This window comes from Coenobita brevimanus, chromosome 40, assembly GCF_032717465.1.
Source record: "Coenobita brevimanus isolate Jiangsu-jjx chromosome 40, ASM3271746v2, whole genome shotgun sequence".
Lineage (NCBI taxonomy): Eukaryota > Metazoa > Arthropoda > Malacostraca > Decapoda > Coenobitidae > Coenobita > Coenobita brevimanus.
Window position 1 is genome coordinate 35,297,488 of NC_136993.1, and position 144,179 is coordinate 35,441,666.

At 41.2% G+C, this 144,179-nt stretch overlaps 1 protein-coding gene across 1 annotated transcript; it reads left to right on the forward strand.

Moving 5' to 3' along the window:
• Window positions 1-11,089: 11,089 nt before the first annotated feature.
• LOC145397034 (uncharacterized) lies at window positions 11,090-93,146 on the forward strand. The gene is made up of 11 exons (XM_080270251.1): window positions 11,090-11,225; window positions 28,431-28,555; window positions 29,784-29,929; window positions 45,176-45,304; window positions 47,192-47,282; window positions 61,840-61,987; window positions 73,126-73,343; window positions 74,473-74,653; window positions 82,182-82,281; window positions 87,783-87,928; window positions 93,022-93,146. The coding sequence occupies exons 1-11, from the start codon at window positions 11,090-11,092 to the stop codon at window positions 93,144-93,146; spliced, it is 1,545 nt and encodes a 514-aa protein (XP_080126377.1).
• The last annotated feature ends 51,033 nt before the right edge of the window (window positions 93,147-144,179 follow it).

The window sequence follows — 144,179 nt, forward strand, 5'->3', positions numbered from 1 at the left end:
AGATGATACGAAAAAATATGTATCTATCTATCTTTATACCATTTCTATCTGCATATCTATATCTGTCTATCAGTTCATCGATCTGTATCTGGATATCTGTCTGTTTGTCTTTCCATTTATTTATTTCTATATCTCTGTTATCTGTCCATCTACGGTATCGGTCTTTTATCTCTTTCTGTCTATCTGTCTATCGGTCTATCTGCCTATCTATAAAATGCCATAAACCATTAGCTTTTGTGGCTTGGAGAAATTCTATTTTTCTAATTTGCTGAGTATAATATATTTACCCTTTTAGTAATGAGACATTTTCGATTTTATTCTTACCTTCCATAGACAACTTTAGCTTTGGAGAGACTTTTTCAACAGGAGAGGTTAAAAATAGCCTTTATTAATCCATATGCCATTAGGGGTCCTCTACCAACTAGAGTATAGGCATCTAGAAGCAGAAGGAATAAATTACAAAAAATAAATCGCCTAATACAAGGAGTTAAGGCTGGTGTTGAGTCAAAATAAAATGCCGAGGAAGGTGTCACAAAATCTCCAGAATCAATAAGAAAAAAGTTCTGTTAATCGTGGAGTTTGTGTGGGCTGAAGAAATTGTATTGTGATATTTAAGTGACCAATGAGAATCAGGCCCCTTCCCCTTCCCCCTCCATGTCAGCCAATGGAGTGGCAGGAGGTGTGGAGGCCTAGATTATTTAAACTGCCCCACCTGAGGCCTGAGATTTCATTCGGCCATCGCATCTCAAGCTGATCACATCCTCCTCTTCACCTCCCTTACCACGACCACATACTGTAAGCCCTAAGTATGCTCAGTGGCCTAGGTCACTGTTTTCTCAACCTTCTTCAGTGACTCTCACAAGCTGGAGCACCACATAAGGCCAACCAGACATGCTGAACGTACGCATCATAACACACAACATACTTTTTGACACTATTCTGGAACTGACCCCTTTTCCCGCTGTTTTAGATTTAAACGAAAATTTTGAGTTCTCATCAGCCAGGGAAAGAACAGAATCAGGAGGACTAGAAATTATAAAATATGAGCCAACTCACTTGACAGTTTGGCGGGAGCAGTCAGCTTGAAAACTGGCTCCACTCTCCCTTTTTCCATTTCAATGAATGTATTTTATTATGGACATGTAATTATTTCATCTGCCGTCTCACCGCACCAAGCCAGGCCACCGTGGTTGAAAAGCACTGCTTTAGTAATTTCGTAACACCTTTTCCTTAGCGAATTATTTTGAGGGCCACGTAAAACATGTCTGTGTAAATTATTTTGGGGATTGGGTAAAACCTTTTCCTTGGCTATTTATTTTGCATTTACGCCTTTAATTGACTCTTTTTCGGGTTCAGATTACTTTAGTCCACTTTCCAGTTTCGTAGGTTTTGCTGATAAGTTTATCCTATAATAAGTTTCAAGCCATTAAAACTCTAACATGGTAAGAAAAGTACATTTCATAAATACGAATCTATTGTATAGTCAATTATATGGCTTTAAATGCTTGATTATTTCCTATAATGGCTTATTTGGTTCTGCTGTTTACGTACTATATTTTGAAGTTAAAGCTGTAACCAGTTCATGGGAAAAAAAAATACTCATAGTATACTGCAGTAAAAAAAGGTCATTTAAGACCAAAAAGAAAAACAAAATACCGTCTACTATATCAGTTGTTGTTTAAAGACATTATACAAACCTTAATTAATCGACCACATCATCCACCAGAAGAAAACGAACCAGAATAACAAACCCGACTTCAGTCCATTATGTCACTATTCTCGCTATTTCCAAAATGAGAGCATTGATATAGCCTTCATGAACATTCTGAGTACATGTTTTCTCGCGAGCCGAGTAAATGTCTGATGTTAGGAAGCTTAGGATACACAATAAGTAACCGTAGTGGAGGTGCTAACAACATGCGATATTCGTGCTATGGTTCAAGTAACTGAGAAAATTATATCTTTAACTTTCCCAGTTAAGGAGAGCTATATCAGATTGGAGGGAGATAGACTCCATCAATCCTGCGACCGAGAGAGATATTTCCATAAGGTATATATAAACGTCTGACGGAAGTAAAAATTGGTAAAATAAGTATTCTATCATTTCTTTACAATGTAATCAAGAATGTCACAACAAAACAAAATAGCTTTAGAAAGAACAAGCCACAATTGGCATTAGGTTTTCAAGAACAGATCATATATAAAAATACAACAGTGAAGACATCTTCAAAATGCAAGACTCGTTTGTGTATGACATTAAATGCTTATGAAGAAAAAACACTGACTGAGTTAAGAGAGGGTCGGGCAAAACAATGCAATGACTAGGTATGGAAATAAAGAATATTTATCACAAGATACAAGCGCCCTTGCTGCAATCGTCAAGGCACTTGCCCTGCTCGCTGTGGCGGCGAAGGTTTCTCCCATTCAGGATCCTATAAGTAGCAAAGCGCTTCTCAGGGGACATCAGTTTAGCCCACTCAGATCCAGAAACATGCACACGCAAACTAACAAATACAAACATAACATACATGCATAAATATATACGAACTCAATCCAATACGGAGACGTGATTGTTAACATAAGCTTCCCAAGTATATCTATAATAGTGCTCGGATGTTTCGGCCACGGACGTTTGGGTCACGGACGTTTGGGCCATGGGCCACCACCCTATTACGTTTTGGGCATAGGTTTGATAAGGATAGGTCCACCATCCTAGGACGTTTTGGGCATAGGTTTGGTTTGGTTACGTTAGGTTAGGTAAGGTTAACAACACTTCACACCTCAAAACGTCCTAGGTTGGTGGCCCATGGCCCAAACGTCCGTAGCCGAAACGTCCTACATTCATCTATAACATACCAGGGGTCACAGTATCCCCCGAGTAATTCAGTGCATGCTAAGACGCTTTTGAAATATGGGATGAGATGGTAAGGGAATCGTATACTGAGAGTGTTTGATCGCATCTGGATTAGCTGATGACATGTTTCTTTTCAGTGATTCCAGGAAAGAACTACGTAATCTGAATCTAGGCAGTCTGAAGGTAAGCTCAAAGTTAAATATGAAGAAAATTGTGTTACGCTGAACATATAGCCCATTCCTGTATAAATAAGAAACGTGCTAAATATTTATAAGTAGTTTGTTTACTTAGACAGTTTGGACAGTCCCTTTACATGACAACGAAATCAAATGAAGAATAAAAACGATATGGAGGTGTTTTGTTACGCATAGAAACATCATGAAGGATAGGAATATATGCATAACTATATAACTATATAAGTGTATACCTCCAATTTAACTTATTGATCGGAAGCTTTAAGATTGATCTGAGAGGGATTAAAGCAGACAGTATTAGGTATTACGTGGAGAGATCAAATGAGTTTCTTGGATATGGAAAAATAGGCATGCGTAAGATTGTTTAACATAAATAAATGACCACAGTTGAGTCAAATATTTCATAGAGACAAAAGATGGACAAACAGGATGACAAGAGTAGCAACCAGAGATGCAGTGAAAGGAAATCATACAGAGAAAAAGATGGAAAGAGAGTTACAGAACTTTCCCACGCTCCACAGATGGCGACACACATCGCCACTTTGCAAAAATGCTGTGCCTTTCGTACTGGGTACACTGCATATTGGAGGTGCCATTGAAACCTGCTCTAATATAACTAGCATACATTAACCATTTACCATAGTATGACGATTGTTTTATATTAGAGAAGTGACCGCTGCTATAAACCTTGCACTCTTACTTGGCCTAAAGTTTTCATTCTTCTATCTTAAATGCTGAGCTGTAACAGTAGATTAGCAGTAGAACATGGCGCTAGTCAAGAGGAAGTGCTAGCAGAAGATGTTCGTAGAACCTCAGTATTGTCTCTTTCTGCCAGCAATAGATTAACAGTAGAATGTGGCACTAGTCAAGATGATGTGCTACGGAAATGATGTAGAATCACAGTATTATCTTTTGCTGCCACTGAGCTATGTGAAATAAAGTTCAAAAGGAAAAAAAAATCTGGGACAGCTTAAGGTAGAAAGTCCATAGTGAACCAGCCACAGCAACTCCAATCTCCCCTTGAGCTAAATGATGTACTGTATACCGAAAATTATTTTCTATCCCATGTTGATTGTGACTTGTGTACGAGTGACCTCACATATTATTACACATTGAAAATTTTAAGAACAGTATGTTACAGTCCAATTTAATAATTCGACGTCATTAAATATCTTTACAGTAGTAATATTTCAGCATTATTTTGCCACCTCAGGACGATTTTTTTTACAGCCTGGAAACGATCTCAATGAAAATTTTAAGTTGCCTTTGTTCACATCGTCTGTACCGTGAATATATATATATATATATATATATATATATATATATATATATATATATATATATATATATATATATGTATATATATATATATATATATATATATATATATATATATATATATATATATATATATATATATATATATATATATATATATATATATATATATATATGGAGCCTCTGTGGTACAGTGATAGAGTGTGTGTCTCACGCTGGTGGACGCGGGTTTGCCTCCCGCCAGAGTTGTACAAACTTTGGGAAACATTCACCGAGCCACTTACTACTTTGGCGGACATAAGGGGTGCTGTGGTTGAACCAGTGTCGCATACTAGTAGGCTTGCACCCAGTCAGCTTAAGGTGGGCCGATTACACTTGGTTCACAGACTACACACACATCCAAAGCAACTTCAAAATCACAGTCCCACTCACAAGCACTTTTCACCCCACATACAGTCTCTACCAGACAGCCTAAGCCACTGGATAGAGATACATTGGCTGTACTGTCCCTGCTTCGGTAGGGTTATGCCGGTCCTGCAGTGAACACTCAACGGCTGATGATGACGATGATGATAATGATATATCTATCTATCTATAAGTAATCTCTCTACTATCCGACATAATAGAGCCAAAGGCACGTCAGGAAAGTGGTCCCATCCAGAAAGTAGTCCCCTGAGTCCTGGACTGGTACTTAAGGACCCTAACCCAGCCTAACTTTGAAAGCCACCTAAATAACTCCCTACTGGACATGCATAGCACCTATTTAAACCTATTTAAGACCCTATTCAAACCAATAATGGACATAAATCATGAAATAATTGAAAAGGAACCAAAGAATGAGGAATTAGAAGTGACTGTACCTCAGCCAGGGTACTTACAGCACATCTGTGGCCGCCTTCTCTAAGGCTTTGGCAGTGATGAAAATGTTCTTGACGCACGTACAGTAGTGTTGTGCTGCACTTAATTCTTTGCACTGTTAGTTATAATTGTTTAACACTGCACATTGTTCTTAACTGCACCACGCCAGTTTCAACTGCCAGTTTCAACCGCCAGTTTGCACTCCACAGTTAATCCTTTGCACTCTAAATTCTAATTTCTTAACACTCCACAACACTGTAAATTCTCGTGTGGTCTAGTGGTGAGGAATTGCAGTTTATTCACTGTTTATTTTTTAAAAACGAGCACATGTGGATTCCATTGCGATAAGCATCTACTCGCGATCGAAGTTAGGCAGTAACTGTTGGACAGTGTTGGTGATGGGGAAATAGAGCTGCCAGATCGCAATGGCCTATTACCAAACTCCTCAATTTTCATTAACAAATTTTACATTTCATTACCAAATTCGTAAAGCAAGCATTTATTCTTCACTAATTATATAGACAAGTGGAAATACAAGTAATCACCCTCCTTATAATTAACAGCATGTCGATTATTTTCACACTATGTAGGCTAGCAGAAAAATCAGAGAGAGCAGACAATCCACCATCTCCATCCTGTGTATCCTCATACATGTGAAAAATCCATTTGGTAATGCATTATTCTGATTGATTACCAAACGAATTTTTCATTACCAAATTAATCCCGCATTTGGTAATGAAAAATACCAAATGGCAACCCTGACAAGGGAGAAGGGAAGGAGGAGGAAGGAAGGGATGAATAGGCCATGGTGTAAACAGCTGTTAGGCGCTGAGCGGCAATTTAAAATTATGGGTAGGAAAAAAATCAAATTTTGAGGATTTTTTTTTTTTTTTTTTTTTTTTTTTTTGCCATTTTTGGGTTCCGAAGGTTCATGCCCACATTGTCTGGTAAGTGGGGTGTCCAGAAAGTTGGCGTCCGGATAGTACGGAGATTACTGTATATTAGGCGTCTAGTGGCAGAGTGACATATGCACCAGAGGATTACTTTCAAGTAATTAAAGCTTTTTGATTTGAAGAATGTGTATATAAAAGGTATAAAGAAAAAACTAATGTTGTTTTATATCAATGTAATGCTCTCAAAAAATGCAATTTAATGAATCCATTGTTTACAAAAAATAACAAACAAAAACCAAAACCAAACACACCTATGCACCCCCCTCATCGGGGGTCATGCACAAAATATTAACATGGGTTATAATTCTGTGATCCAAATAAGAATAAACATAAAAATTAATAAACTTTGAAAGTTTTATATTAATAATGCAATTTCTTGATTTTTGATAAATTTTTATACTGTAAATTTTTAAAAGCACTCAAAGTACTCAAAATGGGCAGAGGACAGTGCAGCCCGTCAACCAGGTGTGAGGTTTAGGGCGACACTGGTGGGGGACTGCCTGAGGCTGGGGGCTAGTACTGAGATGCGGCCTCCCAATGGCAAGCCGCTCGTGGCCCATACGTCCTTCTGCCATGTGGGAGCAGACTTCCTCTATGGGTTTTCAAGGCTTAAAACACGCAACGCTTGACCATCTGCCAGCCAGCCATGAGGGTCCTTTTTGTATGTAGCTTTATACAGGGAGGATCTAGAAGGCTCCACCTACATATTGGTGGGAATAACTCACCATCGGCCATTTTTGGCGCATACGTCACTCTGCCGCTAGATGCCTCATGCATATATATATATATATATATATATATATATATATATATATATATATATATATATATATATATCATCAGCATACAAGCAGTACTGCTTGCAAGTACCGGACAAGAACTTGGTAGGCTAGTGCAGAGTTTTGCTGATGTCTGTAAGCGTTGTTCTTTGAGAGTAAATGTAGAAAAGAGTAAAGTGATGGTTATTGAAAGAGAAGGTGACTCCAGTGCAATGTAACAGTGAATGGTGAGAGATTGGAATTGGTGAGAGAGTTCAAATACCTTGGTACAGTGATAGAAAAGAGAGGGAAATGTGCAAAAGAGGTTGAAAGTAGAGTGACACAAGTAAGAAAAGTAGCTGGTGCAATGAAAGCCTTGATAAGAAACAGAGGCTTGAGTGTCGCAGCTGCACGAGGCTTACATGAAGGAGTGTTAGTGCCAACTTTAACATATGGATGTAAGACTATGATGTGGCATGAAAATGAAAAGTCAAGAGTAAGAGCAGTGGAGATGGGATTGCTGAGGAATGTATGTGGAGCACAGAGGGTCGATAGGATACGAAATAATGTGATTCGTGAAAGATGCGGAGTGAGGAAGTCAGTGGACACCAGAATTGAAGAGGTGTACTGAGATGGTATGGTCATGTGAAGAGAATGGATAATAATAGAGTGGTGAAGAAGGTATATCTGAGCGAATTCGAAGGAGGGAGGAGGCGAGGTAGGCCAAGGAGAAGGTGGAGAGATATGGTGGATGAATGTGTGAGGAAGAGAGGTTTGGAAGTCGGTGAGGCTAGGGAACTGGCAGGAGATCGAGCTGGCTGGATGAATTTTGTGAGGAGATATGCATGATCAGGAATTTTGGGCACCTCTTTTTTAACATGGCAGCGTCTGGATTGACTCTGTTGGATACGATATGTGAAGCTACAGAACGTGGTGAATGTTTTTGGCATATCCGATAGAGGCAGTATTCCAGGGGCTTCAATGATGAGTGAATGGAAGCGTGGCCAATTGGATTGGGCAATTTTTGGGCTGTCTGCCCATTGCTACTCTTCGCCCTGCCCATGGGTAGGAAAGGAGGTCCGGATGATGGTGATGATGATGATGATGATATATATATATATATATATATATATATATATATATATCCAATGTATTAATACACATATATTCTGGGATGATCCTGTACTTAATTCACGTGTTGTCAACGTAAAAGTGGTTCTTTCTGTATTTGATCGCCACAGATGTTTCAGGCTACACCCCATACAGTTCCGGTCACTGATCCTTATTCAAGTCTGACGTTCCTAACTAATAAAACAAAATTACAACCATTTTAACGAACTTCACTGCTTTCGTGAAGATCAGAAATCTTTCTTGTCTAGTCTGAATACCCTTAAAAAATATAGTAGGGATTAAAAACTATCCTCGTTAGTGATGAGGTTTAAGAATGCATGGCAAAAATTTTTTATATCGATCTTGCCCCATTAGTATGAAACTCTTTAATGTACGTCAAGAAGTTTTTGGAATTCTCAAGAAACAATACACTAAGAAAGCCCGATGAACTTTAACTCTTTCAGAAGAAGCTTGTTTTGAATTTTATTTTCATTAACGTCAGACGATTTAATTCACCTTAGATTCCTCTCGGGGAAGGAGTGGTTTGATCAATTTTTAATCCACGTAAAAAACCGCTACCTGCACATGTGTACTTATTTCCCTTGTTATACTCATATATCCGACTCAGGACAGAGGCTAAGAAGCTTGTTCCATGAGATCCAGTAGTCTAAGCATGCACCCTCACACGTCCCATTGAACGCAGCACGAAATCGTTTTTCCTGAGATAAGATGGAGCATCACGATTAGGGTAAATGTCATAGTATTGACAAGTGTGTGTCATTTGTGATAGAGCAGCAAAAACCGAAACTCAGTAATATAATGTGACGACAACCATCAGTCGTTCAGTACTAACGAAAATGAAATACTTCATTAAGATTCATGGCCCTTTTATCCTTCATGTGAGGTCATTTCCCCACAGAGGCAGACAATGGAGTGGCGCAGACGAGCTAAACCGACCGACGTGAAGGAAAGGGCGAGGTTCGTTTGGCTATGGGTTGGGGGGATGTCACTGCGTACCATCGCAAAACACACAGGAGCCAGCGTCACAACGGTGTACAGGTGGATACGTCGCTGGCAGAGAGAGGGACACGTCAACACTAGAGTATCTGGACGCACGCCACAAGCTCAGAGACGACAGAAGTACAATAACCCTTTTAGATATCTTGGAGAAGATCAATGTGGAAAGCAATTTGGTACATTCTCTGACGTATCACATCCTTTAGTGACTCCAACGCATAATCTACGTCAAAAACATAACAGCCTTCCTAATTATGTGGGGGAAGAAAAACACAGAAAGCATTTCAATGGAATCTCCAACATATCACTTCCCTTAACGACCCCAAGGCTTAATCTTTGTCAAGAACATAACAGTTTTCGTAGATACAGTAGGGAAGATTCATCTGAAGACTATAATGAAGCTTCCAACCCCCACATATCACTTCCCTTATTGACTGAGACACATGATCCTCCCAGGAAATTCACTGAAACCTTGAGGTCCCACTTATCTTATGCCCATATGCCTCCTGTACTAGATCCACCTGGAAAACGAATTAACGAGTCCTCAGACTTTCACTTACCACTTCCCTCAGTGGCTGCAACACAAGATCCACCTACGAGACAAATTAGTGAGGATTCTGAATTGAATGCATTACTACCTTTGGTGGCTGAAACACAAGATCATTCTAGGAAACAAAATGGGAACTCTGACCTTCACTTACCATTTTCCTTAATGGCTCAAGTACATGATCCTCCTGGCAAGCAGATTAATGAGTGCTCTGACCTACATGCATCACTGCCCTCAGTAACTCAGGGACATGATTTCAGGAGTAATAAGGAAAGTTTGTTCACATTCCCTACTACGCAAAGTGAGTGGTTCTCATGTGTCTCACAAACAAAGCTACTGGACAAAGACATCAATGAAACACCAAACATAGACACCTTAGCCTTGAAGGGTCCCAGAGCAGACGTATTACAGTCAAATTTCCTTATGCCCATACACTATCCAATGCCAACTAAGCCTCACTATCCCCTTGCTCAGAAACTGGACTTGTCATGTGCTAGTAATTCAGCTAAGGTTAATTACACTTCCCGCATGGCTTCTTTCAGTGATTACTTGTGTCTGCTTGCAAGGATTGGAAAAATGCATCCATTACCAGCAAATTTTGATGAGGTGTTCACCACCCAGAGCCTAACTTATAACGGTGGATCCCTTAACTATACAGTGTAACTTACATAATAAATATATGCAAGAAAATGTCCAAAGAATGCAGTTTTTAATAAATGAACAACAATATAGCACTAATTTTAAAATCAAAGACTCACATTCCTGTTTAATTTGCATCTACCATCAGGTCAACGTATTTTCAGAATAAGTAACAGGTGTTGCTAGTGTAGTATTTGCATTATGAGACTACCTCGGTGTTTATAACTCTTGACAGTAACCAGAATAAATTATGTAAAACATCACTGTCGGCAAAGGTTAATAACCAGAGGGGATATAGAGATTAACTAAGACTTTATGTGTATGTTTGTACTGTATATATAAGGTCTATTCAGAAAGTATCCGACCTCACTTTATTTTTTTTCTCTCGTCAATCAGTTAGAGGATAGGGGTTGAGTGTGTGTAGTGCAGTGCCAAACCTTCGTGCACATGCGTTATTAATGACAGTCACCACGAGTGACACAGTGGCTGTCAATCACCCTGTGTTCATGGTCATGCACCTTACAGTCGTCGCGTTCCCTCGCTCGTCATGATGACCGAAAAAATCGCCCAATGTTACTGCATCACATTTTGCCAAAAACAAAGTGATACCCGAGTGGAGACTATCAGGAAGATTCAGCAAGTTATGAGGAATGAAGTTACGGGGGTAATGCTAATAAAAGAACGGTGTAATAGATTAAAAAATGGCCAAATGTCATTCAAGTGTGATCATCATCCTGGGAGGTCATCAACAAACATGAGTGCTGAAAATGTGAAGTGTGCAATTTGGTCATGGGAAATCTTTGGCTGACTTTCAGAGAAATTGCCAATGAAATTGGAATCAACAGAAGTCAGCACACAAATTTTTAGCAGATGATTTAAGCATGGGAAGAGTTGCCACCAAGTTCGTTCCAAAGCTCCCTTCAAGTGAACAACAAGACCTGCAGATGAACGTTGTGCAAAACATGTTGGAGTGTGGAAATCGTGATCCAGAATTCCCGAAGACTGTTGTCACTGGAGGTGAGAACTGGATGTATGGGTACAACCCAGAAACCAAGGCACAGTCATCCCGGTGGAAGCATGCAGGGTCGCCTCAGCCCCCCAAAAAAATAAATAAATAAAGCATGACAGGTCTGCAGCTAGGTGAAATGCATGTTAAGTTTTTTTTTTCCCTGACTACCTTGGTGTTGTGCATCACGAATACGCACCAGAAGGTCAGACGATCAACAAATTACTATTTGACGTTATGCATTGTCTTCATGATGCAGTTCGGCAGAAGATTCCAGACCTTTGGAAAGCAGCAAGTTGGAAGCTGCAGCATGATAATGCCCCTGCCCATTCTTCTCAATTGATTTAGGAATTTTTGGCCAAGCACAACATCTTGCAGGGCTGGCAGGTTCCCTACTCACCAGACATGGCCCCATGCGACGTTTGGTTATTCCCCAAGCTCAAAACTCGGCTGAAGGGCTCCCTGTTTGAGACGAGAGAAGAAATCATGACGAATGCGACAAAGCATATGCAGGAGATGCCAAAAACCGATTTCGAAAAAAAATTCAGGCAATGAAAAGAAGGCTAGACTGCATGTGTCAAGTCAGACAAGGCCTACTTTGAGGGGTATTAGTGTCCAAACTCAACATATTAGCAATTTAATTTTTTAAAGCCTAGGGTTGGATACTTTCTCAACAGACCTCGCATGAGGAATAGTAAAATTAACGTCTCATCATATATGGAATTAGTTATAAACTGAAACCAGTTCATGGAAGGCCCAGTCTGTGTTATTATTAATAAAACCAAAGTTCTTTAGGAAATACAGTATATGTCATTTTTAGCCCACCCCGTCCTGACCGATTTTCCACCACTGGCTCCCCCCAATCCCAACCAATTTTGGAAATAAAAAATTGTTGGCTCAAACCTCCGCTTTTGGTGAGAAACATCGAAAATTCATAGAGAAATTGCTCACCAGAGGTTTAAAGTACTGATTACAGGCAGCAGTACCCATTATCTTACTGGGTTTTCTATCAGGAAAGAAAACAAGTTCTATGGGAGGGTAACTATTCCACACCACTCATAAACGGTATTTATTTATTTATATAGTAAAAGAGTATATTGGTTTTCACACAGTAGTATAGGCAATATAAGCATTGTTTCACTCACCAAACACATCAACATAACTGATCTTTTTTGGCGACATTACCCCATCGTCATTTCTGACTGTTTCTTCCTCTAATGCTACATAAAGTTTGTCCTCCACATTGTCATCGATTGGGGAATCACTCTGGCCTTGAATTTTGTACTGTGGCACGATATGTCTTTACTGGCCAGGTCACTGGTAACAGGTGAATTGCCGAGACAATGGCATGTGAGAGTGGGGGGGAGGTCATGCAGGGTAAGGCATTATCCTTGCCTGACATCTTGTAGAGAAAGGTGTCCAGTGTATTCGTACCAAAAATCACGCGCAAAATTTGAAAAATGTGCAAATGACAGACCTTGCAATTGCGGCGTGTTTATATATATCAATGGGACTCACAGTGACAAAACATTCGGATGTATATATACATCAACGGGATGCGGCGGGTTGATAGCTTTAATGTGTTCTTCGTGAGGCCTCTCCCATATTGAATTAAATTATGTGGCAATAGCAAGAATATGTACCAGAAAACTTGTACAAAATGCGTTACTGATAGTTTCTAATATCACGGCTATAGGAAATATCCTATTAGATACAACGTCATTGTACTGAAGAAGTTAATCGATTGCCTCCAAATCCTTCTCTACAATAAGTGTTCTGTATGCTGAAAAACATCGCCTGGCTGTGTTAGGTATCTAACACTCATCTACACGAGGGGAGAAATTCATATTTATCAATCAACCAGTCAATCAATTGCTATACCTATCTTCCTATTTAACTATGCTTAATGCAGACATTTCTTGCCGTCTTCCCATTTTTAATCCTTTCAGCCTTAGGTCGCAATTCTTATTTTGTTTTCGTCATAGTAACCCCCAACAACTTAACTATATGCCTCTTGCTCTAAGTTGGCCTAAATTTGCCATCTCTCCATCTTCAGTACTGAACTGTAACAACAGATTAATCCTAGAATATTATGCCAGTCAAGAAGAAGTACTATGGAAAGGATGTAGAGGTGAAATATTGCATTTTTCTGACACAGGGCTGCGTGAAATGAGCTGCTAAAGGGCGAAAACCTGGGCCAAGTCAAGGCGAGTAGAATATATATGTGTTAAGAGTCAAAGTATCGAGTCCAGCCGACGAGATTCACAGTACACTCAAGTGGCAGAACAAGGCATATTTACTGTAAAGATAATTTTACTACTTATTTACTTTTAAAATAAAAAATAAGGAACCCAATTGTTTCATTTAATTTTCGTCAGCCCATGACCTCCAGTATATGATTCCCCTCCTTCTCTCTCTCTCTCTCTCTCTTTCTTTCCTGCCACTTCTAACGGAAAGTAATTATTATTTAATGAAGGACTCTTAGTTCAGTAACTTTCTTTTCTTAATATGGCCTCTCAGAATAGTGTTTAAGTCCAAAACATTTCCGGGCACATACATCGCATTCAGTTTCCTTTTAAATATGAACTGCATAGTAAACGTCTGTCGTATTTCCTACCACTTTTTTTTTTTTTTTAGATAACCCCGTCATAAATCATATGATATAAGGTGCAGACACGCAGAAACTTCCAGTGTTTTCACTAAACTGCAACGTGACGTAGTGAACAGTATTGTTATGTCCCCACCCCACACTGCCACAGGCTCTAACAGCAGTAGTACAGTACAGGAAGGACATTGCCCAGTGAGTTGTTCTTCCTGCAGTATGGTCAGCCATTCGGTGTACAGCACACAAGATCAGCTGAGGCGAAAATAATTCCGATTAACCCCTACACCGCGGGGGATGTTTTTGCGCTCCTTGCGCGTCCAGCGAGGATATTCGCGCTCTGACTGAATTTTTAATAATATTTGCTAAAAATCAGTTATTAGTCCTAGAATATTAAGATTATATATGCATATGGCACATACCTTCAGCTTTCCCCTGGGATGTTTGTTGAGCCTTCTTCGACAACCGTAGAACTTGTGGAGACTTCTGAAGTTGGGTAACGAAGTCTCCACTTTGCACTTCCCGATACCCTGTAATATGGTTACCACTGCCTGATATTATAACTATAAACACTATTCTATGAATTTCAAGTAGTTTGGAATCCATATTCCCAAAAAAAAAACACTGTGAAAGCAATGTACAGTAAATTATGAGTGCATACAAGCTTTCCTCCCGTGCTGGTTCCCCAATGGTATTCTGAGGTGGAGCTGTCATTTATTATTTATAAACACACTCACCCTTTATATTCCTAGTACTTTATTACACTTATTTATATATACAATATTTATCTATAAGTTTCATTCAGTACCAGTAGTTTATTTTCACTCCAGGCATTCACTTTCTCGTTCTGTATACTAGCATAGAGAGCAAAGCTTTCACTTTCACTTTCTTTAATCCCAGTATTCATACATGCTAGAGCGAAACTTTCACTTTCACTTTCATTACTCCTAGTATATTATACTCGTATTCTTATATTACTACGTATTTACATTTCTATTTACATTATTTACATTTCTATTTTCTTTACACTATGTTATGCACTGTCACTTGCAGTAATTTATAAAACTATTTTCCACTGTTCAGTTATATTTACATTCATTGCTTTCACTTGCTGTTTACATATTATTTACACATTATTTACATTTCCACTTGCACTGTTTTAGAGTCACCAGAAAGATCGTAGTCACTGTTCATCATTATCATTGATACATTAGCCAGTTCATGTTCCACAGCAGAGTCACTTAGCCCTTTACCCCTACACAGGAGGTTTAGTAGGGGTAGATGTCACAGGGCCCTTTGCATGGGGCTAAAAAGCAGCAGAATTGGACAGGAGCAAATCTGACGTGGTTTCACCTTGAAAGACTACAGTAAACTGAATGCTGTGGCTTAGGGGCAGTGAAGGGTTGCCAATGTCAGCGTGGTGACAGCTGCTAATATATACACTATGAAATGATTGGCAGGAAATCTAGACAATACATAATACTTTAGGTATTCGTAGTTCCAGGTGAATGTAAATATCACTTAGGCTTCTCCCTTCCTTTCTTCTATGTATTTTTATTATGAGAACAGGTCATATGGCATATTTCAAGGGGAAATAAACAGGGAAAATTTGCGAACGAGTGCACGTGAGATGTTGTCAGGTGATAATTAGCCCATTCCAGATGTATGGCAGTATCAATTACCTTTTCTCTTTCTTATATATATTATTTTGTATAAGAATAGGGCAATGGGCACATTTCCATGGATAAAATGAGTGGAAAAATCTGCTCAGGATTTGTGTAGCGCAGCGCAGCTGGTCAGGCGGGAGGAGAGGGTAATGGAGTGGAGGTAAGGAGGGGGGGGAGTCAAGGACAGGAGAAAAATGGCTAAATTGTTAACAGTGGATGAGAGTACAGGTGACATTAGCAGAACTGAGTATAGCTGGACATTGGTAGTACTGATAGATGATACAAGCCACCACTTGAAAGCCCGGGTGAATTCAAAATAACACAGAATCACAAAAGTGATGCCCCTTGGTATGATCCCTTGCTCCCGAGTGTCACGAAAGTGATGCCCCGCGGTTAAGGGGTTAATGCTTTCTGACTTCACTTCACCGTTCTCACGAGAACTGGAGCTGTACAAACTTTACTAGCTGCAATAACACCTCACTGTTTGCCAACAACACTTAATTTTTACAAGTTGTTATGATATACAAACTTCAATAACTCTTCACTATTTGCCAACAACATTTCACTGTTTTCACAAGTACCGAAAATACACAAACTACACTGACACTGCACTACACTCAAACTGAACTGAAAACCGACTGAACTTGAAATATTCTCTTCCTCATCCTTATATAAACTTGCATTATTCGAGAAACTTCCGGCACAAACTCGACGGGGCAACGGTTAACAGTTATAAAACTAACAGACGTCAAAACATGCCAGAGTTTTCTTACATTACATCACACTCTAAATTATTTAGCATACAAACTTAAAGTGAATTAAAAATTTAACAATCACATAAATAAAATATCATAAGGAAAAAGAGCACAAAAATTAATGCACAACTCACTAAATAACTACACTCACTAACAGCAGAAAAACTGACAACTCAGACTTGTACCAGAACCTATGGTAAACTTCGGGAAACATTGAGATGCTTCTCGACTACCTAACTGGCAAATCTCGCTTCCTAACACTACCCCCTCCCTCGTTCTTTGTCATCCCGACAAAACTACACAATATAATACAAACAGAACTTTAATCCTAATCAAACATTTAACTGTACACATAATAATCCTTGAACTTATCAGGTCTTCTTCTATTTCGCTTCCAGTGGCATCCTTGCTCCTCCACATACAGTGGTCCACTCCTCTAGGAAGGTCTTGGTCCTCTTGTTGATTCGCTTCTTCTCTTGGGGAACTGTCACCAGCCTCTTGCACTTCAGCTACTTGGTCTTCCTCAAAATCCTCGGCTGTGGGAGAGCACGATTCCTTGGAGACGTCCCAGCTGTACTGTCCTGGCCCGTGGTCCTGCCACAGACGGGTTGCGTGTACCACCTTTGGGTAAGACTTGCTGCCTCCCCCGAATGCAATATGTTGCATCTGATAGGTGGTCTAACACAGTGTATGGCCCGTCCCACGGGCTTTGCAGCTTCGGTGACTGTCCCTTCTTTCACTGGGGATTGTATAACGAAACTTGATCACCATCCTGGAAGCTCACTTCATTTGCCTTGACATCATACTTGCACTTCGTCACCTCTCCTGAAAACTTGAAGGCTCCTCGCACTTGGTGATGTTCCTCGGCCAGCCTTTCCTGAAGGTGCTTCGTATAGCCAGTGGAGTCTGTAGGGAGCTCTTCACCAGGTGGTCTTCCCATTAACAAGTCAACAGGTAAGCATAACTCACGGCCCAACATCAGTTTTGCAGGGATTTACCTGGTAAACTTCTGGTTCCATTGTGTTTGTCCCCCTACACAGTACTTGGCCAATTCTTGTCCCAGGGTCCATGTGAATTTCTCCACCATCCCATCCGACTGTGGCCTTAGTGGGGTCGGCCTGGTCTTGATCCACAATAACTTGCAGCACTCACAGAACACAGTAGACTCGAAGTTTCTACCCTGGTCTGAATGTAGCTCTTGTGGCATCCCAAAATGACAGAAAAAACTGGTCAACCAACACCTGAGCAACAGTTGCAGCCTTTTCATCAAGGATGGCATCGGCTTCTGGCCACTTCGTGAAGTAGTTCATGGTGACCCATATATACCAGTTTCCTCTTTCAGTGAGCGGCAAAGATCCATCAATGTCCACTGTGACTCTTTCCATTGGTGCACTCACTTGGTACAAATGAAGAGGGGCACAACCACGTTTCTTGGTCCTCTTCTTGACACAACACACATCACAGCCCGACACTACTCTTCAATGTCTTGGCTCATGCTGATCCAATAGAACCTCTGTCACAGCCGGCTTAGAGTTTTCTTGACTTCCAGGTGTCCATTAACGATCTGGTTATAGGACTCATCCAAGATTCGGACCTCATCTTTTTCAGAACCACCAGCTGCCAATAATTGTTGAGGCCATCGGGTGTCTCCCACTGACGCTCCAGTAGCCTGTTGTTCAAACGAAGGTGTCACTGACTCCGGTAGCTTTTGGTTGCAGAGCCCAACCCGAAAACCTCCTCCCAAGATGGTCACACTGCACTCTGCTGCAGCCACTTCAGCACTGGTTGCAAATCTGCATTCTGCATCTGCATCTCCTTCGGGTCTTCTGCATCTGATGCTAGCCCTGTCAGAACCGTACGGCGGCATTTCTTGCCAAGGTTCCCATTCCTACTACACTCCTTGCTGTCTGTTTTTCCGTCATCTCGCACACTGTTCATCAAGGTTCTCCTACATTTCTTCAGTGGTGGGGCTTCTATAACTGGCTGGTTGTTGGCTCTTGTCACCAGCTTTCAATAATTTATCTTGATCCTTCTCAGTTGGACACTCATGGCTGAAGTGTCCCACCTCAACACATGTCCAACACCCATTTGCTGCAATCTGAGATTTCCTTGCAATGTTCCGTTCTTGCTCCTTCTTCCATTTGTAACAGTCCACCTTCTTGTGACCCGGCTTCCTGCAGAACCAGCAACCTCCTCTGATTTCCTGTTCTCTTTCCACTTCTTGCAATCCACTTCCTGATGTCCTGGCTTCTCACAGTACCAGCACCTTCTGTCAAAATTTTCCACTTCCCATACCTGCACCTTTCTTACCTTGAATCCTGTGCTACGACCTATCAGAAAAGTGGATGTACTGGACCTGATGTAGGACTCATACTCTAGAGCCCTGGCAAGTGCTTCTTGCATGCTTCTTGGTTGTGCCTGCTTCACTTGCACTTTCAGCTCTGGACTGTCAAGAGCATCGATGAACTGGTTCCTCAGAAGAATAGCTAACAAGCTAGGTGCAGCTCCAGGGTACTCCATATATGCCATACTCTTCAGATCATGAGCAAGCTGTTGTAGGGATTCTCCTCGAGCCCGTATATGGCTCCAGAATCTTGCTCTGTAAATCTCAGTCCGGCACATGGTCCCATATCTGTGCTCCAGCACTTCTACAAGGGACTGATAACTGTTCCTTTCCATCACTGACATCTGGCCCAGAATTTCCATTGCAGCACCCTCAAGGCTATTAGCAAGCTGCACTGCCCTCTGCCCATCATCCCAGCCATTCTGATCCGCGAGTAACTCAAACTGTGCACGGTAAGCTTCCCAAGATACTTTACCATCAAATTCCTGAGGTTTCTTTTTAATTTGGACCCCCATTATAGCCATGGCCTTCTCTGGTTTGGGGCCTAAAAACTGGCGCATTATATTTAAGGCCAGGACTGAAATCTGCTACATTCTGATTATTCAATCCTATAATGCTACCTTTAGATGCTTGGGAGCCTTCAAGATTCACCATACACTGTCCATTCCTTTCATATGCTCCCTGTACACTAACCTGAGGCTCAGCAGTGCAATATTTCTCTACGGCCTCCATTTCCTCATTATCTTAATATGGCTGACTACATGCTTCAACTGGCTGTCTACATGCTGTCTGCACTCCATCACCATTTCCTCACTAATTGTCTTCATCTGGTCATCTACATGCTGTTTACACTCCATTACATTATTGCTTACCTCATACATCTGATGTTCTAGCTTGGCATCTGCTTCCTCCTTAAGCTGTTGCTGTTCTTCCTTCATTTCCCTCATGAAAGCATCCAGCTGTCCTTGCACCCTCAGTTGTACTCCCTCTGTTGCTGCTGTAATGCCTCTTGAAGTTGTTCATATAATTCTATTTGCTCTTCACATTGTGTCTGTAATTGTTCTTGGAGTTCTTTCTGTCCTTCATTCTGTGCTTGTGGTTAAACACTGTGCTTGTAATTGGGCACTTTGTAATTGTAATTGTTCTTTCTTTCTTTTGTGCCTGTAATAACTTCACAATTGTCACCAGGGACATTTCCTCCACCTGCCCAGGGGAGGGATGTTCGAAAGCTCGTAACGGCCGCTAAGATCATCATAGTGGGTACGATAATCACAGCATGCTCATAAACCGCTAAGGTGTATGTTCAAACAAATTTTACGATCTTCCATCCGCCATATTTGGTCCTAGCGCAACGATTTCTGACAAACACCCTTAAGCTGATCGTAGGGTCGCATAGTGAATGTTTAATAAACAATCCGTATCAAAAGATGCTGAGTTTGTTTATTTACACTTTTCTGTGAACGAAGATGGAGTTACAAGTGGTTTTACAGGTAGAACTGGCAGTACGAAGAGCGATGAGATGTGAGAGGAACTACAGACAGAATGGATCCATTTGCTTACAGTGATGAACATTTGTTGAGATATTATAGGTTTCCCAGACCAGAACTCCTTCATTGGTGTGCAAGAGTTGAACCACTAGTTGGACCAGAGACAAGAAGATCCCGTGCTGTGCCATGTCATTTGCAGGTGTTAATGACAGTCATGATTTTATGCAAGTGGCTCATTTCAGAGTGTGTTGGCAGACACATTCGGCTTAACACAGGGATGTGAGAGCAGAACAATAAAACAATTAACATTCAACACACGTGTTGAACAGTATATCTCTTAGGGAAGCAAAGAAGGGGAATTTTTTGTTTCTACTGCATACACCTATAAAAATGCAGACTGATGCACTGTTTATTAAAACATGGTTTAACTCTGTGGGAGTTGTAATGATACAGTCTGAAGCCAATGATGTATTGTTTATTCAAGTAAAAGGGTCTCAGTTTGGATCTCGATATTTTCAAATTTATTACTATATTTTGTTAATATGATGTGGATCTTTCACCCACACTATAGTTATACCCAAGGTGATGTGATTGTTTTTCACTTTTTCTATTTTTTTTCCCCAAATTTGCACACATGCAAATATGAAAGACATGTGTAGTGTTTATCTCCTCCCTCTGCCTCCGTACTCGTGAAACAGCATTCACTTCTGGGTTATCTCGTCCCATGCCGCTTGTTTTCTCTCAGCAGTCACTTTGACGCTAAACCTTTCCCTCAGCACTGTTTGTCTGTCGAGCCAACCCTGGATTAGTGCCATCATCTCCTCATCTGTAAAATTTGCTCCACGAATTCGTTTGGTGGGGGGCTCGTCACTTGCCTTTTCTCAGATGTCTTGGGATGAATATCGTAGTTGCTTGAGTGATGTAATGGTGTGCTTGGAGGAGTGTATTTGTTTACATTTTGAAAGTGCATTATGATTGGTTCACAATCTTTCAAGGTTTATGAAATCTCTCTTCTGACTGGCCTAGCGAAAATCAGCTGGGTTGCATTATGAATAACAGGAACGGAACGGAACAGGTTTTATGATCGCATCATCATGAGCTACGAGCGTTGTCGCGAGCGTTAGAAGATACACCTTAGTGGTTGTCATAGCTCACGATCAAAGATGGCCGCTACGAGCACGTTATGATGATCATAGCAGCGTCTGGCAACGATCTTTTGAACATCCTAGCCCAGCTCAAAACCTTGTCTGCACACCAACTGCTTCCATGTCGAAGGTTAGCCTCACTGCAGCCTTCAATAATAATCCCACTCCTGACACCAGTGTTACGTCCCCACCCCAAACTGCCACAGGCTCTAACAGCAGTAGTACAGTACAGGAAGGACATTGCCCAGTGAGATGTTCTTCCTATGGTCAACCTTTTGGTGCACAACACACAAGATCAGCTGAGGAGAAAATGAACACTGGCATCTTAAAGTTCAGTCTTTATTTTCCAAATAATTCCTCTTAATGCATTCCAACTTCACTTCACTGTTCTCACAAGCATTGGAGCTGTACAAACTTTACTAAGTGCAATAACACTTCAATGCTTGCCACAACACTTCACAATTTTTACAAGTTCTGATGATATAAAAACTTCAATAACTCTTCACTATTTGCCAACAACACTTCACTGTTTTCAGAAGTACCGAAAATATACAAACTCTAATGACACTGCAGTGACACTGTACTACACTCAAACTGAACTGAAAACCGACTGAACCTGAAATAGTCTCTTCCCCATCCTTATATAAACTTGCATTATTCGAGAAATTTATAGCACAAATTCGACGGGGCAACAGTTAACAGTTACCAACTAACAGACATCAAAACATGCCAGAGTTTTCTTACATTACATAACACTGTAAATTATTTAGCATACAAACTTAAACTGAATTACACAATTTAACCCCTTAACCGCGGGGCGTCACTTTCGTGACGCTCGGGTACAATGGATCATACCGCAGGGCGTCACTTTTGTGATTCTGTGTTATTTTGAATTATCCCGGGCTTTCAAGTGGTGGCTTGTATCATCTATCAGTACTGCCAATGTCCAACACTAGTCAGCACTCCAGATCTCACATGTACTCCCATCCATTGTTGACATTTTAGCGATTTTCCCCCCTTCCTGACTCCCCTCCCTACCTGCCCTCCATTACCCTGTCCTCTCACCTCCCACGCTGCGCTGCACTAAGCAAATTTCCCCCGGATTTTTCCACAGATTTCATCCATTGAAATAAGCCCTATGCCCTATACTTATACAAAATAATATATACCAAAAAAAAATAAGGTAAGTGATAGTGTTATACACCAGGAATTGGCTAATTATCACCTGACAACACCTCATGTGCATTCATTCGCTACATTACCACGGTAATTTCCCCTTTGAATTATGCCTTGTAATCGATGTCTGTAATAAAAATATATATCAGATAGGAAGGGAGAAGCCTAAGTGACATTTACATTCACCTGGAACTACCTATTTCTTTATGTATTGCCGAGATTTTCTACCAATAATTTATTAGCATGTAAGTTAGCAGCTGTCAGCCTCAGTGTCATTGTCAACCCTTGCCTTCTCAGATAAGCCGCGGCATTTAGTTCCTTGTCCTCCGCTGTGGTCAAACCATGTTGCACTCACGCCCCGCCATTTCTGCCACTTCTGCGCCCATTGCAAAGGGCCCCGTGACCTCTACACCCATAAAAAGTCGTGAGGGAAGCAGGAAAGGACTTAGTGACTCTGCAGTGGCACGTGAACTAACAGAATTGTCCATGGTGATGATGGATAGTGATTTTGATGATTCGGGTGAATCGTGTGATGAGCTGGGTGAGGTAATCGTGCCAGAAAGTGCTAGTACGAGTGCTTCAGTGTCGGAAGTTATCCCTAGCTCCAAGGGAAAGGAGCCGTTAGTGCAGCAAGGGAAGGAATTTGGGAAGGGAGTGAAAAGGCGGCGTGTTAGCCCCAGAACAATGGCCCCGCGTGACCCAGCCCACCATGAGTCCCGAGTTGATTCACCTCCCCGTTCCCCAAGCCCCACTTCACTCATTTCTTCCTCTTTGTCTGCTGAGTTATCTCTGGAGCCTTCGTCGTCAGGGTCACCACCAGCATCAACAGTGAAGGCAGGCCGTAGAGGAAGAGGTAAATCCCGGATTAGTAAAAGTAGAGTTGGTAGTAGAGTAAGGGCTGCTAGTGCTGTACGGCAACCCAGGGTCAGTGCGAGTGACCTTGAACGGGGTAAATGTGCCTCACAGCCACCCACCACCACCACCCACCCTACACCGCCACGACAGGGAATCCTGGACGCCTTCGCGTGGATGGAAGGGTCCGATTTTGTGCCTGAACATTTAGTTTTTGATGAGAGCTCCTCAGGAGTTCAGCCTGCCTTCACTATTGACGATAATGCTGAGTGTGTGGACTACCTTTTGGCCTTCCTAGATGACGAAGTCATGCAGCACATATGTGATGAGACCAACAGGTATGAATCACAACGTGCTGCAAGTGGTACAGGTGCAGCCAAGATGCAGCAGTGGTCCATGCTGGGAGTGCAGGAGCTGTATGTGTTCTTTGCCCTAATGCTTCTCATGCCACACTCCAAGAAGCATGAGTTGGAAGAATACTGGTCCATGGACCCCTTACTACCCTCACCCACCTTCAATAAGTACATGGCCAGAGATCGCTTCTGGAACATCATGGGAAACCTGCACTTTGCCGACAACGATGTACCTTCCCAAACCGACCCACTCTGGAAGATCCAGGGCTTCTGAGCAGAATGAAGGATAAGTTTATGTCATTCTTCCACCCCTTTCAGATGGTTGTCATTGACGAATCCTTGGTTTTGTTCAGAGGACGTCTTCGGTTTGTTCAGTACATTCCAAGCAAACGCCATCGCTTTGGAATTAAGTTCTTTGTACTGTGCGACTGTAAGACGGGGTACATCCTTGACTTCGTCATTTATTCAGCCAGCACTGTCGATCTGGATAAAATACACCCCCTTGGCTTCTCAGGCTGTGTAGTGAAAGTGCTCCTTGAAAAGTATTTTGGTGGGAATCATGTGCTGTATACAGACAACAATTATACAGCACCGAAACTTGTCAAATACCTTTCAGAGCACGGCATTGGCTCCTGCGGCACTGTCAAAAGTAATCGTGCCCACTTCCCTAAATTCACAGATGCAGGAACCTCGCAGCGAGGAGACGTGCACCTACGCAAGTCTGAGAAGATGCTGGCAATAAGGTGGCATGACAAGAGGGTCGTGCACATGCTCACCACCGTACATAAGGGTGAAATGACAGATAGTGGGAAGGTCGACCGTAGGACAGGCGAACCTGTGATGAAACCTGATGCTGTGTTGGACTACAATATCAACATGCAGCTGGTGGACAAGTCCGACATGATGATTGGTGAGATCAACTGCCTCAGGAAGATTACTAGGTGGTACAGGAAAGTTTTTCTGCATCTCATAGATATGACGATGCTGAACGCCTTCATCCTGTACAAGATGAAGGTCAAGCCACCCAAGTCCTCCCTGAGGTTGTTCGCCAGGTCTTGTGTCCAGCAGCTGCTGGAAAGATATGGTAGGGTGACAGCAGCAACTCCAAGGCCCCATCCAGTAACACTTCCCGACAGACTTCAGCTGAGGGCGTATATGGATCGGCACAGACTGGAGCTAATGCCTGCCACAGGTAAAAGGAAGGCTGCGATCCGCAGGTGTCAGGTGTGTGCACATACCACCCGCCGCACACCTCAGCACAAACGCACCTCTTGGCAGTGTGCTGAGTGCCAGGTTCCCCTCTGTGTTACCTGCTTCTTTGATTACCACAGCCAGAAGCAGTTCTAACAGTACAAGTGGGAAAGGAGAGTAATGTGGAAATAATGTGTAAATAATGTGTAAATACTGTGTAAATAGCAAGTGAAAGCAATGGATTTTCAGTACATATGATTGAACAGTGTATTATAGTTTTATCTTACTCAAAGTGACAGTGACTAACATAGTGTAAGTGAAATAGAAGGGTAAATATTGAAAATACAATAGAAAATGCAAATAGTAATGTAAGTAATTAGTAATATAAGAATATGAGTACAAATACTTTATGTTATAACAATGAAAGTGAATCCGTGGCTCTCTACGTAGTTTACTGAATGAAAAATTGAATGACTTCAGTGACAATAAACTAATACGACTGAAGGAAACTTATGGAGAAAGACTGTAGATATATATAAGTGTGATATAGTAATAGAAATATAAAGTGTGAGGGGTTTTATGAATAATAAATGACAGAGTACCAAGAGCGAACTAGCGCAAATGCGACAGTCAGACGCGCTCGTAATTTTCATTGCTTTCACAGTGGGTTTGTTTTGGGGTATGGATCCCAAACTACTTGAAAATCATAGAGTAGTGTTTATAGTGTTAATATCTGGCTGTGGTAATCATATTACGGGTTGTCGGGAAGTGTAAAGTGGAGACTTCGTTACCCAACTTCAGAGGCCTCCACAAGTCCTACTGTAACAGACGAAGGCTCAACAAACATTCCAGGAGAAAGCTGAAGGTATGTGCCATAAGCATATGTAATTTTAATATTCTAGGACTAATAACTGATTTTTGGCAAATATTTTTTGAGAGTCTGTCGGAGCCCGAATAACCCTGCAGGACACGCAAAACATTGGTAAACATGCCCGCGGTGTAGGGGTTAATGAAGAATCACATAAAAAAAAATCATAGAGAAAAAGAGTACAAAAATTAAAGCACAACTTACGATATAACTACACTCACTAACAGCAGGAAAACTGGCAACGCTGACTCGTACCTGAACCTACGATGAACTTCGGGGAACATCGAGATGCTCCACGACTACCTAACTGGCAAATCTCGCTTCTTAACACCATGAACAGTTAATTTAATTCTGCAGTAGTATGCAAAAAAATATGATTAAGTATATTCATCTAATCTGATGGCAAAAACTAGTGTCGAGAAAATGTTTAATGGTTGCTGATACCGATGAGAACTGTGGATATCTGCTGTTTGAAACAGAAAGTGATGTGAATATAATATTTATGTAGATATTTATATCAGTATATTTTATCTCACATACTTTAATGACTGAGGACCAAATTCTTTAAGGAGTAAGGCATGAACAGTTAACCAAGACCATAAAGTCTCCATCTTTCTTGTAGTAATCTCTCTCTCTCTCTCTCTCTCTCATTTGATCCCTTTCAGATCTCTGTGTGGTGAACATGAAGGTCTGTCCTCTCTTACTAGGAACACTGGCTGCTGCTTTGGTGTCGCCCACACCTCTACTGCATCACAACGGTCAGTGCTCAAGCAATTCTTTCACCCCTTCAACCCGAGGATATATTGTACAGTTCATTCATGCCAGCTACAGACCTAATTTATTTAGAATGGGAGAGAGCTTTCAGGCTGGTCGGGGAAGATGAACCCATGGTGAACCCTGTAAATTTGAGAGATTTTTTTTTAGTTGAATAAGGTTTTAAAAAGTTAAGTAGTAGAACAAGGCAAGATGAATTATTCTCTCATTTCGAAAGCTCTCTTCTGGTGAGTTACGAAGCAAGACAACTTCAGTTGGACCTGGACCGTCGTCACGTATTAACAGGAAGGGAATGTAAGCACATCTGTTCCCTGCTCAACACGAGAAGACTGTCAGGACGATACTCTTGCGTCCAGGCTTAAAAATGAGTAAAATTAGATAAATGGTACACTGGAATATCAGATTTGGGAGATGAGTTGTCCGCCGGGATTTTAGTTAGTCCTGACATTTACATATTGCCAGAATTACTTGAAATTAAAGTGGCAAAAACTGTTTATTCGGATTCAGAAAGGGGACATAATCAGTCATAAACCGTAAGTGGTACGTCATTTTTACTTTTTAATCTTCATTTTTATTTTATGTTATTGTTCCACTAGGTTACACATTCTTCTGTTTCCGTAGTGCATCGAACTAGCAGTGTGGAAAATTTCGTAGTCCGTCATTAATTCTGGTACAATTCGTTCACTTAAGCTTGGCCCAGATTTGTATCCTTTTGCAGCATTCTTAGTGTAACTCAGTGGAAGAATAAGGCGATACCAAAGCTCTACATCCTCTTCATTGCACTTTTGCATGACTAACTCCAAATTCTAGTATAATCTCATGTTATAGCTCATCATTTGAGATGGCAAGATGACAATTTCAAGCCAAGTTAAACAGAACAGGGTATACTACTGGACGAATAGACTACCGCCAATTATAGACACTGAATGCATCTTCCCCAAAAAACAACTTTCTTATGTATTTACAATTGTGCCATTTCATCAAGTCACAGGGCTATGGTAATAAGACACAGCTGAACAAGATGTCACCGGATATACGGCGTATGACCAAGGGTACATTTATAGCCCTTTATGTGAAATTGTTTCTATCCACCTGAGAGGCATTAAAAGTCGGTGGTAGCTGCAGCAGTAATTGAACTTGTAGTAGTAGTTGTAGCAACAGTAGTAGTACTAGCAGCTGCAGTCCCAGGATCAACGGGATGTGAACCCAGTGGACTGAAGGCTGAAATCACCCTTTACCCGCAGTCCACCACCCTCCTTTTGGGGGAGAGGGAGGGATGGGGGAGAGGGAGGAAACTGAGGGACGTTTGTATGATCAGGCAGCAGAGCTACCCTGTCATATCCGAGCCACCACGTGAAGGCGTTCCTTTACAGCACCAGTAAAAAATTGGATGACGGTTGCTGCAGCTTCGATAACTAGCTATGCAAATATTTTACACTAAGGCAGAGATCTATCCACAAATATACTGAATTAGCTTAGAAGCTCAGATTCACACATACAGTACAAGCAAAACATTTCTTCTTAGAGCCTTATAACTTCTTTCTTATCAAGGGTAGCAGATATCACCATGGCACTTATGACACACAACACTGCCCATACATTCACTGCATGTCACACAGAGTAGTTATAAGCGAGGGGATGGTGTGGATAGGCAATTCAGTTATCCTTGAAGAAATATCAGATAAGTTGTTTACTACAAATGACCTTATAGCAATACAAAATGCAGATCACAAAAATACAAATATATATATATAATAAGGTAGCCTGTGACCAGCAATGATTTAATATAATAGGATTACATGAAAGTGTGGGAAGGCATCACTTGAACTGATCATATTACTTTATGTAGTTTGATTTCATTCCTCTTTCATTCCTAATAACTATTTGTGTTATTTCAGGATTCCCAATGAACAACAGTTTGAGGAGGAATAATTTGAGTTGTCCTTTCTACAGCTTGGTATCATTTTTACTTCATTCTTAATAACCGTTGGTATCATTTTAGGATTGCCGGTGAACAACACCCTGAATGTCAATGCCTTGGAGTCTGTGCTGACAACAATGAGTGATGCGCACAACTCACTGGTGTTTATCACTGATGGTACCAACATTACCACTTCCTTCTTTAATGTGAGTCCGCCGTTATAACTTCTGGTGTGTCACAGTAATCCATCCACACTCCTGGCATGGGCAAGTATCTGTATTATATCCATTTAGACCGGATTTTGTGGCTCCTGAGGAAAACTAGTCCATATGGCCATGAAAAAAACATTATTTATTGTCAAAGAAGTAGCCCACCGCACCCAATGCCTCACACACGGGTATGCGTGTGGAAGGGTTTTGGAATGTAGAGGGGGAAGTTCATGTAGATATTTGTATTATTGGAGAGTATGTATACATCTAGAAAACCTGGACAATATGAAGATTTGTGAGAACCTTATTGAAAAAGAGTCTTATGTATCCTTTAGTACTTTGATATCCTTTAGTAATTATGTGTTTATTATAAGTAAAAATATTTAACAGTATTTCTTGACTGACACACACACACACACACACACACACACACACACACACACACACACACACACACACACACACACACACACACATTATAAATGGTCAGCTCTCCTTTGTACCAGTGTCCCTCAACTTTATCTCTATCCCTCAAGATAGGGATGATGGACTGAAGGAAAAGGACATTATCAGCCAGCAGTCAACTGGGTTCACGTTGAGATGAGCCTGGGACCACAGCAACATCAGTAACACTATTAGATATATGCAAAATAAATAAATAAAATAAAATAAAATAATGTAAATAAATAAAATAACTCATCAGATGCTAGGGATGCAATGTTGCTAACCTCTTGTATTAAGTAATTTATTTTTTATTTATAAGGATATTTTCGTTCAACTTACGAGACGCTTCTCGGACTGGCGAAGTTAGGGACAGCTTCATGAGCCCTTCAGTAAAAGACATCTTCGCTAAGTTAGGTAAAATTGTGTATACTTGGCATGAATTAGCTTATATAAACGCCACTGCATTTAAAGGGTTGTAGGATACGGCTTAAAGCTTGAAAGATACGACTTATTGGGCTGAAGGCTACAACTTAAAGGGCTGAAGGTTATGACTTATAGGGCTGAAGGAAACGACTCATAGGGATGAAGGATACGACTTATAGGGATGAAGGATACGACGTATAGAGCCGAAAGATACGACTTATAGGACTAAAGGATACGACTTATAGGGCTGAAGGATATGACTTATAGGTTGAAGGATGCGATGTATAGGTTTGCAGGAAATGTCTTACAAGAATCAAGGATGCAACTGAAAGGTTGAAGGATATGATTTTCTCTGCAGGCTTTTCTGAGCCGTCGTCCTCACATAGGATTAAGTGCGTTTGAGGTGTCACATGGCCAGGACGCTAATACAACACAGGCACAATTCTCTTGGCTTGTCTCCCAGGCTCGCCAGGTAAGTTGCTCTCTCATTAGGGGTGTGCACAGGTAAGGCTCAGACATGCTGGACCTAGTGCCCACTTTACCATGCCTGTAACAAAAAGCTCTCCATCCTCTCCACATGGGAAAACCATAGATGTTTCTCTCTTAATGCTTTCCATCACATCCACATCGGTACCACAAGTCTCCTTTACAGTATACAATATCATGTACACAATTGAGTCACTGGGTCAAAGATTAGGTAAAATATAAAAGTAGCAATGTACTCTGTACAAGCTTATATAACAGTATCTTATTAAATGGTTAGGTTACTGTAATAGTAAAGTTTGTGCATAATTCAGTTAAATTATGTAAATATTTATTAGAGTATTGGCAAAATGTTCACCCATGGGCATACATTCAGCGACACTTCCCTGACGGCCGTGACGATGGAAGGTGTTATATGTAATGGCGTTTGTGCGACTGCAATATAAAGTACACAGTGAAAAGGTATGAGAGGGAAGGATGTTTTTTAACGTTAAGGGAGGACTGGGGATGGGTTTTAACGTTAAAGGAGAAATGGGAACGGGTTTTAACGTAGAAGAAGAAATGGGGATGGGTTTTAACGTTAAAGGAGAAATGGGGATGGGTTTTAACGTTAAGGAAGGAAGGATAAATATGGTAGGCAGGGCATAATGCTGGCAGGGAATTGTCTGTGAGGTTTTGCTTATGGCTGTACAATCTCCGCCAGTTAAAAGCAGTGCAGGAATTCATGCACTGGGGGTCTTTTGGGCACTATATCATTCTGCTTTATTTTGGCACAAATTTCTGCCATGGTGCTGATTATTTCCTTGAGCTTAATTGCAGATTAAGACAACGCTGCATCTCTACATCCTTTCCATTGCAATTCTGTGATATTAAATTCTTGGCCTAAGTTTTCGTAGCTTATTTCACGTACTTCTGCAACAGATAATGACAATACTATGGCTTTACATTTATCATAGCACTCCTTCGAGCATAGCATTATAATTTAAGGTTAATCTATTGTTACAAGTATTACCATATGACGTCAAAATCTGATGTTAATTTCTTGCTACAGTCTGTATTCCAAATGGAGGAATGGAAATTTTAGGTCGAGTTAAAACAATAAGGGAATACTGTATTTGTTATGTCTCATGTCTACTGTGTTTGGCATATGGTAGTTATAGAGGTCATTTCACAGTTTAAAGATTTACATTTCGTTAAAGTTTACTGATCTGCTGTAAGACCTGCTGACATGTAAAAATACCCCCGCTAATACCAGTTCACAAATTCTGTATTACAGCATGCATTCTTTATGGACAGTGATTGTTAGTGCCAAAGTGGTAGCATGTGGAGGTGTAAAATGCGTAGGAAAACTGCTGGGTCTCAGAGAACTTGCTGTACAGCCTATGCCTCTATACCCATAGTTGAATACATAAAGAAATACGAGACACGTAAACAAGTGCACTGATGCCACATTCGACCCCCAGCAAGCCAGCAGATATGACATGTAAACAGATGCACTGGTACCACATAAGGCTATTAAGGCACCACTCACTCAGTAGTTGTATGTGGAGGCGATTGTACTATTTCTTAAAGTACTGTTACGTCCCAGTCCCCACACTGCCACAGGCTACAACAGCAGTAGTACAGTACAGGAAGGACGTTGCCCAGTGAGTTGTTCTTCCTATGGTCAGCCTTTAGGTGTGCAGTACACATGATCAGCTGAGACGAAAATAAACACTGGCTTCCTAAAGTTCACTGTCTTTATTTTCCAAGTAATTCCAATTAATGCTTTCCAACTTCACTGTTCTCACAAGCACTGGAGCTATACACACTTTACTAACTGCTGTTACACTTAATGCTGAACAACACTTCACACTTATTACACTTAATGCTTGACACTTCACTAACCCGTCACTGTTTGCCACTGTTTTCACAAGTACCAAAAATATACAATCTTCACTGACACTGACATTACACTACACTCAAAATAAAACTGACCGCACTTCGATCAAACTGACTTGACACCCGACTAAACTTGTAATAATCTTTACCTCATCTTATATAAACTTGCATTATTCGAAAACGTCTACATTTTACGAGTATACTCTCGACGGGCAACAGTTGCCAACTCGGAAACAGCCCGAAACATGCCAGTGTTGTCTCACATTACATAACACTCTAAATCATTTACCATACGAACTTAAATTATATAATTTAACAAGCAATCACTTAAATATAACATTATAAAGAGAAAGAGCATAAAAATAAATGCATAACTTACGAAACAACTATGCTCACAAACACCAGGCAAACTGGCAACTCTGATGACTTGTACCGGAACTTACGGTACGAGAAACATCTCGAAGGTACGAGACTACCTAACTGGCAAATCTCCATTCATAACACTACCCCCTCCCTAGTTCTTTGTCATCCCGACAAAACTAAACAGTATATGCAAATGTAAACCCTAATCCTAACGAAACATCCAACTGTACATAAAATAATTTTTCAACTTATCAGGCCTTCTTCTATGCCGCTTCTGACAGTGTCCTTGTTCCTCCACACAGTCCACTCCCCCTGGAAGGTCTTGGTCCTCTTCTTGACACAGCACACATCACAGGTCTGACACCACTTTTCAACAGCCTGATGCATGCCAATCCAGTAGAACTTGTGTCTCAGCCGGCTTAGAATTGTCTTCACTCCCAGGTGCCCACTAGTGATCTGGTTATGGGACTCATCCAAGATATCAGATGTCATCTTCAGAACCACCAGTTGCCAACACTCGCTGAAGCCATTGGGCGTCTCCCACTGACACTCCAGTAGTTCGTTGCAACAAAGAAGGTCCCACTGACTCCAGCAGCTCCCGGTCACAGGGCCCAACCTGGAAACTCCTCCCCATGATGGTCGCACTGCACTCCGCTGCAGCCACTCTGCAATCTGCACCCTCCATCTGCATCCTCCCCAGGTCTTCTCCGGCTGACGCCAGCCCCGTCACTACAGTACAGCAGCATTTCTTCCTTCGATTCCCATTCCTGCTATGCTGCATGTCGTCTGTCCTTCTGTCTTCTCTCACATTATTCATCAAGGTTCTCTTGCATTTCTTCAATGGTGGGTCTTCTGCAGCCTTCTTCTTATCATCCCAATCATTCTGATCTGCAAGTAACTCAAACTGTGCATGGTAAGCTTTCCAAGATACTCTACCATCACTTTCTTGAGGTTTCATTAGGAGGAATAGACTGTAGCACCATTCGAACAGGGCAGTACTCCCGAGGTGGATGGCAAGCTGGTAATAGGGAGAGCTGGAACTCCCGTTTCACCAGCCCTCAGGACTTGATCCTGACCATCTGCCTTTGCTGAACATTTTCAGTACATTCATTTACACAGAGAGTAGGCCAGCATGCACTCATAATACCTCTTCCTTCAACTGTCTACACCACACTACATGTGCATAACATATCACACCTTCTATTCACTCTCTTCAGTAATGGCCGCTGCAATGTTGAGGTGGTACCTCGGATTGCCACCACCGGCAGGGTATGGCTGACGGCACAGGGTCCTCCCGGTCACCATCAAGCGCTGTGCCAGCAGCGACTGTTGCTATTTTCGGTAATGCTCGTCAGCAAAGAAGTAAAAGTGCGGCCTTATTCTTCACCAGTATCCATGGCCTTACCACCAATTTAAACTCAATTCATTTTTTCCTTCAGTCCGTATCCCCTTTGGCCCTTTTCCTCGCAGAACCACAAATCTCATCCTCTACTGATATATCCCCATTTTGTTTTCCTGGTTACCATCTCCTTACAAACTTCCGTAACAAGGGCGGCACCTGTTGCTATATCAAATCCCAATATGCAGTTGATACTATTTTAAACTTCACTTCATCCAGTATGGATTACTCATTATAAAAACTAAATTGTCAAAGTATTACCAAATATAATTGTGTAGTTTATCGCTCCCCCAATGCTTCTTCGGAACCCAGTGTATTTGATTTCATATCCACACAGCTGAGTAACCTCAACCTTGCCCTTAGCACCGAAATTACCATTTTGGGTCATTTTAACACACATAATACTGAATGGTTATTGCATTCTGCCAGGACTGATGACGCTGGTTAAGAGTGCGAGCTGTTTGCAGAATTGTTTAATTTCACCCAGCTGGTAAAGCAACCAACCAGAATACCTGATAATTCTGACCATAATGCCCATGTCTTGAACCTATTCCTGACAAATAATCCAGATCAATACAGGATAGAGGTACTGTTACCACTTGGATCCTCTGACCACAATCTCATCAAAGCCTCATTAGTTAACACTCCCACACCTCCTCGTTTTGAACCTGTCAGGGTGACCCGATGACACCCCACTCACATACACTCTCTTCGTCAGTCTTTCACCCTCTAGTGATCCCAATTCTTCTCTAGTGATCCCAGTTCTACCCAGTCCCACATTTGCGACTTAATACTAGCTGGTATGGATTTATTCAAACCAAGTCAACGGTTCACAAAAAGATCGAACTCTCCAAAATGGTTTGATGGCAACTGTGCCAGAGCAACAGCCCATAAGTCATTAGCATATAACTCTTACTTAAAATAAAAAACATCTGAATCAATCTCGCAATTTAAAATTGCTTGAAATCATGCAAAAGCTGTATTAAATCTAGCTAAATCAAACTTTCTTCAAAAGCAAGCATCAAAACTACTTAACAACCCTAATGACAATAGAATATTCTGGTCAACACTTAATTCTTTCAATAATAACTTTAACAAGTCATCTTCCATTCCTCCACTAAAATCTTCAGATGGCAACATTACAAATGACCCGCGTGGGAAAGCGGATATTTTTGCCAGTACATTTGCCATAAACTCTACCATAGACGATACCAGCCAGAATGTCCCAGTACTAGAGCATGACTCTCCCGAAATTGCCCCACTTAAAATACTGACAAGATACGTAAAATCCATCCTAGACAATTTACCTACCAACAAAGCTCCAGGCCCAGATGGAATTCCGCCAATTGCTATGAAAAAGTGTTCCCCTGAACTTGCCTCTGTTCTTGCTAAATTATTCAGACTATGCATACGTACTTCTTTATTCCCAAATTCATGGAAAGAAGCCAATATCCACCCAATTCCGAAGAAAGGAAGTTCCTCTGACCCCTCTGATTACAGACCAATAGCTGTCACATCTTCTCTTGGTAAGGTATTTGAAACTTTAATTAATAAGCACATTGTTAAACATCTTGAATCCAACAACTTAATTAGTAATAGACAATATGGTTTTCGCCACGAAAGATCCACCATTGACATACTCAGTCTCCTAATTCATACCATCCATCAGTCAATTGATCTACATGGAGAAACTCATGTAGTAGCTCTTGATATTTCTAAAGCGTTTGACAGAGTATGGTACCATTCCCTGCTGTCCAAATTCCCTTGCTATGGACAAACACCTTTTGTTCCTTTCATTTCTTCATATCTCAGGGACAGGAAAATAAGAGTAAAAATAGATGATGTACATTCCAATTTCCACTCAATTAACGCCGGCGTGCCGCAGGGGTCAGTTCTGGCGCCAACCCTATTCCTCATTCATATTAATGATCTCTTATCTCTCACTCACAATCCCATCCACTCCTACGCAGGTGACTCAACACTACATAGTTCATTCACACTCAGACACCCATTTACAAAGTCTAATATCTCTACCTCCCAACTCACCATCAGTGAATGGAGACAAAACAACCTTGTCTCTTTTAATGCTAGTAAAACTAAATACATAAAATTTACTAATAGACAGATATTGCCAGATTCGTACATTACCTTCAGTGCTACTAATATTCCCATCTCCAAAAGTATAGAAATTCTTGGCATCTCACATAACAATGCCCTCAGCTGGACCTCTCATGTTAGATCACTTGCTAAAACCACCTCAAAGAAACTTGGATTATTGTACAGAGTCCGTCACTTCTTCGGTGATGGGCAGTTAGCTTTAATTTGTAGGAGTCATGTGCGCTCTCAACTTGAGTATTGTTCACCCTTGTGGAATGGATATGCATTAAAACAACTAGACAAAATTTAGAACAAAGCTGTTAGAATTATTAACAACCCTGCCATTACAAATAAACTACCTCCCCTGCAAGTAAGAAGGAATGTTGCCTCCCTTGCATTATTTTACAGATGTTTTTTTGGCATATACTCAGACGAAGTTGCGTCCATGGTGCCACCTCTCCATGCCTTCCCTTGTGCTACACGGGCATCTGGTAGCACTCATGACTGGAATGTCACTCAGCCATATTGCAGAACTTCTTCCTATCAGAATTCTTTCATTCCCTGAACTGCATCTGTCTGGAACTCGCTTCCCCAGAGTTGTTTCCCTCCAAATTTCAACCCACAGCTGTTCAAGTCTAACTGTTACAGATATTTTGTGAGCGAAGGACACCAGTAATCTGGTGTACGGATTATTTTTTTTTATTCATTTGTTTTTCCTTCCTCCATTCTGTTATTTAAAAAAAAAAAACAATGGATTCCCATTATAGCCATGCACTTCATTGGTTTGGGGCCTAAAAACTGAGGCATCATAATTTTGTCCGAGACTTGAACCTCCAACATTCTGATTATTCAACCCTCCAATGCAATCTTCAGATGCCCGGGATCCGCCAAGATTCACCATACACTGTCCACTCCTTTCATATGCTCTCTGTACACTAACCTGAGGCTCAGCAGTGCAATATTTCTCTACAGCCTCCACATTCTCACTAATTATCTTCTCATGATCGATTACATGCTTCAACTGGTTAACTACATGCTGTCTGCACTCTATCACAATTCCCTCTCTAATCTTTAGCTGGTTGTCTACATGCTGTTTGCACTCCGTCACTATTTCCTCACTAATTGTCTTCAACTGTTCGTCTACATGCTGTTTACACTCTGTCACATTATTGCTTACCTCACACTTCTGCTGCTCTAGCTTGGCATCTTCTTGCTCCTTAAGCTGTTGCTGTTCTTCCTTGATTTCCCCCATGAATGCATTTAGCTGTCCTATCCTCGGTTGTAATTACCTTTGTTGCTCCTCTGATGCTGCTTGAATTTGCTCATATCGTTCTTTTTGTTCCTCACGTTGTGCCTTTAGTCGTTCACTATTTGCCTTCAGTAGTTCATCTCGTGCCTGAATTAGTTTTTTGAGTTCTTTATAATTTTCCTGTGATTGTTCTTCGAGTTCTTTATAATGTCTATCTATCTATCTATTGCCAGACGCCTCAATCCCGTTCGGGGTGGCCACAAACAAATCGCCTCCACGTCACCCTGTCCCCCACCATTTCATTGCCCCGCTCCCAACTCACACCCTCCTCTCTCATATACCTCTCCACCCCATCCCTCCATCTCATCCTCGTCCTCCTCCTCCCTCTTCCCCCCTCCACCTCACTCACATACACTCTCTTCGTCAGTCTTTCACCCTCCATCCTCTCCACATGGCCAAACCACCTCAGTGTATTCCTCCTAACGCTTCCTATCACATCTACATCCACACCACAACGCTCCTTTATATCCTCATTTGTCAGCCTGTCTCTCCATGTGACTCCACAGGCTCCTCTTAAATAACTCATTTCCACTGCCCTCACTCTTGACTTGTGTCCTTCCAGCAACGTCCAAGCTTCACTTCCATATGTCAGAGTTCGTATCACAATACTGTCATGTAGTAACTTTTTCACTTCCCTGCTCACTTCCCTGTTTCTTATCACTGCTTTCAAGGAACCAGCAACCTTTCTTCCCTATTGTACCCTTTCAAGCACTTCACCCTCCAAACCTCCATCCTTACTCATCACACTACCCAGGTACTTAAACGTACTCACATTTTCCAATTCCTCACCATCCAACCTCGCTGTACATTCACTGACTTCACCTCTTTCAAAGACCATCACTTTACTCTTCCCTACATTCACCTTTAGATTCCGTTTCTTACACACTCTCCCTCCCAAACTCATCCACCAAGCCTTGCAGCTCTCCCTCGTCTTCACTCACCAACACAGTATCATCTGCAAACAACAGTACAGGGAGTTTCCAAACACTACCCTCTCTCACCAGGGCCACTCCAACATCCACTACCCTACCTTGTACCTCTTTTATTACTCCATCCATGTACAGATTGAACAACTATGGAGACATGACGCATCCCTGTTTCAACCCAATCTTCAATGAGAAAAATTCATTCAGTTCACCATCCACATGCACTGCAGCCTTAGCACCATCATACATACTCTTCACAGCATTCAACAACTTCCCATCTACTCCATATATTCTTATTACTTTCCACAATCCTTGCCTATCCACCCTGTCATATGCTTTCTCCAAATCCATGAAAGCCGCTTACAACTTCTTTCCCTTCTCTAGAAATTTTCCACCACAGATCTAAGAATGAATATCTGATCTACACAACCTCTTCCCTTCCTAAAGCCTCCCTGTTCTTCTTCAGCTAATTCCTCTGTTCTTTCTCTCTGTTAATAAGTATCCTACCATACACTTTTCCTATTATATTAAGAAGACAGATGCCCCTATGATTACCACACACTTCTTTTTCCCCTTTTCCTTTGTACAAGGGAATAATTATACCTGACTTCCAATCCTCCAGGACTCTACCTTCCTCCCAGGCCAATCTGCACATTTTCCACATCCATTCTACTACTATCTCTCCCCCATACTTCAGCATTTTACCACACACTCCATCAATTCCTGGGGCTTTCCCCAATTTAACTTTCTTCATTGCTTCCACAACTTCTATCCCACTGATTTATTCCTGTCTTCTCACCTCCCTCCTCCCAGCCATTCCCCAGCCACTTATACTTGCATTACTTCCATCCACTATGTTCAACAATTCCTTAAAGTGTTCTCTCCATCTGCTCACTTTTTCTCCCTTCTCCACTAGTAATCTACCATTTTTATCTTTCACTCCCCTGCTAACTTCACTTCCACCCTGTCTTACTCTTTTCACCTCTTTCCAGAACATTTTCTTACAGTCCCTCCACTTTACACTCAAGTTCCTTCCAAATTCCTCATCCGCTCTCTTCTTACTCTCTCTTACTAATCTTTTCACCTCTCTCTTTCTTTCTACATATAACTCTCTCTTCCACCTCTCAACTTCTTCCACGCCCCTATTTCTCATCCATTCATTGTATGCTTTCCTCTTTTGTGTCACAGCCTGTCTCACCTCTTCATTCCACCACGCTGTTCCTTGCACACCCTTCCGTCTTCTCTTTATCCCACACACCATATCACATGCTGCACATATTTCGTCTGTAAATATCCTGCTCACACCTTCCACGTCCCCCATCTGCTCCAATTCATAATTGCCCAATCGTTCCTCCACTTCTCTCTTATACTCTGCTTTTTTCTCATCCTCTTGTAACCTTTCCACTCTCCTTACAAATACTCCTTCTTCCCGTCCTTCCCTTCTTCTATTTCTCCATCCTAATTGGACCTTGATTCTGGCCACCACCAAGTAGTGGTCAGAAAGTTCACTCCCCCAACCTCTATAAGCTCTTGCATCCATTTCACGTTTCTTTATAATGTGCCTGTGATTATTCTTCCAGTTCTTTATAATGTGCCTGTAGTAGCTCCATAATTGTCGCCAGAGAAATGTCCTCTTCCTGCCCAGCTCGAGACCTTGTTTTCACACCTTCTGCTTCCATGTCGAAGGTTACTCACTGCAGCCCTGAAATAATCCCACACTCCTGACACCAGTGTTACATCCCTGTCCTCACACTGCGACAGGCTCCAACAGCAGTAGTACAGTACAGGAAGGAAGTTGCCCAGTGAGTTGTTCTTCCTATGGTCAGCCTTTAGGTGTGCAGTACACAAGATCAGCTGAGGCGAAAATAAACACTGGCTCCTTAAAGTTCATTGTCTTTATTTTCCAAGTAATTCCACTTAATGCTTTCCAACTTCACTGTTCTCACAAGGACTGGAGCTATACACACGTTACTAACTGCTATTACACTTAATGCTTGACAACACTTCACATTTGTTACACTTAATGCTTGACACTTCACTGTTTTCTCAAGTACCAATGATATACAAACTTCAATAACCCGTCACCGTTTGCCACTGTTTTCACAAGTACCAAAAATATACAGTCTTCACTGACACTGACATTGCACTACACTCAAAATAAAACTGACTGCACTTCACTCAAACTGACTTGACACCCGACTTAACTTGTAATAATCTCTACCCCATCTTATATAAGCTTGCATTATTCGAGAAATGTCTACATTTTACGAGTATACCCTTGACGGGCAACAGTTGCCAACTCGGAAACAGTCCAAAACATGCCAGTGTTGCCTCACATTACATAACACTCTAAATCACTCACCATACGAACTTAAATTACATAATTTAACAAGCAATCACTGAAATAAAACATTATACAGAAAAAGAGCATAAAAATAAATGTATAACTTACGAAACAACTACGCTCATAAACACCAGGCAAACTGGCAACTCTGATGTCTCATACCGGAATTTATGGTACGAGAAACGTCTCGAAAGTACGAGACTACCTAACTGGCAAATCTCCATAACAGTACCCTCATCATACTGCATTGTTCTCTCCTCAGTGCTCGAAGAGGAGGCATGTATGATGGCAGGAGCCACCTTCTCGTTTGCTGAGAATCTTTACTTTCTATGCATAGGTATAACTGTTGCTGACTCTGTCTGATACGTTTATGTGAAGCTTCAAAACGTGGTGAGTGCTTTTGGCGTATCAGATACAGTCAGGATTCCGGGGACTTGAATGGTGAGTGGATGGAAGCCTGGTCCATTAGACTGGGCAAATCTGGGCTGTTTGGACATCGTTACAAATCACCCTGCCCGAGGGTGGGAAAGGAGGTCCGGGTGATAATGATGATGATTAAATAACTGTAGTTGTTGTATGTATAATTTTAATGATGTATCATTGATGATTTTACTTGGATTTTAATGTTAGATGACTGTTTGTACACGTTTTTGTTTCTTATACTATACATAAACGTGTAGATGTGTATATGTCTTGTCCTTGGTCTACCTTTACTAGTCTTATACGGCGACAAAAACCTCACTATACTCGGTTCCACGGAGTCTGACGCACTGATTTTGCCAGCCGAGGACAGGTGGATCTGGTAACATTGCGCGACGTACTCGGGCGGTGATTGGTGGATTTCCGTTGTGTTTGAACGTGCTCCAAAGTGACTTTGTATTTCAACCAAGGCCCTCATTGATTTATAGAATACCGGAATATACAGATACAAATTAAAGCAATGATATCTTCAGTGATAAATATGTGCCTTTTAAATTACTAGAGATGAACCTGAACGACAATGATAACAAAAATAAGTTAAGTCGCGAGTGGACGCAAGCAGACAAGTCAGCGACTGGGGCGGGAATTCAGACGTTCATAGCGAGGTGGTCCCGAGGTCCTGTGAAGGCTGGAATGTTTTTCCCACCACTGCTATAGTATTACAGTCTACGGTCCCTTCATTACCTCATCTGCTAATATACAACCTTACCCTAGATATGCTTAGTTTAGCTTCGAATAATAACGATTTCTGTAAACACACACACACACACACACACACACACACACACACACACCTCACTGGGGTCAATACAGGCAATTCTATTCTCAGTACATATAGTGTACATACACATTTTCATTACCTTCATGGGTAACAGTAGCTTTAAAAATCTGCATTTGTTTGTATTCATAGTTAGATTGAGTAGAATTATTTCTTACATAAGTTTGGTGTTTGATTTTCCCGAACATTTTCGTATCATAAGAGACAGACATACAGACGGATACCTTATCCCTGGTCACATTGCATCCTCAAGCATGTATCTCTGCCCCCTCGACAAAGAGCCGGGAATGTAATGGATTACATCATTATAGAATGAACCGAATTTTTGTTAATGGTGGAAGAAAGGAAAGTAAGATAAAAGCAAACTCCATTAGAAAATAATAGTTGAACTCTGCTGCTATAATAAAACCGCGTGCAGTATAAACGAAATCAAGCATAATGAAATGAATTTAAATCCGTCGCTGACTTGTTGCATGCATCCAGTCGCGACTTAACTTATTTTTGTTATCATTGTCGTTCAGGTTCATCTCTAGTAATTTAAAAGGCACATATTTATCACTGAAGATATCATTGCTTTAATTTGTATCTGTATATTCCGGTATTCTATAAATCAATGAGGGCCTTGGTTGAAATACAAAGTCACTTTGGAGCACGTTCAAACACAACGGAAATCCACCAATCACCGCCCGAGTACGTCGCGCAATGTTACCAGATCCACCTGTCCTCGGCTGGCAAAATCAGTGCGTCAGACTCCGTGGAACCGAGTATAGTTACGCTGCCACGTTCTTTTTTAATATAATCAATTCCTCAATCCACCAGCTGCGGCAGGTGTCGTGGTCTGTGATGGTGGTGGTCGTGAGTGACGACCCAGCCTTCCTCACCGCCTTTGCCGAGTGGTCCCTCAAGGGGCGCCTCCTGGTGTGGTCAACAAGGCTCATCGCTGTCACCCGTATCCCTGTTACTCGTCATCAAATCCTGCACAAGACATTTTCATCAATGAATGCCATGATCATGAGTATAAATGACTCTTCAAAGGATTATAGGTACGACTACCTGTTTGTTTTATAAGTATCAGCTTCCACTATACCCACCGTCAGGAAACTTGTCACTTAAGCCTCTCCCCCTTCCAGAGGTCTTAGCCTCGCACCTCCTCACTCACTCCCCGGGGGATGGATAAGTGGGGCTGAAGAGACAAGTTTCTGGTGCCGGTTAAAATGGCTCATAAATGATTTCACAAAATTATAGGTAACAGGGCAAGGTCATAATTCGATACCATAACGATTTGATTTAGACCAAACTTGGTGGAATTTTTAAGGGGCAGCTTGACAATGAAGAAATATCATGTGGAGAACAAGAGGCTAACGACCAAGGTCATACGGCAATATCATTGATTTTTCTTTTTAATTCTAATATGGACCAAGTTTACTGGAAAGGTTGAGGGAGAGGAAAGAATGAACTACTTCGATTTTGAAAGCAATCGGTTGAAGGTCAGTGAGAAGGGGCAAAGTCAAATGTTTGGCTCTTAAACCAATTAGTGGATGCATGTGATGCGCTCTCTGTGTGTTCTTTCTTCTGTTTTTTTCGATATTGGCTCCTCAAGATAATTTTGTTCCAACTTTCAGAGAGTTTTTCAACTAGAGTAGGCCTCAGTTAATCCCCTCACTGCAAATAGTCACGCTTGAGATTAATAAAATCGTCTAGTGTTAGCAGGAATATAAAATACGACACTGAATTGAAGGAGTTAAAGACATTTTTTGCTACTGCAGTGGCGATATATACGGCAGATTAATAAAGACAGCATATTATCAGATAATTAAAGACAACATTTCCAGTATTATCAAAACATGACTACCGCAATGAAGAATTTTCTGATAAATAATGACAAATTTTTTTAAAGTTAAGGGCAATAATTCTCAGCTGTATTAGAATATACGTAACTACTGTATTGACGAATTCTGTGGCAATTAAATAAACTCAAGATTTCTAAGAGTTAAAGGGAATGTTTCTCAGTATTATTATAACATAATATTGCACTGACGAAATTTATGAAAATTAAATATAGAATACAAGTCAAAAGTGAGAGGAGTGGAAATGAATGATTTGAGAAGAGCATGTGGAATTTTATGGAAAGATATACAGACAAATGAAGTAGTGTTGTGTTGATATGAATCGGACTGAAAGTGTTAAGAGAATACTGTGAGATGGGTTGTCCATGGGGAGAGGATGAAGAATGAGAGACTGGCTAGAAGAGTGTATGTGAGTGAGCTGGAGGGGAGGGGGAGGAGGAGGAGAAAAAAGGAGGAGGAGACCAAGGATGCGGTGGAAGAATGAAGTGGAGAGAGAGGGGGATGTGAGTTGGTGGGAGGGCGGTCAAATATTATATGACAGGGCGACGTGAAGGCGATTTATCTGTGGCCACCTCATACGGGATTAAGGCGTTTGACAATAGATAGACAGATAAATAAAGACAACATTTTTAACATTTAAACAGTGTAAAAATATCTTGCAGTATTATTAAACTAATATTTAAAACAGCTGCAGGATCTTCATCTACCTGCCATACACTTCGCCTCAGCAAAAGCCACTTCTCCTGGCAACATGGACACCTCCGAGATCCCTTGTTTTTGCTACAGTTCTTCCGCTCTTTCCTGATAAGTACACCAGGTAGTAGTAGTAGTTGTTGTTGTTGTTGTTGTAGTTGTAGCCCCAGGTTTATCCAAAACATGAACCCAATGGACTGCAGACTGAAGTTGCCCTCATCCTGCAGCACATAATCCTTCTTTCGGGAGACAGGGAAGTAAGTGAGGGTCGTTTGTGTAACCAGGCAGCTCCATCACTCAGTTAAATCAGCGCCACCAAGTGAAGGCACCCCTCTCTAGCACCAGTAAAATAGAGAATTCAATCTTTTGGCTGTTATGGACGTGGTAACTACTTCACCTATAGGATCTCTCTCTCTCTCTCTCTCTCTCTCTCTCTGTTTAGAAACTTGCCGAGTCATCTTACTGGCGGAGCTTAGGGGAGTGATGGGGTGTGTGCCATTGGTTGATCATAGAGTGGGAGGAACCATGGAATTTAATATCATGGGAACTGACATATCCCACTGGTTGGGTAGGGTAATGTGCAAAGCTTAGGGAAGGGCCTTCAGTTCCTCCCATGACTAAGAGCTTAGTATGAGAAGACTGTACAGGAAGCATACATGGGTGAGAGTTGGTGGGTCGGTGGCGGCGGGTTTCTGAGGGACAAGGCATATTAGTTATCAATCTTCAAGTGTGGGACAGCCAAAGTCCATGTATCAAAAAGGGTATCTCCCCTCCATGATAGAGTGATGGTTTCACTGGAAGAGATGACTTTGCATGTTTTTTAAAATCCTCTAAAAGGGTCATTTCTCTGTGAGAGGTTTGACCCTTAGGGAGTGTAGCAGGGATGGGCTTATGATGCAAATAATAATGAGGATGTGTGAAGAATTGGAAAAGTCTGAGACTGACGAGGGAGAAATGCATTGTGGGACATTTGAAAAATATTACTCTAGTCTGAAAAGTCTGCCTAAAACTGAATAAAGTCTTTTGGGGTATGAAAGTTTCAAAATACCTCATTTGTTGGGATTTGTTAAAAGCAAAAAATATTTTAAGAAAATGACTTGTAACGAGGATTTACTCTGATAGACTATATCCTTTGGGGTCATTCTTTCAGGTTCCTGCAGCGGCCCACCCTGGCCTTAGCTACTGAGGCCTTCCATGCCCGTGAGGTACAGAGAGCCGATCCAAGTGGCCGCCGAAAAGACCACACAGCAGAGTACTTGGCTCAGGGCATGAATTTCTCGTAGGTGCAGTTGACTTATTTTATTCACATACTTTGACACCCAAGTAGTCAAAGATACAACTGTCTTCCCAGTTCTGTCTAAAAACATTTTACAACTAGCGAAATACAATGAAAACCCTATCTCTACTAACGCAGGTTTCAGATGGTTCAATTATTCCGTTATGTAATCAGACTATGGGAAGATATTTGTGTCTCTGTATCCAACCCACCAATGCGAGTCTCTCTCCATTCAGCAGATCATTATAATGAAATTCCCCCCTCCCTCTCAGTGATCCTCAGTTTATTCTTCTTCATATTTTTATGCAAGACACTACCATATTATTTCCTGTTATAATCAGGAGCACGGCATCATCTGCATACATCAGAAATATTCTACACATGAACATTTATTACACTTTCCATTCCTCTCTCTCTCTCATCTGAGTTTTTAATCCGTCACAACACCATCCATTCGAACAGAATATTGGATGACCATAAGACATCACACATGCTAATTGTAAACCAGCACTACTACTCGTTAGAGAGCTGCTTACTCTTGTACCAACATTAAGCTCTTAACAACAATCAGCAGCATTTCCTCCAAACCAAACATATGCAAGAACAGAAAGGACACCTTTGATAACCGCACCCACCCCTGAAATATTGTAGGAGGAAAGCAATAATTATTTACATGAGAGATAGAGGCGTGATCCCTGGAATCCCATCCTCTATAAACACTGCTACGGGTGAAGGTCTAGACCTGAGCCAAACATCGTGTACCTAAGTAAAAACTATGGCGTTGTCATATTTAAAGGCGGTTTACCCCATGGGTGTTGGCCATCTAAGGTTCCACCCTACCTAAAACGTGATGAACGTCTACCGCTGTGCAAAATATTGTGTTCCTAGGTTAAAACCCATGACCATGCAAAGATACTTTGCCCAGGATCCCTGCGGCCGCTCCCCCTGTGGGGACCGCCAATAGGGGACCCCACTCTGCCTATGACCTGGAGCGAGTAAAGCTCTGCCATTGTGCAAAATTTATATTATCCTAGATTTATAACAAATATTGTCTTAATGTTTTCGAGTTTCGAGTGGTATACTTTTGGGGTGCAGCCCTCCTCCCAAGGAGACGGCCCTTGGTGTTCCCTCCTTTTACACATACACGCACACGGATATATATATATATATATATATATATATATATATATATATATATATATATATATATATATATATATATATATATATATATATATATATATATATATATATATATATATATATATATATATATATATATATATATATATATATATACATATATATATAATCAGAAATAAGAAAAAAAGATAATAATTATATATATATATATATATATATATATATATATATATATATATCAGCCGTGGCTCAGTGGGTTAGAGTGTTCCGTTCTGACCGAAAGGTCGGAGGATCGAATCCACCCAAGGGTCATTGGTAGACATCAGGAAAGGCATCCGGTCATAAAATGCTACACGCTCCAGTCCACGCTCCAGTCCAAAAGTCCTATACTCAGGGGCAACGCCTTAGCCCTTCGGGGATACCTGGCGTAAAACCAAATTATTATTTTATTATATATATATATATAATCAGAAAAATGCAAAAAAGAAAATAATTATATATATATATAATTATTTTCTTTTTTACTTATTTCTGATTATATATATATATATATATATATATATATATATATATATATATATATATATATATATATATATATATATATATATATATATATATATATATATATATATATATATATCAGGTATATCTATATATCATTTATTTGTATCTATCTGTCTACTTATCTGTTTGTTGTGTGTTTAGTTGGTACAATTTTGGGGTTGATGTTCTTGTGTGTGTCAGGTACAGGTACGTGCACACCCCAGACGGCACTTTCGGCTCCAAGCAACAAGATGGCTCCTGGTCCGGTATGATCGGGTTGGTGGCCAGGAGGGTAAGTCACTCCACCTATACCAGTTATTACCTCCGCTAAGGGTATGTTTTACTTCCCGTTGGTTTGTCAATCTGTTGGCAGGATCACTCAAAAAGTAATGAACTGATTATGATGAAACGGGTGGGCCATGGGCCAAGGGAGAAATGATTAAATCTTAGGCCGGATTCGGAGTATCTGACACATCTTCAAAGGTTCTCAATGAATTTCAATGAAATTTTATGGAAAGGTGGGCCGTGGACCAAGAAAGAATTGATTAAATTTTAGATCAGATCCGAATCCGAATCTGGATCCTATATCCACGGATCCGGATGCGGATCCGGATCCTTTTTATTGGCAATGGCTTTGGCGGAAGTACGAGCTTTCTAGTCTTGTGTCCGTGTTTGTTTGGAAGTCGAGTTATAGCAGTTATCTGTGTGTGTGTATGTGTGTGTGTGTGTGTGTGTGTGTGTGTGTGTGTGTGTGTGTGTGTGTGTGTGTGTGTATGTGTGTTCTTACCTAATTACCTAATTGTATCTTTACAGGGATGAGTAAAGCTCGTACTGTCCCGTGTCATAAACTATATTTATCGTACATATCCTTAAATTTGTGAATTGTTTTGGCACACACTATTTCATTCGGTAGTGCATTCCATTGATCAATTGCTCTGTTTGGGAAACTGAATTTCCTTACGTCTTTATCACCTCTCTTCTTATGCAGTTTTTTGCAGTGTCCTCTTGCTGATGCTTCTCTATATGTTAAGTAATCATTTATGTCTATTTTCTCCTTTCCTGATATGCACTTATATAGCATTATCATGTCACCTCTTATGAGGAACACACTGAGGTGGTTTGGCCATGTGGAGAGGATGGAGAGTCAAAGACTGACGAAGAGAGTGTATGTGAGTGAGGTGGAGGGGGAAAGAGGGAGGGGGAGGCCGAGGATGAGATGGAGAGATGGGGTGGAGAGGTATATGAGAGAGGGGGGTGTGTGAGTTGGGAGCAGGGGAGTGAAATGGCGGGGGACAGGGCGACTTGGAGGCGATTTGTTTTTGGCCACCCCAAACGGGATTGAGGCGTCTGGCAATAGATAGATAGATAGATGTCACCTCTTTTCCTTCTCTCCTGTAGTGTTGGTAGATTCAGTTTATTTAGTCTGTCTTCGTAGCTTAGGTCCCTTAAGCTTGGTATCCATCTTGTAGCGGCCCTTTGAACTTTTTCAATCTTGTCTATATGCTTTTTGAGATGAGGACTCCAGACTACTGATGCATATTCCAGGGTTGGTCTAATGAATGATGTTATTATCCTTCTTAGCATGTCTTCATTTATGTATGTGAATGCTATTCTCATATTTGCAAGCAGTGTATACATGTTCCGTACCTTCTCGCTGATGTGGTCAGCCGGAGATAGTCTGTTATTGATAATCACACCTAGGTCTTTCTCTCTTTCTGATGTGTATAGGGTTTTATTTCCTAACTTATAATCCCAATCAGGTCTTTTTCCACTTTTACCAAACTTGATTACATGACACTTGTCCACATTGAATTCCATTTGCCATGTACTACTCCATTCATGAAGTTTATTTAATTCTTCTTGTAGCTCCCTACAAGAGGCTGTGCTAGTAATTCTCCTTTGTATTTTTGCATCATCTGCAAATATATTCAGATAGCTATCATTTCCAGTGTTACTGTTTATATCATTTATATACACTAGAAACATGATTGGTGGCAGCACTGAACCCTGTGGTACTCCACTAGTCACTTCTTTCCATGATGAGTAGTTTCTTCTTAGTACTGTCCTCATTTCTCTTTTTATGAGAAAGTCTTTCATCCAACAAAACAGTTTGCCTCGAATTCCTCCTTGATGGTACAGTTTCCATAAAAGTCTTTGGTGTGATACTGTGTCAAAAGCTTTCTTGAAATCTAAATAGATACTGTCCACCCATCCTTCCCTTTCCTGTATTGTGTTTGTTACTCTGTCATAGCAGCTCAACAGATTAGTAACACATGATTTTCCTTTTCTGAAACCAAACTGTCTTTCTGTTATCATACTGTGTTCTTCTAGATGATTTACCCAAGCTTTTCTTATAGGTTTTTCTAATACATTGCTTACAACACTGGTCAGTGATACTAGTCGGTAGTTGAGAGGATTTTGTCTATTGTGTGTGTGTGTGTGTGGTGAAAAGTTTCCTCATATTCTGTGTTAACTTATGCATTTCATTTCCATGATTGCTTCAGGTGTATACTACAGTATAAGTATTCACTTACTGATTTATAAGTATATATATATATATATATATATATATATATATATATATATATATATATATATATATATATATATATATATATATATATATATATATATATATATATATATATATATATATATATATATATATATATATATATATACACACATCTATCTATCTACCTCTCTCTTATATATATATATATATATATATATATATATATATATATATATATATATATATATATATTGGAGAGACACACATTACACGCGTGTGTACAAATGATTTTTATGCTCCTGACCGGGAATTGAACTCCAGACCTCTGGATAGAAGTCATGCACTGGTGGCATTACACCACAACGTGATAAAAGCTAAGACATCTGATTTTCTTTTTTAACGAACCAGGTAAATCCATTATGGGAGGATATATTTCACTCGCAACACATTAGGATTATTTCTAAGCCCCATGCAACTCGGCAAGTGGCAGAGCAGTTTTAATCTATCCCAGACACAACACGAGCGTCTTTATATGTTGGAGAGGCACACTACACGCGTGTGTACAAATGTTTTTTACGCAACTGACCGGGAATCGAACCCCGGACATCTAGAAAGAAGTCAGGCGTTGATGTCATTACAACACGACATGATAAAATCTGAGATGTGATTTTTTTTTTTTTTTTTTTTGGGGGGGGGATGAACCAAGTAAATCCATTATGGGAGGATACATTTCAGTCATAGCACATTAGAGTTATTTCCCAGCCCCACGGAAGATCCCATAATGGATTTACCTGGTTCGTCAAAAAAAAAAAAAAAAAAAAAAACACGTTCTCAGCTTTTATCACGTTGTGGTGTAGCGGCATCAGTGCCTGACTGTCTAGGGGTCTGCGGTTCGATTCCCGGTCAGCTCCTATATATATAAATATATATATATATATATATATATATATATATATATATATATATATATATATATATATATTGTTACATAGGCTATATATATATATATATATATATATATATATATATATATATATATATATATATATATATATATTGTTACATAGCCTATGATTTCATCATCCTTTGTGTAATTCTAATGTACAGTGTGCTGCCTGTTTGATCACGACCGTGTTCTACCTCACTCACCCCTTCTACCGGTATAGTAGAGTAAGTCGTTCTTTCTGTTGTTCAGAGCGGGATTGTCAACTCTTTGTCCCCATGGCTTCATTTGCGCATCCATCTTACAAGTTGTATCAAGCTCTGCTGGCCCCTATATAATGAGCTCAGTCTCTACATTAATTGCCACTTAGATCTACTCCTCATTTTGTTCACTTCTCTGTCCTCCCCTGTACAGTTATTATTGTGAGTGCTCAGGAAGTCTCCAACCATCTAGCAGCTGTGTAATTTGAGTATAAGTGTTATTGCATTTTGTTCTTGTACTGTATAGCATAAGTTGTTGATTTGTAGGCCTAGTGAGGTTTTTTGTGATTCATGTAGGGTTCTTGTTGTCAGCAATTATTAATAATAGTTTGTATCTGTAATAATTTATCTTGCATTAACTGAGCATTACCCAGTGTATTTTCATTTTATCAGGGCTGACTTAGATAAATTTACCCTTGCTAATTTCGTGTTAATAGAGGCTATTGCAGTTAACCATATATTTAACCTGTTTCTTGCCATTACATTATCCTTATGAGTCCTGAATGTTTTGTTGTTAGTTTGAGCATTAAACTTTAACTTGTAATTTTACCTAACTCTTTTGTTTTGAACCTGGAACTTTACGGAACAGTAGTGATTTTTTAGTATTCTCACTTGGAGTGTACATTATCTTTCTCTGTTCCGTAACATAAATTTGGCGACCTCTTATCAGGATATTCAGGATATTATCATAAGGATATTGCTTGATATTTTGTGACTGTGATTTATTCATGATGTCTACTATTACTACACTTGATGAAGCCAAAGATTTTTTGTCAAATGTGCAAACAGTGTGTGAAGTAGAAAACAGAACAAAGAATGAACTTAAGCTTGTTGCTCAACAATTGGGAATTGCAGTTCACTCTCATCATTCTAAAGATCAAATAGTTGGCATGATTAATAAAAGCTTGTTTAATGTAACTCCTCCAAATGAGCAAACGCAGATTGAATTAGCTAAGTTACAGCTAGCCCTGCAGGAGGCTCGTGTGAAGGAAGCTGAATTTCAAGCACGTGCTAAGGAGACTGAGTCTCAGGCTAAGGAGGCGGAGTCTCATGCTAAGGAGGCTGAGTTTCAGCCTCATGCTAAGGAGGCTGAGTTTCAGGCTCGTGCTAAGGAGGCTGAGGCACAAGTTGAAATTGCTAGGATTCAGGCAGACCATGAGTATCGCATGAAACAAGGTGGAACTGGATCATCTAGCTCTGATGATTTTGATGTGGCTAAAAATGTTAAATTGTCCCTCCTTTTAATGAATCTGATTTAACAAAGTATTTTCAGTTGTTTGAGAGGGTAGCTACAGGTTTTAATTGGCCCAAACAGTATTGGCCAGTACTCCTTCAAACTGTTCTCACCGGTAAAGCTCAAGTAACTTATGCATCTTTGCCTCAGGATCAATCTGATAATTATGATGTAGTTAAGAGCTTGATTCTTAAGACCTATGAGCTTGTTCCTGAAGCCTATAGAGTAAAATTTAGGACAACTTACAAGCAAGATAAGCAATCCCATGTTGAGTATGCAAAAATCAAAGAAGATCTGTTAGAGCAGTGGTTAAATTCTAAGAATGTGGATTCTGATTTTGGTAAATTTAAGCAGATGATTTTGCTGGAGGATTTCAAGAGATGTATTAGTAAAGATGTAAGCCTATATCTTGATGAGAGAAGAATAGATAATTTGTCTGATGCTGCAGTTTTAGCTGATGAATATGTTCTCACTCACAAGAGATATTCTACAGAAAAAGGGAAAGCTGAGAGTAAATACGTTGCCTCTACTCAGAGTACAGGTAACAGGAAAGAGAATAAAGATGATGTTTCTCAGGAAGTAAATACCAGCTCCACCTCTAGATTTCAGAAAAGTAAATGTACTTATTGTAGTAAGCTTGGTCATACTACGGAGAAATGTTTCAGGAGACAGCGTGATGTGAACAAAAAGGAGTCTTTAAATATTCAGTCAATTGGTCTAGTGTCCACCCTTGAGAGTTCCCAGAATTCTTTAACTGAGTTAACTGAACCTGCTTTGAGGGGTAACTTAAATTCTCATGATGGAGCTCCTCTTTTGAGCAGTAACGTGGGTGACACTCTCAAGAGTTCATGTGCTAATTTCCTGTCTGATGGTTTTGTCAGTCCTCTGGACAATAATGACAGGAAATCAGTTAAAATATATCGTGATACAGGTGCTTGCCAATCCCTTATGCTGACCAGTGTTCTAGGCTCTAATGTTAATTCCTCTGATGAAACTGTAATCTTACAAGGCGTAGGAAATAATTACTTCTCTGTCCCTCTGTGCAGAGTGAATTTAGAGTCTGGTTTTGTTAATGGTTCCGTTATGGTTGGGTTGGTTGAGACACTCCCAATGTCAGGTGTAACTTTCTTACTTGGAAATGATATTGGTGGAAGTCAAGTGTGTCCAGCTCCTCAGTTGTCTAGTGAGCCAGTGGCTGCGTCCCAGGATTGTGATGTCCCTGATGTGTTCCCTGCATGTGCTGTCACTAGGGCTAAGTCTAAAGTTACTGGTGATTTAGAGGATAATGATGATGATGATGTTATCCTAGCTGACACTTTTCTTGCTAATCTGGACCACTCACCAGATGAGGCAGTACCCTGTAGTGTTGATAATTTGTCTCGTCAAGAGTTGGTTGAGTTGCAGGTTGCTGACCCTGAGTTGAAAGGTCTAGCTAACTCTGCTTGCAGTGAGGAAGAATCAGCTGGTGCTTCTACTTGTTATTATATAAAGTCAGGAGTACTTATGAGGAAGTGGAGACCCCCAACAGTATCAGCCGACTGTGAATGGGAGGTTGTACATCAAGTTGTCATCCCTCGTGTTTGTAGGCAGGATATCATTAGAGTGGCTCATGATTGCAGTTTGGCAGGACACCTTGGAGTGAGGAAGACTGTGGCACGCATTTTGAAACACTTCTACTGGCCAGGTATCTTCAGGGATGTTTCCTGGTATTGTAAGTCTTGTCACACCTGTCAAGTTGTGGGGAAGTGTAATCAGACCGAAAAGGTTGCACCTCTAGTTCCCATTCCTCCTTTTGAGGCGCCTTTCACCCGTGTGTTGGTCGATATTGTGGGCCCTCTTCCTAAGACTTCTTCAGGATTTTCTTATGTGTTGACCCTGATTGATATGGCTACTCGTTATCCTGAAGCCATTCCACTTAGAAATATCTCAGCAAAGAACGTGGTTAAGGAAATGCTGGGGTTCTTCACAAAGTTTGGTCTGCCCAAGGAGGTACAGTCAGACCGGGGAAGTAATTTCATGTCAAATGTTTTCAAGCAGTCTCTGAAAGAGTTGGGCATCACCCAGATCATGTCTTCAGCTTACCATCCCCAGACCCAAGGAGCATTGGAGAGATATCGTCAAACACTCAAATCGATGCTCAAGAAATACTGTTTGGAACATCAGAAAGACAGGGACAAAGGTCTTCCATTCGTTGTATTTGCCGCAAGAGAATCTCCAAATGAATCACTGGGCTTCTCACCTTTTGAACTACTGTTTGGCCATGAAGTAAGAGGACCCCTTAAGCTACTCAAGGAATGCTGGCTGTCGGAGGAAGATGATGTCAACCTGCTGGAGTATGTGATGATGTTCAAAGAACGGCTGTCCACTGCTTTACAGCTGGCGAGAGAGAATTTAGGAGCTGCTCAGGAGAAGATGAAGACTTGGTATGATAAGAAGTCCAGGTTACGCCACTTTCAGCCAGGAGATCAGGTTTTGATTCTGCTACCAGTGCATGGGCAACCTCTTCAAGCCAAGTTTAGTGGTCCTTATTTCGTGGAGAAGAAACTCAGTGATGTCAACTGTGTCATCGCCACACCAGATCGTAGAAAGAACAAGAAACTTTGTCACATCAACATGCTAAAGTTATATCACAGGCGGGACGAAAATAATCCAGTCTGCACTGTAGCTGTTCCACCTGAGTCTGCAAGTGAAGTTCTTCCATGCAGCATGAGCCTGAGTGATAGTTTGGGGAAGAATCCTGATATCATGAATGATCTCCAGACTAAGCTTTCTCATCTACCTCCTGAGGAAAGGCTGGAGTTTTTGGCATTACTGCAGGAGTACCCGCAAGTGTTCCGTGCCACTCCAGGAAGAACTACTGTGTTGATGCATGATGTCGATGTTGGAGACGCAAAGCCAATTAAACTGCCTCCTTACCGTGTGAACCCAGTGAAAGTTCCTCTCATCCAGAAGGAGCTTGGTTACCTGTTGGAGCACAAGATGATTGAGCCCTGTCAGAGCGAGTGGAGTTCTCCTGTCACTCTAGTCCCTAAGCCAGGTGGGTCACAGCGGCTTTGCATCGACTACAGACGTGTTAATCAGATAACCAAAACAGACACTTACCCTCTCCCTCGCGTGGAAGATTGCATAGACAAGATCGGAAAGGCTAGGTACATAAGTAAGTTAGATTTGTTAAAGGGATACTGGCAAGTACCTATGACTGAACGTGCTAGGGAGATCTCATGTTTTGTAACACTAGGAAAGACTTTTGCATGTTCTGTAATGCCATATGGTATGAAGAATGCACCAGCCACATGTCAGAAGCTCATGAATGTTGTAACAGAGGGTTTGGCAGGGTGTGTTGTTTATATTGATGATGTATTAATCTTCAGTGACAACTGGAAAGATCACCTATGCCATGTCAGTAAATTTCTTGAGCGTTTGGTTCAGGCTAATCTTGTAGCTAATTTATCAAAGTGTGAGTTTGGTCAAGCTAAAGTTCAGTACCTTGGGTACGTAATTGGTGATGGACATGTTACACCACCAGCAGCTAAGGTTCAGGTTATAAGAGTGATCTTCCCAGACCTAAAAGTAGGAAGGAGCTAAAAAGATTTTTGGGAATGGTAGGTTATTACCGGAGATTTGTTCTTAACTTTTCAATTCTTGTATCACCACTTACAGACCTACTGAAAAAGGGAGTTAAATTTGTCTGGACCGATAACTGTGAATCCTCTTTCAACATACTTAAAGCTATCCTATTAAGTCAGCCAGTGCTCGCTACTCCAAATTTTGCTAAGCCTTTTAAGATGGCTGTTGATGCAAGTGATACAGGAGCTGGGGCTGTTTTGCTGCAAGCGGATGATCAGGGTATTGAACACCCTGTATCTTATTACAGTAAGAAGTTCACTCCACCTCAAAAGAACTACTCAACTATTGAGAAAAAGCTTTTGGCCTTGATTTTGGGTTTACAGCATTTTTCATTTTATTTGTGTTCTGGTTTTGACCCCATAGTCATTTATACCGATCATAACCCACTGAAATTCCTTAGTAAGTTTAAAGATAAAAATCAGAGATTGACAAGATGGAGTCTACTTCTTCAGGAGTATTCATTAGACATACAACATGTCAAGGGGAAAGAAAATGTTATTGCAGATTGCTTATCTAGACTTTAGACAGATTGTTTTAGAGTAATAAGAAATTTCTTTTGTAAATTTCTTTTTTCTTTGTGGGGAGGTGTTACATAGCCTATGATTTCATCATCCTTTGTGTAATTCTAACGTACAGTGTGCTGCCTGTTTGATCACGAGCGTGTTCTACCTCACTCCCCCCTTCTACCGGTATAGTAGAGTAAGTCGTTCTTTCTGTTGTTCAGAGCGGGATTGTCAACTCTTTGTCCCCATGGCTTCATTTGCGCGTCCTTCTTACAAGTTGTATCAAGCTCTGCTGGCCCCTATATAATGAGCTCAGTCTCTACATTAATTGCCACTTAGATCTACTCCTCATTTTGTTCACTTCTCTGTCCTCCCCTGTACTGTACAGTTATTATTGTGAGTGCTCAGGAAGTCTCCAACCATCTAGCAGCTGTGTAATTTGAGTATAAGTGTTATTGCATTTTGTTCTTGTACTGTATAGCATAAGTTGTTGATTTGTAGGCCTAGTGAGGTTTTTTGTGATTCATGTAGGGTTCTTGTTGTCAGCAATTATTAATAATAGTTTGTATCTGTAATAATTTATCTTGCATTAACTGAGCATTACCCAGTGTATTTTCATTTTATCAGGGCTGACTTAGATAAATTTACCCTTGCTAATTTCGTGTTAATAGAGGCTATTGCAGTTAACCATATATTTAACCTGTTTCTTGCCATTACATTATCCTTATGAGTCCTGAATGTTTTGTTGTTAGTTTGAGCATTAAACTTTAACTTGTAATTTTACCTAACTCTTTTGTTTTGAACCTGGAACTTTACGGGACAGTAGTGATTTTTTAGTATTCTCACTTGGAGTGTACATTATCTTTCTCTGTTCCGTAACAATATATATATATATATATATATATATATATATATATATATATATATATATATATATATATATATTCACCATCAGCCATTACAAGTAGTCTGCTGAGCAAAGGCCTCCCCCAACCTTATCCACGAATTCCTTGACTGAGCCAAGATTGGCTCACGTTTTCCCTGCAGAGTTCTCTATCTCATCTCTTCATCTCATGTCTGGCTTTTTTCTGCTACGCTTACAATCTCTTGGTGTCTAGTCAGTCAGCCTCTTGCCCCACTGGTGATCCCTTATTGTTGCTACATAAAATACCTATCTCCATTTCTGTTCTGTTATAACTTCTATAATGTTTTTTTTTTTCTTTTCTCTCACCCAAGTTGATCTTTTCCTGTCTTTTAAAGATTTTCCTAGCATTGACCTTTCCATTGCTCACTGAGAACGGATTAGTTTATTTTCCATCGATTTTGTCAGTTTCTAGGTCTCACAACCGTTTGTCATAGCTGGAATTGTACATTCGTTATATACTTTTCATGACATAAAAATTGGCAAGCTACTTTCGTAATGTCTCTATGTTTAACGAAACCTTTCTATCCAGTTGTAATGCGTCTTTATATTACGCTATCATGGTCATTTGCTAATTTTAGTATTTGCCCCAAGTAATTGTACTCCTTGATTTCTTCAAGAATTTCTTCTCTTTCGCTGATGATGCTCTTTGGTGTATGTAGATTAAACATTAGTTTTACTAGTTTTACTCCAGTTCATCTTCAGCCCTTCTTTGAGATTTTCTCTGTTTAGGACATTTAGCATTTCTTGCATTGTCTCTGCTGTTTCTAAGATTTTGGCTACCGGTATGTCATCTGCAAATCTTAGCTGGTTTAACTTTTCCCCATCTATGTCTACTCCTTTGTTTTCCCAGTCTAGCTTTCTGAAAATACTTTCTAGGCATGCTGCAAATAATTTTGGTGAAATTGTATCTCTCTGATGCACGCTGTCTGTCTGTCTTTTTTTTTTTTTTTTTTTTTTTCGAGTCTTTATGTAATAGCAGTTCCCTCCTTATATACGTTTTCGAGCAGTTTTACAATGTTATCATTTACCTTGTTCTCGCAATGAATTTATAATTGTTATGTGCTCTGCTGAGTCGAAAACCTATCCATAATCAACAAAACCTAAGCAAAGTGGTTTATTATATTCTTTATTTTTATCAATTAGCTGATTTATTGTGTGCAGATGATCAGTAGTCGAATACCCGCTTCGGAATCCTGCCTGTTCACGAGGTTGGTTTTCTTCCATATTTGTTGTTATTCTGTTCGTGAGGACTTAAGTGAATGGTTTGTAAATGACCGATAATATGTTAATGAGTCGATAGTTACAAGATCTTTTGAGTCGCCTTTTTTGTAAAGTAAAATAACTATTACTTTACACCACGTTTTGGCAAGTTTCTTCTTTTTTATACATTAAATCAATGGGAGAGCCAGTTTTGTACATATGCTCCTGCATCCAACAGTAAATCTCCTACTATTCCATCTTCTCCTAGGGTCTTCCCTCTTTTCATATCTTTAAGAGAAATATTTACTTCGTCCGGTGTTAACTTATGTATTTCACTTGTGTAAACTGATGAGTTTGCTATTGGTTCTACTATCTTTGATGCATACAGTTCTTTGTAAAATTCTTAAACTCTCTTCACAATATCTCTGCTTTTCAAGACTTCACCTTTATTGTCTTTAAGCGATGTAATTTGTTGCTTTCCTAGTGCCGTTTTACTTCGGACCTGCTTCAGACTTTTTCCTTTTTTGATGGTTTCTTTAATCTATGGTTGCCATACGTCCGGATTTTCCCGGACATGTCCTGCATTTAGGTGTCAATATCGTCGTCCGGGAAGAATTTTAAAAATTCTCCAAAAGTCCAGAGTTTCAGCTTCCATCACTTTTTTTCCGAAAGAATTAATATACCATTACACTCTAATGATGAGAGAGAGAGAGAGAGAGAGAGAGAGAGAAGTCTTCGGTGCTTTCGTCAGCTGCTAAGTATTGCCAACTTGGCTGGTTTAGTGCTAGCAGCTAGCTAAATTGTCTTGCCTTTTCCTGTTGTTGTCATGAGCTTTTTTTTTTTTTCATTCCTTCCATAGTGCTGTTATAGCAATAAAACACATGGTAATTGCACACCTTTAATAGTTTAGTTGTCCTTTTTACACTGTAGCATTTTTTATTCTTATGATATCCTGCATCTAAGGCATTTTAACATTTTTCAGTCATAATCTAGCCATTACTGTACTTTACCTGTTTATCATTTTATTGTAAAAAGACTAAAGGCTGTGATACAGTACAGGAGTACTTGTGTGTGTGTGTGTGTGTGTGTGTGTGTGTGTACAGTATATATATATATATATATATATATATATATATATATATATATATATATATATATAATGTCAGAGATAATGTCAAGGGCCCAAAGTGTATGTTGGGGGGGCGGGGGAGCATAGGTTTCAGCGGAGGCATCTGGCATTTTCACATTTCAGATATGACAACCCTACTTTGATCTGATCCATGTCTCTCTTTCCTTTTTCTTCTCTTTGTCTCCTGGTGATAAACTTACTCAATTCAGCTCGTTCAATTTCATCTTTCTTTGTTTTTACTTTCATTTCATTTTTTTTTTTTTTTTTCATGACCTCGAGTGCCTTTTCTGGATATATATATATATATATATATATATATATATAACTGACAAGTCATCTTCCATTCCGCCACTAAAATCTTCAGATCGCAACATTACAAATGACCCGCGTGGGAAAGCAGATATCTTTGCCAGTACCTTTGCCAGAAACTCTACCATAGACGATACCAGCCAGAATGTCCCAGTACTGGAACTTGATTCTTCCGAAATTGCCTCACTTAAAATACAGACAAGATACGTAAAATCCATCCTAGACAATTTACCTACCAACAAATCTCCAGGCCCAGATGGAATTTCGCCAATTGTTTTGAAAAAGTGTTCCCCTGAACTTGCCGCTGTCCTAGCTAAATTATTCAGACTTTGCATAAGTACTTCTTTATTCCGAAATTCATGGAAAGAAGCCAATATCTACATCCACCTAATTCCGAAGAAAGGAAGTTCGTCTGACCCCTCCGATTACAGACCAATAGCTGTCACATCTTCTCTTGGTAAGGTATTTGAAACTTTAATTAATAAGCACATTGTTAAACATCTTGAATCCAACAACTTAATTAGTGATAGACAATATGGTTTTCGCCACGAAAGATCCACCATTGACATACTCAATCTCTTAACTCATACCATCCATCAATCAATTGATCTTTTTGGAGAAACTCATGCAGTAGCTCTTGATATCTCTGAAGCTTTCGACAGAGTATGGCACCGTTCCCTGCTGTCCAAACTCCCTTGCTATGGACTAACGTCTTTTGTTCCTTTGATTTCTTCATATCTTAGTGACAGGAAAATAAGAGTAAAAGTAGATGATGTATATTCCAATTTCCACTCAATTAAAGCCGGCGTGCCACAGGGATCAGTTCTGGTGCCAACCCTATTTCTGGTTCATATTAATGATCTCTTATCTGTCACCCACAATCCCATTCACTCATATGCAGATGACTCAACACTACATAGTTCATTTACACTCAGACACCCATTTACAAAGTCTAATATCTCTACCTCTCAACTCAGTACAGCCATCTCCATAAATCAAGATCTATCTACGATCAGTGAATGGGGACAAAACAACCTTGTCTCTTTTAATGCTAGTAAAACTAAATATATACAGTTTACTAACAGACAGATATTGCCAGATTCGTACATTACCTTCAGTGCTACTAATATTCCCATCTCCAAAAGTATTGAAATTCTTGGCGTCTCACTTAACAGTGCCCTCAGCTGGACATCTCATGTCAGATCACTTGCTAAAATCTCCTCAAAGAAACTTGGATTATTGTACAGAGTCCGTAACTTCTTCGCCAATGAGCAGTTAGCTATAATTTATAAGAGTCATGTGCGCTCTCAGCTTGAATATTGCTCACCCTTGTGGAATGGTTGTGGAGAGGTTGCATTAAGACAACTAAACAAAATTCAGAACAAAGCTGTTAGAATCATTAACAACCCTGTCATTACATATAAACTACCTCCCCTGCATGTAAGAAGGAATCATTGCCTCCCTTGCATTATTATACATATATTTTTTTGGCAAATGCTCAGACGAAGTTGCGTCCATGGTGCCACCTTTCCATGCCTTCCCTCGTGCTACACGGGCATCTGGTAGCGCTCATGACTGGAATGTCACTCAGCCATATTGCAGAACTTCTGCCTATCAGAATTCTTCCATTCCCCGAACTGCATCTCTCTGGAATTCGCTTCCCCAGAGTTGTTTTCCTCCAAATTTCAACCCACAGCTGTACAAGTCTAACTGTTACAGATATTTTATGAACGGAGGACACCAATAATCTGGTCTATGGATTGTTTTTTTTTTTTACTCATTTGTTTTTCCTTCCTCCGTTCTGTTATTTATAAATATATATATATATATAGGTATATATATATATATATATATATATATATATATATATATATATATATATATTATTGTTGTTGTTGTTGTTGATATATATATATATTATTGTTGTTGATGTTGTTGATATATATATATATATATATATATATATATATATATATATATATATATATATATATATTGTTGTTGTTGTTGTTGTTTTTAATCATTCTTATTTTTTCACCGGTGACATACAGGAGGCCGATTTCTCGATCGGGCCCTTCAGCCTGTCAGAGAGTCGGTCAGAAGTAATAGACTTCACCCACCCCGTGCTGGTCCAATACAACATGATCCTGGGGGGAAGGGGCAGACCTGAAGTCAATCCCTGGGGTTTTTTCCTACCTCTTCAGCCTATGGTGTGGCTCGCTATCGTCATCTCCCTCTTGGCTTTTCCTACTCTTATGTACCTCCTCTCCTACTGCCAACACACCGAGAACCGGGGTGGTGAATGCTGGCCAGAGGATACTTTTACTATGGTCCGTGTGCTGCTTCAACAGGGTAAGTGATTATACAGCAACACACACACACACACAAAGTGATAGAGTAGCCACTGTTAACTCCTTTCTGACTATTTCTATGGTCTTTTATTTTCTTTCCTGCTAAGAACACACTGCGAACAGGGGAGGAGAAAGCAGGCCAGAGAATACCTTTACTATGGCTCGAGTACTACTTCAACGTGGCAAATGATAAAACAGAAATTATAACACAAGTTGTAGATAGAGTAGCCACTGTTATCTTTTTCCAGGCTGTTCCTGCGTCCCTTATCTCCTCTCCTTCAACCAGCACACCGAGAACGGGAATAGGGAATGTTGGCAGGAGGATACACTTACAATGATTTGAGTTTTGTTACAACAAAGTTAGTCCCTAAATGTGTAGAGTGACTAACATATTATTCCACAACATGTTCTCTTGGTCATGTGCTTTACCTACTTTTTAAGTGTAAGCAAACCAAGAGTAGGGATGGGGAAAGCTGGCATAAGGATTCCAAACTGACCATGACATTGCCATTAGAACGAACATGAAGAAAGGGAGGATGTTTTTGTCCCGTCCATGCCGTATCTCAGGTTACTGGTTAGGAAAGTTCACAGCAAAAAACCGTTTATTAATTAATCTTGCATATAAGATGCTGTGCTTGAGAACACAACAATTGTAGTTTAAGATTGCTCCCAGCATAAACGCCAGTGCTTACTGGACAAGCTTTTGAAGGCTTTCCTCTGCTCTTTTGCAGTCAGGAAAAAGAATAATGAGTTGGATTATTTTTATCACAGAAAAGAAGGAATCCAAGGCCAGCAAAACTCGTTTTTTTCAAATGAAATTGAGCATGAAAGCCAAATTTAAGACTGCTTCATTTAACGATGGCTGGACACACATTTAAAAAGAGTGGACACCATAGGGAGAGATTGAGGAAAACAGTTCCAGAACTAACTAGCTGCATACATGAAGGACTGACACTACCAACAGACTCTTGCATTAGAAAGTTGGACGGGAGAGGAATACACACAAAAAGTTCAAAAGAACAATGACTAGAATAGTCATGCAGTCAATCCCCCACCCCAGTGTGTATATATATATATATATATATATATATATATATATATATATATATATATATATATATGTATAAGGAATATCAACACCAGGGTTTGTAGGAACATCTTTAATGGTGACGTTTCGCAATATCTCATTGCATCATCAGACCTAAAAGTAATAATTTATTTTAGCTATGGTAAAAATATTTGTCTTTGATCAAACTTTGCATTGAAAATAACTAAGAAATATTCTAAGGCAAATGGATATCCTACTTAAGTCATCAAAAAATAAAAACATTCATACACTAAAATGCACAAACCAGTGTAGTAAAAGCAAGAACATTCAGATAAAATTTCAAGATAAGAATACATTCAAACCTTTAACCCCTACACCGCGGGCATGTTTACCGATGTTTTGCGTGTGCCGCGGGGTTATTCGAGCTCCGACAGACTCTCAAAAAATATTTGCCAAAAATCAGTTGTTAGTCCTAGAATATTAAAATTATATATGCTTATGGCACATACCTTCAGCTTTCTCCTGGAATGTTTGTTGAGCCTTCGTCGGTTACCATAGGACTTGTGGAGACCTCTGAAGTTGGGTAACGAAGTCTCCACTTTACACTTCCCGAGAACCCATAATATGATTACCACAGCCAGATATTAACACTATAAAGACAACTCTATGATTTTCAAGTAGTTTGGGATCCATACTCCAAAAAAAAAAAAACACTGTGAAAGCAATGAAAATTACGAGAGCGTCTGACCGTCGCACTGGCACTAGTTTGCTCTTGGTACTATGTCATTTATTATTCATAAAATCCCTCACACTTTATATTTCTATTACTATATAACACTTATATATATCTACAGTCTTTATCCATAAGTTTCCTTCAGTAGTATTAGTTTATTGTCACTGTAAGGATTCAATTTCTTTCAGTAAAATACGTAGCATTCACTTTCTCGTCCTGTATACTAGCATTGAGAGTGAATGTCACTTTCATCTTCACTCGCATAACTCATAGTATTCAGACATGCTAGAGTGAAACTTTCACTTTCTTTACTCCCAGGGTATATACTTGTATTCTTATAATACTACTCATTTACATTTCTATTTACGTTCTCTATTTTATTTACGTTATTTACATTTCCATTTTATTTACACTGTGTTATGCACTGTCACTTGAAGTAACTTATAAAACTATTTTTCATTGTTCACGTATATTTACATTCATTACTTTCACTTGCTGTTTACACATTATTTACACATTATTTACAATTCCACTTGCACTGTTTTACTCAATAAAAAGATCGTAGTCACTCTTTTATCAATTGTCAGCCCTTTACCTCTTTCCACACGAGGTTTAGTAGGGGGTAAAGGTCACAGGGCCGTTTGCATGGGGGTGAAAAAGTCCCTGAAGTCAGCAAGAAGAAACAGACGTACCTCCACTTCGGAAGATGAGAGTAAACTGATAAGGGAGGGCCGTGGTAGAGGCCTACTTAGGGGATATTCAGTGCTACCAATGTTAGCTCTTGAAACAGCTATGTATAGCACAAATGATTGGCAGGAAATCTAGACAATACATTATAAATTAGGTAGTTCCAGGTGAATGTAAATATCACTTAGGCTTCTCCCTTCCCTCCTTACATGTACATTTATTACGAAAATAGATTATACAGCATATTTCAAGGGGAAAAAAACAGCGAAAATTAGCGAACGAGTGCACGTGAGGTGTTGTCAGGTGATAATTAGCCAATTCCAGGTGTATGGCACTCTCACTTACCTTATTTCTTTCTTGTATATATTATTTGGTATAAGAATAGGACATAGGGCTTATTTCAATGGATGAAATCAGTAAAAAATTCCAGGGAAGATTTACTTAGCTGTAGCACGGCCGGGCAGGCGAGAGGATTGGGTAATGGAGGGGGGGTAGGGAGGGGAGTCAAGAACGGGGAGAAATGGCTAAATTGTCAACAAAGGATGGGAGTACAGATGAGATTAGGAGTGCTGACTAGTGTTGGACATTGGCAGTACTGATAGATGATACAAGCCCCCACTTGGAAGCCCAGGTGAATTCAAAATAACACATAATCACAAAAGCGACGCCCCGCGGTATGATCCCTTCTTCCCAAGCGTCACGAAAGTGACACCCCGCGGTTAAAGGGTTAAAAACACAGCAGTTGAACAGAAGAACTATTGTCACCGATAGTGTGTCTGTAGAGGTGTGTATAAAGTGTCTCCATGATGGGGAGGTCAGAGCTGTGCTGGCTTCTAGCAAGGACTGTGAAGGAGGTTCGCTTGACAGGGTGATCGTGTGTGTGTGAGTGTTGTCTGATGGCAGTAAAGGGTGGTTTAGTGACAGGTTTGCCTGTTCGAACTGATGTGCCTAAGTGTTCGTGTATGCGTGTTTTTAGATGTCTTTCTGTTTTTCCGATATATGACGCCTGGCAGCTATCACACGTATATCTGTAAACAACAGAGGACTCTAGGTGTATGGGTACTTTATCTTTGATTCTGAAGAGAGTACCTATTTTTCTCGTACTGAAAATGACTCTGAATTCTATTTGTGGAAATGTGTAGCTGAGTAGTTTGCGTAGCTTGTTTCTCAGGTGAAAACTATGTTTACCTCGGTAATCGAGCTTAAAGTAAATGGTGTGTTTCGGGACAGTTTGAACTTTTTGAGCCACAGGGGTTAATAACTTGTTAATAGCTTTGCCAATGTAAAGGTCAGAGAAAAATTTAGGGAACCCGTTGTTATAAAGCATATTTCTTATGTACTCTAATTCCTTATGAAGCTGAAAATAATCTGAACAAATATGGTAGGCTCGGTTAGTCAGAGTTGTTATCAAATTACGTTTATAATTTATTGGTATGAATGAGCTGAATTTCGTACATAATCCCGTGAATCTTGGTTTCCGGTAGACATTGGTAGTAAAAGTTTTGCCTGTTCTGGTGATATCTATATCTAAAAATGGAAGCTTCTTATCCTTCTCTGTCTCAGCTGTGAATTCTATGTTTGGATGATTATTAACCCATGGAGATGAAGTAAGGACCAGATGGAAAAAACGTTTTGAAAACCTGATGAATGGGGATAGAGACAGCAAAGCAGCCGTAAACATATTCGTTTTGGGGGTGTGCAGAGAAGGAATGCAATGCCAGGAGACGTGACACTCACACAGGTGAAGAGTGCTGTGAAGTGGCTGAAAAATGGGAAAGCAGCTGGGGTTGATGAGGTGTATGCATAGATGCTTTAGTGTAGTGGAGAGAATGGAATGAAGTGCTTGTTGGAGATATGCAAGAAGGCATGGATGAGTGAAACTGCCTGCAGAGTGGAAAAAGGCTGTGACTGTACCCCTGTACAAAACTAAAGATGAACGAAGTGAGTGCAAAAATCATCGTGGCATAAGCTTACTGAGTGTGGTAGGGAAGGTATATGGAAGAATTATTATAGAGAAAGTAAGAGAGATATCAGAAGTCCTAGTGAGTGATGAACAGGGTGGCTTTAGCAGAGGCAGAGGATGTGTGGACCAAATATTTGCAGTGAGACAGATAGTAGAGAAGGCTTGTGAGAAGGACCATAAGGTGTTTATGGCATTAATGGATCTGGAAAAAACATATGACAAAGTGGACAGAGAAGGATTGTGGAAAGTTTTGCACAAGTACGGTGTAGAGGGTAAGCCGCTAGGTGCCGTCAAGAGTTTTTATGATGGTAGTGAAGCATGTGTCATGGTTAATGGGCATCTAAGTGAATGATTCACGATCAGTGTGGGCGTGCGACAAGGTTGTGTGATGTCCCCATGATTGTTCAATGTACTGTATATATGGATGGGGTGATGAGAGAAGTGAAAACACGAGTAATGGAGAGAGGGATGGCATTGGTAATGAATGGTGATGGATGGAATATCTCAAATTTGTTGTATGCTGATGATGCGGTACTGCTTGCAAGTACCGGAAAAGAACTTGGTAGGCTAGTGCAGAGTTTTGCTGATGTCTGTAAGCATCGTTCCTTGAGAGTAAATGTAGAAAAGAGTAAAGTGATGGTTACTGAGAGAGAAGGTGACTCCCAGGGCAATGTTACAGTGAATGGAGAGAGACTGGAATTGGTGAGAGAGTTCAAATACCTGGGCAGAGTGATAGAAAAGAGAGGAAAATGTGCAAAAGAAGTTGAAAGTAGAGTGACACAAGAAAGAAAAGTAGCTGGTGCAATGAAGGCCTTGATAAGAAACAGAGGCTTGAGTGTTGCAGCTGCACGAGGGTTACGTGAAGGAGTGTTAGTGCCTACTTTAACATATGGATGTGAGACTATGGTGTGGCATGAAAATGAAAAGTAAAGAGTAAGAGCAGTGGAGATGGGACTGCTGAGGAATGTATGTGGAGTACAGAGAATGGATAGGATTGGAATAATATGATTCGTGAAAGATGCAGAGTGAGGAAGTCGGTGGACACCGGAATTGAAGAGAGTGTACTGAGATGGTATGGTCATATGGAAAGAATGAAGAACAATAGAGTGGTGAAGAAGGTATATCTGAGCGGGAGGCGAGGTAGGCCAAGGAGAAGGTGGAGAGATATGGTGGATGAATGTGTGATGAAGAGAAGTTTGGAAGTCGGTGAGGCTAGGGAACTGACTGGAGATCGAGCTGGCTGGATGAATTTTGTGAGGAGAAGTGCATGATCAGGGATTTTTGGCACCCCTTTTTAACGTGGCAGCCTCTGGATTGACTCTGTCAGATACAATTATGTGAAGCTACAGAACATGGTGAATATTTTTGGCGTTCCGATAGAGCCAGGATTCTGGGGGCTTGAATGATGAGTGAATGGAAGTGTGGCCCATTGAATTGGGCAATTTTGGGCGTTCTGGACATTGCTACTCCTCACCCTGCCCTTGGGTGGGAAAGGAGGTCAGTATGATGATGATGATGATGATGAAAGTATTTATAAAGAGTGATGGTATATTACGTTGCACATTGGTCGTTATGAATGAATGATGTTATTTTTTCCCGAATACTATTTACAGTAAGATATCAGAAACTATTTAAATTTGAATGATTGCATCATGTAGATATCAGGTGGTCAGTGCTATTGACCACCAAAACGTCCATTATAAACAGTAAATGGAGTTTTTTTTTGCCTAATATGTGTTATTTACATTGTAAACCTACGGTTGTAAACCTAAGGTTCTCTCTCTCTCTCTCTCTCTCTCTCTCTCTCTCTCTCTCTATATATATATATATATATATATATATCATCCATCATCCAGTCCTACATTGCCCCATGAGGAGCATAGGGGCCCGGGGCTAGGCAGTTGGTCCCGACATTTAAGATGAAAGTGACCAGCCTCACTCATCCCTGAGTAGCATTACATGAGCAATCAACCCCAACCATCCCTTGGATATAAACCTTCGCCGGCCCAATCCGATTGGAGCACAATATTTACCCACTAAACCACCAGGCGCCAAAATTTGGTTATATGGTTACCACCCAGCGTAGTAAATGGTTTCCCGGTGCACAGGAAACCATTTGGCTTGTCACTCAGTGTAGAGTCACCCACAGGCTGAAGGAATGGGAAAGAATGAAGGAAAGAAAGACAGAAGAGGGAGTGTAAAGTCACCCATAGGCAGAAGGACAAGGAAAGAATGGAGGAAAGAAAGACAGAAGAGAATGGAAGGAAAGAAGGATGGAGAGGAAAGGGCAGACACCCGAAGCAGCACTACATCGAGTGAGTGGATGGTGAGCGCCCCCACCTACCACAAATATATCTGTCTATCTATCTATATCTATCCATCTATCTATCTATATATATATATATATATATATATATATATATATATATATATATATATATATATATAAACAAATTATTTCCCCATGTTATCATCAAAGGGTTAAGATAGTGATGATTATTGCTGTGATGGTAAAGATGGTCTATCTATCTATCTATGTATCTATAGCCCGACGCCCTAATCCCGCAAAGGGTGGCCGCAGACAAAACGCCTCCAAGTCACTCTGTCACCCACCATTTGACTACCCTCCCCCCAACTCACCCCCCCTCCCTCATATACCTCTCAACTCCATCCCTCCACCTCATCCTCGGTCTACCCCTCCCTCTCCCTCCCTCCACCTCGCCTACATACACCCTCTTAGTCAGTCTTTCATTCTCCATTCTCTCCACATGTCCAAACCACCTTAGTGTATTTCTCCTAATCTTTTCAACCACATCCACATCTACCCCACAACGTTCCTTCACTTCTTCAGTCGTCAACCTGTCCCTCCTCGTCACTCCACATGCTCCTCTCAAGTAACTCATTTCCACTGCTCTCACTCTTGACTTGTTCCCCTCTTGGAAGGTCCACGCCTCGCTTCCATACGTCAGGGTAGGGATCACAATACCATCATGCAGTGACTTCTTAACTTCCATACTCACCTCCCTATTTCTCATCACTGCTTTCAGTGTACCAACAACCTTTCTTCCCTGCTGTACCCTTTCACGTACTTCATCCCCCAAAGTTCCATCCTTACTCATCACACTACCCAAGTACTTGAATGCACTCACATTCTCCATATCCTCACCATCCAACCTCACTGCACACTCTGTGACTTCATTCCTCTCAAACACCATAACTTTACTTTTGTTTACATTAACTTTCAGCTTCCTCCTCCTACACACTGTCCCAAATTCATTCACCAAACCTTGCAACTCCCATTCATCTTCACTCAACAATACTGTATCATCAGCAAACAGCAACACCGGAAGCTTCCAAATCTCACCCTCATTCATTAGGGCCACCCCCACATCCACTGCCCTACCTTGCACCTCCTTTACAACCCCATCCATATATATATTAAACAGCCATGGAGACATCACACACCCCTGTTTCAGTCCCACATTGAGATCAAAGAACTCACTCAGCTCACCATCCACTCGCACCGTAGCCCTAGCTCCCTCGTACATACTCTTCACAGCACTCAACAATTTCCCCTCCACTCCATATATTCTTAATACCTTCCACATACCTTGCCTATCTATTCTGTCATAAGCTTTCTCCAAGTCCATGAAGGCAGCATACACTTTCCTTCCCTTCTCTAGATACTTCTCCACTAAACATCTTAGAACAAATATCTGATCTACACACCCTTTTCCCTTCCTAAATCCCCCTTGTTCTTCTCCAACTAGCTCCTCTGTCATATGCCTAACCCTATCAATGAGTATTCTACCATATACTTTACCAGTCACACTAAGAAGGCAAATACCCCTATGGTTACCACATACTTCTCTCTCCCCTTTTCCTTTGTACAGAGGAACAATTAAACCTGATTTCCAGTCCTCTGGAACCCTTCCCTCTTCCCAAGCCAATCTACACAACTTCCATATCCACTCCACAACAATCTCACCCCCATACCTAGGCATTTCACCACACACTCCATCAATTCCTCGGGCCTTTCCCAGCTTAATATTCTTCATCGCTTCCACTACTTCCGACCTACTGATCTCTTCCTCCCTCCTCTCATATCTTCTTCTCCCAGCCATTCCCCAACCACTTATACTCACACTGCTGTCACTCTCTACATTCAACAAATCCTCAAAGTGCTCCTTCCATCTCCTCAATTTCTCTCTCTTCTCCACCAACAATCTATTATTCCTATCTTTCACTCCCCTACTATTTCCCCTTTCACACTGCCTTACTTTCTTTACCTCCTTCCAAAACAATTTCTTACTCTCCCTCCATTTCACACTCAGATTCCTCCCAAACTCTTCATCCACTTTCTTCTTACTCTCCTTCACCAGTCTCTTAACCTCCCTTCTCCTGCTCACATATACCTCTCTCTTCTCTCTCTCATCTTCTCCCCTACCTCTACTCGCCAACCATTCACCATATGCCTTCTTCTTTTGTTCCACAGCTCGTTTCACCTCATCATTCCACCATGCTCTCCCTTGCACACCCTTGCATCTCCTCCTCACTCCACAAACCGCCTCACACGCTGCGCTTATCTCTTCCGTGAATATCTTACATACGTCTTCCACCCCTTCCATCTGCTCTAGCTCATACCTTCCCAATCTTTCTTCTACTATGCTCTTATACTCTGTCATTTTCTCACTATCTTGCAATTTCTCCACTCTTCTCACAGGAGCTGCTTCCTCCTGTCTTCCCCTTCGTCTCCTCAACCACTTTCTTTGCAGCTCTACCTTGGCCATCACTAAGTGATGGTCCGAGACTCCATTCCCCCACCCTCTCCACACCTTGCATCCAACACTTGTCTTCTCATTCGCTCATCCACACACACGTAGTCTATCATTGCCTTTCGTTCAACAAGTTCACCATCCATCCTCCTCATTACTCTCCATGTATACCGGTGGATCATCTTATGACGAAAGTAGGTGTTGGCTATTGCCAACCCCTTACCAGCACAGATGTCCACCAAAGCATTACCATTCCCATCTACTTCAGCTGGCACACCCCACTGACCAACCACTCCATCCGCTCGTACATTCCCAACTTTGCCATTCATGTCTCCAATCAACAGCATTCTCTCGCTCCTCTCAAACTTGTCCATACATGCTTCTACTCTCGCCCAAAACTCATCTTTCACTCTTGCCACTCGATCCTCTGTTGGGGCATACACACATACAATCGCCCATGCTTGTATACCTACTTTCATCCTCACCCATACAATCCTTGCACCCACTGTTCCATACTCTCTTATATTCTCCTTCCACTTCTTGCTTATCATCAGACAGACTCCCTCTCTTGCCCTCCCATTCTCACTGACTCCCACACATATACCTACACCGTATTCCCATTCTCTCATCCTTTCACCTTTCCATTTAGTTTCAGTCAATCCACATATATCCACTTTTGCATCCTCAAGCACCTGGACAATCTCTCTCTCTTTCACTTCATCATTCACTCCTCTCACATTCCATGTTCCCACCCTCATAATGTCCTTTGTCCGTTCCTTAGTCGTCAACGTATGGTCCGTCCGGGTCCGAGGCGCTTTATTTGCTTTTTTAGTTAGTTCTTTTTACGGGGTGGGGCACTAACCCACCACCAACCCTTTTAGTCGCCTCGTACGACAAGCAGGGATACTGGGGGAGTATTCTTGAAAGATGGTGATGATGAAAATTATTGCTGTGATGAAGATGATGATAATGCTCTATCTATCTATTGCCAACTGCCTTAATCCTGTAAAGGGTGGCCACAAACAAATATCCCCTACGTCGCCTGGTCCCCCGCCATTTCACTACCCTGCTCCTAGCACACCCCCTCCCCCTCTCATATACCTCTCCACTCCATCCCTCCATCTCATCCTTGGCCTCCCTTTCCCTCTCCCCTCCTCCACCTCACTCACATACACTCTCCTTGTTAGTCTCTTGCTCTCCATCCTCTCCACATGGCCAAACTACATCAGGGTATTTCTCCTAACGCTTTCTATCATATCCACACCACAATACTCCTTTACTTCCTCATTTGTCACTCTGTCTCTCGATGTAAGTCAAATCCTTCTTTCCAATAACTCATTTCCACTACTCTCACTCTTGAATTGTGTCCTTCCAACAAGGTCCAAGCTTCACTTCCATTCATTAGAGTTGGTATCACAATACTGTCATGCAGCGACTTCATTACCTCCATGCTCACTTCCCTACTTTTCATCACTGCTTTCAAAGAAGCAGCGACCTTTCCTCCTTCTTGTACCCTTTCAAGTACTTCACCCTCCAAACTTCCATCTAACTCATCACACTACCCAAGTACTTAAATGCACTTGCATTTTCCATTCCCTCATCATCCAACATCACTGTACATCCAGTGATTCATTTCTCTCGAAGTCAATAATTTTAGCCCTCCCTGCATTCACCTCTAGATTCCGTTTCATACACACACATCCAAATTCATTCACCAAGCCTTGTAATTCCCCTTCGTCTTCTCTTTAAAATACAGTATCATCTGCAAACAACTGTATAGAGAGTTTCCAAACGTTGCCCTTTCTCATTATGGTAAAGGTGATGATTATTATTATTATAATGATAATGATGGTGATGATTATTGCTGCAATGATGATGGTGATGATGATTATTACTGTGATGATAATGAAGGTGATGATATGTGTATGTTCAGACAGCTGGCTAAGTGGCTGGCGGTGGTGGAGACGATTAGGACTGGCTGGGTGGATGTTTGCAGCTGTGGTGGTAGTAAGGAGCTATGCTGGGAACCTGATGTCTGTGTTGGCAGTGCGGCACATCCAGCAGCCGTATCAGAGCCTCAGACACGTGCTGGACGACCCTCACGTCACTATGGTCTGGCAAACCAACACCTCAAATGTACAGTACTACAGGGTAAGCAACTTGTACCTTCTCTCAGTTTTTTGTAACGTTATATCTTCACGCGAACAAATGCGACCCAAGTTCTTGCTAAAGTGTCCTCTTTTCTGATAATTATTTCATGCTTTGCACTCTTTAAGTCTTTCCTGCATATTTCTCTACACTGATAATTATTTCAGAGTCCTTCTGCAGTTCGTTAAATATAATTCAGTTTTTTTAACCATTTAATGGATCAGCCAATAATTATATATGGGATCTGTTGACCACAGTGTCTACAGGCAGAAACTGATGTGGTACCAGCTACCTTGAGTTAAATTAACTGCTCATAAATATGGTGGGAGGTTGTGGCGACCATCATCCACTCACTTGAGGCAGTGGTGCCTGCTCCTTCCTTCATCTTTATCATCCCTTTACTCTTTCTGCCTTCCTTCCTTTCTGTTTCTCCCATCTTTCCTGCCACTTTCTACCAATCTTCTTTCACTCTGAGCAGAGTGATGAAGCCTAATGTTTCCTGTAACCCAGGATATCACTGACAGTGGTAGGTGGTAAGCATATTACCAAATTATGGGGTGCTTTTGAGCCTAATTTGGTGTCCTCATTAACAGAATGGACAGATGCAAATGCAGCATCCATCCAGGAATCAAACCTCTGTCGTTGTGGTGAAGCGCTGTCTGTCACAAGGGAATATCGGTGTACAGCACAGGACGGCCTTGCACGGACGATTGCTTGCCTGACGTTAATGGGTCTGTTCAGCCAGACAGACCGAGGTTATGCATGAACAACTATGAAGTATGATGGTACAAAAGTGGCATCTGATCATAATTAAATCATCTTGAAACTTAAAGAAAAATCAACATAATACCATTTTTGCATTTCCAAACGCGATGCAAATTCTCCTTTGTTAAAATGCGGAAGAAAATCCATGCTAGCGCGTCTGATACTTGGTGTTATTATCCCGCCAGTGTGGCCTGGCAGAACACACCTTCATTGTGCTGTACTACAAGTGAGCTGCTTTGACCTCAGATCTTTCTTACACTGTTTCTTCACTGTTCAGAAATCCTTTATCCTTTGCTTGAGTAGAATTCAGATAATGATGATGATGATGATAATGATGATGAAGAAGAGATCTCCATTCTTCCCCCAGTCAGTGGAATCCGGGATATATCGAGAGGTGAGGGAGGCAGAGGAGGCTGGGAGGGTCAGACATCACACAATAATGGAATTCTTCAACGTGATCAGCACAATGGTTCGACCCGGACACCATGTACTTGTGGATCTCGATTTGATGCTGCTTATGATGATTGGACAAGACTTCTCCATTACAGGTGAGAGAGAGAGAGAGAGAGAGAGAGAGAGATTGATAGAACACATGGCATTGCAAGAACAAGGACATATGGTGCCACATAAGCAAAAATATAGGCAGTAGAAACACATTAAAAAGCAAAATCCCATATTAAAAACTAGATCAAAGTAAAAGCAATACAATCATAAAAGATGAAGGAGGCCAGCCTCCTCCAAAAATAAAAACACATCGTTGCCAGGGATACCAGGCTCTCCCTTAAGCATCGAAGAGAGACAGTAACCACCACCCTCCCCTCGGTGCCTCAGTAGCAGCCTCCAACATAAGTTGCCCAAACTGCGACACTCAACCAGCAAGTGCATGACAGAAAGGGGAACCAAACAGTCATCACAGAATGGCTGCACGCCTCTACACATAAGGAACTCATGTGTGACCCTGGTATGTACAATGCGACGGTGGGCCAGAACAGTCTCTGTCTTACGATGCATTGTAGGGCAAACTCTCTGAAAGACGAACTTGGTGACTTCCTTTAGCTTGTTGACAGGAATGCTATACCACTGCAACTACCAACAAGCAGGAACAGCAGACAATAGTGGAGCATGTAAATCACTAGCAGGTAGGGGACAAGGAGCATGCACAAGTCGCAAAGCTGCAGCCTTAGCTAGTGCATCTACCCTTCCATTACCTATGACACCAACATGTCTGGGAACCCAGCAGAAATCCACTCACTTCCCCCGATGACAAATGAGGAACAGCCATTCCAAAATAAGTAAAACTATACCGTACGACAGGAAGAATTAAAAGAGTCCAGGGCCAAAAGCGCCCCTTGAGAGTCACTAAAAAAAATTGCAAAAAAATTGCCATGGTGAACAAACACCATCTTCAGAGCTAAAACAATAGCTGGCAACTCTATAGTAAAAACTGAGGTAGCCAAAGGAAGACTACGGGAAACACCACTCCAAAACCAACACCAGAGGCGGATTTATGGCCATCAGTATACACAGGCACAGAACCACCATGACTAGAAGAATGTTTTTTTTTTTTTTTTATGCGAGGAAGAAGGAACTAAAGGCCATGAGCCTGCAGTAACAGTTCCCTCCAAGAGAAAAACAAAATACAATAGAGAGCCAAATTCAAGATCCGATCATTTTGAGATGCCTGGACACACTGCGTTTGAAAGACTGGAGATCATAGGCAGCGGGAAATACAGAGAGAGGGAGACAGTTCCAGAGCTGACCTGTTGCATAAATGAAAGACTGGGAGTAACGGTTAACTTTTGCATTAGAGAGTTGGACAGAAAAGGGATGAGAGTTTGCTGCCAGACGGGTGCTACGCGCCCGTCGTAGAGGTGGAGGAATGCAAGCAGACAGTTCAGAGGAGCAGGGACAGTTAAAGAGACTGAGGAGCAACAGAATTCTATGAGCCTGCAAAAAACCTGCAGAAAGTTACCATGGGCAAGATCCATGGCGCAACCCTCGGAATCCGAACAGGACTGACAGCTACGAGTACTGCCGACAAACCAAACTCCTCCATGATATCCTGAACCCTATTGTCAGACAGACGAGGCAAGCGAGGGTGTCTACTATAATACAAACAACAAAACCATTGCATCACAAACTCATGGTCAAGTGAGGCTGGAAGGCGACAAATCTGGAGCCAGCACCGTGCTGCAACAGACTGACACAGTAAATCTAAGGGAGGCACACCAGCTTCCACCAACAAGCTGGGAATCGGACAAAACTAAAAAGCCACAGTTGCAAGGTGAAGACCAGCATGACAGACAGCATCTAGAGTTTTTGTCTGGACTCTGTGGCAGAGGTCTAGACCTTGCAGCCACATGACAGCTTGGAGGTTACAAAAACCTGAAACACATGCAAGAGTGTCCTCTGATCAGCACCCCAAGAGGTATGAGAAGAGCCTTCATACATGATGCTTTAAGATATGCCAAGCGTGAAACCCAAGTCAAATGGCAGTCAAACGTCAGGCCCAAGATTTTCATCTCTGCCAGACACCAGAGTCCCCTGCCACAAAGCTGGAGATCAGGGTCCAGGTGTACCCCTCTCATCCTACTAAAGTCCATAACCACAGTCTTTGAAGGGGAAAACCGAAGACCCTTGGAAGTGTCCCAGGCAGAAACCTTGTCCAAGGCAAGTTCCATGTGCTGCTCAATAGCAGACATGTGGGAATCACAAAATCATATAGTTAAGTCATTACATAAAGGGATGAGGATACCCTGGCAGGCACAGTGTCAAGAATACCATTGATGGCCACCACAAACAGGGAAAAACTTAGGACACTCTCCTGTGGGATGCCTTCCTCCTGGCACAGTGGTGCAGAAAGGCTAGAACCCACACAAACCCAAAACACACGATTAGTCAAGAAGTCTCCAAGCAACACAGGCAGGTGACCACAGATAACTAAAGGCATGAAGTTGGAGGATGCTATGGTGCCAGGTTGTCATATGCCTTCTCAAGGTCAACGAACACAGCCACAAGATGTTGCTTAGAGGTAAAAGCTTCACAGATCAACGCCTTGAGCCAGATAAGGTTGTCTGAAGTACACCATAATTTATGGAAGCCACTCTGCGAAGAAGAGAGAAAGCAACCCTTCTCTCGAAATCACACAAACCTGACACAACCCTTCTCCCGAAATCACACAAACCTGACACTGACAATCTTTTCAAACAGCATGCATATGCACAATGTTAAACAAATAAGGCAATAGAGATGTGAATGGTCCTTACCACGCTTGGGAATGGGGAGGACAATACCCAACTTCCAAGTCTTAGGAATAGAAATATCACTCAAAACCCTGTTAAGAAGGTCCAATAAAAACTGTATAGAGTCAGCCAGCAGATGATGGAACAACGTGCACGGAATGTCGTCAGGCCCAGGAGCAGTGTCACCATGCTCCGAGGGCAGCACGCAGCTCACGGAGGCTGAAGTCAAAATTATAAGGCTCTCCACCACGAGGACGAAAGTCAAGACCCAGCCTCTCCTGATTCCTACAAAAGCTAGCACACGGCTTAGAAGGATCCTTTTTTGAGACAGCACAAAACTGATTCGCAAGAGCAGAGGCTGCTGTATCTGGTGCAGACACAAGATTTCCATGGTCGCAACACCGGTGGGGAAGGGGGCAAAAGCCTACCAGAAATCTTGTGCACCTTTTTCCGCACCATAGGCATTGGAGTAGAGGATGTAACTGTAGAAACATACGACTTCCACGAGTTATGGCGAGCATTTTTCATGACCCATCTATAGTGAGCATGTGCTTTGCGAAACTGGATGTTAAGAAAAACACCACTATTGGCAAAATACTGACGGGCAGCCACTTTGTAAGCTCCTTTCTGCTACATAGCAGTCATCATTCCACCATGGCACAGGTCTCTGGGAAAAAACACCAGAAGTCTGTGGGATGGAATGAATCCCTGTTGAGAAAATGGTCTTAGTAAAATAATGTTTGGCATCATCAATAAGTGAAAAATCAGTATCTCTGTAGGTAAATACACCCAGTTCCTCAAAGAAAGACCAATCAGCCCTACCCAGACACCAGCGTGGCATACGGGCTGCAGAAACAGAGCGAGTAGATTGGACCAACACAGGATAATGGTCACTATCATGCAGATCATCCAAAACCTTCCAGGAAATATCTGGGGCACTGTCAGAGGAGATGGTGAGGTCAGTGACAGAATACATGCCAGTATGAACATGAAAATAGGTCGATCTCCCATCATTTAGGACAACCAAATCTAATTTTCCAACCAAAGAGGCAAGAAGATCACCTTGGGGATTTGAAAGTGAGGCACCTCACGGATGATGGCAGCCATTAAAGTCACCAAGGAGTAGAAAAGGAGGTGAAAATTGACTGATAAGGGTCTCCAGGTCATTATGCATAACAGGAACGGATGGTGGAAGGTACAGACGACAGATGGTTAAACACCTCCCAACGTGCATCTGTACAGCTAGAACTTGAAGGGGAGACTGTATTGCAAAGGAAATAAAGGGGACATGAGATCAGCACAAAATGGCACATCCACCGCTGTGACCACCAGGAGAAGATGCATGGAAGACCTCATACCTCCTGATAGAAGGAAAGAGTCAATCCTCCACCAATGTCTCATGGAGACAGACACAGAGTGGGCTCAGAGCAATTCCTCCCAATTTGCCATGGCATCTCTACAATTTCACTGAAGAGAAATTGGTACTGTTTGAGCCATACTTATTTAAAATAAATAATATGTAATGAGAAGCACCAAGGCTATGTAGCAACGTTGGTGGGAAGGGTGTCAAAGCCCTTCATAGCCTTACCAATTGAGAAGACAATGAAAATTTAGAGTTTCCATGGATGAAAGGACCCTTACCCTGAGACATGTCCCGTCCATCGCCAGAATGAGCCCGAGGAACAGAGACCTTTCTGGAAGACACGCGCCCTGTCCACACCCCCATGTAGGGGTCCAGCTGGTGCCTCAGGGCTAACTGGACCCTCCCCAACTGAATCAAACAATGGTTGGCTGCTGGGTGACGGATCAGAGGAAGCAAGCGACCGAGCCCTTTGAGTATAGAGAGGTGGCCTGTGGTCCTACCGGACCCAGGTTCAAATCCCAGCTGGGGCAGGGAACAGTTTAAGGATTTGAATTACATACAAAGCACTCTTTACCGATCTACCAGATGACCTGCCGACATGTCGTAAAAATACCCCCGCTAATACCAATACACCAGTCCTGTATGAGACAGCCCTAGCATGTATTCAATATGGATGGTGGGTGTTAGCGCTGAAGTGGTGACATGTACAGTAGAGGTGTATGGTAGAAGGACTACTGGGCCTCGGGAACAGGCTGTGAAGCCTAAGCCCAGAGTCGAACACATAAAAAAAAGAAAAAAAAAAGAGGCAGGGGCTGGAATCCTAGAAAGACCATCATGAACACCCACTGACTTAGAAGCCATCACTGCCCAGGTTGCCGAGCGAAGAGCCCCCTCAGAATCCTCGTATGGCACAGAAGCTTGAACCTTAGAAGTAGGGGAATTGCCCAAAGACTCCTCACTCACCCATTTGAGGTTGGCAGACGCAACCTCCATCTCTAGCTGAGCCTGAGAACACATTAGAAACTGTATAGGCACACTGTAGTGAAGACTGAACACCAATAGCAGAGTGAACAGATGGTACAGGAGCAGCAGCCGGTATGGGAGTAGCAGCCGATACAGGAGTAGCAGTTGGTACAGAAGTAGCAGCCGGTACGGGAGCAGCAGCCGGACAAGATGCAGAATGGAAAGGTCCCAGAGTCTCTGGAAGACCACAAGGAGTAGTAGGATGTCTGGTATCGGACAAGGGACGAGGAGAAAGGTCAGTGAGAGGAGCAGGGGCCCCACGATGATGCACAGCAGGCTTTGACCTAGAAAGAAAAGAAGCAAAGGACACACAAGGGTGGACATACATAGACATGACATGGTCCTTAGCTCAGCCTTTCTGTGGCTCTGACAGACAAATTTTCATGTTCCATTTTGTAATGATCCCAAGATTTAGAAGAAGCAGTATGCTTGCCACCACAATTGACACAAGATACAGGACCAGGGCATTCCACATCCTCATGAACATCTAAACCACACAACTCGCAGACTGCTGGAAGGTCCGGGGCAAGGCGCCTACAAGTTAGGCCAATATGACCCAAAAGGTGACAGTGGAAACATTTACAAGGAATAGGGACATAGGGCTGAACTCTGTAACAGTACCATGCAGTGTTAAGAACAGCAGGGAGGCTCAATGAATCAAAAGTCACAATCAAGGATGGAATTGGTAGACTACAAGGTCACCATTTGTCTACTTAATCCTCTCAACCTTTACTACATTCTGGGCAGACAACTCTTCAACAAGGCGTGCCTCATCATAAATCAGTAGTTCCTTAGCAGAGACAATGCCACAGGAATGATTCACTGAAGATGGGGGGAGAATGTAAATGACTGACCAGAAAGTATGAATAATGATAGAACAGTCGCACTCTGAGAAGGGTCAGACACCTCTACCAACAAACTGCCATCAGCCTTTGGAGCAACTCTAGTGGTCGCACCACAAGCAGCGACCAGTTCTTGATGGGTTTGAAAAATATCACACTTTCTGTGGTCTACCCCAGCAAGGCCACGAATGATGAAGAAATTGATAAAAGGTGCAGGGGCAGGAGCAATCAAAATATTATCCAAATCTCTAAAATGGGGGCCCTGAGGGCAGAATACATTCACCCCCACCTCCAACCCCTGTTATGGGAGCCACCAGACCGGGGAGGCAAGGCAGGGGAGGCCGAATCCCCCATGGAGCCACGTGGAACCTGGTGGGGCTCCAAAGTGGCTAGACGTGAAGGCCGAGAAGAGCTGAGGTCTGGGAGAGAAGCAGGTTGGGGCACATTAATATGAGACATAACAGTAAACGTAAAATCTTCATTCCCTCACCCACGATGCAGCCCAACAAGAGGAGGCCATATGTCATAGGCGACCTCAGGGGTTGCAGGGGAGTATACGTGGGTAACCACCGGGGAACCTGGGCAAGGGTGACTCCAGGACGATAGGAACCACCAGGCCCCCCAGTGTCCACTTTACCCTAGCCGATGCATGACCAGCCAATTGACCTGGTTGGTCTCAACCAGGCTGCTCGTCTAGTTAGAATATGGGACCAATGAGGTGTATCTCTAGCTACATGGCGCATCGTGCAACCCCCAGGACTCTCGTCTCCCAGCATTATGGGATGCCTGGCACGACAAACGCGTGGGGAGGCAACAGTCCCGCCGTAGATGGCAAATGGGCAGGGACTAACATCACCAGCAGGCCTCCTCCACCAGTGATGTAGGGGGTGCGTGGTCCACGAGGCTGACGAATGCCGAACCCTACAAAGGTAGGCAGGCCTCCAAGATAGGTGGCACTGCCAACCACGCTTGAAGCCCCGCCACCATGTCAAAGTGACCCCCTGCAGCTGGGAGAGAGAGAGAGAAATTGGTACTTAGACATGTTAATGGACCTCGATCAGTTGCTAAATAGTATCATCAGATGTCTCTGATACTGATGTGTGAGTGTATGTGTAGGAAGGAGGGAGGATTTACTATTGGGGATAATAAGTCTTTGTGGAGTATGAGATCCTATAAAACGTTTATCCTAATTTCACCCAAAATTGCCATGTCTCCATCTTAAATGTTGAGTTAACAATAGATTAACACTAAAACGCAAGCCCAGTAACGAAGAAGCGTTAGTGAATAGATCTAGAGCCGCAACACTCTTTTTCTGCCAGTGAGCTGCATGAAATGAGTTACAAAAGGATGAAAATCTGGGCCAAGTTACGATGAAAAAAATAAATTTTTCTCTAACTTCCCCTAAAATCGCTATCTTTATATTGTGGATGCAGAGCTATAAAAACAGATTAGTAATAGAATAGTGCTGGTCAAACAAGTGATATTGAAAGAATGCAGAGTACTGGTAATATCTTCCCTGCCATTAAGCTACATGAAATATGCAACAAACGTACCAAAATCTGGGCCAAGTTAGAGTGAAAAGAGTAATGATGAAATCATTCTCTAGGGAGATGCGACTTCTACACGTCAAAGGAGCGGTTCCTGCCGGTGATGCTGTCCATGATAGGCCAGAAGGACAGTCCTCTAGTTCCAGCACTTAGCAAAAGGTAAGTAGATGGTTAGACTGTGTCGGGTATACTGTGTAATTGAACTGGCCTAAAACTACCATCTCTCAGTCTTGAATCCTGAGGTGTAAAAAAATATATGAACTCTAGAATAAGATGTACAAAGATGGTTAGTTGGTGTTGGGTATACTCTTTTTACTTTAACCTGGCCTAAAATTGCTTTTCTCAGTCTTGAATACTGAGGTGCAAACAACAGGTGAACACAGGAAAATGAAATTGATAATGAAGAAATGCAGTGTAATGGATGATGAGCCATTGCTGTATTTGTTTCCACTACTGAGTTATATGAAAAGGTCTTCCATAGCTGCCACCAATCAACTTATCTCATAAGCCCCGCCCCATCTCACCCACCGGTTGGAGTGTGGGCAAGGAGGGAAGAGGCTACAATTTCAAGAATGGGGAGGGGTTAAGAGGTAGGAGGTCTCATATTCAATTATTTAGGATGTTTCTAGTGTGTGTGTGTGTGTGTGTGTGTGTGTGTGTGTGTGTGTGTGTGTGTGTGTTTTATGCTGAGTATGATGGTATGTATTTGAATTATTTAAATGCCACAGAAGAGAATTTTAAGGAGTAAGAAACAAAAATCGTTTAGGTAGCCGTGTTAGGGAGCTTCTTTAATCAACGAGAATATGGGCCATGGTACCTGACGATGGGTATGAAGGATGAGAATCTGGTTCAAAATAAGTGGAAGAACTACAGTGATGAGAGACAGATGTAATAATTCTATCCATCACAGCTGAGTCCATTTTAAAATGTAGTATGCAGTCCAAGTTACGCTTTATCCTTACAACTGTTCCAATAATAAGGAACAGAATATGTGGGCTTGCCTGTCAGTCCTAGATAAATGTTTTTTAACCCTTTAACCGCGGGTGTCATTCCAGAATGACGTTGCAAAAACTGGACCAAACCGCGGGTGTCATTCTCGAATGTTTGTGAATATTTTGAATACCCCGCGTTTTTTCCGTGCGCCAATTGTTTCAAGGGAGAGTAGCTATTAAGTTCTTTCACTCCAGCCGACCCCCACCTCCCTCGGCCCCCCCCGAGGGCCCCACCTCCCACCCCCTGGGCCCCCCACCCCACCCCTGACCAAGCGCGCATCAGTATCTGTCCAACTGTGTGAGTGACAACACATGTTGATGTGGCAGTGAAGTGCAGGCAATTACAGTGCCTTTTACCTGTCTCAGTGAACACAGAGTGGGTGTTTATCGTATGTGCAGTGTTCATATATGTTTATAGTATTATTATCAGAATGTGATTGGCATTTGGTAATGGTGTGTGAGCGAAAAATAGTGATTACAACACCGCTGATGTGGCAGTGAAGTGCAGGCAATTACAGTGCCTTTTACCTGCCTCAGTGAACACAGAGTGGGTGTTTATCGTATGTGCAGTGTTCATATATGTTTATAGTATTATTATCAGAATGAGGTTGGCATTTGGTAATGGTGTGTGAGCGAAAAATAGTGATTACAACACCGCTGATGTGGCAGTGAAGTGCAGGTAATTACAGTGCCTTTTACCTGCCTCAGTGAACACAGAGTGGGTGTTTATCGTATGTGCAGTGTTCATATATGTTTATAGTATTATTATCAGAATGAGGTTGGCATTTGGTAATGGTGTATGAGCGAAGGTAATGATGTGTGAGCGAAAAATAGTGATTTTACACCCCTCACTTCTAACGGCACTGCCCGTCCCGTGAAAGTCAACAAAGTCATGAAACCTACATCAATGGAAAGCTGAAGGTTAGTACTTTCTAATGGTACCTTATTTTTTTCTCTAGCTTTATTCTGTGCAGAGTTATTAAGGTGTAAATGTTTGTTTACATTTGGCTGAAACCCCCGCGGGAGAGGACAGTCAGACCAAAACAATACCCGCGGTTAAAGGGTTAAGTATCAATTCATTTTCTGAGGATTAATTTCGCTGCTCTTCAGGCTTCCGAGTATTTAGAAGCTTCATTAACTATTACTGATTCCATATTCTTTGTAGATAAGACTCTCATGGACGGTGCTGATAATATATATTTTTAACCCCGTCATGCATGGTAAATATTCTGTAAATGTATGAGATGATCAGAGAAAATGACACGAGGGCAGGCTGGACTCGTGCACAAAGGAAAACATTCCGATGTATTTTATTTGCCCCAGAAATTGGTTATAACAGTATAAATTGTATACCATCATCTTCTCTGATGTTTATACTATACTGTACGATAAGCTAATAAAAACACACAAAATTGATGAGTAAAAGTACTGTGAAAGTACCGAAATGAGGTGAGAATACTGTTGTTCAACAGTGAAAATAACTGCCCTACACTCTAGCACAAAATTTTGCCCACATAATGGAAGAGCTAAGCACATGTCTAGATGAATTTCACGTGATTTCACGTTTGTGTTATCGAAATTCTGATCAAGTAAATCACCAAATATCCTGCATGCCCCCCTCCCCCATGAACCAAACACCAAGAGAATGCTGACTATTTGAGAGTGTTGGCCTGGAAATAGACACCCTCCGCTATGATGCACCAAATATTGACACATATCATGCTAAAACATAATTTTTGGTGAATATTTTTATCCAGAATTGCTCAATTGGCATTACTTCAGACCAACACTGACAAGTGCATCATAGTGCATTATCGGTTCCTCTTCAGACTAACACCGTTTTGACTCGTTTTGAGTCATCGTGCATGAAGGGTTATACAGCACTTCCTCATTTGAAAATACTTTCACATTTCACACAACTTTTTGACAGTGGCTGAGTTGATAGACAGGTGGCCCAAAGTCCAAGTGGACAGAGTTTCAAATCCTGGCTGCAGCATGGAACAGATGAAGCAGTGGTATACCTGAGGGGGAGGTGGGAGGGTCTGTTCGAAACTGCCTCCCGGGCCCCCAATTGAGGGGGGCCCCCAAAAGCCTTAGAAATTTAAGTTTTTTTTTATTAATATTTTAAAATATATATATTTATCATCCCAACAATCCTGGTTGAGATATTAGATAAATTTTGAGAATGACAGGGGCTAGGTTCTTTGCCGGGCCCCCCTCCAGGAGGGGAGGCCCCGCAGGGAACCTAGCCCCCCCGGCCCCAAAATCTCTAAGTACGCCCCTGAGTTAAAGGATTTGAATTTTGTTAAGGCAGACTACTGATATACCCTAAGACCCCGCTGATATTTTGTTCATTTTTTTTTTTAAATAACAGAACGGACGAAAGAAAAACAAATGAAAAAAAAAAATCCATACATCAGATTACTGGCATCCTCTGTTCATAAAATATCTGTAACAGTTAGACTTGAACAGCTGTGGGTTGAAATTTGGAGGGAAACAACTCTGGGGAAGTGAGTTCCAGAGAGATACAGTTCGGGGAATGAAATAATTCTGATAGGCAGAAGTTCTTCAATATGGCTGAGTGACATTCCAGTCATGAGCACTACCACATGCCTGTGTAGCATGAGGGAAGGCATGGAGAAGTGGCACCATGGATGCAACTTTGTCTGAGCATTTGCCATAAAAATTTCTGCAAAATAATGCAAGGGAGGCAACATTCCTTCTCACTTGTAGGGGAGGTAGTTTATTTGTAACGGTAGGGTTGTTAATAATTCTAACATCTTTGTTCTGAAGTTTGTCTAGTTGTTTTAATGCAACCTCTCCATATCCATTCCACAAGGGTGAGCAATATGCAAGCTGAGAGCGCACATGACTCTTATAAATTATTGCTAACTGCTCATCGGCGAAGAAGTAACAGATTCTGCACAATAATACACATTTCTTTGAGGTGGTTTAAGCAAATGATCTAACATGAGAGGTCCAGCTGAGGGCATTGTTAAGTAAGACGCCAAGAATTTCAATACTTTTGGAGATGGGAATATTAGTAGCACTGAAGGTAATGTACGAATCTGTCAATATCTGTCTATCAGTAAATTGTATATATTTAGTTTTACTAGCATTAAATGAGACAAGGTTGTTTTGTCCCCATTCACTGACTGTTGACATGTCTTGATTTATGGAGATGGCTGTACTGAGTTCGGAGGTAGAGATATTAGACTTTGTAAATGGGTGTCTCAGTATGAATGAACTATGTAGTGTTGAGACATCTGCATATGAATGGATGGGATTGTGGGTGACAGATAAGAGATCATTAATATGAACCAGGAATAGGGTTGGCGCCAGTCCTGACCCCTGCAGCACAGCGAAGTTAATTGAGTGAAAATTGGAATATACATCATTAACTTTTACTCTTATTTTCCTGTCACTAAGATATGAAGAAATCAAAGGAACAAAAGACATTAGTCCTTAGCAAGGGAGTTTGGACAGCAGAGAATGGTGCCATACTCTGTTGATAGCTTTAGAAATATCAAGAGCTACTGCATGAGTTTCTCCATGTAGATCAATTGACTGATGGATGGTATGAGTTAGGAGACTGAGTATGTCAATGGTGGATCTTTCGTGGCGAAAACCATATTGTCTATCACTAATTAAGTTGTTGGATTCAAGATATTTAACAATGTGCTTATTAATTAAAGTTTCAAATACCTTACCAATAGAAGATGTGAAAGCTATTGGTCTGTAATCAGAGGGGTCAGAGGAACTTTCTTTCTTCGGAATTGGGTGGATATTGGCTTCTTTCCATGAATTTGGGAATAAAGAAGTACGTATGCATAATCTGAATAATTTAGCTAGAACAGAGGCAAGTTCAGGGGAACACATTTTCAAAACAATTGGAGGAATTCCATCTGGGCCTGGAGCTTTGTTGGTAGGTAAATTTTATGTATCTTGTCCGTATTTTAAGTGGGGCAATTTCGGGAGAGTCAACTTCTAGTACTAGGACATTCTGGCTGGTATCGTCTATGGTAAAATTTCTGGCAAATGTACTGGCAAAAATATATGCTTTCCCACGCAGGTCATTTTTAACGTTGCCATCTGATGATTTTAGAGGGGGAATGGAAGATGACTTGTTAAAGTTATTATTGAAAGAATTAAGAGTTGACCAGAAGTTTCTGTTGTCATTAGGGTTGTTAAGTAGTTTTGATGCTTGCTTTCGAAGAAAGTTTGATTTGGCTAGATTTATTACAGCCTTTACATGATTTCTAGCAATTTTAAATTGCGAGAGTGATTCAGATGTTTTTCATTTCAAGTAATAGTTATATGCTAATGACTTATGGGCTGTTGCTCTGGCACAGTTGCTATCAAACCATTTTGAGGAGTTCGATCTTTTAGTGAACTATCGACTTGGTATGAATACATCCATAATAGCTAGTATTAAGTAGCAAATGTGGGACTGGGTAGAATTGGGATCACTACAGTAATAATAGTACACGAGTCCTGTATGGGACAGTCCTAGCAAGTATTCAACATGGACGGTGGGTGTTAGTGCTGAAGCAGTGATATGTGGAGATGCAAAGTACATAGAAGGGCTGCTGGGTCTCAGGGAACAGGCTGTTATGTGTATGCCCACAGTCAGACACACACAACAAAAGCTTGTTTTGTGTTGAACAGAATGTCCTCCGTGGCTGAGGCTGGTTTGTACTACCAGTGGGTCAAGACCATGGTACCCAACTCCACCTCCTGCCACAACCTACCCACCAGGATCACCGTCAGCACAACACTTACCCTTACAAATCTATGGGTGGGTCTTGATAGCTGTATGGCTCACTCTTTTAAATCATGTTGGGTGTTATGTTTCGTGCTGTGTGTGTGTGTGTGTGTGTGTGTGTGTGTGTGTGTGTGTGTGTGTGTGTGTGTGTGTGTGTGTGTGTGTGTGTGTGCGTGCGTGCGTGTGTGTGTGTAAATTTTTCAGTTTTCATCTGATTTTAACTATATTTACTGGATGAGTAATTTTTTTTTTCAGTACGAGTATGTCAGAGGTCAAGGTCACAAGGCTAGGTCAAACATCAGTCTAACAAAATTATCTGAGTGGATGGTTCAACTCTAAGCCATCAAATCTCGTTCCAGGGTATGTTTGCAGTTCTGGCTGGTGGACACGCCGCAGGTCTGTTGATTCTGCTGTTTGAAATCGTTAGTAAAGCTGTTGGAAGATGGACAAATGCAGATGCTCCTCCTCACTTCCCTGTTGTGTGAACCTGAAGCTGGATAGACAGGAACATATTTGGCAGGTCTCTGTATCTGTCTGTGTCGTCCCCCTCTACTCCTCTCAGATCCAGAAAACAATCTCTGCAACAACCAGAATCCAGGCCACAACCACACATTCCCCACACAATTCCCAGCCCTGCGTTATATATAATCCACCGTCAACTCCCTCGTCAGTCTCAAACATTCCATTCACTCCACGTGGCCAGACCACTAAAATTTCTCCATATATATTAGCCACTACATGCATTAATCTTTACAGCAGGGCTCCGCAATCAGTATGCCACCAGAAGCTTCTGGGCTTGCCTCGGAACACTACACTGCATGCCTTGGAACATTACATTATCCCGCTGTAAAACAGTTCCGTGAAATTAATATTAATATATAAATCATCATAAATATAAGTTGGTACTGAAAATGAATAGACAAATGTAGTAAAATTTACTGTTTATTTTCATATACTCCTGTAATACAAGTGAACTGTCTACGAAACCATCGCCAGGAACTCTCTCATTTGGGCATGGATAAAACGTTTTGGAGTGTATGTGTGAGTCACCCAGTGCGATGCGCCTTGGCCCGTGAAAGTCTTGCACATGTAGGAGACTGGCTGCTGGTGTATTAGTATTAGTATTATAAGAGTTTACCCTGACACTGAGGTGTTCACTTGGAAGGAATATCGTAGCAGAAAACTTTTGTAATTTGCAGAACAATGTGACTCGGCTCGTGAACCTTTTGGTTCAGCTGATGAAGCATCAATTGGTTATCACTCTTTAAAGGCACGAGAGAAACTTGTGGATAATAAGCAATGACTGTAACCTCAAACTTAAATTCAGTGACGTATCCGTAGACATACTCATATTTCGGGTAGAGCTGAAAGGGAGTACCAAATTATCTCCTGCTATTGACGTGATATTGTAATCTGCAGCAACATATTTGTGGTAAATTTTTCAGTATTAACACTTAAATATATATAAAAAAAGATCATATCGAAAGCCACCGGATGAGGAATTTCGTGTGGGTCTTTGTAAAAGAGAACAAGGCATTAAGAACCTGTGTTCCTCAAAACAGGCGCTCGTTTCTAATTAATTTTCAGTGAAAGTATCATAAATATATTTGTTCTGGGAAACCAAGTTGGCTAATATTATTATAGACTGTTTCAATAGTAATTTCTATTTTACTTGGCCCTGGAAATAAAAATTTTGTTAAATGTGTTCGTTTAATAACCTCTCACAGTAAAACTGCCTGAGTTCATCTTTTGAAAAAAACAAAAAAACATTATTTTGAGAAATTATCCCACGAGAAATAAGCAGATCCATAATGCTGCATGCACCCAAAATAGTCTTTATTTATTGATTTTGTAAATTCATTGAAGATTAGAAAATTCAATACGTTACTTTAAATACGCGGCACTGTACGCCTGGGAACAGTGGTTTCCCTTCATCATTTGTTAGCAAAAGTAAAAAAACCTGATGCAATTCTGACACTTGTTATGCAAGATATTTTTAAGTGAGCCACAAAAGTTCACCAAACTGAATATCTTGTCGTAAAGTAAATACAGTTGCGAAGCTCTGCTCTACAGTACAATATCGTTTCATTGTATTCTTTTTATCAGGGAACAGTATTCACTTTAGCAGAGACATTTAGTGATGGAGGGTTAAACACAGCTTCATTGGGCAGTTGATTTTTTCTTCGTTTTTGCAATACCTTCTAAGTTTGATTTACCCTAGATTACCGATCACCTTTGCATTCTCTCTCTCTCTCTCTCTCTCTCTCTCTCTCTCTCTCTCTCTCTCTCCCTCTAATGGTCGGGGCATGGCGAGAAAAAAATAACTGTATCTGGATGAAAGTATCGTGAAAATCATTTGATCTTTTGCTTCTTTTTAATTTATTTCGTCTTTAATTGATATGACGTGCAGTTGACATGGTTGTGGTACTCGAATATATATACAGTTGATTCTCCGTCGTAACTTGAATTTGTTCTCGTAGGAAGGACAATGATAGGAGAGGGTCAAGTCTTCCCATGTCTCTTGTTCTTCCTACAAAAGAAAATATCAGTTACAAAGTCATTATTGTAAGTCATATCTGTATGGTGCAGGAAGAACAAGGATAAGATTGAGCACACTATCCCCATGTCTTGCTCTTCCTGCAGAAACAAATCTAAATTATGGCAGGGATGTGATCGTAAAAATGTTCGTGTATTTCGCCACTGGTACAACTCCCAAGGTTTTCTCATTGCTTATGTGAAATTATCTGTACATCTATGAATACTTAATAAAGCAATTTGTGCAAGAGATTCTATTATTACCTTTTTTAATCATAGCTTCAGCTGTTTTACACTAACTTGACCCAAATTTCCCTCTCAGTGACAGAAAAAGACAATGCTATAGCTCTACATCCATTCCATGACACTATCAGGACTCTAAAATATCATAACACAATACATAATAGCTAGTAACTTGTATATGTAATAAAGAGGTTAGATGAAAGTCATGCCTAGGGCTAGATGAAATAACGTTCGCACATTCTCAGTTAGGAATTTCACACACAGCAAAGTGTGATGACGAATGGAAAGTCCTCAGGCTCGGGAAGGTTCAACAGTGCCCTTTCAAGCACTTCCCCCTCTAAACCTCCATCCTTACTCATCACACTACTCAAATACTTAAACGCACTCACATTTTCCAATTTCTCCTCATCTCTGGTGTCCTGTGCATTAAATAATACATCTATTCCGATCATAAGAATTGCTTTATTCTTGTGTGACATGTATTTTGTAGCAGAGAACTAATATTTAAAAAAAGTGCATGTAAATACTTACAATATAAATGTAATGATAAGTTGTAACAAACAGGATAAGTCGTTCGGAAAAAAAAAAATACTAGGAAACCCCATAGATTTCACGCGCAGAGTAAGTCATACGGATATTAGCCTACATTTTAGTATTTTGTATGTCAATGTTGCGAACTATCTTGGTTTTCCGTACCTTTATCAGTCCATGTTATGTCCAGAAGACAACCTGAATATCTCCCCCGAGAGTGATGATATTATAAAAATAAAATAAAATCATACACGAATCAATTAAGGTGTAATATGCAGAATAAGTCGTTAAAGAAGAACTGCTACAAGGTATCCTACATGTCAGAGAATTCGGTCGCGTGTGTGTGTGTGTGTGTGTGTGTGTGTGTGTGTGTGTGTGTGTGTGTGTGTCGCTTAGCGTAGTTTATTGTAGTTGGTTCGTTGTTACAGCTTGCTACCAATCTTGTTTAGCGCAGCTTATCGTTGTTGGTTCGTTGTTACCGCTTGCCACTAGTCTCGATGGCGTCGTTTATCGTGCTTGGTTCGTTATTACCACTTGCCACCAATCTCGATGGTGTAGTCATAGGTACTTGTAGGGAGATAGGGAGGTCGGTTGTAGATGGTCGGAGCACTGCCAGAACAAAGTCGTGAGACGTGGAGTGGCCCGAACTTGTTGCTGCTTATTACATGGTGTGTCGTCGGCTAGAGTGAATAGGGAGGCCTCTCTCTCTCTCTCTCTCTCTCTCTCTCTCTCTGTATGAGCGAGGTAGTTAGAGCACTCTTGGGTTACGGAGTTTATTGTACAGTTATATCAAATGCTCTCTCTCTCTCTCTCTCTCTCTCTCTCTCTCTCTCTCTCTCTCTCTCTCTCTCTCTCTCTCTCTATATATATATATATATATATATTTCATTCATCATCCAATCCTACTTTGCCCCATGAGGAGCGTAGGAGCCCGGGGCTAGGCAGTTGGTCCTGACATTTAAGATGATAGTGACCAGCCTCACTCATCCCTGAGTGGCATTACGTGAGCAGTAAACCCCAACCTCTCCTTGGATATAAACCTTCACCGGCTCAATCCGACTGGAGCGCAATAATTACCCATTAAACCACCAGGTGCCAAAATCTGGTTATATGGTTACCATTCAGCATAGTAAATGGTTTTCTGATGTACAGGATACCATTTGCCTTGCCACTCAGTGTAGAATCACCCACAGGCAGAAGAAAGAGGAGAGAATGAAGGAAAGAAAGATAGAAGAGGGAGTTTAAAGTCACCCGTAAGCAGAAGGATGAGGAAAGACTGAAGGAAAGACAGAAGAGGATGGAAGGAACGAAGGATGGAGGAGAGGAAAGGGCAGACACCCGAAAGCAGCACTATATCAGTTGAGTGGATGGTGAGTACCCCCACCATATATATATATATATATATATATATATATATATATATATATATATATATATATATATATATATATATATTGTACTTATTTGTATATTTACTTAGTTATTTGGCTACTATGTCACCATACGAGTTTAATAAGCATAGGAGAGGCCTGTGACAGTGTTGTTTTTCCGTATTCTTGCTACTCTTGATCCGTGTCATTCAGTTGACTAGAGGCCAGAAAAGAGAAGAGAGAGGAATCAGAAACCCAGACCAGTGACAGCCAAGTCATTACCATATCTGCTGTGGGGAAGCTGTTAATTAGTGTAAGTGAAAACATTTTGCAAGGCCATTTTTTCTAGTTTATATCTACTTCTGCCAGGCTAAATATTTCGTTACAAAGGTGTTCTGGTAGCGAATAGATAAAATTTTATAGCTCTCAGTGTGGTAATATCTTTTCCTTCTGCTACCGGCAGGTGAACGGTGGGCAGGTGGTGCTGGGGCTGACCCACCTGCTGGGGGCCTTCCTGCTGCTCTTCTTAGTTACAGTCTGGGTTGCTTGGCTTTTCTCACTGAGCAATTTGTTAAAGGTCGCAAGTGATAGCTTCTGCTGGCTGATTTCTTTCAACTTTTTCAGTTCTACGATACCATTTATATTTATAATTTGGCTTAAGGAAATGTTCACTTTCATGTGTAATCTATTATCCAGAATGACCATCAGATTCTCAGATAATGTATATCTATATTTAAACGGACGAACAAATTATATACACAAGGAATAGTCCTTATAATAAACCTAAGACACTGATCAATGACATAAATCAAAACCAGGATACACAAACGCACTTACGATCAATTCCCTCTCGTAACACTCGTTTTGGTTTGGAAGGAGGACGAGATTGCTTTCCGGTCTTCCTCTGCCTCGAGTTCTCGCTTTTACAAGAGCAGGGTTACTTCAGGTTACTAACTGTTTGCCACAGAAAGCACAGGGAAAGATGTGTAAAATCTTCTTTGTCTAGTTCTTCCTGTAAAAAGTATCTAATCTACGTCAGATAATTAGTTGTAATTATGATTGAGAATTTCACCCAAGAGTACATATATATATATATATATATATATATATATATATATATATATATATATATATATATATATATATGTATATATATATATATATATATATATATATATATATTTTTTTTTTTTTTTTTCAGTCGATGGAGGGTATTGTCAGTTTATATAAAATTACAGTTTTGTCTGAGAACAGATGTTTTCGAAAGAAAATAACTTTTGGTGCACAAATAAAAAAAAAATCGAGAAAATATCGATTCATAGTGTAAGATATGATTGTAATGATTTATTAAATTAACGCCGGCATGCCGCAGGAATCAATTCTGGCACCATCCCTGTTCCTGGTTTATATTAATGATCTCTTATGTGTCACCTGCAACCCCATCCATTCATATGCAGATGACTCAACACTACATAGTTCATTCACACTCAGAGACTCATTTACAAAGTCTAATATCTCTAACTCTTAACTCAGTACAGCCATCTCCATAAATCAAGACTTATCTGCAATCAATGAATGGGGACAAAACAACCTTGCCTCATTTAATGTTAGTAAAACCAAGTGTATACAATTTACTAATAGACAGATATTGCCAGATTCGTATAGCCTTCGATGTTACTAATATTCCCATCTCCAAAATTATTGAACTTCTCGGTGTCACACTTAACAATGCCCTCAGCTGTACCTCTCATGTCAGATCACGTGCTAAAACCGCCTCAAAGAATCTTAGATTATTGTGCGGAGTCTGTAACTTCTGCACTGACAGGCCGTTACCAGTAATTTATAAGAGTCATGTGCGCTCTCAGCTTGAGTTTTGCTCACCTTGTAGAATGGATGTTGAGCGGTTGTATTAAAATTATTCAAAGTTCAGAACAAAGCTGTTGGAATTATTAATAACCCTGTTATCATAAATAAACTACATCCCCTACAAGTAAGAAGGAATGTTGCCTCCCTTACATTATTTATCAGATATTTTTATTGCAAATGCTCAGACGAAGTTGCGTCCATTGTGCCACCTCTCTATGCCTTCCCTCGTGCTACACAGGCACCTGGTAGCACTCATGACTGGATGTCACTCAGCCATATTGCAAAATTTCTGCCTATCAAAATTCTTTTATTCCCTGAACTGCATCTCTCTGGAACTCGCTTCCCAAGAGTTGTTTCCCTCCAAACTTCAACCTACAGCTGCTCAAGTCTAACTTTTGTAGATATTTTATGAACAGAGGATACCAGTAATCTGGTGTATGGATTTTTTTTTCATTTGTTTTTCCATCCTCTGTTTTGTTAATAAGTGCGTGTGTGTGTGTATATATATATATATATATATATATATATATATATATATATATATATATATATATATATATATATATATATATATATATATATATAAACATTAGCACGTCTGTATCCTTTCTTTTGTCTTCTTACGTCCAGCTGTAAATAAAATTGTGATATTTGCAATGTTGACAGTAGTTTTTTCATCGTCATGAAGGTAACTGATTCATATCTTTTATCAATAACTACTCTTACAGTGCCCAGTAGGCTGAAAGCTGGTTTTTAAAAATGACAAGAAAAAGTTACATTACGTTTGAGAAAAAAATCATAGTTCTCTTTACAGCTTAATTACAAAATAAGTGTATGCAGATACTGTATATAAACCTCCTTTCCCATCCAAGGACAGGGTGAGGAGTAACAATGTCCAGAGAGCACAAACTTGCCCAATCGAAATAGGCCACACTTCCATTCACTCATCATTCAAGCCCACGGAATCCTGGCTCTACTGTATATGCCAAAAAACAGTACCGGTGTTAAAAATACATAATGTTTATATATATATATATATATATATATATATATATATATATATATATATATATATATATATATATATATATATATATATATATTGTTATGGAACAGAGAGAGATAATGAACACTTCAAGTGAGAATACTAAAATCACTACTGTCCCGCAAAGTTCCAGGTTCAAAACAAAAGACTTAGGTAAAATTACAAGTTAAAGTTTAATGCTCAAACTAACAACTAAACATTCAGGACTCATAAGGATAATGTAATGGCAAAAACAGGTTAAATATATAGTTAACTGCAATAGCCTCTATTAACACGAATTTAGCAAGAACAAATTTATCTAAGTCAGCCCTGATAAAATGAGCGAACCGGATAATGCTCAGTTAAAGCAAGATATACTATTATTACAGATACAAAATATTACTAATACTGGCTGACAACAAAAACCCCACCAGACTTACGAACTAACGCCTTATGCTATACAGTACAAGAAAAATGGTAATAACACTTATACTCAAATTATATAGCAGCTAGATGGTTGGAGACTTCCTGAGCACTCACAAAAATAATAATACACTATACAGGGAAGGACAGAGATGTGGACAAAATGAGGAGCAGATCTAAGTGGCAACTAATGCAGAGACTGAGCTCATTATATAGGGGCCGGCAGAGCTTGATTCAACTTGTATGAAGGACGCGGAAATGAACACATAGGGGAGGAAGAGTTGACAGTCCTGCTCTGAACAACAGAAAGAACGACTTACTCTACTATAAGGGGGAGAAGGGGGGAGTGAGATAGAACACGCAAGCCTGGTCACTGTGGAAGCCATGTGGCGAATCGTGATCAAACATGCAGCATACTGTATATTAGAATTATACAAAGGATGATGAAATCATAGGCTATGTAACACCTCCCCACAAAGAAAAAGAAATTTACAAAGGAAATTTCTTATTACTCTAAAACAATCTGTCTAAACCCTAGATAAGCAATCTGCAATAACATTTTCTTTCCCATTGACATGTTGTATGTCTAATGAATACTCCTGAAGAAGTAGACTCCAACTTGTCAATCTCTGATTTTTATCTTTAAACTTACTAAGGAATTTCAGTGGTTATGATCGGTATAAATGACTATGGGGTCAAAACCAGAACACAAATAAAATGGAAAATGCTGTAAACCCAAAATCAAGGCCAAAAGCTCTTTCTCAATAGTTGAGTAGTTCTTTTGAGGTGGAGTGAACTTCTTACTGTAATGAGATACAGGGTGTTCAATACCCTGATCATCCTCTTGCAGCAAAACAGCCCCAGCTCCTGTATCACTTGCATCAACAGCCATCTTAAAAGGCTTAGCAAAATTTGGAGTAGCGAGCACTGGCTGACTTAATAGGATAGCTTTAAGTTTACTGAAAGAGGATTCATAGTTATCGGTCCAGACAAATTTAACTCTCTTTTCCAGTAGGTCTGTAAGTGGTGATACAAGAATTGAAAAGTTAAGAACAAATCTCCTGTAATAACCTACCATTCCCAAAAATCTTTGTAGCTCTTTCCTACTTTTAGGTCTGGGAAGATCACTTATAACCTGAACCTTAGCTCCTGGTGGTGCAACATGTCCATCACCAATTACATACCCAAGGTACTGAACTTTAGCTTGACCAAACTCACACTTTGATAAATTAGCTACAAGATTAGCATGAACTGAACGCTCAAGAAATTTACTGACATGGCATAGGTGATCTTTCCAGTTGTCACTGAAGATTAATACATCATCAATATAAACAACACACCCTGCCAAACCCTCTGTTACAACATTCATGAGCTTCTGAAAAGTGGCTGGTGCATTCTTCATACCATATGGCATTACAGAACATGCAAAAGTCTTTCCTAGTGTTACAAAACATGAGATCTCCCTAGCACGTTCAGTCATAGGTACTTGCCAGTATCCCTTTAACAAATCAAACTTACTTATGTACCTAGCCTTTCCGATCTTGTCTATGCAATCTTCCACGCGAGGGAGAGGGTAAGTGTCTGTTTTGGTTATCTGAGTAACACGTCTGCAGTCGATGCAAAGCTGCTGTGACCCACCTGGCTTAGGGACTAGAGTGACAGGAGAACTCCACTCGCTCTGACAGGGCTCGGTCATCTTGTGGTCCAACAGGTAGCCAAGCTTCTTCTGGATGAGAGGAACTTTCACTGGGTTCACACGGTAAGGAGGCAGTTTAATTGGCTTTGCGTCTCCAACATCGACATCATGCATCAACACAGTGGTTCTTCCTGGAGTGGCATGGAACACTTGCGGGTACTCCTGCAGTAATGCCAAAAACTCCTGCCTTTCCTCGGGAGCTAGATGAGAAAGCTTAGTCTGGAGATCATTCATGATATCAGGGTTCTTCCCCAAACTATCACTCAGGCTCATACTGCATGGGAGAACTTCACTTGCAGACTCAGGTGGAACAGTTACAGTGCCGACTGGGTTATTTTCGTCCCGCCTGTGATATAACTTTAGCATGTTGATGTGACAAAGTTGCTTGTTCTTTCTACGATCTGGTGTGGCGATGACATAGTTGACATCACTGAGTTTCTTCTCCACGAAATAAGGACCACTAAACTTGGCTTGAAGAGGTTGCCCATCCACCGGTAGCAGAATCAAAACCTGATCTCCTGGCTGAAAGTGGCGTAACCTGGACTTCTTATCATACCAAGTCTTCATCTTCTCCTGAGCAGCTCCTATATTCTCTCTCGCCAGCTGTAAAGCAGTGGACAGCCGTTCTTTGAACTTCATCACATACTCCAGCAGGTTGATGTCATCTTCCTCCGACAGCCAGCATTCTTTGAGTAGCTTAAGGGGTCTTCTTACTTCATGGCCAAACAGTAATTCAAAGGGTGAGAGGCCCAGTGATTTATTTGGAGATTCTCTTGCGGCAAATACAACGAATGGAAGACCTTTATCCCATTCTTTCTGATGTTCCAAACAGTATTTCTTGAGCATCGATTTGAGTGTTTGATGATATCCCTCCAACGCTCCTTGGGTCTGGGGATGGTAAGCTGAAGACGTGATCTGGGTGATGCCCAACTCTTTCAGAGACTGCTTGAAAACATTTGACATGAAATTACTTCCCCGGTCTGACTGTACCTCCTTGGGCAGACCAAACTTGGTGAAGAACCCTAGCATTTCCTTAACCACGTTCTTTGCTGAGATATTTCTAAATGGAATGGATTCAGGATAACGAGTAGCCATATCAATCAGGGTCAACACATAAGAAAATCCTGAAGAAGTCTTAGGAAGAGGGCCCACAATATCCACCAACACACGGGTGAATGGTGCCTCAAAAGGAGGAATGGGAACTAGAGGTGCAACCTTTTCGATCTGATTACACTTCCCCACAACTTGACAGGTGTGACAAGACTTACAATACCAGGAAACATCTCTGAAGATACCTGGCCGGTAGAAGTGTTTCAAAATGCGTGCCACAGTCTTCCTCACTCCAAGGTGTCCTGCCAAACTGGAATCATGAGCCACTCTAATGATATCCTGCCTACAAACACGAGGGATGACAACTTGATGTACAACCTCCCATTCATAGTCGGCGATGCTGTTGGGGGTCTTCACTTTCTCATAAGTACTCCTGACCTTATATAATAACAAGTAGAAGCACCAGCTGACTATTCCTCACTGCAAGCAGAGTTAGCTAGACCTTTCAACTCAGGGTCAGCAACCTGCAACTCAACCAACTCTTGACGAGACAAATTATCAACACTACGGGGGACTGCCTCATCTGGTGAGTGGTCGAAATTAGCAAGAAAAGTGTCAGCTAGGATAACATCATCATCATCATTATCCTCTAAGTCACCAGTAACTTTAGACTTAGCCCTAGTGACAGCACATGCAAAGAACACATCAGGGATATCACAATCCTGGGTCGCAGTCACTGGTTGACTAGACAACTGAGGAGCTGGACACATTTGACTTCCACCAATATCATTTCCAAGTAAGAAAGTTACACCTGACCTTGGGAGTGTCTCAACCAACCCAACCATAACGGAACCATTAACAAAACCAGACTTTAAATTCCCTCTGCACAGAGGGACAGAGAAGTAATTATTCCCTACAGCTTGTAAGATAACAGTTTCATCAGAGGAATTAACAGTAGAGCCTAGAACACTGGTCAGCATAAGGGATTGGCAAGCACCTGTATCACGATATATTTTAACTGATTTCCTGTCATTGCTGTCCAGAGGACTGACAAAACCATCAGAAAGGAAATTAACACATGAACTCTTGAGAGTGTCACCCACGTTACTCCTCAAAAGAGGAGCTTCATCATGAGAATTTAATTTACCCCTCAAAGCAGGTTCAGTTAACTCGGTTAAAGAATTCTGGGAACTCTCAAGAGTGGACACTAGACCAATTGACTGAATATTTAAAGACTCCTTTTTGTTTACATCACGCTGTTTCCTGAAACATTTCTCCGTAGTATGACCAAGCTTACTACAATAAGTACATTTACTTTTCTGAAATCTAGAGGTGGAGCTGGTATTTACTTCCTGAGAAACATCATCTTTATTCTCTTTCCTGTTACCTGTACTCTGAGTAAATGGAACGTACTTACTCTCAGCTTTCCTTTTTTCTGTAGAATATCTCTTGTGAGTGAGAACATATTCATCAGCTAAAACTGCAGCATCAGACAAATTATCTATTCTTTTCTAATCAAGATATAGGCTTACATCTTTATTAATACACCTTTTGAAGTTCTCCAGCAAAATCATCTGCTTAAATTTATCAAAATCAGAATTTACATTCTTAGAATCTAACCACTGCTCTAACAGATCTTCTTTGATTTTTGCATACTCATCATGGGATTGCTTATCTTGCTTATAAGTTGTCCTAAATTTTACTCTATAGACTTCAGGAACAAGCTCATAGGCCTTAAGAATCAAGCTCTTAACAACATCATAATTATCAGATTGATCCTGAGGCAAAGATGCATAAGTTACTTGAGCTTTCTGGTGAGGACAGTCTCAAGGAGTACTGGACAATACTTTTTGGGCCAATGAAAACCTGTAGCTACCCTCTCAAACATCTGAAAATACTTTGTTAAATCAGATTCATTAAAAGGAGGGACAAGTTTAACATTTTTAGCCACATCAAAATCATCAGAGCTAGATGATCCAGTTCCACCTTGTTTCATGCGATACTCATGGTCTGCCTGAATCCTAGCAAGTTCAATTTGTGCCTGAGCCTCTGCCTGTGCCTGTGCCTCCTGAATACGAGCCTGAGACTCAGCCTCCTTAGCACGTGCCTGAAACTCAGCCTCCTTAGCACGAGCCTCCTGCAGGGCTAGCTGAAACTTAGCTATTTCAATCTGCGTTTGCTCATCTGGAGAAGTTACATTAAACAAGCTTTTATTAATCATGCCAACAATTTAATCTTTAGAATGATGAGAGCGAACAGCAATTTCCAATTGTTGAGCAACAAACTTAAGTTCATTCTTTGTTCTGTTTTCTACATCACACACTGTTTGCACATTTGACAAAAAATCTTTGGCTTCATCAAGAGTAGTAATAGTACACATGATGAATAAATCACAGTCACAAAATATCAAACAATATCCTTATGATAATATCCTGAATATCCTGATAAGAGGTCGCCAAATTTATGTTATGAAACAGAGAGAGATAATGAACAGTTCAAGTGAGAATACTAAAATCACTACTGTCCCGCAAAGTTCCAGGTTCAAAACAAAAGACTTAGGTAAAATTACAAGTTAAAGTTTAATGCTCAAACTAACAACTAAACATTCAGGACTCATAAGGATAATGTAATGGCAAAAACAGGTTAAATATATGGTTAACTGCAATAGCCTCTATTAACACGAATTTAGCAAGAACAAATTTATCTAAGTCAGCCCTGATAAAATGAGAGAACCGGATAATGCTCAGTTAAAGCAAGATGTAATATTATTACAGATACAAAATATTACTAATAATGGCTGGGAACAAAAACCCCACCAGGCTTACGAACTAATGCCTTATGCTATACAGTACAAGAAAAATGGTAATAACACTTATACTCAAATTATACAGCAGCTAGATGGTTGGAGACTTCCTGAGCACTCACAAAAATAATAATACACAATACAGGGGAGGACAGAGATGTGGACAATATGAGGAGCAGTTCTAAGTGGCAACTAATGCAGAGACTGAGCTCATTATAAAGGCCGGCAGAGCTTGATTCAACTTGTAAGAAGGACGCGGAAATGAAAGGCATAGGGGAGGAAGAGTTAACAGTCCTGCTCTGAACAACAGAAAGAACGACTTACTCTACTATAAGGGGGAGAAGGGAGGAGTGAGGTAGAACACGCAAGCCTGGTCACTATGGAAGCCACGTGGCGAATCGTGATCAAACATGCAGCATACTGTCCATTAGAATTATACAAACGATGATGAAATCATAGGCTATGTAACAATATATATATATATATATATATATATATATATATATATATATATATATATATATATATATAATTATTTTAAAAATAACAGAACGGAGGAAGGAAAAACAAATGAGTAAAATAAATAATAATCCATACACCAGATTACTGGTATCCTCTGTTAATAAAATATCTGTAACAGTTAGACTTGAACAGTTGTGGGTTGAAATTTTGAAGGAAACAACTCTGGGGAAGCGAGTTCCAGAGAGATGCAGTTCGAGGAATGAAAGAATTCTGATAGGCAGAAGTTCTGCAATATTGCTGAGTGACATTTTAATCATGAGCTACCAGATGCCCGTGTAGCACGAGGGAAGGCATGGAGAAGTGGCACCATGGACGCAACTTCGTCTGCGCATTTGCCAAAAAAATATATGTAAAATAATGCAAGGGAGGCAACATTCCTTCTTACTTGCAGGGGAGGTAGTTTATATATAATGGCAGGTTTGTTAATGATTTTAACAGCTTTGTTCTGAATTTTATCTAGTTGTCTTATTGCAACCTCTCCACAACCATTCCACAAGGGTGAGCAATATGCAGGCTGAGAGCGCACATGACTCTTGTAAATTATAGCTAACTGCTCATCGGTGAAGTTACGGACTCTGTGCAATAATCCAAGTTTCTTTGAGGAGATTTTAGCAAGTGATCTGATATGAGAGGTCTAGCTGAGGGCACTATTAAGTGAGATGCCAAGAATTTCAGTACTTTTGGAGATGGGAATATTAGTAGCACTGAAGGTAATGTACGAATCTGGCAATATCTGTCTATTAGTAAACTGTATATATTTGGTTTTACTGGCATTAAAAGACAAGGTTGTTTTGTCCCCATTCACTGATAGTAGATAGATCTTGATTTATGGAGATGGCTGTACTGAGTTGAGAGGTGGAGATATTAGACTTTGTAAATGGATGTCTGAGTGTGAATAAGCTATGTAGTGATGAGTCATCTGCATATGAGTGAATGGGATTGTGGGTGACAGATAAGAGATCATTAATTTGAACCAGAAATAAGGTTGGTGCCAGAACTGATCCTTGCGGCACGCCGGCGTTTATTGAGTGGAGATTGGAATATACATCATCTACTTTTACTCTTATTTTCCTGTCACTAAGATAAGAAGAAATCAAAGGAACAAAAGACATTAGTCCATAGCCAGGGAATATGGACAGCAGGGAATGGTGCCATACTCTGTTGAAAGCTTTAGAGATATCAAGAGCTACTGCATGAGTTTCTCCAAAAAGATCAATTGATTGATGAATGGTATGAGTTAAGAGACTGAGTATGTCAATGGTGGATCTTTCGTGGCAAAAACCATATTGTCTATCACTAATTACGTTGTTGGATTCAAGATGTTTAACAATGTGCTTATTAATTACCGTTTCAAATACCTTACCAAAAGAAGATGTGACAGCTATTGGTCTGTAATTGGAGGGGTCAGACGAACTTCCTTTCTTCGGAACTGGGTGGATATTGGCTTCTTTCCATGAATTTGGGAATAAAGAAGTACGTATGCATAGTCTGAATAATTTAGCTAGGACAGAGGCAAGTTCAGGGGAACACTTTTTCAAAACAATTGGCAGAATTCTATCTGGGCCTGGAGCTTTGTTGGTAGGTAAATTGTCTAGGATGGATTTTATGTATCTTGTCTGTATTTTAAGTGGGGCAAATTCGGGAGAATCAAGTTCCAGTAATGGGACAATCTGGCTGGTATTGTCTATGGTAGAATTTCTGGCAAAGGTACTGGCAAAGATATCTGCTTTCCCACGTGGGCCATTTGTAATGTCGCCATCTGAAGATTTTAGTGGGGGAATCGAAGATGACTTGTTAAAGTTATTTTTGAAAGAATTAAGAGTTGACCAGAATATTCTATTGTCATTAGAGTTGTTAAGTAGTTTTGATGCTTGCTTTTGAAGAAAGTTTGATTTAGATAGATTTAATACAGCTTGTGCATGATTTCTAGCAATTTTAAACTGGGAAAGTGATTCAGATGTTTTTTATTTTAAGTAACAGTTATATGCTAATGACTTTTGGGCTGTTGCTCTGGCACAGTTGCCATCAAACCATTTTGGAGAGTTCGAGCTTTTAGTGAACTGCTGACCTGGTATGAATAAATCTATACCAGCTAGTATTAAGTCGCAAATGTGGGACTGGGTAGAATTAGGATCACTAGAGAAGAAAGACTGCCATGGAACATCAGCAAGGTAATTTCTAAATCCATCCCAGTCTGCCCTATCAAAGTGCCATCGGGTCACCCTGACAGGTTCAGAACGGGGAGGTGTGGGAGGGTTAACTAATGAGGCTTTGATGAGATTGTGGTCAGAGGATCCAAGTGGTGACAGTACCTCTATCCTGTATTGATCTGGTTTATTTGTCGAAAATAAATCCAAGAGATGGGCATTATGGTCAGGATTATCAGGTATTCTGCTTGGTTGATTTATCAAGTGGGTGAGATTAAACGATTCCACAAACAGCTCGCACTCTAGACCAGCATCGTCAGTCCGGGCAGAATGCTATAACCATTCAACATTGTGTATGTTAAAATCACCCAAAATGGTAATTTCGGTGCCAAGGGCAAGGTCAAGGTTACTCAACTGAGTGGATATGGAATCAAATACACTGGGTTCCGAAGAAGCATTGGGTGAATGATAAACTACACAGATATTTTGGTAATGTTTTGACAATTTAATTTATATAATGAGTAATCAAAACTGGATGAAGTGAAGTTTAAAATAGTGTCAACTGCATATTGGGATTTGATATAACAACAGGTGCCGCCCTTGTTACGGAAGTTTATAAGGAGATGGTAACCGGGAAAACAAAATGGAGATATATCGGTAGAGGGTGAGATTTGTGGTTGTGTGAGGCAAAGGGCCACAGGGGAAATGGACTGAAGGAAAAAGTGAACTGAATTTAAATTTGTGGTAAGGCCGCGGATGTTGGTAAAGAATAAGGCCGCACTATCACTTCTTCGCTGACGAGCATTCCCGGAAATAGCAACAGTCACTGCCGGCACAGTCGCTTGATGGCGACCGGGAGGACCCTGTGCCACCAACCCTACCCTGCCAGTGGTGGCAATCCGAGGTACCACCTCATTTGATGGTAAGATTGCAGCGGCCATTACTAAAGACGTGAACAGAAGGTGTGATATGTTATGCGCATGTAGTGTGGTGTAGAGAGTTGAAGGTAGAGGTATTATGAGAGCATGCTGGCCTACTCTCTGTGTAAATGAAAGCACTGAAAATGTTCAGCAAAGGGATGGTCAGGATCAACTCCTGAGGGCTGGTGAAACGGGAGCTCCAGCTCTCCCTATCACCAGCTTGCCATCCACCTCGGGAGTACTGCCCTGTTTGACTGGTGCTACAGTCTATATGTACATAAATATATATACATATATATAAACATATATATGTATACATATATATATACATATATATACACATATATATATATATATATATATATATATATATATATATATATATATATATATATATATATATATATATATATATATATATATATTGAAAAATTGTTTGGCAAGTATTAGACTATTTCACCTTGTATAGTTATCTCAGTAAATTTTCAGCCACTTGCAAGCTTTGGGCAATGCAAGAAATCGGTGAAAATGATATAATATTCCTTTATAAGGTATGATATGGCTTGAGCGACTGACAGTAAGAACCTACAGTACGTCTGCAAGGGAAATTATTGCATTATTATCCGATCTGTTGCCCTGCCCTACACCTGCAAATGAATTAACTGAACCAACTCGGTATCACAGTAAACTGATTGTGTGATTTAATATTAAGTTTCTGCGGTACATGCGCATCCTTGGGGTAGCAAAACAAATAAATACGGACGTCCCTGCGTGTCTGCATCACTGGCCGCCTGACACTGCTCGGCCGACTGCCTCACCCGCCGCTACCTAATCATCGCCTTTCTGCTGGTAAGTCTTGAGAGAGTGGCGCCGTGCCGGAGTGGTGACGATGTTAGTGTGGTGGTGGTGTGGCTGACGGTGTTAGTGTGGTGCTGGTGTGGCTGACGGTGTTAGTGTGGTGCTGGTGTGGCTGACGGTGTTAGTGTGGTGCTGGTGTGGCTGACGGTGTTAATGAGATGCTGATGGGGTAGTATTTTATCGCAAAATTTGCTTGAATTGCAACGACGATACGGGATTATTTAGTTAAGGGATAACGATCGAGACGACACAAAAGCACGACAAGACTGAATCACAAACAGTAGTATAGTTCTTGTTGAGACACGTAGACTTCAGATATGTATTTGCGTTTTTTCTTTATATATACAGGGCTCAGTCTTCAAAAACTCTTAGGCTGAAAAGTCAACGAAAAAAAATAAAAATCAGTATCATGATCCATTCACATCGAGGCTGCTGGGCGTGTTATTTATTAGAATGAGAAAGACTGAAGATGACCTGAATTATATGAGGAATTGATGACACCTGTTAACTCTTGTATTAAATATCTTTAAAATATATGTGTGTGTGTGTGTGTGTGTGTGTGTGTGTGTGTGTGTGTGTGTGTGTGTGTGTGTGTGTGTGTGTGTGCTGACTTTCGGGTGCCTCAGAAGTATCAGTGAGTGCCTACAGCAAGCGTGGTGATGCAATACTGCAGCAAAGGAGAGGATGTTAGAGAATGGGACATGATAAACGAAATTTCTTTAACTCCAGGAAGTTCAAATATCCGTGTGTGATGAATTACACGAACCATGCGGTCTGTACTTCACAGAGATGATTAATGGCCGTGTTAAATGTCAAGCAAAGAGAATGATTTAACAAAGTTATGAGGAGCGACGACTGGGGACTTGGGAATAGGCCCTGAAGCCTTCGCCCAGAGTTGGACACGTGAAAAAAAAAATCATAATGATCTGATTTCTGTATGTTTGTTTGTTACCGTAACACAGCAAAAACCGGCGTATGTAGAACAATTTTTGTCAAAGCAAGGTACTGTTAAAATGCTCTGACTTGAAGAATAAAACAACTTTCAATCCAATCAGGCCATCGCTTCGTGAGTTATGACTCATTTCCGACTGAAATGACTTGACAGAGTGGAGGTTGCTGAAGGTGGCCTTCAATCCCTAAAGACTTATGGCTGACGAATGACAGTTACGGAAAATGAAGCATCGAATCCTATGGCTGTCAATGGTACAGAGGCTACTAAAAACTGACAGTAGGTAGCACGGCCTCTTTTATGACGTACATGGGATCTGGCCAATGGGAACTAAGAGATCAGGTGGTGGAAGGCATGATCCGGCCCTGTGGGACGCCCCCCCAGGTCATCTCTCCACCTCCCTTTGCCCTATTGGATCCTTCCTACTGTGTCTCCTCCCATCCAAACTACCCACCATACCCACTCTAGACCATATTGGTTGTGTGTGGCAGACATATCCCCTCCCTTTCCCCCCCTCCTGATGTCCCCCCACACTCCCTCCACCTCCCTATTCCCCCTTATTTCTCAAGGACGTCCCATTCTCGCGCATAGTGAGGATATACTTTTTTTTTTTTTTAAGTGTCGATTGTGCAGTAACCATTAGACATAATTATGAGAGTGAAATATACATTCCCTGGTGTGTAACATCAAGCTCTTCAAATCTATAAGACCTAATTTTACTTTGGTGCAAGTCTTTTTCTCTCTATACACGAGGGGTAAAATTTTTTATTTTTGACGTTCTTTGACAGTCGATATTGTGGTAACTGGTAGTCGTAAGATAGTGAATCATACGTTTTCAGGTTTATACATTCATGCTCTTGAAACTTGTAGGAAAAATTTTTATCTTGGTGAAAGTTAAAAAATTGGGCCATTTTTGCAGCTCTTGGGATAGGGGGATGGGAGAACTTCGGTCTTTAGGGGTTCAGCGAGCGAATATTAAGAATTTATCATTCCGCTTGTGTGCCGTTGCAGTGAATATATCATTCATGCTGTGGTGGAGAGGTAGGTCTTCACTTGGCACCAACATAACCAGGCATGACAGCTGACTGGCTATATAAATGTCCCTCAACTTCCTCTCTATCCCCCGAAACAAGAAAAAGTAGGCACCTCGAGAGGGCCAACTTCAGCCTGCAGTCCACTAGGTTCACATTCAGGTAAACCTAGCTGACATCAACATCTACTACTACTACTACTACTTATAATAATAATGATAATAATAATAATAATAATAATAATAATAATAACAACTAGAATTCTGAACTTGCTGAAGCAGTACTCATAAAATTCCACTTTCCAGATGATAATGCCATATTCCAGTTTAGAATGCCAAAAAAATAAAAATCCACACTTTGACATCAGATATGGTGTAGAGTCTTTGAAATATACACAGTATTAACCCCTACATGCTGGTTTGTGTGTATGACCGTCACAATTTTGGGTGCGGAGTAGCGCCGGTTGATGTGTACAGCTGCAGGCATCTTCATGCCACCCTTTGAACCCATGACCGTTTTCTGTGACAACCATAGGGTAGGTACAGTAGATGGCCAAGGTATACCAGTGATGTGTGGCTCAGTCTGTACATGGCACTGGTACAGTGTAGAGTGATGACTTCCTCATCCTCCTCGTCCGATTCCACTCCCCCACGTGCAAAGCCAATTGCATCATCGACCCCAGTGAAAGTTTAGCCCTTACCGCCAGGGAAAGGGCTTAGTGACTGAGCAGGTGTGTGGGAAATCGTAAATAGTAAACATGTAAGCATAAGTGTTTTTTTTTTTATATACATAAGTGAAATGTAAGACGTAAGTTATATCTAGTAAGTGTTTTATATGTTTTATAAAGAGTTTTACAAGTGCAATGAAATAAGTGTTACTGTTTATGGTTATTTGTGAAACAATGATTTTAAATACCTCGAGTAACCCTACCTGCTACATGAAAGAAAACAAGGAGTACGTAGGCAAGAAAGTGACCTGGTTGGCTATGACTATTTGTTTCCCTCATTACTCAGAAAATGACGATGAATATGTGAGAATAAGCGTATCTGTGATAAGAAGTACAAAAAAATGTAAGTTGTGTGTAACATTAATAATATTTTCACGATGCCTTGGATTAGTAAAATTTGTCACAATTTCTGTTCAAGCAATTACCTCATGCTCAACCATACTGCATGAAACAGCCAGAGCATTTACTTCTCAATGTACATTTCCCCATAATTGTGATGTCAAGTGCATATATAAGTGTTATAGTAGAGGGAAATTATCATAACTGATGCAAGAAGTGAGTACAGAAAATCAAAGAGCTACCTTTTCCCATACACCTATTGGAGATAGGTGTATGGGCGGAAAATCCTATGGGGAGCCATATGAACAGGGTAATGACTCATCCTTATGACGGTGAGGAAGGAAAAGTCAAAGATTGAGTGGAAAATTTCGGGTTTCTCGAAGGAAGTCCGGGAAGTGTTACAATCACCAATCAGGTCAGCGATGCCAGTGCTACCCAGTGAGTCCGAAGTCACTGCCAGTGGCACGTGCTTGAAAACAGCCCGCCAAAACTAGGAAAACCAGTCATCTTTAATTTATCCTTACTCATTGACGGGGCAACCTGGAGACCTGGAGATACTTTCATTTGAAAGAGTCTTATGTATCTTTTTTTTTTTCTTTTCTTTTCTTTTTTTCTCTCTCTCTAGCTATTACAGTTTGGCAAATGTTAGCATTTGAAATAAGGGTATTTTTTCCAAACTCTCGGAAATCCCTCGTAGGAAGGAGTGGGCGAAGCCAGAAAACCCCCAGCCTTTAGGGGTAAAGTAGTTGGGGTAAATAATTCATCATAAATTGAATGTGCAGAGATAAGTGACATGATTTTTGTTCTAACCAAGAGCTATGTATTTGAGAATATATATATATATATATATAAAGAACTCCACGGAATGTGTTCTTAATAATAATAATAATAATAATAATATCGTGTCTCCCTTCCTCATATTAATACCGTGTGATGGTCATGAGGACAGAATACAGAAATCGTCATTGTAATTATAACTTAAGACCTTTATGAACTAATAAGTAAAAATCTATGGGGTGAATAAGAAACATCCATTCATTACGTCACAATCCCAGGAGTGTAAAGGTAATACTGACAGAAACTATACTTAATTCTATCTATTGTACTTTAGCTGCTGCCCATGGTTAGATTCTTCATTAGTTCCAAATCCTAAAGGTTTAACAGACACAAACTGTACTGAATTTTAACTGTTGTGTTCTTGTACTGCCTACGATTCTTCTTTAGTTCGGACCCTACACGTTTTACAAACTGAATTTTACCTAGTTTTGACTACTGGATCCTTGATGCTGTCCATGATCCATCATTAGATCGAAACCCTAAACGTTTTGCACATCAGAACTGTATTTTATTTTAACTCTTATACAGTATTCTCGAGGCTGTCTGAAACTTTTTTTAGTTTAGACCCTATATGTTTGACTGACCAAACCTACACTTAACTGCAAATATTTTATTTTTACTGCTGTCTATGATTAATGACAGCAATCATAAACGTTTTACATGCCGAAACCGTACTTACTTTAACCTATTGTGTTCTACCTGCTGTCAGCAATTCATGATTAATTTGAAACCCTGAGAGCTGCACTGACCGAAATGTATCTGATATTAATCACAGGTTATTTGATGCTGCCAAAAGGATCCAAAACGTTTTACTGACCGAATTGTATTTAATATTAACGACTGGATTTTGGTGCTATCCACGATTCATGATCAGTTCAAAACCTAAACGCTTTACTGATCAAGACTGCTTAATTCAACCTATTTAAGTGTTTCTGACACCAACATTTCTTCATTTCTTCGAAACCCAAACGTTTAACTGACGCAGTTATACTTCTAAACAGGAAATTGGTATGGATTCAGGTTGGTCACATAGGAAAACCAAGCTGTCTGAGAGAGTGAGGTTCGTACAACTGTGGTGCAAGGGTCTGTCATACCATGCCATAGCAGATCTCACGGGCACCAGCGCAACCACAGTGAGGCGGTGGGTGAGGAGATGGCACACCAGTGAACAATACCTTCAGGACAAGACTTTCAAGTGCTTAATGTTTCCTCCAGTCCTACAGTGCCCATGGTCCTATCATCAGCTGGTTACAGAGAGAAAGCGAATGAAACCGCTTAGAGATAACACTGTTTATAAATCCTTTGCCAAGAATACGAATGAGTGGTGGTAACAAGAAGGGCATATAAGTTGGAATGTTTTTACAGAATATGAACAAATGAAGGAATATGATTTAAAAAAAAATATCCATACATCAGATTACGGGTGTCCTTCATTCATAAAATGTCTGTAACAGGTGGACTTGAACTGCTGTAGATTGAAGTTTAGGGGGGAACTATTCTCGGGAACCCAGGCAGAAATTCTGCAATATGGCTGTGTGACAGTCCAGTCATGAGCTCTACTAGATGCGCGTGTAACACGGGGGAAGGTGTGGAGAGGTGGTACAATGGATGCAACTTCTGGGCATTTGCCATAAAAGTATCTGTAAAATAATGGAAGGGAGGCCACATTCCTTGTTACCTGTAGGGGAAGTGGTTCATTTGTAATAACAGGGTTATTAATAATTCTTACAGTGTTGTTCTGAAATTTGTCCAGTAGTCTTAGTGCAACCTCTCCACATCCACTCCACAAGGGTGAGGAAAATTCCAGCTGAAAGCACACATGACTCTTGTAAATTATAGCTAACTGCTCGTCAGTGAAGCAGTTGTGGATTCTATACAATAATCCAAGTATTTTTGAAGCAGTTTTAACAAGTGATCTAACATTCGAGGTCCAGGTGAGAATATTGATAAGCAAAACACTGAGATTTTCAGTACTTTTAGAAATAGGAATGTTACTAGCAATGGAGGTAATACAGGAATATCTGTCTATTAGCAAACTGTATATATTTGGTTTTCCTACCATTTAATGAGACATTGTTACTTCGCCCCCATTCAGTTATCTTGGATAAGTCTTGATTTATGAAAATAGCTGCACTGAGTTCCGAGTTAGAGGTATTTATTTGTGAATCGGTGTTTAAGTGTGAAGGAACTGTAAACTGTTGAGTCATCTGCATATGAGTGAATGGGGTAATGGATAATAGATAAGAAATCATTAATAAGAATTAGGAATAGGGATGGAGCCAGAACTGATCTCTGTGGCATGGCGGATCGACTGGAAATTGGATTATACGAGTACATCATCTACCTTTACTCTTTTCTTTATGTCACTGAGATATGAGGAAATCAGTAGAACAAAATATGATATGCAATAGCAAGGGAGTTTGGATAGCCACACATTGTCAAAAGCTTTAGAAATATAAAGGGATGTCCCATAATTGATGCTTTCGATTTCCTCAACACCAGTATGATCAAGTGGCTTCAGTAAGTTTAATACTAAAGTGTCATCAACACCACCTCATGGCAGTTGGAAAACCAATCATTTTTTAAAAGCATGCTCAGCATTGGTCATAGGCATAAGAGCCCATTCTCTAAGGATTGGCAGTTCTCCTACATACCATACACCTCCACATGTCACCACTTGAATGCCTGCATCTGTCGTCTGTATATTTAATATATGCTAAGGTGGTTTCATACAGGACTGGTGTATTGGCATTCAGTTAGCCGGAGTGTCTCCACTACATGTTGACGGGTCTTGTGTTGATATTAGTAAAAACTGCTCTAGCGAAAATGAAAGCCTTGAACTGTCCCCTGCCTCAACAGGGATTTGAACCTGCATCCATCAGAACAGGAGACCACATTTCTACCAACTCGGCCACCGCCTCCTCCATACACCAGAAGATTGTTTTCAATTTACATTCTCTATCTAACATAACTACATTAAAATTTCAACACCAGACCGCCTGTAGAAACTGCAGGAGTAGCCAATTATTTTGATAACTCGTTCACTGCATATAAATGAGCAGCGAAGATGGCAATAAAAAGTATAGCACATCAGTTACTACATACTATTTATTTCCTTCTTTATTATACGTCTTTTGGCTCTGGTAGATGTCAAGGGTTTTAACTCCATTAGTGGATGAGTTTGGGAGTGTGTAAGAAACGGAATCTATAGATGAATGTAGGGAAGAGCAAAGTTATGATCTTCGAGAGAAATGAAGTCAGTTAATGTACAGTGAGGTTGGATGAAGAGGAAACGGAAAATGTTAGTGCATTTAAGCAGTTGGGTAGTGTGATGAGTAAGGATGGAAGTTTAGAGGGTGAAGTGCTTGAAAGGGTACAACAGGGAAGAAAGATTGTTGGTTCCTTGAAAGTAGTCATAATAAACAGGGAAGTGAGCATGGAAGTGAAAAAGCTACTACATGACAGTCTTGTGATACCAATTCTAAGGTATGGAAGTTAAGCTTGGACCTTGTTGGAGGAACAGAAGTCAAGAGTGAAAGCAGTGGAAATGAATTATTTGTGAGTAGCGTGTGGAGTCACATGGAGACAAGGCAAATGAGGAAGTGAAGGAGCGTTGTGGTGTGGATGTGGATGTGATAGGAAACGTTAGGAGAAACACACTGAGGTGGTTTGGCCATGTGGAGAGGATGGAGAGTGACATACTGACGAGGAGAGTGCATGTGAGTGAGGTGGAGGGGGGGAGAGAGAGGTGGAGGCAAAGAATGAGATGAAGGGAGGGAGTGGAGAGGTATATGAGAGAGGGGGGGGGAGTGAGCTGGGAGCAGGACAGTGAAATGGCGGGGGACAGGGCAACATGGAGGAGATTTGTTTGTGGTCATCCGTTTCGGGATTAAGGCGTCTGGCAATAGATAGATAGTAAACGTATACATTAAGTGACGATAGTAAGAATAAAATTAAAGGGCCATGAATTATCATAGAACACTAAAGGAACAGGATTGACTGATTTTAAGTAATTACTCGGGCATCGGAACAGCATAATCGTATGGCGCCAACAGCAGGCAGGGCATCAGTAATAACCACTGGGTTACTTGAAACAAGCGGACAAAAGATAAAAATCTGGCCCAAGCTAAGGTAAAAATGAGAAGAGTTATACACCCAAAAGCGTTTTGGATTAGTAAGTGATACAGAAAATTGTCAGTTTTGGTGTTAGATCATTATACATGTATTACACATTGTCCGAATATTTCCAGTTCATTTGAAGATTGTAAAGAGTTTCCTCGAAGTCATGACAGTATGCAGGTGATCTACTGTAAGTTGTATTCTTTTCTTCTTCTTATTATTATTATTATTATTACTAGTAGTAGTAGTAGTAACAGCAGTAGCAGCAGCAGCAGCAGCAGCAGGAGCAGCAGCAGTAGTAGTAGTAGTAGTAATAGTAGCAGTCGTCGTCGTCGTCATCGTCGTCGTCGTCGTCGTAGTAGTAGTAGTAGTAGTAGTATGTAACTTGCAATACTTTGGTGATAGAAACTCCGTGTACAAACAGCCAGATAAGGAGTTTTTTACAAGCTCACAGTAAAACAGTCTGCCCGGCCAGGCTGTCTGCTAAGAACTGATGCAATAACGCCGTCTTCAGGCGTGGGAAAGCATGCTGACCTAGCAAATTTAGTGGGGGCATGTATGCATTGGGGGGGGACATATATACATCGGGGGTAGACATATTGTGGAGGGGGTACACTACTCCCCCGGGTAGCTGAGACGGTGTCACCTGACACCGGGAGTTAAATGGTGTATGATTATAGTAGTAAGGCAGGACCGGGAGGTTTGTACAAGGGATAAGTATGATACAGGGGCAGTAGGGGAGACATGGCCATGTTGAGGGGAGGGAATTAGAAGGATATATACATATAAGATATACAAGGAATAATAGGTACAAATCCAGTAAGGGTCGAAGGTATATATAAACATAATGGGAATTACACAATAATAGTTTGATACATGATAAACAAGGAGTAGATATGAGAGTTCTAGGGTTGTTCTTCCTTCATTTTTTTTTTTTTTGTAGTTTCTGTAGGATACACTGTCACTCAGTAATGCATGAAAGAAATACTATCATTTTCTAGTAGGCAGAGTGCTGTTCACAGGTTGGTTAAATGTTAGATGGCAATGGTAGTCACGGAATGTGAGGGCACTAAGTACGGGGAGTTTCTACGTCGTGTGTAGAGCGTACTATGCCTGTAGCGACTCTGATTTCCTGGAGTCGACGTTCCATTTTTCTGACACAACAATGCACTGCACAGATGATGAGTAGAAAACCTATGAAAGCGATAACCACAGGGGGAAACACAACTGTTGGATGAACCCATGAACGGCTGAAGGCCAGAGAAAACTGATCCATAATGAAATCACTGTCATTGAGGAAGGTGAGCATGCGCAAGTGAGGGGAGGTGATGGTAATGTTGGCAGATGGTAGGGTTGAAGGCATGTCGATTGGTTGAAAGATGTCAAAGGAGCGTTTACGAACAGCTTGGTGATAGCGAGTGGCGTAAGTGATGACAGACTCTGATTTGACGGTACAATAGTCAGGTGCTTTGTAGAGACCACTAGCGGGGATGGAGCGAACGGAAGAACCAGGACACATGATTGTGACAGAGATGGGAACAGCAAAGAAGAAGTACTGGACATGGTTGAGGTGAGCATGGTGGACCGGGAGGTCAGGAGCTGGGACAAAAGAACAGGCCGAGTAGATGGAATGGTTGCGAACTAAAGCAGACTCACAGGGTGTAGCACTGCTAGGGAAGATAGCGAAAAGGTGGGCAGCACAGAGACGAGAGGTCGGAGTAAGGGAGGAGCATTGCTGGAGGTCTGGGGAAGAAAGGAAGGCAATGGAAAGATGATCATGGGAGAGGAGGAAATATTCTGAAGGAACAGATACCTGTAACAAGGAGTTGTTGAGGCGGAAAGGGAAGGGAATGATGTGGAAAAGGTTAAAGGTTATGGCAGAACGGAGAGGAATATGGACGACGACGTATGTAGTGAGAAGAGTGGCTTCGAGAACAGGATAATAATATTCAAGGGAAGAGTAAGGGAGGACTGGGGAGAGACCGAAGGTGGAGTGAGCCCATTCCAGGACAGAACGGAGGGCTGAGACAGGTACTAAGTCGGCAGAGACACGTCCATTGATAGCATCGACTAGGATACGAACCAAGGTAGAGACTTGAGACAGGAGAGAGTCAACGGCCAGTTGGAGATTATCCATGTTGAGTTTGAGGTAGAAGAACTGAGAGATAACGTTGAGATCTGAAAGGTGGCGTTGTAAGATATCGGGGAAATTGGGTAGAGTGGACGTGACTTCATTGAGTTGGGTTTCAGGGAATCTGTTACTTATGTATTGCAATTGCCAGGAGAGTGGGAGGAAAAGGTTATAGAGATACTCATTCGGGTTGTGTGTCCCCATGAGGGCCGTGAGATGGTTCCTGATTCCGTGGAGCTGGTGCGCGTAGGCAGGTAGGGCAATGGCTACGTCGGCCAGGGGCGCAAGATCGTAGCGCAAAGAGGCGATGTCGTCGATAAGCATTACCTTGCCTCCCGAGCCGACCAAGGCCCCGGGACGTACTCCACCATCGTCCTGATCTGACCCAGACCCCAGGAGGGTCAGCACTGCCAGCAGGGAGATCGCTAACACCGTACCTAGAAAATCAGGTTAGAGTTAATGGGGGAGGTCGTGAAGAGGTTGATGGGCAGAGCGCAGTTTGGACCGATATTGATTGATTGATGAATGAGCAGGTGGAGATGGAGAGGAAGGAGACTGAGGGATAGGTGGAGACAAGGTAGACTGAAGGATGGGAGGAGGGGAAGAGGGGGAAGGAGGTTGTGTAAGTGACTCTTCCAACATGAGGCCACGGGGTGCTCGCTTTAAGTCATCGAAGTGGACCCATCTGGTGTCCTTAGTGGACAGGTCCTGGAGGTGAAATTTGTTGCCTTGTTGAGTGAGGACGCGGTGGGGCCCTGTAAATTTGTCATCCAACTTAGAGCAACGCGTATGGGAATGAGCAAAGACAAGATTGCCTACATTGATAGTGATAGGAGAGGCGGACTTATGTTGGCGCTGCAGCATGTCCTTCTGAGAGGAAGCCAAAGTGGATTGGACATACTGGTGGATTGTCTGGGAGTTGGCCAATTTTAGTTTAACATAATCATCCATGTTGTAGATGGGTTCTGGCTTTGAGAATAAGAGAGAGTATGGGAGGTCCTTGTCAAAGCCAAAGAGGACGAAGAAGGGAGATTCAGCAATGGATGCATTGATGGAACTATTGATGGAGGATGCCACTTGGGGAATCCAGTCATCCCAGGACGAACTATGGGAGCCTAGATGTCTAAGGCACTCTAAGATTTTTCGGTTGTGGCATTCTACAAGGCCATTGGAAGCCGGATGGTTAGGCACGACATTGCACTTACTGATATGAAAGTGGCGACAGATCTCATCTAGAAGGCTATTGTTGAATTCTGTACCGTTGTCAGTAAGAATGGTATGAGGGGTACTGAATGGGCAAATTACGTGATCTACAAAGGCACGGGCAACGCTCTTCACGGTCTTGTCGGAGAGGGGTACGAGGACACAGTAGCGGGAGAAGTGGTCGACCGCTACGAACAAGTATTCAGTGCCAGATTCTGTGAGAGGTAGTTTTAAGAGATCGATTGAGACAGTTTCCCATGGTCGTGATGGGATTGGGTATTGTAAGAGAGGTGCTGGTAAGCCGGTTGATCATTTGTGGCGGTGGCAGGAGAGGCAAGAGTCACAGTGGGCATTGATATCGCGGCGCATGGTTGGCCAATAGTATTTGAGACGTGCTTGGCGCAAGCATCGGTCTTTACCTGGATGGGAAGATTGAGGAGTATTATGAACAATATGAAGAACCTTTGGTGCCAGGGCAGTGGGGACAACAAGTTGGCGTACTTCGCGATTGGGCATATCTTTGCCCGTTAGCAGTGTTTTCCTGTACAAGAGATCATCATCTAGCATGAACTCATCTAGTGATACAGGCAGAGTAGGTAAGGTCGAGGCATCGCCAGATTCTAGGAAATAAATGACTTTGGACCACATGGGGTCTTGGCGTTGAAAGTTTCGAACAACTTCTGATGTTAGTGTAGTATTTTCAGTTACTTCAGGCTGCAGTGATGTTATAGCTGCTGCTACGTGACGTGAGAGTGCGTCTGCGACTACATTCAACTTTCCTGGTACATATTGAAAAGTGGGATTAAAGTCCTGGATGATGACAGACCATCTAGCTAATCTACCTGTTAAGTTGCGATTCTTGAACAAATCACATAGTGGAAGGTGGTCTGTTTGGATATGCACTGGATAACCATAGACTATATCTCTGAAATGTTTCAAGGACCAGATTACCGCTAGCGCCTCGAGATCTGTGACACTGTAGTTACGTTCAGCGGTTGTAAGGGTGCGACTAGCATACAGTATTATGTGCTTCCTTGATGCTTCATCGACTTGCATCAAAACGGCACCAAGTCCAGTGCCTGAGGCGTCTGTGCAGAGAAGGAAGGGTGTGGTATAATCAGGAAATGCTAGAACAGGGGCATTTACAAGAGCTGTCTTTAGCTTTTGGAAAGCCTGTGACTGGTCGTTAGTCCAAACAAAGGGCACATTCTGCTTGAGTAAGTGGGTCAGATGAGCGGCGATCTGTGCATAATTCCTGATAAAGCGACGATAATAGCCACTGAGGCCCGGAAACTTCGTACAGTGTCGGTAGTGGTAGGTTCTGGGAAGTTAATGATCGCCTTAGTTTTATCCTCATTAGTATGAATGCCTTGTGCATCTACGACATGGCCTAGGAATTTGATTTTCGTTTGCAGGAAGTCACATTTACTGAGATTGATTTTCAGGCCTGCGAGCTGGAGGCGTTCAAAGGCTTGCTGGAGTTTGGTAAAATGATCAGGGATGGATTTACTCACAACAATGATATCATCTAGGTAAGCAAAAAGAGAGTGTCCCATCATACCGCTGGAGACTGAATGGATAAGTCGCATGAACACGGAAGGAGCATTTCTCAGACCAAAAGGGAGTCTCTTAAACTGAAAATGTCCGGAAGGGGTGCTAAAGGCTGTAACTGGGCGAGAGGACTCTTCCATTTCGACCTGCCAGTACCCGCTGAGGAGGTCTAAAGATGAAAAGACTACGTTATTGTCACCAAGGGATTCTAGCAAATCAGTGAGGACAGGTAACGGGAAACGGTCTGGAATGGTGACAGAATTGACCTTACGATAGTCGACTACTGGTCTAAGGTTGCCGTCCTTCTTTGGTACTAAGAAAAGTGGGCTAATCCATGGACTGACGGAGGGTTCAATAATGTCCTGGTCTAACATGTTCTGTACCATTTGATCTGTTTGCTTTCTCTGGCTGTGAGTCAATCGATATGCTGGTATGTAAATCGGCTGAGTTCCTGGGAGTAGTTCAATCGTATATTTGACAAGGTCTGTTCTACCCATCGGTTCACCGGGTAAGGCAACCACTTTTCTGTACGAGGTCAGAAGGTCGAGGAGTTGAGGCGTATTTTCTGGGAAATCTGTGCAAGTGAGATGTGAGAGCAGATCGGGTGAATGCGTCGGCGCAGATACCGTAGAGTTAATAGTACATACACCGATTGGCGTATCATCAGTCTGCATAGTAGGAATTGAAGAATCCTGGCACACCTTTACGGCCGTTGGGTATACTAGGAAGTCTCCAATCTTTACACCACTTTTAAGTTTTAGTGGAGCATTTGTGACATTGAGCAAGTACAGGTGGCATAAACTGTCCTCTAAGACTGTACTTCACGCTGACTCATAAGTCAAGCCATTCACACAACACATCTCAGGTAGGGTTAGTACATCCACTCCTTCTTTCGCACCGGCAACACAAACAGAGACTTTGGTGAACTCATGCGGTAACAAAATTGTGCACGTATTCGTTACTGCACGTTTCGTCTCTGCGTGTTGGAGAAGATCATTCAGACTGTGTGAGGTAGGTAACTGAGACATGTCTGAGTCAGCGATAGTGTTGTCGGGAGAGGATGTAAGAGCCATGTTCGAGGGCTGAGATGATGTATCAGGGGACATTGAGGAATTTATGTCCTTGCTCGCAGTCAGTAAAGGAATGATCTCTGTATTCTCAGATGATGATAGTGGTGGTTTGGGCTGGGTTGGACTTTTTGGTAGTGATAGGGACAGAGGTAATTGAAGGACTGATTTGATCGTAAGAACAGGATGGGGACATTCCATAGTGTAAACCGGGAATCCAGAAATGTCTATACTACCACAAGCAGGTAATAATGCAATGGAGTGTTGTGCCATGGTGGAGAAACCAATAAGGGCATCTGCGGGATACTGCAAGTCATTAGTGACATGAAATTCAATGAGGATAGGGGGCAAACCTCTGTGGAGTTTGACTTCAAGGGTGACTCTTCCCTTAACCTTAAACTCTGAGCCGTTAACACCACATAGGCGAATGTCTGGTGGTTCTAGGGAACTGACGTGGTTGTGATGGCGATGAATAATTTGTAAGGAATTTTCGGAGATGAGATTTACTATAGATCCTGTGTCCAAAAAGAATGACGTTGGTATGTCATGACTGCTTCCGAGAATGACTAAACCCGAGGATGTTATGGGACCTACATGGTGGATGGGGAGTTGGGTTTCTGGTTCTACGTGATATTGGTCCGATACAGGCACGGCGCTTCCCCCGACTGTGGGCGGTTGAGGTAACGACATTCCTCAGTGGTGTGAGTCATGCTTGATTTGTGGTATTTGCAGTGTGGACGACGTGAGCGGGGAAGGCTGTCACGCTGTCTGGTTTGGGAGTGAGGACGTCTGTATGTACGGTCGCAACTGGATGCTCGATGTCCAGGATGACCACAGTACCAGCAAAGAATCGAAGATTGTCTGTTCCGTCGGGCGCTAGATTGATCACGACCTGCGGTAGGAGAGCGATGTGTGGCAGGGTTGCCGCGTGTGGTGGGACGGGAGCGAGATTGGTTTGGGGTAGTGGAGGTGTGACAGACTGAGGAGGCCAAGGGTTGGGTGGTGCCCTGACGCGTGTAGTTCGAACCTGTTCTTTCATGAATGGCTTTAGTGACCTGAATAATTTTATCTCCTGGATTGAAACCGATTTCCAAGGCTAGCTCTCGCTGGTTAGGAGTAAGCCAGTGAAGGAATCTGAGGTAACCAATTAAGTCAGCAAAGTTGGTGAGTGAAAGCATTGGAACGCCATTCTTGTCTTCTAACCATTTCGTGCCTACCAGTAATTGGAGCATCTCGCTACTAGTTGCTTTCATGGCGGCGGCAGCTTCGCAGAGCTTGGCATATTGCGCTGGGACGCGCAAGTCCTCATCTAGTTGGTTTAGGAGATTAATGAATCCCATGAGAGACGCGGTATTTGAATGCTGGCAACAAAGGCTGATGAGTTCCGTATGAAAATCAGCAAAGATACGAATGCTATCGAAATGTCCTGCACGGATCGCGGATCCGATGTCTGATTTACCGTGGTGCAAGCGACCGAGGAGGTAAGCTACTTTGAGCGATTCCTCGGTAATTCGTCTATTGTTTATTTCTGTGTCGACTTCTCTGAGGAAATCATAGACAGACCAAGTTGGGTCCTGGCCGGTAAATTTGGGACGATTGGCATCGTCGAGATAGATAGACTGTGGAGGGTTGGCCATGGCTGGAAGTGTAGAAGTGGCGGGAGGAGAGGTGTGGGAGAGAGAGAAGGTAGTGGCAGTTAAGGGCGAGGAAGACGGGGTATAAAGGGAGGCAGGAGAAGTAACGACAGTGGAAGGAGTAGAGGAAGAAGAAGGGAGTGTAGAGGCAGGAGTAGAGGAGGAGGTATCTGGATTTACAAGGGTAGGACGGGTAAGAAGTGATTCTGCGGGAAGTGAAACGGGAGTCTCAGGTACAGGGCGGTGGTACTCTTTGCTACGTCGTAAATGAGTGATTGTGTTAGAGTCGGCAGACGGGGTATGAGCAGGTGATGTTTCCGGGTCGAGAGGGCTGGTGGTAAGCGGTTGACGTGGAAAGTATGACATTTAATGCGGCAATGGAAGATGAAAGGATGAAGATGGATACGTAGGTGGAAATGTATAAATAACAATGAGAGAATGGAATACACTAGGTGTGAAAATATGAATGAAGGTGCGGGGATGAATGGTTTAAATAAAATGCGAAGGATGAGATGGATAATAAATAACGTAGGTGAAGATGAAAACGGGGTAATGGAAATGATATGGAATATTTACAATAACCAATCTGTAGAGAAAATCGAGGATAATCTCTAGAGAAAGGAAAGATATACTATAGTTACACAGTAGAAACGGGAGTGACGAGATGTATGACGTGCAGGGTGGCTGGGCGTAGCTGGGCTGGGGTGGGGCGGGGCGACGGGGCGGGGTGGGGCTGGGCGGCGGTGGAGAGACAGCTGGGCGGAGAGGAGAAGAGACGCCGCGATGAATCACCAGCAGGGAGTGGCGGTCTTAGGAGGCTCCGTAATGCAGACCAGATGCGGGCGACGGCGGAGGCCGATGGTGGCTGGTGAGGCAGATGTCGGCGCAAGGCAGGTGTAGAGCTGGTGAGTTGCAAATGCAGAGAATGGTGGTGGGCAGGCAGCGGGCAGACAGTGATAAGTGGCACCGTGGGGGCAGGAGCTATGATGAGTCCGGAACAGGTGCTGGGAACAGGTGCACATGCGGTCAGGAACAAGGCGTATGGGTGCGGTTGTTTGAGAGGTGAGCACTGGTGAGAAAAATGGTACACTCGAAAAGCACAGCCAAGGTATTGAGGCACGGAGGAGGGGCGAGGCTGGCAGATGCGAGTCGTCGTGTATCTTGTTGTATCACTAAAAATCCAAGGAGGTGGTCAGAATGTGATGGTTCGAAACACCGCTGCTACCAAATGTAACTTGCAATACTTTGGTGATAGAAGCTCCGTGTACAAACAGCTAGATAAGGAGTTTATTACAAGCTCACAGTAAAACAGTCTGCCCGGCCAGGCTGTCTGCTAAGAACTGATGCAATAACGCCGTCTTCAGGCGTGGGAAAGCATGCTGACCTAGCAAATTTAGTGGGGGCATGTATGCATTGGGGGGGGACATATATACATCGGGGGTAGACATATTGTGGAGGGGGTACAAGTAGTAGTAGTAGTAGTAGTAGTTGTTGTTGTTGTTATTGTTGTTGTTGTTGTTGTAGTTGTTGCAACAAAATGCTTGAGTGTAGACCCAGTGGACTGTGGGATGAACTTCCACCTCTACTGCAGTCCACCATCCTTCTGGGGGACAGAGTGGGCACTGAGGGTCGTCTGTATGACGAGGGAGTGGAGCCACCTTATCATATCAGCGCCACCACGAGAAAGTGCCCCTCTCCAGCACCAACTTTTATTCTTCTTGAAAAGATAATTTCAAAAAAAGAATCTCTTATGGGCGTAATTTATATTAAACTCTTATGGCCGTAGTCTAAACTGAGGGCAGGCGTTCACCTTGCCCTATCCACATCTTGTGGTAGTCTTAACACACGAAAGGGAGAGCATTTCCTATTGAACGGGAGAGTATTACCAAAGCGTAGTACTGGAATCCGTGGGGAGTCTCACAACACCCCTTTGCTTGCCCCTTCATCATATTTTACCAGCCTTATTCAAAGAAAACTATGTAGAATTGAAAGACCCTATGGTGTGTGATGGGAATTTTAATTTAATGATAAAAACATCCTATAAAGAAAAAATAAGCGTTTAATATTTTTATCGTTTTAAAAGACTTCATCGCTTCTCTGGAGATGGTTACTTTACGACGAGACGAAAACAAAGATGAGATACTGTATCCACTTCTTTTTTATTTACCAATATATCTACCAAACTGTTTATCAGATATGGTGCATGATATTTTTATAATTAGTTTGATTAGTATGTGAAATAATTCCTACAGTAAAGAATGGCCGAGTACTACCTAAACAGATGACTAGTGCACAGCCAGTTAGTCTGAATTACGAAGTCTCATGTCTGCATTCAGTGAGCTTTTGCAAGTCCACACTATTTTGTTTTGGCTTGACAATATATTGTTCTGGTGTATTTTGGTGTGATTTTAACGAATTTGGCTTTTATTTTTTGTGTTCATAATTGGTGTTCAAATTACCCCCTCCCCCGTGTCTTAGAGGGTGGGATTTTAGGGTTCTGGGTGGGAAGAATGGCAAAAACAAGCATTTGGGGCAAAAATATAGTCTGACACCAAATTTTCAATATGGTACAGGTTCTCCAAAGCCTGTATGCATACTCTTATACAGAGTATAAGTCTTTAATAACTGAAGAGGTAAGAATTGCAAACATTAATGGATGATATTGTGTATGAATCATAGAAGCTATCATATTTATTGTTTTTATTTTAAGAGTTTGAATGTTAAACTTAGCAGTGATACCAACTGTTTGCCGCCTTACCTATGCGAAGAGGTGTGCTCTCCCGCTTTCAAGATTACCACTTATGATGAAGGTGTGAGCTTCCACTTCGAGCGGGGTGGGGGAAGGGAAACCCCTGCCCTTAGTTTCAAAACTACGGGAGTGAATTCGCAGTACTCTCTTATCTCTCAGATTCTTAGAGCCCTAACAACTATTTCAAAGTGATTTACTTTGCTGATTATATGTTATTCTCCTCTTGTGTGTCACTTAGTCATTTTAAAATCGCCATACTCTGCATCGGTAAAGTACAGAATGATATTAGCAATTGGGGCCAAACATAAATGGCTGAGGAAGAGACGCTAGAGAGCCTCCTCAACCAACGAGATAATGGGCCTAGGACTCACGGCTGTATACTTACAAACAAATGGAGAGGCCCTACACTGGTACCTACTCTACACACTAAGGAAAGCACAAGCAAGCTCTCAGTTTTTACATGGTATGGTAAGACAGTATTAAATGAAAGCGGGCTGTTGGTAGCTCTATGTGACCAGCTGGTATGTCAGAAGCGCTCCAAAGGGAGACGCCATGACTATTCTTTGTCGTGACGATGTCCATCAATAACAAAACAAAATATCTTGTCATTCTTTTTTTATGAATTAGCACTTGTTTGTACGTATACTTAATGTATTTTTACAGTAAGAACTTTTTCAATCAATATTTATGTTGTAAATATTAGAGGAGTAGACTGTAGCACCTGTTGCGCAGGGCAGTACTCCCAAGGTGGATGGAAAACTGATGACAGGGAGAGCTGGAGCTCCCATTTCATCAGCCCTCGGGACTAGTTCCTGACCATCCTCCTTTGCTGAACTTTTTCAGTGTCTCTACAGTATAACACAGAGAGTAGGCCAGCATGGCCTCCAGTACAAGTTTCTCCAACTGTCAACACCAAACATGCACAGTACACACTACACTTCCTTTTCAAAATTAAAAAAGAAATATGGCACAATTAAATCTGGCCTCAGAGTCCCCGGGGGGGGAGGGACCATAAGTTTCCCCACCGTCCCCACCTCTTCCAGTAACGACTCAGAGACATGCCTGGAACCACTGTCTGACTCACTTCTTCTTCATTTCTTCAACATTCGCAGCCTTTCCTCTAACTTTTTATCTGTCAAACATCACCTTTCCTGCTCTAAACCTCACCTTCTCTTCTTAACCGAGACTCAGCTGTCTGAGGCAGTTGACAGCAAACCCTTTTCTGTTTCGTTCTACTTTCTCTATACTCATTTCAAAACCAAAGGTGGTTGTTGTGTATATGTATGCAACGATCTATCTTGCACTCGTGCTCCTGAACTTGATTCTTCTGAATTCTCTACTCTCTGGCTTCGGCTTTCTTGTCATTCTCTGACTAAATATATCTGCGCTGTGTACTTATCTCCTAATTTTGCTGACTATGAAAAATTCTTTGACTATCTTACTTCTACGATGTAACACATTCTATCCATTTCTCCTTTCTCCGAAAATTCCATTCTAGGAGATTTCAATGTCCACCACCACCTTTGGCTCTCCTCTCCTTTCACTGATCCACCTGGTGAACAAGGCTACATCTTTTCTATCCTTAATGACCTAGAGCAGCTTGTACAGCACCCTACCCATATCCCTGACTGCCTTGGAGAGAGCTCCAACATACTGGACCTCTTTCTTACAATAATCCTTCTGCTTACACTGTTAATCATTCCTCTCCATTGGGCTCTTCTAATCACAACCTAATTGCCATGACCAGTTCTAGTACTCTGATACGGCCAGTGGACTCCCCAAACTGTGGCACTTTGGAGCTGCCGATTGGGAAGCTCTCAGGCAGTACTTCTTTGATTTTCCCTGGAATGATTATTGCTTCCAATGCCTGGAGCCATCTGAGTGTGCATTGCGCATTACGGAGGTTATTTTGTTGGGCATGGAAGCATACATTCACTTCTCATAACCTTTGACTAATGCAAGAAAGCCTTGGTTTAATCACGCTTGTTCTAATGCTGTCCGCAACAAGAAGAGGGGCTATAAAAGGTGCCAGAACCAACCCACCCCTGAATTACATCTTGCTTATGTTTCTGCCCGGAATCATGCTAAGTCTGTTCTTCGCTCTGCTAAAAATAATTTCACCTGTACTAAATGCTTTCAACTCTCCAACTCAAATTGTTCCCACTCCTTCTGGCACCTGCCAAAAACCTTTCTAACAACTTTATCTCATCATCTTTCCCTCCTCTTTTCTATTCTTCTATATCTTCTACTGATATAGCAGATCTCTTCGCTCAGACTTTCTCCTCCAATTCCACCTTAGACGATTCCGGTGCTGTTCCTCTATCATTTTCCCCCTCAGACTTCCTTATGGCGGACACTAAAATTTCTTCAGCTTATGTATTTTCTGCTATCACTGGCCTCAGTACTAACAAGGCATATGGGCCTAATGGAGTCCCTCCTGTTGTTCTCAAGAACTGTGCTTCTGTTCTTACACCCTGCCTAGGCAAACTCTTTTGCCTTTGTCTGTCAACTTGTACCATTCCTTCTTGCTGGAAATTTGCTCTCATTCAGCCAGTCTCAAAGAAGGGTGACCATTCCCAGCCCTCTAACTATCGTCCAATTGCTGTGACGTCCTGTGTGTCAAATGTTTTCGAGTCAATACTTAACAGAAATATTTTAAAGCATCGAAAATTCCTATCATAACCTTCTTTCTGATTGTCAGTATGGATTACGTCAGGGAAGCTTCGCTGGCGATCTTCTCACATACATTTCAGACTCCTGGTCATCCTCCTTTCGGGACTTTGGAGAAAGCTTTGCCATGGTACTTGACATCTTGAAGGCTTTCGATCGAGTCTGGCATACATCTTTAATTTCCAAACTGTCCTCTTACGGTTTCTATCCATCTATCTGTGCCTTTATCTATAGATTCCTTTCTGGTCGTTCTATAGCCGCTGTTGTAGACGGCCGTTATTCTTCTCTTAGATCTATCAACAGTGGTGTTCCTCAGGGCTCTGTCCTATCACCGACTCTCTTCCTTCTATTCATCAATGACCTTCTAAGCTGTACATCTAACCCTATCCACTCGTATGCTGATGATTCTACCCTTCACCTTTCCATTCAGTTCCCGCAAAGTCCATCTCAGCAGTTGCTTCAACAGACAAGGGATGGGGCTATGGCAAACCTAATGTCTGACTTGGCTCGTATCTCTGACTAGGGTAAAAAATTATCTTGCTGTTTTTAATGCATCAAAAACTCTGTTTTTACACCTATCAAACTGACACAATCTTCCACAGGAGTACCCACTAATGTTTAATAATTTTCAGCTCAATCCTTCATCATCCTTGAACGTGCTTGGGGTTCCATTCACTCGGGACTTATCTTGGAAAGATCATATTGCATTTCTTGTAAAATCTGCTTCCAAGAGATTAGGTGTGCGAGCTGACTCCATACCTTGTTTACCCCTGCACAGTTTTTGACTTTATACATGGGTTCTATTCGCCCCTGTTTAGAGTAGAAGTCTCATGTGTGGGGAGGCTCCCCACATACAGCTCTTCTCAATAGGGTGGAGTCAAAGGCCTTTCGTCTCATTAACTCTCCTCCTCTTACTGACTCCCTTCAACCTCTGTCTCTTCGCCGCACTGTTGCATCTTTATCTCTTTTCTATCGCTACTTTAATGGTCACTGCTCCTCTGAACTGTCTGCTTGCATTCCTCCACCTCTACGACGGGCGCGTAGCACCCGTCTGGCAGCAAACTCTCATCCCTTTTCTGTCCAACTCACTAATGCAAGAGTTAACCGTTACTCCCAGTCTTTCATTTATGCAACAGGTCAGCTCTGGAACTGTCTCCCTCTGTCTGTATTTCCTGCTGCCTATGATCTCCAGTCTTTCAAACGCAGTGTGTTCAGGAATCTCAAAATGATCGAATCTTGAATTTGGCTCTCTATTGTATTTTGTTTTTCTCTTGGAGGGAACTGTTACTGCGGGCTCATGGCCTTTGGTTCCTTCTTCCTCGCATAAAAAAAATCTATATCTATATCTATCTATCAATCTACCAATCTCTCTCTCTCTCTCTCTCTCTCTCTCTCTCTCTCTCTCTCTCTCTCTATCTATCTCGATATGAACGGATCATGAATTTGGCTTTCTTTTGTATTGTTATTGTTTTTTTCTTTGAAGGAACGGTATTGCAAGCCCCTGGCCTTTGGTTCCTTCTTTCTTGCATTAAAAAAATATGATAGGGAGAGCGCTGGACTTATAAAAACTAGGCACTCCGTAGGACCACCTCTTAAATATATATATATATATATATATATATATATATATATATATATATATATATATATATCATCAGCCGTTTGAGTGTCCACTGCAGGACCGGCCTGTCCCTACCGAAGTAGGGACGATGCGACCAATGAATCTCTACCAAGTGGCTTAGGCTGGCTAGTAGAGATTGTATTTTTTTTTTTTTTTTTTATGCGAGGAAGAAGGAACCAAAGGCATGAGCCCGCAGTAATAGTTCCCTCCAAGAGAAAAACAAAATACAATACAGAGCCAAATTCAAGATCCGATCATTTTGAGATGCCTGGACACACTACGTTTGAAAGACTGGAGATCATAGGCAGAAGGAAATACAGACAGAGGGAGACAGTTCCAGAGCTGACCTGTTGCATAAATGAAAGACTGGGAGTAACGGTTAACTCTTGCATTAGAGAGTTGGACAGAAAAGGGATGAGAGTTTGCTGCTAGACGGGTGCTACCCGCCCGTCGTAGAGGTGGAGGAATGCAAGCAGACAGTTCAGAGGAGCAGTGACTATTAAAGTAGCGATAGAAAAGAGATAAAGATGCAACAGTGCGGCGAAGAGACAGAGGTTGAAGGGAGTCAGTAAGAGGAGGAGAGTTAATGAGACGAAAAGCCTTTGACTCCACCCTATTGAGAAGAGCTGTATGTGGGGAGCCTCCCCACACATGAGAGTTGTACTCCACACAGGGGCGGATAAAACCCCTGTATAGAGTCAACAATTGTGCAGGGGTAAAGAAAGAGCGGAGTCGGCTTAGCACACCCAATCTCTTGGAAGCAGATTTTACAAGAGATGTAATATGATCTTTCCAAGATAAGTCCCGAGTAAATGAAACCCCAAGCATGTTCAAGGATGATGCAGGATTAATCTGAATATTTTTAAACATTAGTGGGTATACCTGTGGAAGATTTTGTCGGGTTGATAGGTGTAAGAACTGAGTCTTAGCTGCATTAAAGACAACCATATTATTTTTACCCCAGTCAGAGATATGAGCCAAGTCAGACATTAGGTGTGCCATAGCCTCATCCCTTGTTTCTTGAAGTAACTGTTGAGATGGGCGTTGCGGGAACCGAATGGAAAGGTGAAGGGTGGAGTCATCAGCGTATGAGTGGATAGGGTTAGATGTACAGCTTAGAAGATCATTGATGAATAAAAGGAAGAGAGTTGGTGATAGGACAGAGCCCTGAGGAACACCACTGTTGATAGATCTAGGAGAAGAACGATGGCCGTCTACGACAGCAGCTATAGAACGACCAGAAAGGAAGCTAGCGATGAAGGCACAGATAGAAGGATAGAAACCGTAGGAGGGCAGTTTGGAAATTAAAGATTTATGCCAGACTCGATCGAAAGCCTTTGAGATGTCAAGTGCAATGGCAAAGCTTTCACCAAAGTCCCGAAAGGAGGATGACCAGGAGTCTGAAAGGTAGGTGAGAAGATCGCCAGTGGAGCGTCCCTGACGGAACCCATACTGACGATCGGAAAGAAGGTTGTGATAGGAAAGATGCCTTAAAATTTTTCTATTAAGAATTGACTCGAAAACTTTTGAAATACAGGACGTTAAAGCAATTGGACGATAGTTGGAGGGTTGGGAGTGGTCATCCTTCTTTGGGACTGGCTGAATGAGAGCAAACTTCCAGCAAGAAGGAAAGGTACAAGTTGACAAAGGCGAAATAGTTTGCCTAGGCAGGGTGTAAGCACAGAGGCACAGTTTTTGAGAACAACAGGAGGGACCCCATCAGGCCCATATGCCTTGTTAGTACTGAGGCCAGTAATGGCAGAAAATACATCAACTGAAGAAATTTTAATGTCAGCCATGAGGAAGTCAGAGGGGGGAAGTGATGGAGGAACAGCACCGGAATCGTCTAAGGTGGAATTTGAGGAGAAAGTCTGTGCGAAGAGATCTGCTTTATCAGTAGAAGAAATAGCTACAGAACCATCAGAGTAGAAAAGAGGAGGGAAGGATGATGAGGTAAAGTTGTTAGAAAGATTTTTGGCAAGGTGCCAGAAGGAGCGGGAAGAATTCGAGTTGGAGAGTTGAGAGCATTTAGTATGGATGAAATTATTTTTAGTAGAGCGAAGAACAGACTTAGCACGATTCCGGGCAGAAACGTAAAGATTATGTGATTCAGGGGTGGGTTGGCTCCGGTACCTTTTGTAGGCCTTCTCCTTGTTGCGGACAGCATTAGAACAAGCGTGATTAAACCAAGGCTTTCTTGCGTTAGTCAAAGGATATGTAGGGTGAGAAGTGCTTGTAAGTGTAAGTGTTGTGTTGGACTGGCTTTGGATGTGTGTGTAGTCTGTGAAACAAGTGTAATCGGCCCGCGCAAGCTGACTGGGTGCAAACATACTTTATTGTATGCAACATTGGTTCAACCACAGCACCCCTGATGTCCGCCAATGCAGTACATGGCCAGAAGAACGCCCTCAAAGTTTATTACCCTGGCGGGGCACGAACCCTCGTTCTTCAGTGCACGAGAACGCACACGTTACCGCTGTACCACAGAGGCTATCTCTCTCTCTCTCTCTCTCTCTCTCTCTCTCTCTCTCTCTCTCTCTATATATATATATATATATATATATATATATATATATATATATATATATGTATTTGAAGTGATTTAATGACTTCATTAAGGTGTGCTGGTGTGTGTTTGAGTATGAAGAGAATCCACCAATAAACAAGGAAAATTATTACGGAAGGGATAGGTTAGGATAGCATAAAACTGATTAGGCTGGCCTAAAATAAGTGAGGTTAGTTTGGAAAAATATAGTTGGGTTGAATTACGAAATTTTATGTTAGGTTTTGGTAAATGGGCATTGATAACGAATAATTTCACTATAATATGGCGTTCTAAGATGACGCCCCTCTTTCTTTGCGCACAGGTTAGGAAAAGTTGGTTAAGTTAGTTAGGAATAATATGGTTGGGTTGAATTACGATATTTTATGTCAGGTTTTGGTAAATAGGCATTGATAACGAGTAATTTCGCTAAAATATGGCGTTCTAAGATGACACCCCTCTTTCTTTGCGCACAGGTTAGGTAAAGTTGGTTAGGTTAGCATAAAATTGGTTAGATTAGCCTAAAATAGGTTAGGCAACGTCAGGATAAATTAGATTGGGTTGTTACGAAAATTTAGGTTAGGATTGAATAAGTAGGCAATGATAAGGGTAATTTTACCCGTCTGTCTTCATTCACTGAAAGATAGTGTCCATGTGTGGACAAACATTGCATTTTGAAGCACTTTTTACCACTTTTTAAAGAATGAAAAACCCTGAAACTTGAGCATGCAATTAGTAATTACTTGAAGGATTCCAAGAAGAGTTAAGGCAAAGAAAAACAAAACAAAACTACAAAATAAGGTGGTCCTATGTCTCCTTAAGGATTACCAAGAATTGTGAATAGGATGCTGCTGGTAAATATTTAAAACTTGCATGTTATGGGCGTATATATTACGGTGCACTCTTAACCCATAATTAATCCTCGAAGAGGTAAGGTGAGTCTCACAAGAAAACCTACTTTACACACTAACATACACACACAAAAAGAAACCAGGGTTCATTTACAAAAATGGAGATTCACATAGGACTCAATACAAATTACCTTAGGTACTTGTAGGAAGATAGGGAAATCGATTATGGATCGTTAAGCTCAGCCAGAAAAAAGTGGTGAGATGTAGTGTCAACGAGGTGAGTTACAGCACTCTTGGGTTACGAAGTTAATTGCACAGTTATAATGGTGAGCTGCAGTGTAGCGGAGCGTGACCCTAGTATCGGACCTTCTCTCTAACTCTTCTCTCCCCTTTCTCTCAACCCCGTCTCACTCTATCTGACCCTCGTGTTAACGGGCCTTCTTTCCGATTCCTGATCTGAAGGGAAGCTCTCCGACATTATATACAGCTCGCAGAGGATGTGTGTGTGGCATGTAGTGTCTAGTTACTCATGTGGACTACAAAGAGATTGTTTGAGATACATCATATGTTAAGAATTCTTGATGGTCTGGGACAACAAGATTGTGGATACACGTTATGTGGATTGACATTCCTAGTGAGAAGCTGTGTACATCTCCAACAGACACTACATCCTGTACATCGTGTTTATGAGATATATACTAATACCTGTATTGCGTCTACATTGCTACCAATTACAAGCTAACTCATCCTAAACCTAATTCAACAGGCATGTCACAAGGCAAAGCTAATTAGTGGTTGGAGAACATTTTCATTTGCTCCTCCCACACTATATATCACACCTACTTATGGTCAAGGACAAAGGTCTCTCCCTGCGTATTTCAGGGAAAATATTTAATGTTATTCTGCCCAGAAACATGAAAAGATATACTGATCTTTCTGACGACTGTGCGTGGACGATGGCTCAGTCGGTGGAGTGGTGGCCTGCGGTCGTACTGGACCCAGGTTCAAGTCCGTGCTGGGGCAGGGAACAGTTATATATACGAGTATTATGATAAGGGCTGAGTGCAAGAAGGGCCAATGTCAAAAATTGCTTATATGGAGATAAGGGTACCAGGGAGCTTGTAAAATATAGGTCTTTCAGTGCTACAAAGGCCAATGTCGCCAGAGTCTTAGGGAGGATGTTATAAAACAACTAAAGACGGACCACGGAATTTTGCGCCTAAAAAGTTGAAGGACCTGACTGATCTTCCTCTGATTTCTGCTGGAAGTAGACATATCTACAGGAGCTTACAGGCAGCAGATGGTGTAGATGATGATTATTTAGATGATGACACCAGTGTGTAATTTCCCATTAGTCTTTACATAGTGATAAATGAGATCTGGCTAATATTTCAATTCAGGAATGATTTTTATGAAAAATAAATATAATTTTCAAATTTTTGTTTATAAACAATGGAAATGTTAACTAAGATAAGGACATTACATTTAGATAAATTTAATATTCAGTTAAAACATGTAAAAATAATTTCATTTTCAAAATGTGCTAATTATTGCCGAATAAGAAAAAAATTATCAGTGTCATAGGAAAATATTGCTTACACATAATTATTTTTCCCAGTGCAAAGCAGCTTTTAGTTACTGAAAAAGGCATTATGCGATTGCTACTTGGCTTAAACAATGAAAAAACTACTTTTATGTCTATTCTTCTTAGCAGAATTTTAGTAAAGTCTGCAAACTTTGAAACGCATTTTTCTCAAAAACTCATTTTTTGACATTGGCCCTTCTTGCACTCAGCCTTATTATACATTAACAGATATTCCCAATAGCATTTACCGAGCTTCCAATATTCAGTTAAATCACATGGATAATGTTTAACAGTGGTTTAAGCATTTCAGTTTGAGGATCTCACTCTAATATTAACTACTGATAAAAAAAAAAAAAAAAAAAAAAAAAAAAAGGATAGTGCATGTCAACACTAGCGTCAAACAGGGTCCGTGCTTGCCCTTTGCCTTATACTCCATAATGTACAGCCTGTGGGTTTTAATAACAAACATTTCAGTTGCACCGTATACTTGCATTGTATTTTTAGAATGTTAAATTATTTTTTTCCATATATTAGTTACATTATATTTTCTGTAGGTATAGGACAACATTGTTACTAACATTTAAATATAGGGTTTGCAAAAGTCATTGCATGCTTCCCCTTACTAAATTATTGGAACAACCCCGACAAGTAGAGGGAACTCTTTCTCTGCTCAAACTTTGACCATACCGTTATGATATAAGGCCTTAAGGAAAGGCCCTACATTAGCTTTAAGCATACGGCCATCAATCTCAGCTGAGCAAAATTGTCTGGATTAAGTGAAACACTTTACTTGAGGTATCCCAACAAGAAGAGGGCAAAACTGACCTAACTAAAATATATCTGCCTTGACTAATTGGCGTCTATCTGCTTTGACTATCTAACTGACGTCTATCTGCCTTGACTACCTAACTGATGTCTATCCACCTTTACCATCTAACTGACGTCTATCCAGCATGATCATCCAACTGATGTCTATCAGCCTTGACTATCTGACTGATGTCTATCAGCCTTGACTATCTGACTGATGTCTATCAGCCTCTGCTACCTGTTGGACATCTATAGGTCATCACTAACTAATGTCTAAAAGTCTTGACTATCTAAATTATGTCTATCGGCTAAGAGAAAATGTGTAATATGTGTAATACAGGGTGATTTACTACTTTGAGGCCCAAGAATAACACTGATATATATCTTCTGCTAATGAATGTATTTAAATGAAATGCTGTACTTACTAACATTAGTCCATGTCAAATACCACACTTGACAGACTCCCTGGCATTTGGAACTAAGGAGACATATGACTAATTAAATTGTTGTTCTTTTACCAGCGGGGCATTGAGTGGGCAGCACCTGGTCACCTGCATTGATCCAGTTACTATGAGGTACTCGATAACTGCCCGTGTATTTTTATATCCTCAGTTCAATCTCATCTTTCACTCTGGGTGTGGAGTTACCATAAGAGAAAATTATTAGAAAAACAAGTCTGGCACCCTTGATTATTTGAAAAAAAAGACATTTTCAGGGAGAATGCAACCTTCCCAGATGATAAACTGCAATGAAAATCTAGTTTGAAACACTACCTTCATTATGCTTAACCCACTGCATCTAGGTGACATGTATGTGTGACGACCCAGGAACATCCAGGTGGCACTTAGACATGATCTAGTGTTTAGCTGCATTGCTTATATATTCTGTGGGTAATTTTCACCACATGCAACCACTGGCAACCTTTCTGAATGCATCAGAGTCACACTCCAGTTTCCTATATGCCTCCGTAATGGACAGACCTGCGCAAAAAAGTTTTCCCTGTGTCCAGATCTGAGGCTGAGTGCCCACAGCCATTAACTTCAACACCAAAGAAGTCCAAAGGCCACAAAAGAAAAGGCCTTAGTGATGGTGCGATAGAGAGAGAAGTCGAGGTGACATTATTGCCAATTGTGAGTGAAGAAACTGACACTTCATCTGACGAATGCAATCACCATGTTGAATGCTGATATTTATATGTCACATGAGGAGGGTGGATCACGTGAGTCCTCCATTGTGTGCCCATCATTATCCCCCGTACGTTCCTCTATTTCCAATGATGGGAATAGTTCAAAGGGTATTCACGATCCTGGAGAGGGAGATATTGGCACGTATAAGGAGATGGAAGAGGAGGTAGAGAGTGGAGAAAGGGATGAGGTGGAGGAGGGAGGAAGGAGGAAGCACGGTGTGGCAAGCCTCACACCACTGCTCTGTCTATTTATGTGAGAAATGGAAGCAGAGTGGTTGTTTCATGATGAAATCAGTGCCATATTTTTTATTGAAAAATTTCATGTGTATATGTTTGTTATGATGAAAAAGTACAGATCACAGGAAAGACAATTCTGTTATAGTGGAAAATATAGTGTTGAGAAAGGGAGGAGGTGGAGGAGGGAGGGAGGAGGTGGAGGAGGAAGTGAGGTGAGGCAAATCTCGCACCACCGCTGTGTCTATTTATGTGAATAATGGAGGCAGAAAGGTTGCTTCGTGATAAAAGTAGTGCCTTATCTTTTATTGGAAATTTTCGTGTGTGTACAGTATTTATTATGATGAAAAAGTACAAATCACAAGGAAAAAAATCTGTTATAATGAAAAATATTTTCGATTATGGACAGTACTTGAATAAAGATTTTGTTTACAATAATTATCTTTTTTTTTAGGTTTTGTGTGGTAGCAGTAGTAGTAGTTGTAGTAGTAGTCGTAGTACTTGTAGTAGAAGTGGTAGTAGTAGTAGTAGTAGTAGTGGTAGTAGTAATAGTTGCAGTAATAGTAGTTGTAGCAGCAGCAGTTGTAGCAGTAGGAGTTGTAGTAATAATAGTAGTAGCAGTAGTGATAGTAGTAGTTGTAGTAGTATCTGTAGTAGCTGTTGTAATATCCAGACTTCTAGTGGCACAGTGATGCTAGAATCAAGTGACAATGCAAGCCATACATACATCTCCATGAGTGTGTGTGTGTGTGTGTGTGTGTGTGTGTGTGTAAGGCAGTGATGGTGGAGTGGTGGTGATGCGAGCAGGTACTGTACCTGAGGCAGCCTGCCTCAAGGTCGTTGCTATGGTTACCAGACTCACAGCAGCAATCATGCCACGCTTTTGGAAAACATACATGGAAATGGAGTTTGTGGTGGATTGCGGTATTCTGGAGGTGTTATTATTGTGGAGGGCTAGTCCAAGCCTTAACTGTGTCACCGCACCTCTGTCACACATACGGACACGGGCAAAAAAAACAACAAAACTTGCCCCCTTTCCACGGTCACTCTCTCTGACCACACGCACTTCACGGTCAACCTGGGGCAATCAGATTGAAATCGAAGGAATGGTGAGTATTATGACACTGAGTTTTTTCAATTATTGATCAAGTATTAGCTGAGATATGAAGGTTTAAAAATAGACGATTTTCTCAGAAATGCCTGACTGGGAGAAAGGTTGGTGGGAATATATGCCAGACACGATGAGTTAAACATTTAACCAGTTTCAAAACTTGGTGAAACTGCTGATTAACTGTAGTGAGGTAAAGTAAACACATACCAAATTATATATTAAAGTGTCATTTCTAACGCAAATTTAGAGATTATCCTAAGGCCCCAGACTAATCAATTGCCTGGTATTATCAACATTTGTTCCTCAAAGACGTATAATAGTTCCCAGTCGCCTTGTTTGCTATGTTTTCAGATAAATGGAAGTCTTTCTAAATGGAAGGGTTAGTATGTCTTCTGTCCACTACTTCAGAACTAAAAACGTTTCATATAATGAAAGAGGTTCTATAGAGTAACAAAAAATAAACACCCCCTCCCCACCCCCCCAACACACAATGAAACAATTAACCCCTTCAGTCAAACGACCTCATTTTATTTTGTGCTCACACCATACTATTATATTTTCAACTTGGGAGGACCTTTTTAATAATGAGTTTATGAAGGCTGTAGCAAATCTTCTTGGTTGAAAAGCCTCCCGCAGGCTAAATGAAATCCTTTGGAAATAGTTAGAATAACTTAAACATAGGCAACACTACACTATTGCAGCTCTCCATCTGACGAAGCACATACTCCTCACCTTACTGCACACCTAACCTAGTGCATAACGACCCTCCCTTCCTACCTCTCCCAAGTTTTTGGTTTAAAGGTGGGTGTAAGGAGAATGCCTTGAGAACACATAACCTGGTCTTTCAGATTCCTTGCAGAGATAGCATTGAAATCCCAGGACTTTTTTTTTTTTTTTGCGTTTTCAACAACAACAAAAAAGAAACTACTGAAGACACAGCATTCTACCCATCAAAAGGCTCCAGTTCACTATAAGACACATAACTATGTGAATTTTCATGACTCTAGTGAATACTTCCTGAGTTCTGGTCCAGAAACGAAATATCTATGACCAGCCAGCCCTTTTGCCACCCAACTCTACGGATGGGCACCTATTGATCCGAGTGATAACAACACCATAGTCTGCCTTTGTCAAGTGGAGGGTAAATATACGATGGTACAGTAATGTCTGAATATAACAAGAATGGTCTTAGTAGTTGAATCTTATAGTCAATGTTGTTGCAGCACCATGTTATTTAGTAGTAGTAGCAGCAACAGTAGTAGTAGTAGTAGTAGTAGTAGTATTGTAATTTTAATGAATAAAAATAAAGCAATAAACATAGCAGTAGATAGTTGGTAACTACAGGCACTGGTGTGCTTGGGGCCAATGGATTGTAATATGAAGGTTAGTGTTAATCTTCACATTACAACTCCGAATAGTGAACTACATTATGAAGATTGGTTTTGATCTTCACGATATTCCGTAATTTCCAAATAGATGGAGATCATTATTGTAAGCGAAAGTAGTAGTAGTAGTAGTAGTAGTAGTTGTTGTTGTTGTTGTTGTTGTTCTTGTAGTAGTAGTAGTAGCCTTGAGATATGGGTGGCCAATAGAGAACCTACCTTAACACTGTGCCTGTGCCACTGCCTTTGATGCAAACCATGCAATGGTTTACAAGAAGGGAGGTTTTGTTGGCATCCGACACGATGAAGTACGCGACCTCACTGCCAAAATGCTGCAGGAAATATGCCCTGATGACACGATTGAGCCAGCTCTGCTACCCCTAGACGATGGGCACTTCACCCACAGAACTGCAAATACATCAAATGACGCAAGAGTGGATGTAAGTGCTCAAGGTTTCTCGACGCGTGGGTAGAGGGGATTCTTCGACATTAGGATATTTGATCCCATGGCAGAATATCACCGTGAACTGTCTCTAGAAGCTGCACACAAAAGGAATGAACAAGAAATAACAGAAACTATCAAGAAAGGACCCAACATGTGGACCACGGTCGATTCACTCCCCTTGTGTTCACAACATCAAGTGGGATGGGTCCAGGGATGGTGAGATTCTACTCGAGACTGGCAGAGGCTCTTTCTAAGAAGAAATGTCAACCCCAGGGTACTGTTATGGCCTGGATGAGGTGTCGACTGTCATTCTCCCTCGTGAAGGTCTGCACTACTATGTCTCAGGGGCACAAGATCATCAGCCCTCAGGCCTGTCTCTCTGGCGGGTATGGATTACGAAGCTACAGTGGTCGAAAGTCGCATAGACCAGCGACTCCAATAGATTAATGTCTTTATTAACACTGTAATATTAATAAATAAAAAATATAGTAATAAAAGTAATAGTAGATGGTTGGTAACCACAGCCGTTGGCGTGCTTGGGGCCAACGGATTGTAATGTGAGGGTTAGTGTTCCATCCATCCATCCATATACCTAGGCTACTTCCCCCAAGGAAAGGGAGGTAGCCGAGACAGGACGACACACTCCCCATTTACTCATCCATTCAAACACATTCATTCGCATCTTAGCCCCAAAGGGGAGAACGGACTTCATATTACATTTCCAAATGGGAAACTATTTTAGGAAGGTTGGTTTCGCTCATCAGAATATAATTCCCTAAATGATGGAGGTGATTTGTAAAAAAAAAAAAAAAGTAGTAGTAGTACAGTTCAGTTCAGTTCACTTAACTCTATTTTTCATTAATACATACACACACACACACACACACACATATAAATATATATATATATATAAAGAGAGAGAGAGAGAGAAACACAGATGTGGGACTTAGTGTGTATTGACGTTTCGCCTCATGGCTTCCTCAGAATAAAATTGCTGAATACCACAACCTATATATATAGCAGAAGGCAGTGGGGGTGTGAAGGAGGATGAGGTATTGGCTAGGGTGGTAAGGGGGGGCAGGTAGGGTAAGGAAGGTGAGATCCAAGGGAAAGAGATTACAGATCATGACACAAGGACGGAGAGAAACAAGGGACAAGTGAAGTGGGAAGTCCTTAGGGAGAGGAAAGGAATGTTCGGTAAGGAAATAGAGGTCACGAAGGGAGAGGGATTGCCGATCCCAGAACAGGTGTGTGTGTGTGTGTGTGTGTGTGTGTGTGTGTGTGTGTGTGTGTGTGTGTGTGTGTGTGTGTGTGTGTGATTTGTATCCAAATACACAGTAAGTCCCACACCGGTGTTTCTTTCTCCAAATTGTCAGCGAACAGTGAATTATATATATATATATATATATATATATATATATATATATATATATATATATATATATTATATATATATACTGTACAATGAGGAAATAGTGACACATTTTTTTTAACAAAACTGAAGGTGCCTTATACCAAGATGTTGTTTTCAAACCCTTTATTAGTTCAAAATGAAGAGTAACAATCAGCCTTCATGGTGTATGCTGTAAAATCTATATAAAGTAGAATTAGTTTGCACAACTCAAGTGGATAAAGCTACTACAATTACCCCAGGCTTTGGGGTTTATGTGATACTTGTCAAAAATCTCTTATTTTTCTCTATAAACAAATGGCATGTGTAAATAAAACTTAACCATAACTGATTTAGAGGTAAACTGGGTAGATTCAAGCTGAATCCAGTGAGAAAACCAACACTTATCCTTAAACCAAAATGGCAATTATAAATTAAAAGTACATTTACTGATTCCTGAGCTTTTAACGCATCAACAGGCCAGCAAATTGGTTTTGAAAATGAGTTTGGCCTTGATAATCAGTGGCATACCTTTGACAAACTGTGGCACTTCAGTTTCACTTTTCTTGATGTAGGCCTTAAAATAGCGTAGCTCTAGCACATCGAACGCATATCCGTAGTCAGCCAAAGCTACAATGTTCAGCGCAATGACAAGTTCCTCAGAAACATTTAAGTCTGTTTTCCTGCCGGCTTTGCCATGCTCCAATGAACACCCACTGATTCTAGCATGCAAAGAACTGTTTGGTAACTTGTATTTTGTTGCGGCTTGCTTATTGGCATTCTGTGCGATGCCTTGGCCACTGTCTCCTCTGTGTATAGCAGCTTCTGGGCTCCTCGTACTGAAGTATAGGTTCTGGGCATGGTTCTGTCAAAGATTTATACAATACTCATTAGTTATGAAGAAAGTGTCTTCATATCATTACTAACATTACTCCAATAACAAGTTTACATTTAAAAGAGCCATGATGTCACAATTACCTCAACCGTCAACTTATATTATTTTTAAAAAAAGTTGCTAATGGATTACATTGAATTTCAACACACATTAACCTTGTGATATTTGCAGTTCCTCGTGAGAAAATAAAAATGATCCCCCAAGTGGATTCTGACTGGTACCCAATCTTGTTTCCACTACTCGGCAGTGGCTATAATTTTTATTTCAACACTTTCTTCCTGTGAGCACTCAACTCGGAATGTGGAAGAATTTTAAATACCTGAAAACATGCAAAATTGGATAACAAAGAAAAATGAATACCACACATTTTGGCCTAAAAACGAAAATAAATTTATTATGAATATTTTTTAGCAGTTGTCAAAAAATATCAAAATTACCTTGCTCTTTCACAATTCCCCCATCGTATGGTATATATATACACACACAGACACATATTATATATATATATATATATATATATATATATATATATATATATATATATATATATATATATATATATATATATATATATATATATATATATATATATATATATATATATATATATAGGGGGAGGCGGTGGCTCAATCGGTAGAGAGGTGGCCTGCAGTCCTAACGGATCCAGGTTCGAATCCCGGCTGGGGCAGGGAACAGGTTAAGGATTTGAATTTCATTGAATCAGGCTTTACTGATCTACCAGAAGACCCGCCGACATGTCGTAAAAATACCCCCGCTAATACCAATACACCAGTCCTGTATGAGACAGCCCTAGCATGTATTCAATATGGACGGTGGGTGTTAGCGCCGAAGTGGTGACATGTAGAGGTGTATGCTATGTAGGAGGGCTGCTGGGCCTTGATAGCAGGCTGTGAAGCCTATGCCCAGAGTCGGACACATAAAATATATATATATATATATATATATATATATATATACTATGGTAGGTGGGGGTGTTCACCATCCACACACTCGATGTAGTGCTGCTCTCGGATGTTTGCCCTTTCCTCTCCAACTTTCTTTCCTTCCATCATCTTCTGTCTTTTTTTCCTTCATTCTTTCCTCGTCCATCTGCCTAATGGTGACTTTACACTCCCTCTTCTGTCTTTCCTTCATTCTTTCCTCTTCCTTCTGCCTGTGGGTGGCTCTACCCTGAGTGACAAGCTAAATGGTTTCCTGTAAAACTGGAAATCATTTACTAGGGTGGTAACCATACAACAAAATTTTGGCCCGTGGTGGTTTAGTGGGTAATTACAGCACTCCAATCGGATTGAACTGGTGAAGGTTTATATCCAAGGGATGGTTGGGAATTATTGCTCATGTAATGCCATTCAGGGATAAGTGAGGCTGGTCACACTCATCTTAAATGTCGGAACCAACTTGCCTAGTCCCGGGCTCCTATGCTCCTCATGGGGCAACATAGGATTGGATGAATGAATGATGATGATATGAGAGAGAGAGAGAGAGAGAGAGAGAGAGAGAGAGAGAGAGAGAGAGACAGACAGACAGACAGACAGACAGACAGAGACAGAGACAGACAGACAGAGACAGAGACAGACAGACAGACAGACAGACAGACAGATAGATATAATATCATCAATATTCTCAATCAACTAGGTAGAGCTGGGCACTACCTCAATCGCTTCCACAAACTGCAAATTCCGCAATTGCGAAAGTGCAATTTCCTTTGCGGATTTGCGTTTGCGACATACTGCTCAAATTTGCAGTCTGGCGTTTGCAGAAGTTCATCTGCAAACACAGACCTGCCCGCAAAACAGCCTAACCTCTGAGAACTTTGAGTGGTTTGTTTTTATGAAAGGCAACATGGACCTGCTCCAGATGCAGTTGTCTCACCAGTTGGAGGAGTCTGACTGACTCTGAGGAGTGAGAACTGAGAATGCTAGAGCTGAGGAACAGAGGTGGACTCGTGAGTTAACGTGTCAAGCGTGAGCCATGAAGTGTAATAATTTAATTCATGTACAATAATGAATGATTTTCCCTTGTTTTGTAGTAAAAACAGTCTATTATACTAATATAATAATAACTGAACCCCATAATTGCCGAACAGTTAACGACTTCACTGATTAGCGAGTTTTCCCTATATATATATATATATATATATATATATATATATATATATAGAGAGAGAGAGAGAGAGAGAGAGAGAGAGTCGGAAAATATCTATTTATCTATTGCCAGACGCCTTAATCCCTTATACGGGATGGCCACAAACAACTCGCCTCCACGTCACCCTGTCCCCAGCCATTTCACTGTCCTGCTCCTAAGTCACACACCCCTCTCTCATATACCTCTCCACTCCATCCCTCCATCTCATCCTTGGCCTTCCCCTCCTTCTCTCCCCCTCCACCTCATTCACATACACTCTCCTCGGCATTCTCTCACTCTCCATCCTTTCCACATGGCCAAACCACCTCCATGTGTTTCTCTTAATGCTTCCTAACACATCCACATCCACATCCACAACGCTCCTTCACCTCCTCATTTGTCAGTCTATCTCCCCATGTGACTCTACATGCTCCTCTCAAATAACTCATTTCCATTGTTCTCACTCTTGATTTGTGTCCCTCCAACAACGTCCAAGCTTCACTTCCATACATCAGAGTTGATATCACAATACTGTCATGTAATAACTTTTTCACTTCCATGCCTACTTCCCTGTTTCTTATCACTACCTTCAAGGAACTAGCAATCTTTCTTCCTTGTTGTACTCTTTCAAGGACTTCACCCTCCAAACTTCCATCCTTACTCATCACACTACCCAAGTACTTAAACACTCACATTTTCCATTTCCTCATCATCCAGTCTCTCTGTACATTCACTGGTTTCACCTCTCTCGAAGACCATAATTTTACTCTTCCCTACATTCACCTTTAAATTCCGTTTCTTACACACTCTCCCAAACTCATCCAGCAAGCCTTGCATCTCCCCTTCGTCCTCGCTTAACAACACAGTATCATCTGCAAGCAACAGTATAGGGAGTTTCCAAACACTGCCCTCTCTCATTAGGGCCATTCCAACATCCACTGCCCTACCATGTATCCATTTTATAACCCCATCCATATATAGATTGAACAACCATGGAGACATGACACATCCCTGTTTCAACCCAACCTTCAAATAAAACAACTCAGTCAGTTCACTATTAACACGCACTGCAGCCTTAGCTGCACACTTTTCACAGTATTCAACAACTTCC

What these genes read in the sequence shown, in the direction of transcription:
- LOC145397034 (XM_080270251.1), top strand. Translation starts at nt 11,090, where the DNA reads ATGGGAAGAGTTGCCACCAAGTTCGTTCCAAAGCTCCCTTCAAGTGAA. An exon ending in CTCATTAGGGGTGTGCACAG is followed by an intron (nt 29,930 to 45,175) that starts GTAAGGCTCAGA and finishes TCATTCTTTCAG; the next exon opens with GTTCCTGCAGCGGCCCACCC. An exon ending in ACAAGACTTCTCCATTACAG is followed by an intron (nt 74,654 to 82,181) that starts GTGAGAGAGAGA and finishes ATCATTCTCTAG; the next exon opens with GGAGATGCGACTTCTACACG.